General features: G+C 38.0%; 2 protein-coding genes across 8 annotated transcripts; one reads left to right on the top strand and one right to left on the bottom strand.

Moving 5' to 3' along the window:
* Window positions 1-4732: 4732 nt before the first annotated feature.
* LOC137260589 (kinesin-like protein KIF21A) lies at window positions 4733-117097 on the bottom strand. 4 transcript variants are annotated; one of them, XM_067798177.1, is made up of 38 exons: window positions 116761-117097; window positions 96174-96353; window positions 90679-90721; window positions 84100-84282; window positions 69830-69886; window positions 69121-69213; window positions 64970-65098; window positions 64186-64353; window positions 63117-63232; window positions 62255-62450; window positions 61535-61727; window positions 61033-61099; window positions 59809-60039; window positions 56570-56717; window positions 55974-56046; window positions 53893-54087; window positions 53316-53515; window positions 52528-52795; window positions 52049-52140; window positions 51338-51406; window positions 50824-50895; window positions 50412-50531; window positions 49862-49963; window positions 49287-49452; window positions 48523-48574; window positions 48316-48336; window positions 46473-46548; window positions 43864-43884; window positions 40118-40338; window positions 38496-38639; window positions 16722-16850; window positions 16031-16170; window positions 15034-15217; window positions 14244-14408; window positions 13541-13658; window positions 12786-12956; window positions 12167-12366; window positions 4733-7604 (listed from the first exon to the last, which is right to left on the bottom strand). In XM_067798177.1, exons 1-38 carry the CDS (start codon window positions 116814-116816, stop codon window positions 7517-7519), a joined length of 4947 nt encoding a protein of 1648 aa, XP_067654278.1. In that variant the 5' UTR covers window positions 116817-117097; the 3' UTR covers window positions 4733-7516. The 4 variants fall into 4 exon arrangements, with proteins under 4 accessions (XP_067654278.1, XP_067654279.1, XP_067654280.1 ...); XM_067798178.1 differs by lacking the exons at window positions 46473-46548; window positions 48316-48336 and adding an exon at window positions 45940-46027; XM_067798179.1 differs by lacking the exon at window positions 48316-48336.
* On the top strand, window positions 20706-35419 carry LOC137260591 (uncharacterized). 4 transcript variants are annotated; one of them, XM_067798183.1, is made up of 5 exons: window positions 20724-20752; window positions 21616-21675; window positions 27048-27205; window positions 31222-32392; window positions 34829-35419. In XM_067798183.1, the coding sequence occupies exons 3-5, from the start codon at window positions 27087-27089 to the stop codon at window positions 35030-35032; spliced, it is 1494 nt and encodes a 497-aa protein (XP_067654284.1). In that variant the 5' UTR covers window positions 20724-20752; window positions 21616-21675; window positions 27048-27086; the 3' UTR covers window positions 35033-35419. The 4 variants fall into 4 exon arrangements, with proteins under 4 accessions (XP_067654283.1, XP_067654284.1, XP_067654282.1 ...); XM_067798182.1 differs by lacking the exon at window positions 21616-21675 and having other exon boundaries at window positions 20706-20752; XM_067798181.1 differs by lacking the exons at window positions 20724-20752; window positions 21616-21675 and adding an exon at window positions 23307-23483.
* Window positions 117098-119049: the final 1952 nt, after the last annotated feature.

The following is a 119049-nucleotide window of genomic DNA, read 5'->3' on the forward strand; positions in this document are numbered from 1 at the left end:
ACTCATGTAAGCACATGACATTTATCTCAAAACTATGAATTGCACGCTGTGAGGACGCCAAGCACATTGGCATAACTTGCATAATGTGCACTACAGTTCTATGAAATGATTCAAAAGAAGGCAATTCTAAAAATTATCTTTTCTTTAAGTGGTAGGTCGAAGATATCATGTTATTGACATGCATGATGCAACATTGACGCTAACTTGAACATTAACCACAAGAGTTTTAGTCGACTTGTGAGGAAGCACGTGCTCACAAATGAAGTTGGTTGGTTGCTTTGTTGCTTAACGTCGCACTCAGCAATGTTGCAGCTATGTGGCAGCGGTCTGTAAATATTCGAGCTTGGACCAAACAGCCCAGTGATCAACAGCATGAGCATCGATCTACGCAACTGGGATATGATGACGTCGCCGATGAAGTAAAGCATTGTCCGATACGTCTGGGAATGCGTAGTCCCAGGACAGGTGCCGATGAACTGCTTCAACAATGGAGAGTCATTGCTACTATGAGGAGGAGACTGGCAGGATGCCGTTGTACAAAACCAAAAGCCTTTTTTTTCGCGGAAGATAGGTAGCAAAGCTTTTGATTTAGACAGTTTTGGGGGCTTGCTCAACCTTTCTAGAAACAATCATGTGTAAGGCCGGGCTTTTCATAATGGTAGCCAAGCTGGTTCATACAATCAAAACAATTATTATTTAGGAAGTGTGTGACAATAGCACTATTCCGATACTGACGTCTATTGTAAATTGCTGCCAAATTTCAATTTCAGTTGTTTTTGTTTTATTCAGAATTTTGCTTTCAAGGGATACACACCATGTAGTGTTTGTTTTTCTTTTTTTTCAAAAAGTGGGTAGAACTTGCTCTCATGTGCAATAAGATATAATTTCTGAAGTACTGTTCTTTGTACGAGTCAAAACCTCTTCATCATTGACATGGAAGCCTAATTTCCTTGACTCGGCCTCCTACAATATTTCAATTACACCACGGAGTGCGAGAAACCCATCTAGATGAAGGTTTACAATGCGAACATGATGTTGACAAACTTGTGAGGAAAGTGGGAATCGAACCCATGGTCACGTGTTCCTTGCATGACTAAGAAACGCAATCTGCGGCGCCTTAAACTACTTCGACCCATGTACATTGTACATATATATAATACTCTCTTAGGGTAAAACGATGAAAAAGCCCACTAGCACATTAAATCAAATGTATTAGTACCGTTACAGATCATGATCTTACCGACAACAGAGAGCGCTATCACAACGCTCACCCACACCGTCCTGTCCCTTTCCATGTCTAACACCTTCCAGAGCTTGAAGAGAATGCCGAGTATGCATGTAGAGCCTTGATAAATACATATGTCTGGTGATGTGATATGTCATTTGTCAGAGAACCCATTACATTCCATGAGAAAGTTCTCATTGCCACGTCCAGTTCTAAAGCATTGACCTAAGGTGTTACTAGCTTTGCCTTTATTACCCTTACAATTTAACAACAGGCTAGATTCTCTAGGTGAAAGACACAAATGCTATTCACTTTGTATTGTAATCCAATGTGGAACCGTATCGTCAAGTGCATACCCTTGACTTGGAACACCACGTTGCGGTAAATAAAAGCTCTTGGAGTTGTGGCAGCTAAAATGATTGCGTGGTAAGGCTCAGTGACTCGACTGTGTGTGTGTGATGTGGCCAATTTGCGAAGATCGACTCTCATGACGTCACTGGATTGTCTAGTTCAGGCTAGATTATACATAGACCGTTGCCCAGCTGCAGAATTGCCGAATGGGGCGTTGTCGTAAACAAACGGTTCGAGTTTTGCAATACCAAATAACACTGAAAAGCATATAGGCGTTATTTAATATAACATACGAATACGAAGACCCGTATTTTCGCGGAGTCGGCCTTTCAGAATGAAATATGGTACTCAACATGAACAACTGTTCAACGGTACACGTAACTGGCACATGGTTGTTTAAAGAACTCGATACTTTAAACAAACTTGACCACTGATAAGCCTTGGCCCATGACACCAAGCAGGGACTTGGGTCAGCTCACTTTGGTAGTAATAAAGGAAAATTAATTTACAGAATGTTTACTTGTGTCCTTACATCCACAAACTTAACATAGTGTCTGGAGACAGGTTTACGTATCTTGCCCATGTTTTACCTGGTCTTTCAATCGAAAGTCCAACAACATCCTGGTCTTATTTTTCGGACTCCTTCAACTCACTCCGCATTCAGACTCATTTCAAATTTGTACTAAGAGACGAGCTTAACCCGTCTATGCAAAGGGTCTTACTATACGTATGTATATATGTATACAATTCAAGCTACCTGTAGCAGCCAAGTGTACTCGCCCAATTCGTTGTACCGCCTCTCTTGCCACAAATGCGTTTAGTGCGCAGGATCATCTAATATGTGTCTAGCAGTAGGTTTTCATCAAATTTTATGAGCTGGTTTCTTCTGGCAAGCAATGAAAGGACTGAGGTGTCATTATTCAAGTTAATAAAAGTACGTCCCAAAATGGGACAATATGCATATCAGTGAAATTAAGAAATATATTTGGCTTAGGTGGGTGTGAGATCAACCTCTTATATCTTAAAACTGACACTTTTATTTTCAAAGATTTCACAGAATAGAATGAAATTGGCTTTTATATTAATCAATGTGTATTAACAAACTGAAACCTGAACATTTTATGGGCATACTTGATCCCATAAAATGTTTTCTGATGAACTAACACCATAGTTGATGAATGTATCCCTAAGGCCAGTTGGAGACAAAAGTCTATAATCATTGACCCTACATATGAGAAAACTGCCCATGAGAGGAGAGAGTTACCAAAATGACACCAAATTAGGTCACTAAAGTGTTGCGAAGGATGACACTTGTGTAAAAGTAACATCTTATAATTAGAATCAGATCCAAACCTTCAGAACAGTCATACTAATAAAGTGCAAGCGCCTGGTATCAACTAGTGAAGTCATGGCTGTGGTTTTCTTGGATAGCATAGGGATAATACTGATTACCAGCGACAAACTCAGACAATCAGTGGGCTGTACAATGCCACAGAACATCCCTCAGAGAGAAGCTATTGGGTGATATATTGAGGAGGATTCCTTCCGTCTATGCCCTAATTATTATAATGAAGTGGAAAAGACTGACAAATGCTCAGACAATCTGCTACCAAACAATTTGTATGACAGACTGAAACAGCTGCATTTGACACTTCGGCACTACTCCAGCCATGTGGTGACAACACTGAACATCAGATGATATCCTATCATTCTGGAGGAACATATAATATAGAGTGATTTAAATAAAATCTGAAGTCGCACCAGCATTGTTTTAGCCATGCAATAACTACGAAGTGATATTGCTTGGGCATATTTCTGGTGTCTCTGATTCCATCCAGTTACAAAGCAAGTTCGTGTGAAAGAAGGGCTTGGTTGGCCTAGTTCTGCAGAGCATCATCAATATGACTGCACTGACTGTGATTCCTATGTGTCTGTCAGTGAGATTCCACCAAAAGATCTTGTGAAAGACCACACTAACATCAAGAGTTTCTTCCATATCAAGAAGAAAAAAAACAAACCTATTAAAAAAACACTCCTAAAACTCACTCCGTCATTCAAAGAGGACACTCAGACATCCATTAAATGCCAGGTCAAATAGCTGATAAAGTCAAGATCCGCTGTACTAGTATTTCCCCCAGATCAAACCAGTCAGGCTGACCACCAGGGATATTGCAATTCCAACTTCACAATACGATATATTGTGGAAACACTCTTCGCGAACCGGTTCACTTGATACGATCAATAATTATAGCATTTGTACTTACTTTATATCTTTATACATTAATAGTTTTGAGAATGTTTACTGTTCACATAACAGCATTTGCGTGACTTTAAAACCATATAAATAAGGGAAGAAAATGGTACCGACAAACCAAATGGCAGACGCCGCTGCAGATCCTTTTTCTCCAGTTCCAAACCTGAGAGTGAAGTTGTCAGTTTGAAATCATTTTCAACTGACCGCTTGTCCAGTCACATCTGAGTCCTGACAGTGACCTATGGCACTGTTTCAAATGAAAGGAAATAGTAATGTTAATTACTCTAAACCATGTGTTACGCTTTCACTATATATTGCATATACATATTGCAATATGCAAACACATATCATGATGTATCGCAATATGAAAACGTTGGCATACCCAACCCTACAACATGATGGAAAGCTCCAGGAGAAGGACTAGATTTAGCTGAAGGAGTATCTCACACAATTACATATAGCACTACAATTACACGATGCCATTTAGAAAGTGGTCAAATGCAACATATGTCATATTTGGGATTTCACTTTCTCAGTAAAGTACAAATTCTAGTACTTTTTTGGTTGAGTCCCATCTGGGATTCGAACCCGCACCCTCAGAGTCGTGGAAGTCACAGTGGCTGAGTGGGTTAGGCGGCTGACTTTGTGTGCTGGCGATTAGGTGCCTGACTCTGAGGGTGCGGGTTCGAATCCTGGATGGGACTCACCCAAAAAAGTACTAGAATTTGTACTTCACTGAGAAAGTGAAATCCCAAATATGACATATGTTGCATATAGCACTATATTATTGTATGCCATCTGAATCACCTGCAGTACCAAGCACAGATACAAGAAATGCACTAAACAGTAAACACATGATTCACATCAGCTGGTTAACATAAACAAAGAACAAAACAACACGGTGAATATGAAAATATTTTACTTTGATATTGTTTCACAGCACCAGGCAGTCACTACCCAAGCATTCATGATGTCCGGAGTCAGGCTTGGTCATGATAAATATATGGACAGGGCAATGTTTATACATCATATATTGTGGAGGCTACATGGTAATGACACAGGTTTAGTTTTAGCTCAACAGCTATGCAACAACAACCATTGCACTATCTTACACAAGTGTAGAATGTGCTGATTGTTTTCCTGGCAATCTTTCATAATTTTTTGTTGAAATTTTTAAACATAAAAAAAAATTGTGAAAAAAGCTAGAGAAACATAAAATTTTCACAATTTATCTTAATCTGTATGTCATTTGTATGGCAACATTATATCATATCTGATATCAACTGTAACAGTTTCTGACACTGAAATTGGTAACTTGAGATAGGCAAACATAAATGGCAGCACAACTTTCTGAATGGTGGAGTTGAAATGTATGGCTAAAATGAGGTATAGTATATAGACTAGACAATACATTGATGACCTTGATGCTAGTGAATATGTTAATATTCTAACATTCTTAACCTAATACATACAGAGCACCCTGTTCCAATGAAAAATGAAAAAGCATTACACTCTCTGCAGTACATGGAACATTCTCAGCAAACAAACTGATATATTTTTCTAATTCCTTTTAAACAAATAAATGCTAAAAAGAAACAGGTTTCCAGGCTGCTGGATACAGTCTGTTTTCTCAAAGGTTCATAGAATTCGTATTTCTATGCAACAAAGATGATGATTTTGTGATTGGTTATTTGTATACATAAACATATTTGAAACTTTGATATATGTAAGTTGATATACTGGAGACCAAGTTCCTTAGAATAGGTAGTTGTGGAATAAATGGTTTTCTAGCATAACAATGTAACAGTTGGGCATTAGCACTATAAAGACCTGGAACAAAATTACCATACTGAGTTGACCTAATTGTAAGTACATAAAGGCCAACATCTACTGAATATAACAACCAGCTTGCATCTCACCACCTCACCATACCCTCTTGTTGAGGCTTTTGTAAATACTTTACTGTTACAAGCTGATATATCATCACACGGGAAAATGGTTATTTCAGCACTTGACAAAACTGAGTAAATGATAAATCCTTTGGAAAATATTTACGTGGTCAATTAGATCAATTAAAGTGATATAACATCTATCTGACAATGCATTTTAAGGTATCAAACCAATTTTACAAAGCCACACCAGAGCCAGTCAGCCAAATGGCAATCAGTCTTCATCCTTTCACTCTTCGGATACATCCAACTCTCATAAAGAAGCACACACCATTGCCTTGCCTTTGCTTGAAAAGCATACAAAACTGCAGGAATGACTTGACTGACCTGCTGGTCAAGACATGGTCAATAACATGACCATCAAATTGTGAGTCAATCACAGTTGTACATAATAACTTACGAGATCATGTTAAGGAATGAAAATTCATAAATGACAAATGTACAATGAACTAATATCTGTACCTTGAACATACCACACAAAAACACAATTTTGATCACACACTCCATGTCAAAGACATAAATTCATTCAAGCACCTTTGCCCTTGAGAGCATTCCTGTCTTTCTGGAAATAGTGTTTGTGTTTGTGATCAAGGTACAGACTGGCTTGACCCTTACACCCCTATATACACTATATTCATCATTTTGGTATTGCTTCTTGGAATTGTGGAACCCTGATAACCAACAATAAAACATGGAGACAATGTTAGTATCTGTATGTTGTAGACAAGTTCTGCATAAAACCGAGATCAGGTACTGACGAGACAAATTGTTAAAAATATTTCACGTATGACTAATAATGATATTTGTTGAGAATGTCTGAATGGAAATCCCTCTAAAAGAATGATAACAGTATTATGGATCACACTGTAAAAATGTTCTGATATATTTTCTCTGAATGATAACAGTAGGTATTATGGTTCACACTGTAAAAATGTTCTGATATATTTTCTCTTCAGTCTTGCATTGTGATGTTGGAGCATTAAGATTTTCAGTGTTTCTCTGTTTGAAATGACTAACTCCACAGAGTAACTATGACATCAGCTACGGCATATTTTGCATTCTAGAGGAAACTGATGTAACATGTCATAAATAGTCAAGATAATTAAATTGTTATGAAATTATCTGTATGACAGACGTTACATTCAACAGTAAATGCAACCAACCCTGTTAGTGGTAGGTCTGTTGATGCTTTATCAAACTTTCAAACTCTCACACCAACAATATGTAAATATCAACAGTTGTAATTACAACTGAAATGTGAAAATAACATTTCATTATTAGGGAGGAACCATTTGATGTTTTGAAGGGCTGGAATTGCCAAGAGTATGATAAGCTGCTCTTATATATTTATCAACATGAGCATGTACTCAACTTTATTTGTTTTAAATAAATACAAATAACAGCCATATTCTTTGAACACTTATCTTCTAGAAAAGGGCACATTATGTTTTCTCATAACGTGAGGGGAAAACATGAAGATTCATAGAATTGACACTGATTTTTGACCTCCAAAAATCGAAGGGTTACTCTCTAAGAATGAAACAGTCTGATACAGAATATGTTTACATTTCTCTCACTATCCACGAGAATGGATGGATTCACACATCAGTTACAAACCACACAAAGCTCTAACATCAGACAGTTTGCAGATTCTGTATTTTTAGGTCAAATCTTTACTTGGATGGAGGTACTTGCTTGAGTATCATCAATTCATGGATCTTGGTGAAGTGCTTAATTTCAGGAAGTGGGCTGTTCATCTCCAAAGTCTGAGATATCGCTGGGGTCGGTGGTGGTTCTGTGTCTCCAGAAAGCTACGGTGTTGTCACTAAAACCAGGGAAATAATCACTGTAGCCAAGCAAACACAAAAAAACAGCTTGCAAATGAAGAAAAATAACATAAGCCAAAACAACAGATCCAAGAAAATGTGAGTCAAAGGGAAGATTAGACAACCAAAAAGCATGTGCTTTTAAGTGAATCTGTGAAACGAAAAGGAAAACAAAATTAGAAAAGGATTAGGTAGGTGTTAGGGTGACTTGCAGGCAACTAAAAGAGTATACTGATTTGACTGCAAACTGGGACAATGTCACAGAGGCATGCATGTTAAACTGCACTGAAACATACATTGAACAAACATACCTTGAAACATAATGGAATGTTGATGAGAAAACAAATGAATACGATGACTTGTGATAGATAAGGGTGTAGGGTTCTGGGTCATTACAACATGGTCTCATAATGGACTGCCCATCGTTTTGCTGAGAGTGAAAACCAGGTCATGCACATGGCAAGCAGGAGCATCACCAACAGGGGCACCACACTGAGTACATGGTTCAAACCATCTCTCCCAAGCAATCAAAGAATTTGTTGTTTTCACATAGAGAACCAAAACAAGATGTGATTCCATGCTAAATGAGATACAGATCATTACAGGGATATAAGGGTACAGCCATGGGAGATAAACTGGGCATTACCTTGGGTGGTACTACCTAAATGAGACCAGAGACCATATAATAGAGACATCAAAGTCCAGCCTAACATCACTATGTACATGGTGAGCATCTACAGCAAAAAGCTTAACAGTCACTCTCCATCTGTTTGCCTTCACAGTGTGCCTTTTGTACATCAATATGTCTAGAGTTGCCATAGATTTTCAATGGTCTGCTAGATACTGATGAACTTAAATGTTTCAAGAAGAAGTACAACCATAAACATCACTTAGCAAAAGTCTAGCAATACCATATTGAACCCAGGGTACACTTTGATGGTTACTATCAAAAGTGACGCTATCAGCTGCAGTGCACTGTCTTCTAAACATTTCAGGGAATATCAGTATCTAACTTAAGAGACACGAACTCTTCATTCAGCTTCAGTCCCTGAATAAAATATATGTAGAGTCCTAAGAAAGATTTCTATGAATCAATACAGAAAGGCATGAGAGGAAAAGACGTGGCCTAAGTGGAAAAAAGAATTTGATGGACTCATACAATTATTCAAAAAGGAACGATGTACTGTGCCGATGTGTACAACCAAAACAAGGCCAACACAGAATTCATTCACTTGTCACACGGTCATTTCATGTAGCAAAATATATCACTCTTGTCAACAAGTCTGTAACCTTTTATCACTAACAACACCTCTATGGCAAGCTTGCAAAAATGGCTACATTTTAACAATATTTAATTCAACAAGCAAATATGTTCCCAAGCCTTTTCAGGCTTGTATCATCCTCAACAATCAGGGTTACAGTTTCCTTGGAGATTCTCTGCATGTGTAGAACAATTGCTATTTTCCCCAAATGACAATTCATCGCATGTAACTTAACCTTGATTACTGAGGATGACAAGTTAAAGCATCTAACAATAACCAGTTGGCACATGTAACAAGAGTACACACCAAGCATTCACACGTACCTTATCATTGAGCAAATGTATATATTAAGTACCCTAGTTGTAGATTTTGTGAGTATATATCATGAAACCGTCAGCAAACACCCATATGAGTCATAAAGAGTAAGCAGATGAAGTTTGAATACAGGCAGAAGCAAACTAGTATAGTGGTCGTACAAGGGTCCTGAGGATGATGTGTTAAAAAAGCCCCATTCTACAAAGTGAATGTTTACAACCACATTACTCCCATACGTTAACACAGGGTCATGTTAGTCATAGCTCCATGAATGCCTTGTGGAACAGAGCAAGGGCTGTGAGTATCACAAATCCTATACTAGAACAGCTAATGGTTAACTGTTGCACTGCAACCACTTTGAGAATAGGGGCCTTGTTGTAATTTTGTCAAGACAAATCTGCTTGTTGATCATTCTGGAAAGGCTATTGCTGTTAATATTTCAAAGAAACTTGGCACTCTTTACTGTTTGGCATCCAACAAATATTTATATTTCTTTTACATAACAGTTTCATTAATATGTACAGTAAACGGCAATCTTTCGCATCTATGTAATCTCATCATTACCATTATCATTAGTTGCTCCCTTAATTCAAACTTCTACTTCCTCCTTAATACAAGTAAACAAATACAATAAAATATATTTACAATCACAGCATTTGATACATTTCACACGGTACACTAACTGTCACACTCAACATTCTTATCAATTCTGTGGTGAGCACAACTAGGGGAGATAACTGTGACATGTCAGCAGGATGATCATTTCTTATGAACAATTATGGGTGATTTACAATGAGTAACCTTGGTTACAATGGATGATATGAAAGCCCTGGAAGTCACTAACTCTACACAGAGACACTACCGTTCAACAGTAATACTAAAGGTTCAAAAATACTTCAACACTGTTCTGTAAAGCTGTCCGATGCAACAAGCTTTTGACTAATGGGTTCTTGTTCAAGGACATTAAATGCTTTGTGTACATGGACAACCTGCAACTAGGAGAGAGGGAAAATAGTTTTAGTTTCCATAGTGTTGGACAATTAATGTAACAGTTCAGAAGAAGGCATTAAAGTTGTTTGTTCGATGTCTCAGTACCAGGAGTATCTTTGTCAGTGAGGTCAGACCTAGTATCTAGTATTCAGCCCAAATGGGACTTTGGACAGTACATTGGTTGATTCATTCTGAAAATGAAATTTTCCATTGTGACCGAACTAAAATATTAATGAAGGAAACAAACTTCGTACATGCGCATATCTTTCAACATGTAGTGACAGAGTTTAGTTTCACGTCACTTTTAACATTATTCCAGCAATATTATGTGGAGAACTGAAAGCGGGTCTTCGGCCTGATAAGCAAATGCTATAACCACCTGACTACCCTACCATCCATTCATAATTGTAGGAAGTATGGATGGTTTCATTCTGTTTTATCAACAGATTTCTACATTCTCAGAGATGCCAACCCTGAATCAAATGAAAGCGGAGTCAAGCCTTGCCCAAAGCAATTCTCGAGCCCTGAAAGTTAGGGGTGAGCGTGAGAGGGGGATCAGGACCCTTTGACGGTGGGTGTCTGCAGGATCCTCTCCTACAAAAATAGATTTAGTCTGCTGGAAATATGCAATTTCTGGGCATACTTAACCAGATAATACTTAATTCAATGAACCTATTCAAACAGGTCTTTACTAAAATTCTTTCAAACATTCTAAATTTATCAAATTGTTTGTATTTTCGGAAAAATCAATGTTTTTACAAGCAAATTGGAAAGTCGATTTTGTGTTTGAAAATCGGAGTGGTTGGCATCCCTGCATTCCTTATAAGAGATGAGTTATTAATACACCGATATGCACAATAATTCATTCATGTTCACTGACAGAACTTTCATCTATTGCTAGATGTGAATGTGCAAAGGGATGTATGAGGATCAAATGAAATTGGGACTAAGTGATGTTGGGTGCACATGATGTAATCACTATCTGGAACAGCAGAACGCAGGAGGCCATCCCACACCTGTAGACAGATGTCGCTGGAGTATGCAATGATGATGACAAATATTTGGTCAGTGTTAGTCATGTTAGATGAACCACTCCCGGTTAAAGATTCGTAGACTGTTAGTTCTTCGAAGTTGCCATATTTTCACCACAGGTTCACTGGAAAGAACAGAAGATGATGGCTGAAAGACAACTTGGTAAAATAGGTTGGCTGAGTGAGTGGATCAGTTGTGAGTGAGTTTGACAGTTTGACTAAACTAACACCACTTTGAACAGTATTTCAGATTCTATTGGTGTGACAGCATGTCAAGTAGCTTAGATCATCAGATCTTAGGCAGCCCTGATTTAGTGATGACAAACCTTGGAACAACATCAGGGTGATGATTAAACCCAATCATCAAAGGTGCCTAAGCAGGGCTAAGAGACAAATTGCAGCACTCTGACTGGGCCACTCACGGACCCCCAGATCTGAGTCTGCTGTAGGAACACAGAGATACGATGTACAACAAGAGCAATCCAATCAGGATGTAATCACTGAGGCTCTGGGATGTTGCTCAGAAGACATTGAATGTATCTTGGCATAAAGCCTGTGTTTCTGATGTGAAACACAACTAGTCATCAAGAGACTACTCCAGTTCTGTAATATACATGTAGCAGCAAATGAGCATGTGATGCTGTTGTATAGTGCAGTCAGCAATATTTCAGCTATGTCAAGCTGGAAAGTAATTACTGAAGTCGAGGCCGAGTGGGTTAGATGGCTGGCTTGTGAGATGGCGATTTGGCGTCTGACTCTGAAAGTGTGGATTTGAATCCTGGACGGGACTAATCCAAACACGAGAATTAGAATCAGATAGTTTAATTAAATTGTAACTACCAAATGACTTCTTACAACAAACAAGTGCTACAAGGCACCTACTGTGAGGAAACGAACGGGGATACTTGTTAACAAACAGTATTACCCTTTCCTTCCTTCTATTCAAGTATGGTAGATACTCACTTGGACGCAGTGAAGATTGAGGTTGAATTGGTTGAAATGGCATTGATGGGGCTGGAATGAGCCTTGATTTCAGCAATCTGAGCGCAGGAGTCCATCTGCCAGAGTTTGAGAGTGCCGCCTCTGCATGCACTCAGCAGGAAGTTGCCTCCAGGCATGAAATCCAGAGCACACACCCAGTCCTTATGTGCAGCATTCATTGACTGGAGGGATGGAACAGAAAGGGATGAGTAACTGTGTCTGGGTCTAGCAAGGACATATTTTAGTGTAGTTTACAATGTGCATGTTTAATAATGTCACCTGTCAAATGTAGCACAACACTTAACTCTCTCGGGTCCTGATTCTCAAAAGGAACACTTTTCTACAATGATTCTAACTGTTTAGATGCAAATAAACGTATGATTGTCAAAGAATGAACTAGACTGTAACCTTGACAGCTTTCAAAAAACACAATTTAAGCTTCTTCAACTGTTGGACATCTACGATAAACCATGAGAGTTCAGACTGTCTAAGTTCATTTACAGAAAAGAGCACCTATATTGTTTGAGCATCACTGTCTGTCAATGTTTTAGGGACTGTTTTATCTAAGACATGTTAACCTTCTGACAGAGTCATCTCCCACCTGCTTCAGCTGCTGGTCGTTGAGGTCCCACTTCTTGATACAAGTGTCCCGAGAGCCACTGAACAGCATGCTGCCGTGGAGAGCAAGAGACTGTATTCCATCATAGTGAGGGGGCTCCAGGTTGTATTTGGGGGTGAACACACCTGCAGCATCGTCCATCACCTCAAACACCTGCAACAGATACATGTGGCTTAATTACAAGCAACACATACCACTTAATATATGAGCATCATCTAACCTTCACATATAAATAGGGTAGGGTAATTTATAATGTGCAGTTGAATACTTGCCAGAAATCTGCCATTGACAATATGCTCATAATTAGAGGCATCCATTTAAGTGAGTTGCTTCCCTTGCCCTATGTAAGGAATAGCCATTCTATGGTCTTAGGTGTCAGCTATGCAGGTATGGAACAACCCAAATAAATACAAGAAGAGTATGTATATTAATAAGTATCATGTTCAAACAAATGCACAATTCATATTTATTCAAAACTAGATAAAACCCTTATAGGTTCTGATAATAACCACCAAGTCTCAATTTCAAAATACAAGTCTTTCTATGGTAATGCTGTAATGTTGCTAGCACAATGCATTTCAAGTCAAACAATCAGAATTTTAAGGCTTTGAATGTGCGAGTGAGTGGGTTTAGTTTTACACATGGGTTGCTGTAGGCCTATTCTACCCTGGGACAGGTTATTTGAATGTGTAGGGTCAAATCCTTGGTGATGCTGGAAGCATATGACTACTCTTTACCTTAATATAGTGGTCCTTGGATCCTGTGATGACAGTGCTAGAGTCTGTGCTTGCATCCACAGCCAGCACCATGACAGCTGCTTGGTGGCCTCCACTCAGCTTCCCAACTGCACTGTACCTGCAGATTGCAAAGTTGGTAGCATCACAATCAATATGTTACTTTGTATACTGAGTTGGCAGACAGCTAATACTTTAGCATTACTGATATTCAAGACAGTCTGGGCTACAAAAGTGGTGTAATAGTGATGTCTAGTTGTGACATTAGGTGAGGAGAAAGAGGATTCAGCATTGCATTCAAAACTGATTCTCAGAAATAGAGTGTTCATTGATTTATTGCACTGGACTATATGTATGAGGTAGCTTGTATGAATCCAAATTCTACCTATCTAATAGTGCTAGCCCACTTGGGTATCATATTTCATTTTAACATGAATATCCTATTCAGGAGCATTTATGATGACTCCCAGCTTAATACACTCTCTTAATGCTGAATGTCAAGCAGGTAACATGAAGAACCATTTTCATGTCTTTTGATATGAGGCAGAGGACAAAACATGGACTTTTCGCTAACCAAGGAGACACTAAACCATGTAAGGTGTCCATAACATAAAAAAGTCTCAGGACTAAATGTCAATCTCAATCCATATGTGGTTATTATTCATATAACTTTCAAAGCCTAATGGGTTGTAAAAACTTGACAAACCTCCTAAGATCCCAGACTCTGACTATATTGCCTGTAGCACAGTACAGAGTAACACCATCACTCCCAAGGGCAATGTCATTGATGTGATGTTCACCAGGGGCCAGGTCGGTCTGGCGGGACTGGTAGGTCTGGTTGGCTGGACCAGTCACGCTTAGTCCAGAGGACCTGAAAACATTCACAGGTAACTAACTCACACTCAGTCCAGAGGACGTGGAAACATTCACAGTAACTTATTCACATTCAGTCCAGAGGACCTGAAAACATTCACAGGTAACTGTTTTCAAAGCTGTGATTTTCACAACAGGCTTAATGTATTACATGTGCTTGGTTTCATGTTCATATATTCAGAGTTCAAATCTTGCTTATGATTTTAGGGACATTTTTATTGACTGTCACAGTTAATGACACCTGTGCAAATTCTGGAGTATAATTAGATTTGTCGCACACTGACATACTCTAGCTATAGCACCTTGTGTCACGAATATTTCATAACTTGTCTCGCACTTATCCCTACTTATCTTTATCAACCCCAGCATCTTTACTCATTCTAGCATCTTTTCTCTTCTTAGCTTTGTGACTCACCTGAACATCTTGTCACTGCATAGCTTTGACTCCAAACCCCAGCATCTTGACTTGCCCCAGCCTCTTATCTCTTCTTAGCTTTGTGACTCACCTGAACATCTTGTCTCTGCATTGCGTTATGACCCAACACTTACCCTAGCATCTTTTCTTCTCTACGTAGCTTGTGACTCACCTGAACATCTTGTCTCATCCCAGTATAATGACTCACCCTAATGTCTTGATGCACTGTGCCGACTTGCTCCGGATGTCCCACACCTTGATGAAAGACTGGGATACAGTGAAAGCGAGTTTGGTGGCCTCACAGTACTTCACCTTGCCTACATTGTTTGGGTGTCCAGTGTATGCTAGGATCTCCTTTCCAGTAACCAGGTCCCAGGTCTTGGCTGTACGATCTACAACCATACACACACCATAATGCAGTTCCAATACGTACATGTAACAGTGTGACTGTCAATACACATGGGGTTGACACATTCACACACAAGTATGAATTACACATATTCTTGTCACTTAATGACTGTATCTGTCTGATAACAACTAATAACTGCTTAAAAATATTCCAGATGTAGCTGTGAAGCATCCTGTTTAAGATAACAAGGTTACAGAGAATATCTTTTCTTGATAGAACTGCCCACATAATCCCGTAACATACACCATCAGGGTCTTCTGTGATGTAGAAATGTGGGCCCAATACTCACAAATGTACAGAATGGATGCAGAAACACATATGTAATGCAAGTACCAGGGCACACAACAATTCACTAATTCACATAATATTCACTGCTTAAAATTCATGAACACAAATTTCATGAATTACTAAACCTTACAATACACTCTTCTACATCACTTTATTACTTTACACAATCCACATATTTTAAGTATACTGTTGGTCAAAGTAAAACCCTGCAGCATATGTTTGTGGTACTTAAAGAAAAGATGATGCAGATACAAACACAAACATTGCATATTCAGGTTTCATAATAAATAGTTTTCAATAATAAACCAAAGAACATTTAGAGTCTTGGCAACTTCAGTCATGAACTGGACCCTGTTCACAAAGAAATCGAAGGAAAGAGATCTTTGCAAGTTCCATATTTCCACTCAGCACAAAAGAAAACACTGTATATAGAAGCCCTTTTGACAGTATTCTGCTGACAGGCTCTTCATGCCAGATGACCTAATGTCTACAGGTGCACAAAACTGACCTTTACTACCAGTAAACAAGAGATCATCAGTAGCATCAACTGCAAGGACTGCCTTAGTGTGACCTTCAGCTGTGTGTGTGCAGGTCAAAGGTGATGACCTTCCACTTGAGGGTCGTCCACTAACAGAAACAATGCTCCCCCTGAAGAGACAGGATACATGAAATGACGTTCAAATAAATTGGTAAAGGATGATGTGAATCAGTCATGTCTTACATGAACTGTTTACTGTATTTATACCATAATGTAATTTGAGAATGGTACCATGGACATGTTTAATGATTCCTGAAACACATTTTTCATAACGAACTGGTTGGTTGGCTTGATGTTTCATACCGCACTCAGTAATATTCCCACAGTATGGTGGTAGTTTGTAAATAATAGAGTCTGGACCAGACAATCCAGTGATTAACAGCATCAGCATGGATCTTAGCAACTGGGTGACGATGACGTGTCAACCAAGTCAACCCATTCCAGGTCATCTCTTATGACAAGCATGGTTTGCTGAAGACCAATTCTAACCCGGATCTTCCCAGGCCTTTTTCATGAGGTTGCATACTCAGCATACAGCCAGCATATTCACATCTATCTCACATTGCTCTCATTATAAAGGTCTTTGCACCAGAGAAGCAAGATGAATGTTTGAGCTTCGTCACTGCACAGGTTCATAAATACAGAACCGGATGCTACACACCTGTTAGGGTTGGGACTTGTGCTCTGCGGATTGCTTGTGAGACGAGAGAAGACATTTTCATCACTACTTCGTCCAGACCGGCGGAGGGCAGGAGGGGATGTGGGTGGTGTGGTGTCCGAGGATGTATCTCTGTAACAGATAAACACATGCAATCATCCTGGTCATCTGATACAAAAGTTAAAGCAACCCATATGGGGCCTTGAAAGGTTATTCTGGACCTTCTTATGGACACTCTAAAACCCTTAGTAGGATGCTCTGGATCTTAAGCAGCACTGTCAGGACATTTTAAAGGAAGCATATTCTGGGCTTTCACAAGGAAGCTGTGGACAAGTTCATAAGCATCCTTTGGAACTTCACCAACATATTGTAAACCATTAGTAATATGATGAGCACAATGAGGACCTTAGTACCTCTTTGAAGAACTGAATAAAATACTCATGGAGTATTTTGGTGCTTTTTCATTCACACAGAAAATGGGCTTCAAATACTGTAATTTGAGATTTTTTAGGTTTCTGCAACATGTATATCTTGACGATAAATCCTTATGATATTGTACAGGTCAATGAACTTTCATATGAACATTATCAAGAAATGTATGTTGGCACACATTAAGCTAGGTAATATCAACCACATATGACCCTCCTGTTGACCTCTGACACTCAATGTTCGAGCATTTAAAAAATGACATCATCAGATCAATGATCATGAACCAATAGCTTGGCCTTTGGATCCTGCACAAAAAAAACTTTGATCCTATCTGTTACTTTTATGTCAGTTATCTACAGAATCAGACTTGTTGAAATCCTCTAGCTTTATTTCCCCTGGCACCCATCAGAACAGATCACCAATATTAACTGGTTAAGTCAGTGAGATCAAAGAGAGTGCTGGTCTGCCTCTCACATGATAACACTAACACAGATACCAACTACCGTAAATGGTTCAATGAAGAACAAATATTCTACATTCTAGAGAGTGCACTACGTAACTTACACAAAGTAGTAGGAAAGATTTATCGATCTTACCAACTAACTTCATAAAGTTGACTTCACAATATTTTTCATACAAGATGTATCTTTTGGTTCCCTGAGAAACCTTCAACAAAAGTCACTGTTTTAATCAACTGCTCAAATGACCAATAAATGTCCAAATACTGCTTTTTGCAGCTATTATCAGTAACAATTAATAAAGTTTAAGCATTTGCAGATTATATATATATATAAAATAATTTTCATAACATGCCGGTAATATCTAAAAACTTACAAAGACCAGAGAATCCAGAGAATAAAAAGCTCAAGTTCATTAGAACTGCTGGGTTTAAAAAGAATTTTGCTACCAGTTTCAAGATCCCACAATCATGCTGTAGCATGTCAGTAGTGACAACTGTGTCACTGACAAACAATTCTTACATGCTGTTCAGAAACTTCCTTATCCAGGACTCAGTTTATAGAAATGAAACCTACGTACACCGGGTGCAATAAAAAAGTATTAACCCTGATGAACCCTGAATATTAACATGAACTCAGTGCAAGTTGCTATAACTATGAGGTTGCTTTTTGCCGTTTGAGATTACACCAGTTCAAGTTCAAATGGCACAAATCAAACCCAGTTCTCCTATCACATGGATCATTTGACCTGTTCTCTGTTTGTCAATACTGACTACAAGTACAGGTTTCATAGTTTTCACTTACAGATGGCCATACCCTTCTACAGAGACTTACGGTATTCACATACCAATAATACTCCATACTATACAATGTGGCAAACCCATCAGTGTCAAGCTTTACTGACATCAACAGCAATTTATGTACAGGTTATTGGCAGATAGTCAATGACTCTGTCTTTGCTGAGATAGACCAGCTTTCATTAAGCAGTGAGTTGATATACCTACTTCAAAGGACGTACACTCGCAAAGTCAAGGAAATGTCACTTTGATTTTCTATACCCCTGCTGGTATTGTGAAAAAGGAAATCTTATATGACTGAAGTGTACAAATCAGATGCCTTGTGCAAAATAGCCTGATTTAATGTGTTCTCTAAACTTGATAAGACTACTACTACTACCAGTAATCAATAATTAAGTGGTCACTTTCATGTGTGCATATGGGTATGTCGGTGTGTGTAATCATGAGTGTGTGAAATGGATAGCTGGATGGACGGATGGATGGATGGATGGATGGATGGACGGATGGATGGATGCACATGAAAATACAGAGACAATGAAGTTATTATATGATCAACTTTCAATGTACATTCCCAAGTCTTGCAAAGATCTATGTGACAATCTCACGATGATCTTAATAAACATCTCTATTGGAACTGTTTGTGTTTTTCAAGATTTTCACAAGGACATGATGTGTTTAATCACAAGTTACCCTTCACTTTCAGACGACTACATTTCTCTGGGTAATATTCAATACATATACTGGTACCAAAATTCCCTCCACTCCAGAAGATTTTACAGAAATAAATAACATCACAACAGCAGAACCCTAATCCATTTCTAAATTACAGACAGCAAGATGTTGCACCTTTTGAATGCACTGTATTATGAACTACAGACTCCAAACACCTGTGAAGGAACAGAAGTCTGAACACTGTGATGGATACACAGAGTAGTGTACTAGGTTTCTGAAATTGTTCAAGCATGTTTGTACACCAACATATGGTGCATTTGACCACTTTCTAAATGGCATTGTGTAATCATGTTTGTACACCAGTAGTTTTGAATTAATTTTGCAATTGTATTCTGTGCTATTCTCCACAAACACACAGTGTATCTCAATTTATCTTTCCCCACACATAAATGTCGCTGTCTTGAGTGCTCTCATACTATTTTCAAAGAACCCCATGTACAAACAAGATTCATTGCAATACAATGCCAAAGCAACAAATGTGGATCTTCATGGGAGTTAGTTTTTTATCTTTAATAGCAGTAAATAACGCATGAAGCACGGAAATTACAGATGTTTTGCGAAAGAAGGGTGATAACTCTAAATCTGTTTTTCTTGTATTATCAGCAAACCTAGCGATGGCTATGAAAATGTTTAACTCTCTTTCCAATAAATAAATTGTGACAAAACATTCAAATGTAGTCCCTGTGAATATTAAGAGGGTGAATGGAACATAAACATCAAAGGTTCCTCAACCCATGACCGCCTCTCACCCCCACCCCATGGTCAGTGAACAACTTATAATGAGCAAGTGTGTTTAAGTAGTTTATAATAAACAGTTGGTTTAAGTTACATGTTAAAAATCCATTGTTTTGGTGGTTTGCTGATGCTGCAGCAAAAATTTCACAGTTTTTAAACACCTCACAACACAGACCACTGAAAGTCAGCAGCGTGAAGCCTAACAGTACGTTTCACAGTTGCTGAACCACATTATTCTCCCTACTGCCTAGCCTTCCCTCCAATGCTATAAAGCCAGATATGAAGTAACTCTAAATTTCCCAGGTTCAGGAATCTCCAAACTCACTGGGACTTAGACCTTTATAGCTTATCAAAATTTCATGTATTCAGAGACTACGGTAAGCAGTTATTTTATACACAAACTCTGAAACCTATCTGACTACTGACATTGTCATTTCATCCAGTAGGACATGTCTATAGCAACAAGTCACCAACACACAAACCATAAACAACACAAACCTATTTTATCTCTAAAGTATTTACAATTCAACCCAGCAACGATACATGAGCCTGTATTACATGGTCTGTTTTCACTATAGCAACAAAGATGAACTAATTTCCTCCTGCCCCAAGAATAACTTGCACCCAGAGATGTGGAAAAACTTGATCGGTAAATTCCAATAATCCTTCTGTTGAATCAATGAAACAAGTGCCTGGACTAGTGATTAAGTACTGTGATAACAAAAACCCTTGTTCATCCCGGGGACATGATCTACTGTAGGGTAGAAAGTGAGGATTACATTTCAAAACCAACACCAAGTAGACAGTGATCTTTATCTTAGCTAGCTCCAATCTTCAGGTGACTGTTCCCAGCTGACGTCACAGGACGAAACTGGAATTGTTTGTGAGTATTGTATTTCTGATCCTACATATTTACATTATCACCTACAATGAAATCATTATTTCAAAGTGACACTATTCCTTTCAATTAACGTCTGTCTTGAATTTTATGCAAATCTCCTTACATTACTTATCTTGCTCTTGTTATTCCCTTAGTCACAAAAAGATTTTTTAAAATTTAATCCATACTGCTCAGTATGTCTTCTCAGTATGTGTCAATTCATCTCTAATTCCAAAAGTCTCTGATTTAAAGTTCTAATTTAATGAGTTTTAAACTTTCAGCAATATTTCAGCAGTATCATGAAACAGGACACCAGAATTGGGCATCATACACTGTACCCACGTCAGGAATAGAACCTAAATCTTTAGTGAGATGGTCAAACGTTTTAACCTCTAGGCTTTCCAATCTCCTTGTGCTGTTTCAAAACATGCATTACATTTTGTTTCAAAATATTTTCTTCCTTCCAAGAGTGTAATTTACTGTGTAAGTTACTGAGGTCTGGTTCAATCTTGGCAAAATTCACAATCGTAGTTGTGTCAGTTTGGGTATATATAATGCAAATATACTTTTAAAGCAAGACAATAATAGCAATTCACCATCTGCCAGAGACTTAAAGAACTAATCTAAAACAAATCCATCTGAAAAACATGCTATCAACTGAGATATGCACAGTGACTGACAATTGCATCAATGTTATGGTTTTTTTCTGAAAAGGCTTGAATATCACTGAAAACAGGACCAATAAGAGGAAATGGAAAATACCTCTGAATCTACAAAAATAGTAATGAAAAAAATATAAATTGCATTTTGGAATAAAGTAACAACTCTGAATCTTGCTACCAATGGCTCTTGGTTTTCAATCGTAGATGACCAGTGAAAGTCTCGGGGTAGAACAGGCCTTCAGCAGCCCAGGCTTGCCATAAAAGGTAACTGCTTATCGTAAGAGGCAACTAATGGGATCGGGTGGTCAGGCTCGCTGACTTGTTTGACACAGGTCATCGGTTCCCATTTGTGCAGATCGATGCTCACGCTGTTGATCACTGGATTGTCTGGTCCAGGTTTGATTATTTACAGGCCTCTGCCATATAGCTGGAATATTGCTGAGTGTGGCATAAAACTAAATACACTCACTCAATCGTAGGTACACATCCTGGTACTCAGGCAAAAAAAGTCAGAAAATAGGTATATTGGTGTTCAACAGCAGACACATGGAATCAATTACTTCATAAATAATATATATAAAAAAACTGCAGATACCAGGGTGATGTTGACACAACCCAACAGGAAAAACTACCGATCAATAACTAACAATTATTTCATACCCTGTCACTTCAGTAAGACCAGCACTGAAATCAATGCATGCAAATAGCCATTGAACGTTTCCATTCTAACCACAATATCCAAAAGAGTACTCGCCATCAAACCTCATTATAAAGCCATCCATTACATGCAGGGCTCCAAAAGAGCTATATCAACAATGTTCTTTCACAGTTGTGGACCCCACTCCAGAATATGATAAAAAAACTGATATCACAATGAGGTTGGACTGAAGTGTATCGGAAATCAATCCTATCATTGACTATTACATAACCTGTTAAAACAAAAATGGCAAGTGCAGGCTTCACAAGTGGTTTAATTCCACTGAATTCCCCAAAAAACAAAAAAACTGGAAACATATAACAGCTGTGAATGGAAAGGTTAAAATGTAACACCAACAACACTGAAACATATTCAGATAACTTCTCACTGCAAAAATTAATATTCAGAAACTTTTGCTTCCTAAATCTGATCTGTCTACTAAAGCAGTGCAATGGCTGCATTAGAAATGCAATGAATGTTTAATATTGTCAAGAAAGAAACTCTCGAATAACATCATCATGGCCAGGAACAAGCATGGAAGAAACATTCACTTTTTCAGCTGAATTCAGCTTTATCACGATAGAGGAAAGCACACATCGGAATCAAATGATATATCAATACAGGAATCCAAACCAAAGTCTGGGCTCTGGCCAGAAATACAAGCATTCAGAGTGTGGGAAATGAGAATGTTTGTCTACTTCAAAATGTCTGGGGCTCAAGATAATGAGTAGACTGTTGTATGCATCCAGTAGTTGACAAGTAACACAGTATACCTCATCACAACAGGTAGAAGTCCTACAACACTGTGACACAGTCAGACCATTAAAGCAGTACCTGGTGTGATGAACTGTAACTATACATGAGACACAGTGCAACAATGAAAAGTGTATGATGTTCAGGCAATCTAACAAGTCCCTTCACCTGTAATTACAGGAACCAAAGCACCTGGGCATAATACCATCGGATAATTATATCAGAGGTCAAACTATGGACTTCATGTTCTGTCTTTATCTCCCAGCAGTGACCATTGTTGTCTATCCTACCAATAACTACGGTCTCATACCTCTCGTATCTCCCAGATAATTGTAAGTGCAATAATCTCCAAACATCCCAGTGTCAGTCACCACTGTATGCCCTATCTGTCTCTTTGGACATTCCCTCCAATCAGCAGTGGGTTGCTCCTTTAGGACAACCACTCATAACAAGGGTGCTTGGGAATTTAGATGAATTTATGACTCGGTGGTTTTCACAGCCAACAATGATTTAAAGGACATTTGGAAGAATGCTATAGAAAAGGGAAACAATTTCTACTTATGTGATTATGAAATTCAAGAGAGGCACTGAACCTCTGTGCTACTCATGGGCACGAAAACAGGTATGTTGATTTGTATATTGCTGGGTTTTTTTTGACAGTTTTTTGTTTGTTAGTTTCAAGGAGAGTTTGAAAATTCAAAGAATACCTCAATGTTGAAAAGTCATTTATCATTAGCACAAAGAACAGCCTGAGATAATTGTGAAATACTTCCATGACTTAAATGTAATATATTTTCACACAGTATTTTGAGGATGTGCTGCCCAATGACTAATGCCTTTCTCAACATCAGCAAGTTAAAATTTAAGACTGGACAGCAACACTGTGGGACCTGGATTAAGGATTCCAGTCTGCAGTCATTCTCATTACCCATTCTAACTACCAGGTGCACACTGTGCCTCCAAGTCATTTGTACCATGTAAAGCAGAATCACGTAGTCTAACAGTCAAACAAAAATTCCATTTTCGGTCAGCTCTTTCTTGTCCACTGCAGTCTTTGCACAAACTCCATTCCTACAAGCCAAATGATTTATTTCCCTAACTTTCATTAAGCATGTCCTCACAACATACACACACACTTTCAAGAAAATCAACACGTTCAAATGCTTGGCTTTGCAGATCAATTAGAAAGTTGCTCATGTACTTTGCTCTCCAGAGAAACTTAATTGAAGGCATAAATCAGCCTCACAGGACCTTCACCTCTACTTCAAATATTGCTGGAATACATTTGGTATCAATTCTTCAAACTAATCTTATCCAAGTGCCACAAACACTTGGCTAAAACCATGTCACTACCTAATCTTAGGCAATTAGTTATTAACCCCTTTACTTCAACTCCAAGCAATATTCCAAATATGTGACCAGACAAACCAGTGACTATATGAACAATGAACCACTTCTCTGAGGCACAGTAAGAGATCTTACATTGCCTCAGACACTTTTTCATTTGGCAAACTATAGAGGGTTAAAGTAGGATTTTCCTACTCTGCACAAATCCTCTCAGACTCATTTTGTTCATTATTTTACATCAGACATTGGTTTGATAAAGGAGAGCTGGCAACCACCAACATTTCAAAAGGCCTTTGAGATTTCCAGCCTGGATTATTATTGACTTTTTGAAGGAGAAGTCGTTCACCATATTGAAACACAACTGTTAGACCAGACTGTTCCGAAGGAGTAGTTTCCCAATAGCTGGGAAACCTAGCTGAGATAAGGATTTATATTGTGTGGATCTTTTACACGTTTGGCATATCTGACTAGTAAGTAATTACGAAAGTATTTTGTGGGACTGTACGATTCACTGTGTCCACCTCAGTAACTTCTTTATGCTTTTTTCCTTTCATTTTTTGTTTCTCTACTTTTGGCAGAAGCTTGTAATGACAAGGAATGGTTTGATTCATCACATGTACAGGCACAAGGCACGAAGCGCATTCTGAGAGTCTCACTCAGTCATACACACATGGACATAAATAAGGAAACATGATGGTTCAAGAGTTCCTATATTCTGTTCCAAGTTTTATAGTGTGCTTTTGTATTGCATTACAGGGGAACACTTGGAAATAAATATAGGAACACAAGTGTTCCCTCATTCATTTCTACTACATGTCTTCGGCATTGCAAAAAGGAAGATTAATGTATTGTTACTGCATTATAGTGAAAACAGACACTCAGCAAAAACAGCCAAAATAAAATTCGAGAAAACCTCCACCACTCACACGAAAATGGCCACCACTGACGGGGCCACCACTGAAAACGGCCTCAGTGTCTATAAAAAACGGTCATTCTATAAAACAGAAAACTGCATGTATTTTATTTATCTCTAATTCCGTATAATAATAAGGAGGCAGCAACAGTGATAACATGGTGATGGCAAAGTTTTACATTGTACATCTACAAGTTGTATTTATGCATTATGTATACACCACTTCTCATTTGTTTGTTTCTGAACAATGCAAAATATATTATAATGCTATGTTTTTTATATAGTTTCTGGATATTGATAATAGATATAGTGATACATGTACTATAGAGAAACGTAGTATAAATAAGAACCTTATCTAGTAAATAACGATATTTAAATTCCTTCTGAAAGTGATATAAATGGGTACCGTCTGGCTGATCAGGGTCTAGTGTGTCTGTCATCACCTATTCAACAATTGGGGCAGCCGACCGGAAAAGATATTTTTTGCACCTTCCCTCGTCAAAAATTAATTACTGAATAAACACAATGAACATGTTATCATTACACAGCAGTTGGTGGTGAAAGTGTGTTTTCTCTCTCCTACATTCATCAGTAGCAGGGTGATTGGATACCTTGAGCTGAATTTTAAGCCACATCTGCAATGTTTCAGTCATATCATGAATAAAAACAAGTTATAAAATCATGATAATTAAAGGCAGACTATGAAAACCTGTCGCCGAAGGACAGTAAAGATACTAGTTTATCACATATACATTTAAAACTAGAAATTAAATTCAAATCTTTCAAACTGTAGATGACAATACTATATAAAAACTGGCAACAGATTGCCAACACCAGAAGGTAGATCACCATATTTAAGGTCCATGGCAGAACTATATGAACTAAAGTAAAATTTAGTACTGCTAACACGCTCGTCAATATAAACACTACCTTGTTTTCCTTCTTCTCCATCATGAACTAATGTCACCTTTCTTACCTCGTCAAATTGGCTGTTTATTGTAACTATCGAAACAACCAATCAATCTAACCAAAAAATCAATTTGAAAAAGCTTACCCGCAATGAAGTAAATCACTACCATTTAGGTTATAGATAACCATGTATAATCTTTCTTGATGTAACTATGTTGGCCATTTTCTCCTGCGCAGTGACCGTGGGGGCGTGTTGGGGGTCTGTTTTCTCCCTATTCCTCACTAAAAGTAATTCATTAATGATTTTATTTTAACACTATATCTCAATTTCCTACTTATAAATACAGGGCTAGTTACAACTGTTAACAGGGCTTCATGCGTTTTCCTGTACCTGCATACACTGTCCTCCTAATGTCTCTCACGTATGAGGTTGAAATGAGGTTGAAATACAGTGTCAGAGAGAGAGAGAGAGAGAGAGAGAGAGAGAGAGAGAGAGAGAGAGAGAGAGAGAGAGAGAGAGAAAGAGAGAGAGAGAGAGAGAGAGAGAGACAGACAGAGAGACAGACAGAGAGAGAGAGAGAGAGAGAGAGAGATTGGTTTCTGCTGATTTTAGCCCTATTCCACCAATATCACGGCAGGGAACAATCAGAATGGGCTTTACACATTGTGCCCATGTGGGGAATCAAACTAGGGTTTTCAGCACTACAAGCAAATAGTTTAACCACTATTCTCACCACTGTTCCAGCATCAAGGAAAAACATGGTGCATGACGGTGTGCAGAATTTGTCAATTGGCCAAGTGTCAGCAGATAGATAGATCAACAGCACTTGCAAAACCTATACCCCCAGACCTCCATGTAACTAGCAAAACAGATCTATTCATTCCACTCAGCGCATAGATCCTAGAGATACAAATACTAGGCAAATGTTTCATCAGGTTTTTGGGTTCATGGGTTCAATTTAATTTAAATGTTACTGAATGAAGGAAGAGAGAGATAGCTTTAGCTTTGTATTTCAGCAACACCTGCATGGGCAGTACCGCAGACCACGTCCAGTGATGACCCAGATTCCTGCCATCCCAACCCTTCCTCAGATACCGAACCTGGGGGAGATGGGAACAGTGGGTGAAGGTGGACCTCAGGAAGGGATAGTCATGCCCCTCTCTGTCACAGACAGGTAACACATCATTTATCCTGATGTATATATTCACATTCTTTCCATCAAATGATACTAGTGAAGATGGGGATACAACTGGTCTTTAGTAACTCATTCTTGTCATCAGAGGCCACTAACAAGATCAGGTGGTCAGGCTTGCTGACTAAGTGGTTGACGAATGTCACTGTATCCCAAGTGCATAGATCAATGCTCATGCTGCTGATCACAGGATTGTCTTGTCCTGACTTATTTATTTGCTGCCATATAGCTGGGAACATTGCTGAGTAAGGTGTTAAAGAACAAACCAACAAACCAACTGTATAAAATGAAATATAAAAGGCACAATTAAAGACTTAATTTCAGTATGAAAGATTTTACTAAGGAAACATTTTTTTAAAATTTGAAAACTTTGGCAAAAGATGTTTAGGAGATGCACAATGTTAAGCTGTAAAGAATCAAGTATGGACCTCCATGAAATACCACTGGGCCACACATCACTCCCAATATATTTCAGATAAAATAAAGCATGAAAGTGAAAGGATATTCAAGACTTTCTACAATAATATTTACTGTTACTAACATTGTTCCACAAATACAAAAAGTACCTAGGACTGATTCCTAACAACCATATACTGTTCTTCTTTACCCCCACTAAGTCTTAATCCCCTCTAAACCAAGTCTATAATAAGAACATTATGAAAAAACGATCCTAGAAGTGATCGATCAGGAATCAATGCATGTGATATACAGCTTAAGACGAGGACAAAAACCATACACTGAGTCCCTCTCTCTACACCTAATAGAGGCCGTGACATGTCAATCTACCTGGATGCAATCCAACTCCAATCTCAAAAACAAACACCAGAAAACTACACCCTGTCTGACACCTTAATCAACAGTTAAACCTTTAGCATGTCAGTGTCCCTTCAATGGTACATTCAGATCACACTCTGTCAAACGTTTTCTGCTTGGCAAATTTCATGAGTAAATTGAGATTTCTGTACAACTGATCCACTTTCTGGGTTGACTGCGTTCTCATACAAATTACATTCTTGGTAAAACCCTACGGATATAACTTGTTTCTGCATGAGTGAGCTGTTTAGCTTGCTGGACTGGCAATTGTTTAGGCTGAAATCTATATTAGCTGGCAGTGCATATGTAAACACTATACTTCAACATTGTTCTCGATATGCCTATCATGTACGCCTTAACATTGACTGACTATAACGTCAGGTGTGAAACTTAAGCTGAAAAAAAAACCATCAGGCAGGTAAGAATTTTGTCAGAGCTGCAACTGTTATAATCATATCAGAGATCAGAATATTGACAAATGTTTGTATTTCAGTCTTTGAATGCAACGTCCTGTCTTAAGAATATGATGAATCATCAGTTTTTTACATCAGAAAATCATGTGTGCAATTTATGAAAATAATATCCTTGAGCCTGGCATGAGCATGATTGCATTTCATGTACCAAATCATACGTCATCATCCTGTTTAACCTGGCGTTCTACTTACTAGGGCTGCTGCAATTCACTCATATCTAGTGAAACGAACCCCAGCCTTCATGAATTGAATTTGCTATTCATGGTAACCAGAACTGAATATTCAATGTTCTTAAGAAGCATTTCAATAGAATGTGGATGTTATTTTTATTTATCAAAAAAACAAAACCATATTCAAACCTGAATATATCCAAAGTCAAGCATGATAATATCTAATACTATTCTATTTTAAAGTTTACAGTAATGTGGACGGTTTCATAATAAATTAATACTATGAATATTGTTATGAAATGCCAAACAATTATATTGTTATTTATATTGAAGAATACATCAACTGATTTGTTATTGTATGATACATACTGGACAATTATCCTGTTTGATTCTAGTGGATTCACGGATAAGTAATATATGTGTGTGTGCCCTTATTTCAGAAAACTCCTGTCCAGCTAAACATTGCATCCTGTGAGATTCACATTTATATTCTGATGTTGACTATACATCTTCACTGTGCAAGAACTAACTATTGGTCCTGATCATCAACATCTTACTTGTAAACAAGATGACAAAAATAATTTTGACAGTGTAATGCCACACTCAAAAATCCAGTTATAAATCAGTGGTCTGTAAATAATTGAGTCTAGACCTGACAATCCACTGATCAACAGTGATTCAAAGGTTTAAAACTTTTTGTGTGTTTGTGCTCCTTCACATCATGTTGTGACACAATCTGACATACCGGTATGTGTGTCATGCTTTGGATATATCAAATTATCACAATGGTAAGAAACCGCAACTAAACAGATATAAATATGAAAATTACTAAAATGTACAGACTATTTCTTTAATATCGCTATTTCATCACAATGTTTACAGAAACAGTTTCATTTCCTCAGGTGAATTCATGAAACATGAAACCAGGCCCTGTTAACTCCCAAATATAGGAAACTCATAAATCACATTCACTACAGAAATACCGTACTGTAGTGCACTACCTAACCTTACCACTGTAACCCATCAAGTCACTCTCATTGGGCCTACGGCAGTAATATTTACTGTCAACAGGAATGTTATTAGCTTGTTGGGGGCCACTAACAATGTCAAACAGGACACGGGCGTCATGCAATTATTACATTCTACCGAAAGGTTGGTGTTCATAAAGTAATCAGTTTGAAAATGTATACATTTAAAACATACAATCCTTGACGAAAGCTAACTTTTAATAACTCATCCTTCACAAATCTCATTCCGTCATTAGCCTGTGAATATCTGGTTAAAATTGGTCTTTAGTAACCTGTGCTTGTGGTAAAAGGCAACTAACGCAATCAGGTGGTCAGTCTCGCTAACTTGGTTGACACATGTCATTGTATGTCAAATGCATAGATCCATGCTCATGCTGTTGAACACTGGATTGCCTCGTCTAGACTCAATTATTTACAGACCACCCCATTATTGTTGGAATATTGTTTAGTGTGGTGTTAAACAACAACCACTCAACATTCCATCATTGTATAAATAAATATGAAACATCATTATTTAAATAAATCTTTAAAATATCTGTATTTCAATTATGTAGAGAAAATCAGAACATCTGTAAATGCTGGAACTTAAGAAGCTTTTACATGTCCCAACTCAAAATATTTCTTTGTTTGAGTAATGCCAATCTTAATGGGGTAAACTCTAAACATTCACTGCAAAGATAAGCTCTGTATCAGTCATATATCAAGTGACAGCATATAAACTCTTGAAAAGTAATCAATCAGCAGTTTTGAAACATCATATGTGCAAGATAAAGTATTACCATATATGATATACGACAGAACTAGCGTAGACAAAGCTAGAGATTCGTGATCATAAATGTGTAACTATATATCACACAACAAGGAGAGTATCGGATAATCTACTTTCCAATATACAGTGACTACAACACACGACCTGGACTAAAGCCATCCAGACAACATGAAACATTTTCTTTCCACTCTCACTAACATAGCCACGTTGACAGGGACACAGCCAGATTCAACAAAGTTAGACCAGTTGGTAAAATAGTTTGATCAGACGAACTACATCTGGCAGGTAAGTCACCTTAAATGCAGTTAGATCACTCAAGGTCAAGGTGACCAGTTAGTAAAATAGTTTGATCATACGAGGCACATTTGACAAGTAAGTCACCTACAATGTAGTTCGATCACTGTAGTTGATCGGAGTAGTTGGTAAAATAGTGTGATCATACAAAATACATCTGACAGGTAAGACACCTAGAGTGCAGTTAGATATCTTAAGGTTGATCTGTCCAGTTGGTAGCATAGTTTGATCATACAAGATAAATCTGAAAGGTAAGTCACATACAATGTAGTTAGATCACTGAAGTTTGATCTGACCAGTAGGTTAAATAGATTAGCCACACAAGGTACATCTGACAGGTAAGTCACATACAATAAAGTTAAATCACTCAAGGAACAGCTGACCAGTTGAAAACACAGTTTTATCATGCAAGATTCACAAGGATGAACTGAATTCATGTTTCTGTTATCAGGGTAACACAGGTCCAAAACAACATGTACGAGAACTACCTGCAGAAGTCTACCCAGAAGCTACAGGATGAGATTCATCACACCATGAAGATGTACTCTGTTGAGAAACAGCAACTGCTAAAACAGCTGGCCAGTCTCAGGCACAACATGTCTGAGCTCAAAATCTCAGACACTGGAGTCAATCAAAGGTTTTCAGACACTGAGAAAAGTCCAAGGCATTGTGTTAATGGTGCAATACCCAAGCACATAGGGCATGAGCAACATCGACTACCTCCTATTATAAAGAATGGGCTTATAGGTCCTTTGTATCCTAAAGGTGACAAAAGCAATGAAGAAGAGCAAGACACAGATGAGATGGTTAATCAGGGACTTCAGAAAAGTGACACTGAGCTTACTTTCTTATCTGATGAGCTCAGTGGCGAGACCAAACTCAATGACAACAGTGATGTCGAAGGAGGATTCAAACTGTTTCCAGAAAGAAAGATTCAAAAGAGAACAAAAACATCAAAGGATATTCCAATTTTTAAACTGCCTCAAATTAAGGAGGAACCTCCGAGACCCTTGTGGTACTCTGGCAACAACTCTCAGACTGTCAAGCAAAGGGCTCTGTCCCCTCTGACAGCATTGCCTCAAATCAATGAAATGAGACAGATCTCAGAGAACAACTTTGATATACCAACAGTGAAAGACCCGTCAAGATGTGAAATTGCAATCCCCACAAAATCAGTCACCAAAAAAGTTCACTTTGCTGGCAGCAACAGCATCAGGAGCCCTGATAGTCTTGATCATACAAATGGTCACCTTCCTCAACTTTCAAAAAAAAAGTTTCAAATGCATAAACCTTCCAAGAAGACAAAAAGACTTTCCCAACAAATGGCAAATGTTCAGGAGAGTAGTTTAGCTCAATCTGAATCCTCAGAAGCAGCTCCTCTTCAAGCTCCCAAAGGTACAGAGGAGTGGAAGTCTCTGTACGTTAACATCCATGACCCTGAAGAAAGGACAAAGACTCTCGGTGACATACTGTATGCTGTGAGGGTCAGGATGAGGGAGAATGAGCAGAACTTAATGTATGGACACAAGCCAGCAGAAGACAAAACAGACAACACCCTTTGTGACTATTTGCTAGTTCATAAGGATGACCAGGATGGTATGCGCAAAACACGGAAAATCTTGGTGAGTATAGGATATTTGATGTTTCCTGGGAATATGACATTTCGGAGTAATGCTGGGTGTTTTCTGTAATTATTATTTTAAGGTTTTGAATCAAAATGGGCTCTGAAATAATAGTAACAACATTTGTTGCAAGTTGTTTAAAAATGCACTAACAATTAAAAAAAAAATGCTCTAAGAATTATTATATGATCAAATAACCAGTAAAGTATTCCTGGAGTGTAGAATGAATGAACACCTTTCTGTCTCTATGGATGTCACCCTCTGTATTATTGCTGGTCTTTAATAGCAGTTAGATTTATCATAGATTGATAGTGACTCAGAGAATACACCACACATTTGGTTCCTTATACTGACATTAGTCTTGCATTTATGCTGATACTTAAGAAAAATGTTGTCCTTTTTTTGTATACATCATACTGCAAGGAATAAATATGCCACCCAAAATAAATGAAAAAACAATCAAAATTCGATGATAAACTATAGCCATTGAAAATATTGGATGTTCTCTTACTTCATTCTAAGTAGAATACCGCATTAGCAAACATCAAATCGAAACCAGAAACCCTTATTTCCGATTTTAAAAAAATGAAACTTCTTATTTGGTATTATTGTGTATTATCCTTATTTTTCACTGTTTTGCAAGCTTGTTTGTACACTAAGGAAGTTATCTGTGCTTAACTAGGTTCCTTCAAACAATAAACTCCTGAAATGCCACAGTTATCATCTCCCCATCTCATCCCATATATTTAACCCCTGTACTGATATCACGACAGATTCACACTGTCATATTTGATCCTTGTTGAAGATATCCCAGTCGAACTGTGTGTTCCACTAGACAGCAAGAGGTCTGTGACACCAGTGGCCAGGTCCTGAGTATTTGCTTTCTGATAGCAACATGGCTGCATTGCCAGGTGACCGAAGACTCACCAGTTATCTGTACCCTAAACCAGTGGACTCAACAGGAAGTGGGTGATAACATTACATTACCTCCTTGGCAGATATTACCCCCAGGCCTCCATTTCCTGATGGAATTAGAGGATATGTTTGCCAAACGTTGTTTTCTTAATACCTTTATTCCTGGATTTTTCGTTATATTTGTCTAGGCCTCCACTAAAAATCTCATACTGTCACACAATGTAATCTTATCAGTCTTTCCGAAGTAATACTTGCCAGTTCAACATTACTCCCTTCAAGTCTTTTACATAATATGGTATCATCAATATGAAGCGTTCATAAACATGGATTAAGCAAATATGACAGCTACAATAATAAATACCTCAGCCACAATGAGCTAAACCCTTAACACATAATATCCAAAAACGCCTGAAAAGTGCACACAATTTACTCAGTGAGATATCTCTGCAGCAACAGTTATTAACATAAGATTAGGATATAGAATTAAAAAAGTTGAAAATGCTTGGTGTATCTGAAACCACTTCACTTGGTGCAGCTGATGGCATGTGTTTTATCTAAGATTAATGATCCTAGCACAAGGCTCTCTAAAGTAATAACTAATCTTTGAAATGAACATATTTTACTGAAAAACGTTCATAGTAACAAAATATAACATAATGAAATGGAGCCCTGAGACTTTCTTCATTTTCAGAAGCTAGGGGAATCTAGACTTGTCACATTTTCTAGACTTGGATGGGCTTTCTTTGATGTATTTGTTTCAGGGTCTGTATAACAGACTAAGAGCTCTCCTATATTCCTGGTTCAAGATTTTTCCACTGGCCAATATATATCTTAGCCCTTGTGTTCCATATTTTAGTATAAGGTATATTTGAGGGTATGCAAGAGATACTAACTTCACATATTGGGAAACTGTGCTACTTTGTTCTGAATATTTACTTCTGTCATAATTAATGACAGCAACCATCTTGTGTCTACTCTCGACATGAGGGTACAATTGAACAAAGTGATCTTAGCCTTAAGACGACTGTAAATCCCATACTTTAACACAGACTTAAGGTAGTCTGAGTACCAAGGTTGCACAAGGGGCTAGCAGAAGGTTTTGAGTCTAAAGTACTTTGATATGTGCATGATGAAATTAACTGTGTGATACTGAAGAATGGTTTATATCATTCGTATAAACATGATACTGACATGCACGTTTCCTGTCACATGACATCTAATCACAAGTGCCCCTTCTGAATAGGGAGAAGTGGATGAGCTTGAGATTTTACAGAGCAGTCATGAAGATTTGGCCTTGAAGACCATCCAGCAGAGCACACTGAACTGCGATTGACAGCAGTAAGAGTACTGAGTCCCATGAGACCAAAAAATGTAGGACTGCTACCAGTATATTTAAGGCTCAAAACCTTTTGATAGCCCCTTGTACTTCCAATGTAACAGGGACTATCTTTAGACATCATCTGAAACACTGGTCTGCATACTCAACAGTATTCTGAAATATAAAGCATTTCTTCCTTTCAGCACCATCACAAGCGAGGCCACATCCCAAGCCACACTGCACAACGGCTTCATCGTCGGTCCAATGCAGTTCAGCTACAGAACTACCTAAAGAAGTTGTCTCGACAAAGACGCATGATTGAACACATGGAGGGAGAGGAATACAGGCTCACACATATAGTGGGTCACCGACAACTGCAGGAAGCAGCTCACAAATCTGGCCAGTAACAAGACCATTATGGAGACCTTTTCCCTCAAACACAGCTCAACTGGTCTTCGAAACACCTGCTTGGATTTAGTAACAATGTGGACAGAATCCAATCGTTCAGTGGGAGAAGAATTTGGACAAAAGTTGTTTCAGAAATATGTACTATCACAGTTTCAAAGTTTCTGTGTTTATAACCATACATGGAACCACTGAATACTAGTACCTGTGTTCCAATGGCTTACCCAGGACTAATGGCCATGGGCGAAGTCAACAACTGGTTTTCACCAAGTGGGTTATCAGAAAACTAATCTTTGGGAGGAAACTAGATATTAATGACTGGATGTCTCCATTCTTGCTTATGTGGGTCTTTCGAATGAACATAATAAAAGGGGCTGTTAAAAAAAAAATCATGTTTTTTCTTCAACAATCTCAGTGGAACTATTTACCAGTATCACCATTCTGTTACTAGTCTCATTTCAACAACATCAAATGTAGATAATAATCTTATGCTTGAGAAGTTCATTCTTAAATACAAATATTTAGAAAAAATATTCAGACAAAGAGTACAATCCAGTTACAATCAACTTCATGTTCAGATCACTTTCTACGACAGCAGCAAAACAACCACCCTAGAAAATGGGTCTACATGTGTACCTTTATATATGAGCTGTATACTCTTAGCAAGTATTAAATGCACATGCATTAAAGATCAAAAAGAGTACAAAGCAATTTTATTATTTCATAAAAAAAATAATAGTACCTCAAATTACTTTTTCGTCATATTTCCTTCAGTGCAAATCAATGCCGACATTCAGTTTTCTATGCAGTATGCATACAGCAGATTATATCATGCCTTATTATGTTTGTCTGTGGGCTATCAAGTAATGTAGCTCGGATCAAGATATGTCAATCTGACATAATCTGTCCCTGACACATGACATGACCCCCCCAAGCAAGGGGACAGCCTCTTGACAGGGGCCCCCATTTCCAAGGACCCTATGGGCCTACTGTATACATGCACACATCATTACAATACAGTACCCTAATACCAGGTTGAGGGGTGACAACGAAACATAGCAGTCAGAATTTCTATATCAAGTCACTTGCATAGACCAGTGACAATCTCTTGGTACTGTCTGAGCCAGGGCCCCATTTCAAAAAGCTCTCATAGTACTATGACTATCGTAAGTCAATGTTACAGTATAGGAGGTAGGAATGCTATGAGGAAAGATATGATATCATAGGCTGATGGGACCTTTGTGAAACGAGAGCCAGGCTAGTCCTTTCATACCTTACTACACTAACATGAATGAAAAAGACTTCACTGAGGAAACTGAATTGGCTTAAAACCTTATTTTTTCACTAGATAAAAACAAGAATTGCTCACATTTCAAGGGTGACATGTATACATATTTAGTGAAAGAATGTTGTATAATCCTACAGTCAGCAATAATGAGTGAGTAAGTATGATTTTACTGCAGTTTTAGCAATATGATGACAGGGCACAGCAGAAAAAGGCATCATAATTGTGCCAATGTGGGGAATCGAACCAATGTCCTAGGTGTGAGGAGCAGATGTATTAATCACAATACAATCCCACTGCCCCACAGCAATAATGAAGCTAGTACATTATTGTGTCCAGATCAGATGAACCACTGACTGAATCATCAGGATACAATGGCACATTATCAGCCCATTCACAGTTACAGTCTGGCCACCTGATTCCTATATTAGTCTGGATCAGTGAAACAAATGATTGAGAGCATGAGCATCGGTCTACATCTGGACTGTATGTACGCTTATCACCAGCCCTGTCACAGAGCCTGACCACCTGATCCACAAGGAACAGAGTTCCTTTCATTGCCTAATTCCCATAGGAGTGCATGCAAATACTCCCAATGACATGAATACTTCAGACATAAATCTCGTCTTTCCAATGCAATTGGAAGGACAAGGTTCTACATGCCCCAGCCTTGAGTCCATACAGTCAAAACTGTCTATATGTTTGTATGTGTACAATCACCAGGTAGGGTATAGTGTGTAAACCAGGTCCAGAAGGATGTAGGACTCTTCCAGGAAGGTCTCAGTCTAAGTATCCCACACCAGGGTAATCAGAGGTTTAACCAGCTTACCTTGGCAGTCTAACGGTATGTCTTAGTGAAACAGATATTAAGATGTCATGAATAATAGACACTTAGCAGATATACATGCATACAGTTATAAATGAAGGCTAATGTAATATAGACACATATATACAGATTTATATGCTGGGAAATAGCTTGCTTATGAAATTGCCTTGAGGACTAACAGTGTTACCATTAGTAAATGGTATCACTGTATCTGAGGGTCTTTGTGGACAAGTGAATATACAAAAATTATTTTTGAGCGTGAGCTATAGCAAAGATGAGCTGAGACAATTATATTTTTTTGCCAGTGCATATTAAGCAGGGATTAGTGATACACACAGTACATGTTGACACAATACATAAAAATGCTATAAGAGTGCAACTATTTCAAATATTGCAACTATGCTATACCACAAACCATCAAGAATGGGCAGAGCTGAGTTAGTGTGTTGGCATTACACTACATTTAAAAATAAAATATTTCTGCTATGTCTCATAATGTCATCTCTTTTTTTCAAAATTTTCTAAGGAGTTTTCTTTTGCTTTTTTGTACAAAGTCAATGTGCAATGAAAAGTCCACTAATTCCAAACGTTTCCAGGATTATTTATATTAATCTACCAGACAGTGTGTGAGAGTATGAATTAAATACAAACAGTATGAAATAAACTATGTGGATAACATCTTCAACTAAAAAGCACTTGGCACGGAGACCAAAAATGTAGAAAAGATGGTACACTACACTTTATGTCTCATAATTTGCTAAGAAGCCTCAAATGATACATAGGTTTTCAACTTTTGTGAATCTAACATGTAGTGATCCCTTCAATACTTTACATATTTATGATTATGGGACTTAATTTCAAAGTGAGTGAGTTTAGTTTTACGCCGCACTCAGCAATATTCCAGTCATATGGCAGTGGTCTGTAAATAATCGAGTCTGGACCAGACAATCCAGTGACCAACAACATGAGCATTGATCTGTGCAATTGGGGACTGAGGACATGTGTCAACCAAGTCAGCGAGCCTGACCAGCCGATCATGTTAGTCGCCTCTTACGACAAGCAAAGTCACGACTTAATTTTATAATGTACCTAAGATACAGTATATAGAACAAAAGAAAAGCATCCCAACAAAAAGAACTAAATTCTATCTCAGCGTAAGCTGACTTCGATGTAACCTATTCTTAGCCAAAAACTCTTAATATCAATCATTTTCCTCCAAACTATACCAGGATATTTTCTCAGAAGAAAATGAGACAACATGAAACAGCTAATAAAATGAAAAAAAGAAAGGAAAATAAGACAACAGAAAGCAAGCAGATGAGACTTTATTAGTGGCTGGTACATGCTGACTTACATTGAACTAGATCGACTCCCATAGCGATCAGAGAAGTTCTTCCTCCTCATCACAGGGGAGGGTTCTGGGCTGTTGTTCCGCTTGAACTCCTTCCGTCTCAAGCTGGGTGACGGACCTGGATCGGGGCGCTTACCACTCATGGGCCTGAAACAACAGAAACACTCTTACAGCTGGTGTAGAATGGTAGGTATGGTATTTCACGACAAGGCATATGTCCCAGGTAGGAACTGACATTATTTTGCCTCCACTGTCAGCTTATCTATGGCTATATACAGGATACATTCACATCTTCATACTGAGCTACGTGCCTTCATGGGTGGATTGATGTCTCACCTAGGTATACATGTAGATGTATACTGTCTTTTACAGATTCAAGTCTCATCTGGGTATATAGCTATATGCCTTTAAGGCCAGATTCAAGACTCACCTTGGTATTGAGCTATACATGTTCATGAATAGATTCATGTCTCACCTTGGTATTGAGCTATATGCCTTCTTGGCTAGATTCATGTCCTACACTGGCACTGAGCTAGATGTGATCTAAGTTATTGATTTACATGTATTCTGCAATGATGCATGTCTCACTTTGGCATGATTTACATGCTTTCAAGGGCAGATTCATGTCTCACCTTACATGCTTTCATAGCCAGATTCATGTCTCACCTTGGCAATGAGTTAAATGCCTTCAAAGACAGATTCATGTCTCACCTTGGCATGATTTGCATGCCTTCAAAGACAGATTCATGTCTCACCTTGGCATGATTTACATGCTTTCAAGGGCTGATTCATGTCTCACCTTACACGCCTTCATAGCCAGATTCATGTCTCACCTTGGCAATGAGTTAAATGCCTTCAAAGACAGATTCATGTCTCACCTTGGCATGATTTGCATGCCTTCAAAGACAGATTCATGTCTCACCTTACACGCCTTCATAGCCAGATTCATGTCTCACCTTGGCATTGAGTAGCATGCCTTCATAGCCAGATTCATGTCTCACCTTGGCATTGAGTAGCATGCCTTCATAGCCAGATTCATGTCTCACCTTGGCATTGAGTAGCATGCCTTCAAAGACAGATTCATGTCTCACCTTGGCATGATTTACATGCCTTCAAAGACAGATTCATGTCTCACCTTGGCATGATTTGCATGCCTTCAAAGACAGATTCATGTCTCACCTTGGCATTGAGTTAAATGCCTTCAAAGACAGATTCATGTCTCACCTTGGCATGATTTGCATGCCTTCAAGGGCAGATTCATGTCTCACCTTGGCATTGAGTTACATGCCTTCAAAGACAGATTCATGTCTCACCTTGGCATGATTTACATGCTTTCAAGGGCAGATTCATGTCTCACCTTGGCATTGAGTTACATGCCTTCAAAGACAGATTCATGTCTCACCTTGGCATGATTTGCATGCCTTCAAAGACATATTCATGTCTCACCTTGGCATTGAGTAGCATGCCTTCATAGCCAGATTCATGTCTCACCTTGGCATTGAGTAGCATGCCTTCAAAGACAGATTCATGTCTCACCTTGGCATGATTTACATGCTTTCAAGGGCAGATTCATGTCTCACCTTGGCACTGAGTTATATTCCTCCTGGGACAGATTCATGTCTCACCTTGGTATTGAGCTATTTGGCTTTATAGCCAGTGACTTGGGAGGTGGCATCAAGATAGTGTCTGTCCCATTGACTGGCATACCCTCCAGTTCCTCCTTGACCGGGTACAGGATCTCCTTGTCCTCATCTGGAGTCTCTAGAACAGGAAGCAAAGGCGGACAACCTTCCTGAGGACCCCCAGCATACAGTAGATCTTCTGGTGTGGCGGTCTTACGACGAGCCTGAAAACAATTAAGATTATGAGGCCTTAAAATCAAGCCATACAGTGAAACAAAGCATTAAAATGCTCTACAGTAAACACCAAAACCACTCGTAATTTCTTTTGCAATACTTGAAAACTAAGAAGCTATTTGTGCTTCACTATTAAAACTTGTTCACATGCACCAAACAAATTAATAAACACTATCAAACACATGAAAATCCTATTTGAAATTCCTGTATTCCGAAACTACAACAGGTAATTGCGTTTTGAAATTTTGTGTTTCTTAATTTCAACGTGGAAGTGATAACATGATTCAAATTTCTCTCATAGTTTGGACTCCATTTCAAGATCCATTTCCATCTGAATGCTTAGCATAATGAGTTGTGGTTTCACCTGATTTGAACAGTACACCAGATGAACACCGGGTACCAACTGATGCATGTTTCAGATGGAGGTTTACCACTTTGGTTCAAGCAGTGAGCATGGAGAGGGTTTTCACAAACTTGAACAGGACAAATCAGGATTTCAACCCACGATGATAAGCTTGTGCTCAAGGGACCACAATCAACATTGATAGTACTGTATTTATTGGAAATAAAGAACTAATGCTGCTAAAACATCAAACAATAATAATATCAATAATAATAGTATCCTTCACTGTTCCTTAAATACACTATGTGTGCAAATGTTACATATATCCTTGACACTATGCAACCTCGACCTTTCCACATCCGACCTCTGTGCAAATTGTGCATCCTATCAGTGACTACTCTACTGTGAGGTCATGCCAAGGTCACCAAAATATACCCATAAATATGGTGACATATTCATCTTACAAAAAAATACCTTGTACTCAGTAAATACCAATGGAATACTAACTATCGCTATGCTGTGTACACAGCTGTGTGAGATTTGTTCTATATGAAACAGAATCTGAAACCTTGATGTCAGGAGTATCTGGGGAGTTAGTGGTGAGTTCATGTTTCCCAAATGTATTTTGTGACAAATTAACGATGACTGCATTTAGTTTTACACTGCCTTCACTAATATTCCAGCAATATCATGGTGGTGGACAACAGAAATGGGTTTTACACATTGTACCCATGTAGGGAATAAAACCCGGGTCTTCGGAGTGACAAGCGAACACTTTAACCACTAGGCTATTCAACCACCAAATTAATGATGAAATGCTGGAGATAGTTGTCACAGAACACTCATGTTAAAGAATTATGGATATTTTGTTATGTTACCTGATGGTTAGTGATCATTATCATACTGATAGGTAAGCACACATATGAACAATTACATACTTGTATGGTAGTCATGAAGAAAAGTTGGAAAGTTTAAGCCTGAAAAGTTGTGCAGAACGTTTCCATGACATCATGCCCAAGTGAGCTAATTTTCTATCTACAATAACTGTTACATGCAATAAAGAACTCCATGCTCTTTTGACACAAGGTGCAAGAAACACCAGACACCACCTCATCAGACTTGTCTGCTGAATAGTCTGTCTACGATTTCACTGTCAGTTATTCTATAGTAATCTTATCTGCATAAATTTTCCATACTTTTGCAAAACTCTAGAGGTTACTTAAGGTGAGTAGGTTTAGTTCTACACTGCTTTCAGCAATATTCCAGCAATATCATGGTGGGGAGACCAGAAATGGGATTCACACATTATACACATGTGAGGAATCGAACCCAGGTGTCCAGCATGACGAACCAACGCTTTAACCACTAGGCTACCCCACTGCCCGGTCACTTACAGAATTAAGGAAGAAACAATGAAGGATTATGGTTGCAGGTGAAACATGTGAATATAAATAATTCTAATGTTTAGGTTGAACTCACCTGCCACTCAAGAACTAAACTGGAACCTTTTCTATGAAACCTCCCCCATTTTTTAGAGAGTAATGCGAGTAAGGTGTGATTAAACGTTAGAATAGGATCCTTGACAATATTTGTCACTCAAAGTGCATTTAGTGATACAGTAGATACATTAAGATCTGTCGTATAGTCAGCATAACCTAGTGACATTGTTCACTATATTAACCACTGGTTTGTCTGAACATGATCAGAGGCAACCATGGTCAAATAACAAATAGGAAGTAGCAGTGTTTCACGACAATAACGCCAATGACATGATAGCATAATTCATGTAGTTCTTGTTACGGAGGTTTCATGTTATGTTACACCCAAATAATGTTAGCACTGATATAAGTATGGAGCCTCCACTTCTCTTGATTAACTTTAATGAGACTAAGTGATTAGCTTGGGTAGTGTGGTACTTTTAGCCATACTGTATGAATGTATTACAAGTCAGAGAATTGGAGACTGATGTTGTATTATTAGAATGTAAATCTGTAGAAGATTTACATTGCAGTGTATGCATACCTATAGGGTCGTTCTTGAAAGCCCTAAATATATGAACTGAAAGTTCCTACCAAAAAGCACATACACAGCCATTTGCCATTTTCTTATCATTTATCTACACAAGTTGCCAGTATTTACATAAGACTGAGTATCCATATGTTTCTATATTTCTGGCCTGCAGACCAATCACAAAGCTCACAACCAAGTATGTAATTGTCTTGGAATGTTCAGAAATGAAACACATGCGGGAGAGAATTCATGGATGTCAACCTCTTAACTGTGACCACCAATACACTGGAAAAACCCACCCCCTCTACGCCAGATTTTCAACAGACATCTGTCCAGTTTCACCAGTAATCCACAATTTCCTAAGACCAAGGCTAAAGCATTATGTGGAAAACTACAAAACTCCTGTCTACTACTACCAGCAACCGTTGTCAAAGGCCAAGAAAAGACTGACATCAGGAGATACCATCCAGCGAGGAACACTGACCAAGGAACATATCAGCTTGTTTTGGGGGATTTACTGATTACTGATCATCTGTGACATCCTCAGTCTCAGATAATACCAAGGTTTTCCATTAAAATCACCTACCAGGCCTAATTGCCCCTTCCTTCATTCTGACTGTACTCAGTCTGTGCTCATTAGAACTATTGTCCATGCTGAAACCAAAAACTGCTGATAAACTGTTTGCTTCCTTTCAGAAAAGTTCCACTTTTGTTACCTTCTTACTTCAGTTCTTATATGTACAAGAATCCCAGTATTCATTCAACTGATAGAGAAGTAAGCATAACTTGAAAAACATTTTTGCAATTACAACAAGAAAAACATTGGTATCCATAAATTCTCTCCATCATGACGGAAACCTGTTAACTAACCTTCAAATCTTAGTATGTGTTTAACACAGCATTTACTCTCCTTGTGAAGAGAACACAATTACTTTAGGAACCATGCTTGTATGTTTGATTTTCTGATGTTCAGTGCCATGTTTCAACAAGCATGTCTGTGCATTATAGATTTTGTTGGTGTGCCCTATATAGAGATAGATAGATACACATAGACCTTCATGCTGACTATAGGCCTGAGTGTACTGACCAATAGATGGTCAGACATACATGACAGTTATAGGGTTAAGATACAATACTATATGTTATACTGTTGTAGACCTACCCCAAAGAGACGAAAAAACAGCTGCAAGATGGAAATTTGGTTTTATTTTTTAGAAAATAACTATGTTTGCTTCTTCAGCAAGTTGCATAAATATCTGAAGGGTTATACACAACTAAAGATTAATAGAGGAAGAAAATGACTAGTTTAATCCAGAGGCAGGTTTTTATCATTTTTTTCTACAAATCTAACAAATTATACAAACATAAATCTTCCGATGCCCAAATTCATATCCCTCCAAAAGGTTCAACATTGTTTTCTGAAAAGACAAATCTGGTCCAGAATTCTTGTTTCCACATCCAATATTGTGAAGCACGTCACAATATATAGTGGGTGCACAATTTGAAATACACAAGAGAAACTGTTTCTGTCTTTCAAAATGGTGATACAGTTTGACATATTAGTACACAGTCTATTTTTATATCTGAAAAGGAAGGAACACATGAGAAATACAGTGGAACCCCATTTCTTTGGTGTCTTAGCATATCAATAGACCTGCATGGAAGAGAAACAGGTTGCCATAAATCCTCAAATATAAGTCCAACATTTATTTATTGTGAAAGACCCCGGACACTTAAGCGACCAATGCTTATATATAATGCAGGCATTTCTAAAAGGCACATGGTTGTTGGATTTCATATTTATAACAGGCCAGCATATATTCATGGATTTATGGTAGTATAACATTCCATGTTTTGTAAAACCAGGTGATATGGCATTTTCATGAGGTTCCACATGATTTCACAAGGAGCAAACAATGCAACAACACACATTGACACTAATGCCCATTCAGGTGAAGGAAAAACAAGTGATTCCCACACAGCTATTAGAGGAGAGTCTTTCAATGAAAAAGATCCTTATTTTTCTCAGTGATAGATTAAGATTTTCTTCACAGAAGCAGGTGAGAAGCACACTTGCCTTTTCCTTCAGCCTTATAGCAGGATGCCACACAAGAGACAAACATAGTAAGAACACTTAGTGAATCGTCCTCTGTATATGTCAGTGTTTCAATCTTAAACCATGTAATCAGTTAATGTGTGTTAATAAACAAGTAATAAACATCTGTTAGCACATGCTAAAGCAGCCTGATATAATTCCATGACAAAAGGTATTTGTACTCGAGTGTCCACTGCTACAAATCTTGGACAAGCTTACAAAATTTTGACTGGTAAATTATTTTTCAGCATCTGTGCTAGTGCTACTTGAATGTATTCCGAATGTTCACAGAATAGTTAGTTCTGCCCCAATAATATTCCAAAGTGTAAACATTACTGAAAAAAATAAAAGGAGACATTTCTCCTTAGAGATACAGATGACAAAACCCACAAAATTTGAACATTGACAATACAGTTACCTTGGACAGCTAGTTTCTGTAAACACTACCTGACATCAGACTCGGCCTGACCATACACGGCCACTTCCCAACCTTCTTAACTCTAGGTGTGATCATTGTTGTAGAGACTAAATATGGTAATGGTATATTTCCTCAAACAAAATCACCTTGTTTTGGTTTAGCATCAATACAATTCAATACCAATGATGTTGATTTGATTCATAATTTCAGAGATAAAAATTCAGTTCACGATATTGCATGCTCATGAAAGACAGTATATTGCACAGTTGCTCTCATGAGAAGAACTAAACCAATCCAATTCATGTCGTAACCTGTGAAGATCTGGGTTAGAATTCCTTTTCAGTAACTCATGCTTGTCATAACAGATGTTTAACTGGATTGTGGCCAGACTTGCTGACTTAGTTGAAATATGTCACTGTAACCCTGGTGCATAGATCAACGCTCATCAAATGGATCATTTGATTGTCTGGTCTAGACTCTAATTACAGACTGCTGCCATACAGCTCAGTGTGGCGTTAGAAGCCAACCAACTACTACATGTGGTTGGCTGAGACATGACTCTTTACAACTGATACACTGCAATAAACTATTTTGCAAGGATTCCCATCAGATCCACACATCTCTTCTCAGAACTGTCATAATGTCTACTAGCTATTTTTTAAAACAAAAGAGTTAAAAAGGTTGGGTGGCTTACAACATGGAGAGTTAAATAGTTATAAAGATACCTTTGTCACCAAGATATTAATAGGCAGCAGAGCAGCACTAGATTGGCCAGGCATCTGTACACACCTTGCTACCTCATTGGGAGCTGTCCTGAAGAGCGACGAGCAAGGGAGGTCACTAAGTCTACATCAGCCACACATAAAACTTGACTGGGGACAAACAGCACTACTTAATGAAATAACACCTTCACAGCTTGAGAAAAGTTACTTTCAAAGGCATTGGGGAAAACTGAATATCCTTTCTGCAAATAGCTTCTGTGCCACCATTTTAAGGCTGAGTAGAGATAAAGGATTTTAAAAGGAATTTCCACTTAGTAGATTTGACAGCAACCTAATTAAATGTTAACAGTTTCAACATTTGGTTGAATGAGACTGTTGATTATCATCTTTAACAATCTCCCGCATATTAATTCTCCATTGTAGTGATGTTTGTCCACCAGTTTCATAAAACAAAAATAGGAGTAAAACTCATTCCAAATTGACCACAAGCACCGCAGACTCAGCCTGATGATGAGTTGCGATATGTTAGTACTGACCTTTTCTTTCTTATTGGTTACATCCCCTGCTGATGGAGGTCCGACAAACACGGAGGGCAGAGGTGCCTCTAACATGCTGCAGCCAGAGATGAGGGGGGTGGGGTCAGTCACACAAACACAGCAGTCACAGAAACCACAGGATGTGCTCAGGGAACATACAAACTCACAATACATATAGCCAATGCCAGCATGGAAATAACTTCTGCAAATTTACACTGAAGCCACAAGAAAATTGCAATGAGGGAATGACCGATGAGTATGACTTCTGATCAACAGTTCATCCAAATATACAAAACTTTGGTATACAACCATAAACATTTACAAAAACAAAAGATAAACATTTGGCACATTTGAACAAAAGACTCAAATGCCTGAGTTAGAACTAGTTGCATGTTTTATAACGTTTGGCACGGATTACAATTTAAGGAGTATGTACTGACTACTAAGATTAAGATATATATATATAACATATCTCAGTGTTTCAATACTCATCAAAAGGCACTACAGAGAAACAATTTGGCGCGTGGAATTTGAAATATTGATAATGAAATCTGTGAGCACATCCTGATAACTAAGGAGACATGGTGCCGGCAAATCATTACGTCAAAATGCACAGGAAAATGATAAAAACACAAGTCTGTTCTAAAATAAATTAGTGTGCATTATTAATTATAACTACATGCACAAGCATCACAATATCTAAGAATGCTAAGTGTGCATGACATCACCTGACACAAGCTACCGTTTCAAGGAATGCTGAAGATACATACATCTACAAAAATAAACTTTATAAAATTCAACAAATAACATGTGTATAAAAGAGGCACTTTGGTGGAAAGGGAATCTAATGATCACAGTCGGAGAAGTTGGAAACCATGCAGACTCAATTGGCGTATAACTGAAGGGCGACAAAACAAATCAAGACTGCAGCCGCAAATAAACAAAAGTCACTGTTTTCACTGAATCCACAGGAAAGGTGCATGATGGGTAAGGATTTGGAAGGATGATACCAGTGGAGGGCAGCCGCCCCGAGTAGGGAAGAGAAGAAAAAGAAAAAAGCGTGTTAGTTTATAAACATCTTGGTTCAGATATATTAATATACAAGTGTTAAAACTTCATCAGTGTAAGCATGCTTTAAACTTTAAACATTTGTGACTTACGATTTCTTCAAAGCTGTTAGTAAGTTAGTACATAAGGTAAGTTAAAACTGAAACTCATAAAATGCTTTGTTTATTTACACACTGCTTTCTTTATGTACAAATATTTTCAGAAGAGTATGAAACATGTTTAAAGATAAAACAGAAAAACTGCTCATCAAGAAATGTTATATTTCATAAAATGTGATCAAAGTAGTCACCGAACATTGAATATATGAATACTTAGTTCAAAATGTGGCAAATATCAACATGTTAGCAAAAGTAATGTTAGCAATTAAAAAATAGGATATGTACTACAAAAAAAACCCCAACTTTTTCATACATCAAGTAATATGTTTGCATGAGAACAAATGTTGAAAAATTAATGGATGAATTTTGTTAGATAAGGTCATTGACTTTCAAGTTAATTGCTGTTCAAATACAGTTAGTAGTTAGGCAAATGGTAGTGACTTTTGTTGATTTGCAAATAATAACACATTGTGTTTACAAACACATAGGGTTCAAGACATGGGTTTTGTAAACAAGATGTAAACTGAACATCCAAGTCAAGTCAAAAAACCTTTTGTCCATCCTATCAATGACCAACAACCCTTACCATAACTGGTACAATAGAAGTTTGGGAATTTAGACCGAAAAGCACAGCCAGGATTGATACCAGATGGGATGAAACAATAGTTAAAAATTACCGTAAAAACTGCCTGGCTTTTCTGTAATGTTCAGGAATTTTAATATTTCAGAATAAATGAAATTGAGAAGTAAACAACTTTCACGACATAATTGTAAAAGTTTTACTGGTACTTGAAAAAAAGCCAACAGACATAAATTTGACCAACAGGGCCTTACAAATGACGACCACGATTTACTAACAGTGATGACGACTCTCTCTTACTCACCTTTCTGCAGGGGATGAGGATGCTGATGTTGTGCAGCTTTCAATGTCGAACTCTGCAACATCACCACATGAGCACCAAATACAGTCTTTGTCAATAACAGTCTCAAATCCAATCACAGTTAATAACAGCCTCAAATGGAAACTGGGCTCTGAGGAGGCTCCAAGGCCTAAACTTGTTGTCACAGATGATTAAACTGTGAGCGCATTGTTTTATGCTGCATTTAGAAATATTCCAGCAATATCTTGATAGGGGGACCAGAAATAAGCTTCACACATTGTACTCATGTGGGGAATCAAACCTGGGGTCTCAAGTGTCACAAGACAACGCTTCAACAACTAGGCTACCTCACTGCCCTGATTAAAATATTGAACAAGTGGTAACAATACATGGGAGACCATGTGACTCATAGCCAACTGATCCTGCTATCAATTAGAAATGTTTACAAATTTTACAACACATTTGGCAGGGTGTTTGTGTGCGAGCTCATCAAAAAGGAGACATATTTCTTCCAAACGCTGTAAAATATGTAAAACCTACTTTGTTGTCTGAAAACTGAAATTTCAACAGTCAAGCAAGCAATGAATTGTTACAAAAAAAGACTCAATTTCACACAAAGCATAAACTTGAAAGTGTAGATTACACTGACTGTTCACAAAAGAACATGAAACCTGGCCATTCCTCCTTCAAGCCCCTTTCTGGTGTCATGGTATCGCCGAGAGGATTCCGTTCCCACCCAGTCTCTCGTGTCTACAAGAATGTCTTACCATCGAGTTCATCATTGTTGGACATCAGATTGTCCACTTCTATGTCGACATGATCCATCATCATGTGTTTCAGCAGATCCTGTTGCAGGGTGTTGTTCAGCTCCGTCTGATGCAGTTTCGCTAACAACTCCTTGGACTCGGAATCCTTGAGAGCTAGAGCCATGCCCTGAACAACATAGCAGTCTTGTCAAATATGTGCTTGACATACACATGCCAACGCAAATGACACTAATTTCAACATTCTGAGGTATTTTGGATTCTGTCTGCTTCTATTCTTGAAGGTTCACCTTCTCCCAGAGAAATTTCGAAAATTTATTGGTTTTTGGACCTCACTCTCTAAATCCTTTGAACCTTACTATCTGTTTGATCCCTGTACCTACAAATTAACTGAACAGCATGATACATACACTTATAATACAACACTACCCTTTCAATGCTGAAAAATCCTTTTGAAGTAGCAAAAGGAACTATAAGCCTACAGAGGCAATTTGTTATGAGGAATATTGGCAATAGTGTGGGATAATACAGACGTTTTTATGGTGCTGTTGAAAATGAATTAAGAGAGGTAACTCTACCTTGTTGATTGAAAGTTGGAGGAAGTGTTCAAGAAGGTATTTGGCTTCCTCCAGTGTCACTGTGGAGATGACAGTACCAACATCCAGGTTCTCGGTCTCCTCCTGTCAACAGATCATTGTTACAATAATGCTGCAACACTCTATACAACATGGAAGAGCTTAGCAGATGCCTAACTTCCACCTTGTGTTCACTTCCCAGTTTGCACAAGCCTGTCATCCCCACAATGCAAGGATGGCGACAGGAAAATGTTTTAAGCTGAAAACCTAATACTGTATCATCGAACAGGGGTTCAGATGATTCACAAAATTGACCTGAATGAAATACAATCAGCAAAAGTCTGCGAATCAGGGGAAAATAGCCTTCCTTGATAAAGTCTGCTTCTACACAAATCATCCCTACTACCCAACCTTCACAAGCCTATGCATCATAACCTGCCAAAGCCATCCGATCTAACATACCTTGTACAGCCCATGCTATCTGCACTATTCCAGCTTGTTTAGCATCAGTGCCATGTAAATTATCCCTGCTATCCAAGCTCCACAAAGTTACCTTGGCTTCCTCCATCTGCATGATGTTGGTCTGACATTCGTTGATGTTGTCCTGGACATACTCAATCTGGTTCTTCAGACTCTGGATCTGGTCCCCCAGATCCCGGACAATTTCAGGATTCTGGGTATAACAAAAAGAAAAGCATGATCATCAATCTGTCAAGATTCCTAAAGGTTAAGCATCTCAATATTCAACTGATTGCTGATATGTCAGTGCTTTTCAACACTTCAAATTCTGAAAGATTCCATGTTTGACTGACTTATGTCCTTACTTCCAATTTAATGAAGATGGCTAACATTTCTGAAATGCAAGACAGTTACAAAGACTGTTAGCTTATCAACCCAGCAAACTGTGAGCAAATTCAGTGAGCCACTGTAAGTTATTATATAGGCCAACACAATCCATGACATACCCTCTGAAGTGCAATGTAGGAATCTCTTTTCTTGACAAATTTCTCCAGCTTCTTGCTTAACTTCTCCCTTTGCTGGAAGTAATACATAATATCATATAAGCAAGGGCAAATCCAGCATTGTTTTGAAGGGACAATTCAGATTACCCTTATCATTTAGACAAATGTTTCAGCCTGAGAAAAGGGACTTGTCTTGTCAGTAATTACGCCAAGTAATACCTGCTACATATTGAATCTTTAATATACTGAACAGCAAAAGAAACACAAGTTTCATCATACGATGAATCCAATAGTCTCTATTTAAAAACATGACGAAAAGGGACAGTTGTGTTTCTTTCGCTGTTTAGTATATATATCGTAAGATAACTTAAAATAGGATGAACACAAAAAAACCTGATCAAACTATTGTTCTCTTAAATCGAAGTAAGTGATCATTGTGTGAGTTGATGTTAGTTAGTGATATCAGATAGACATCCTTAGCAGACTGAACAGACTACTGAAAAATCAGGAGACTTACCTTCAGCCAGACATCCATGTCCTTCTCCATGTGAGATATCGTCTGACGTTTCGTTATCACAGATCCAACCTGAAACAAACAAATCATTAAAGTACAAAATCACATCCAAGACATGCATAGTGACAACAGGATTAATTAAGTTTCCTAAAAAAGGAAAAGGCATTTATAGAGCAAGGCAAGTTATTTCAAGTGTAAGGTTTTGTCCATAGAACTAAACATCCTCCAGTGTATATGTTCTGATAAGTCTCTACAATAACCTGGATGCACCTACGGCTTGGCCCAATAATTTTATTACCTCCCTTTGCTGGCTAAGCATTCTCACAGTAGCCAGTCAGCTAAGCCGCCCTTACAACCGAGCTTTCCAGTGTCACAAGAGACAGCAGTTGCAGATTTGGGGGGAAATCATACGCAGAAACTGACAGGTCCGAAACATATATATATATCCATCTACCTGTCTCAGAGAACCTCTGTATCGTTTGTGTTGCAAAGTTTAATTGGTTAGATTTAAGAAGCAAAAGTGAGTTGTGATTGGTACGCTCAACTTCCAAGCATAGACACCTGATCTGACTTAAAAAAGTCAGCCAAGGGAGGTAATAACATCTACAGCTCGACAGTGGCATCACCTGACTGCCCAATCCAATAATTCACCCTAGATAATTCAATCAGTTACTATCATGATCATTATGCAAATTCCATGCTCAATGTACTTACATTCCTCTCTATAATGTCCCACTTTTGTTTAGCAACTTTAGGAGAAAATTCATTTCTTCTTCGTCTTCGTGGTGATGAGGTAGATATAGGGTCTGAAATAATATCACATACATCAATGGATATCACTTTATACATACAAAAAACCTAGTTCTCTTAAAAATGTTTGTGTCAGTCAGTGCTTGCAGTTTAAAGGGTCACTCTACAATATTCCCATGAACCGAGTGAGCTAGTGAATAAGTGAACTTTTTATGGCACGTTTAACAATATCACAGCAGGGAACACCAGAAATGGGCTTCACACATTGTAACCAGGTGGGGAATCAAACCTGGATTCTCAGATAGACGAGGCAACGCTTTAACCAGTAGGCTACCCCACAGCCCCTACAGCCCCTGAAAGCAGCCCTCAAGTAATAAAGAGTAGCTTTCATATATAATCCAGTTATTACATATCAAATCTTCACAAAACAGAGATGTGTGTACCTATTGGAATGGTTGGTGCTTTCTCATATTTGCCGATGCGCCCAGCAGCACGTGTGGATAGGGGTTTCTGACGTTTCCGCAGTGCCTCAACCTCCTCCTGCTTCCGCCGCAACACCTGCTCCTTCTGGTTCTTTTCTCGCTCGAGGTTTCGGATCCGGTTTTCCTTTCGAGTAAACTCACGTCTCATCTGAGCAATCTCCTTGTTCCTGCGTGTCTCACTCTGCTTGTTTTTCTCACCGTCCTCTTTTATCTGCTTCATCAGTCGCACCTAGGAGTGTTTGAGTGACTGACTGAGAAAACGTTTTACTCTCCAAGGTTTTGGCTACAGCAGCCCAAATCTGGGCCACGTGTACAAATGATTGATATCATGAACAACATTGAGCCAATGCTTATGAAAACTATAGCAAACAAAAGACCTATCCTCCTTGGAGCCCACACTGGTATTCAACAAAGCAGTTATCAACACTTTTTCATTTATCAAGTTTTACCTGCCCATACTCAGTAGAGATGTTGTTGTGTGATAAGTCATGATAATGGTCAAAAATAGATTTGAGCAACTCCTTCAGGCATATCTATACATCACAAATTTATAGATTTACAATGGCATAGACCAACAAAAAAAATATAAAATTGAAATATTATGCTGAGCCCAAGGCCAAAGGCTTAAATCCATTTGTGTTTTGGCATTACTAGTGTAAATCCTTTCCTTAAAATCTAATGGAAGATCTCAAGTTTTTACTACAAGAAATTACTACAATCATAGCTTTCGTTATGAAAAGTGAACAAACCTTGGTCTTTTTCATCTCCTGCATTTCGTGCTGCAGAGTCTTGAGCTGCTTCTCGAAGTGACTCTGGTTGCGCACCATCTTGGCATGTTCCCTCTTGGCAGCCTGCATCTTCTTCAGCTCCAGCTGCAGATCTGCCAGCTTCTTGGCAAACTCATCCTTCACCTTCTTCTGCTTCTCAATGGACTCCGACTCCATCTGACCTGTAGCCAATCAGCAGACAGTGTGTAAGTGAGTGACTGCATAATATAATGCAGCAGTCAACATTATCACTGATGCTTTCAGAAAACTTTCCAACATTGGATAGGGCTGTGTTGTGCTAAACTTAATATTGCCTTGGACATTGGATCTCACAGCTTATCCCCATTAGATAGGATCTCGTCCATCTCTACTTACTACATCATCTGGGACCAATCCATCTCAAATTATCAACACTGGCTAAAATCTTGTCTCTCTGCACTTACCAACTTGCTTAGGATCTATCCCTGTCAACTTGTCCATCTCCACTTACCATCACTGCTTCTGACAAGACCCTCTAAACATACCAACATGGGATGGGATCTTGTCCATCTCAACTTACCAACATTAGATAGGATCTTGTCCCTCTCTATCTCCGTCTCCTTGATGCGCTGCTGCAGCTGTATCACTTTCTCCTCATACTGCTGCTTGATGGCATGGACCTTCTTCTGACTGTGTTCCAGTTCCTCGATAAGTCGCTGCTTGATGGTGATCTCACAGGTCAGTTCAGCCAGGTCCTCATGGATATGGTCAGAGTCTAGAAACAGCAGAATACCAATACATTTCCTGAAAAGTTATCTGATTCATACATACTTACCTACGTACAGTATTTAATAAATGAAAAAGATTTAATCAATTTTAAACATCTTAATTTAATCCTACCTTGTTGTTTTAAGTAGCTGACTCAAATGCATTCTAAAACAGACATACTGTTCTCTTTTCATAACAAATAATAACAATTACAATATCCTTTATCAATTAAAGATTGTCATGTATTCATGTATCATATTAAAATATTAAACTATCTTCAGTTAATCACCATTTCAAAGGTCTTAAGAAAGTCATGGCAAAAATAAATGCAATGGAATCATGTCAACAATCATGATTTCAATAGTACAGTTTAGAGCACTTATTGATATGGGCATCAATTCATGTTTGGTGACAGGTTGCTATTGGTCTACTGCTTCAGCTGTGGTTTGTGCACTGTATACTAAGCAATGACATTGGTGTCAGGGTGTGTCAGCAGATGTGGCCAGTACGAATTACCAGTTGTGTCAGAGTTCTTGAACACTATTTCTGAGTGCACATTTACCTGATCAGAGGATGGTCATTCGGGATTAAGTTATCTCACTTAACACTAATGACTTCCTAAAGCTATGACAGTGCCATGTTTGTCTACAAACAAAGCATTCAAAACAAGAACACAGCTTTTTACTATGGCATTACTAACTGGTTCGTATTTATATCGTACTCTCTACTCTGAAAAGAAATAGCATGCAAAGTCTTATACTATAGGTTACAGTTTCAACAAAATATTACTACTATGAATTTCCTAACATAGAGAAAGAAAGTTGTAAATTCACAGCATACATCACACACACACACCATAAAACCATTACATATCTTTCTCATCACAAACTCAAATGTCCTTAGAATGACAGACCACAGTGGTATATTGTTAGAAATTAAGTTTGAGGGTGCAAAAATGAAATGAATTCACTGAACAAATTCACAAACATAATACAGTGGCCAACAGTCCTTCCCGAAATAATAGTTTGTTTTGAATAAAATGTTGATGTCTTAAACAAAGATCTCGCCTTGAACACAAATGTATACACAATTTCCATGAACCTCTGAAGCTTAATGCCCAGACTTATGACAGAGATCTTAAAAAATACCTAGTCTTGATGTACTCACTGACCTGGAATCCCTTCATTTCTAATTCACAAATTTTTAAATACATCTCTGTGTGTCAAGAACTACTGGTGTAAACAATTTTCTACCTTCACAACATGTTTGTATAATTACATTCCTAAATGACATTGAATACATTGTGGTGTAGTGACCATTTTCAAGTCTAGCTTTGGACGATTCCAGAATGAGGAGACCAGGAAGAGGAAACTGTCAAGTACTCCCAACAAATCCGACTTGGCTGTACAAATGGGAATATTTTTTATTCATCCAAAGTTTAGGATAAATGCTGATATGTTGAAGCATTAATAACATCATTCCATCACTTTACCCAAACACATAGACTACTATGTTGGCCACTGCAGTATGGGACATGGTTCTGGTAGGATATATATTCTGACTGTGAAAAGCACAGGGGAGACAACTCTACCTGACCAGAAGCGACCATAATCCAGGAAAAGTTCAACTGTTAAGAAAATGTTACTCCAGTCTTAAAATATTGCTGACATATGTCCAAATTTGAAAACACAGTTAAGTTCCATATTTGTTACAACATTCTTGAGAAGAGAGACACTTAATTTCAAGCTGGCTTTAATTGTTTTTCATATTAAAATGCTGCAAATGTTTTGGTTTCACACCTTATATTTGATTCTGAAAGATTGGTGCAGGTGTTAATAGTTAATATCAATTAACTACTCTGTAAACTACATTGTCTACACTTAAGACACGTACCTTTATCTTCGGAGTCCGATTCAGAAGAGCTTACTTCATCTTCAGTTGTGTCTTCTTCATCAATGTCTTCAATCTACAGAAAAACAGTAACCCTGAGTCACTATTGTTTGAAATAATAAAAGTTGTTCATTTTGTCAGAATTTTGTTACTATTATTCAATACAAACAACACCACTATCAATTAACACTGTTCACTGCAAAGAATAGATCCACTTGAAATGCATTCACAGTGTTCTGAACACCGCTGACAGTGAAAGTGGTAAGGCTTATCGTACAGAGACTTGTTCTACAGATCAAATTAGCCAAACACTATGTTAGAGGGAATGAGTGAGTATGGCTTTATGCAGCCTTTCAGCAATATTCCAGCAATATCACAGCAGGGGACACCAGGAAAGGGCTTCACACTTTGTACCCATGCAGGGAATCAAACCTGGATCTTTCGTGTGTCAAGCAAACTAACACTAGGTTATCTCTCTGCCCCCAGCCAATGCCTTAACCCCCACATCACCTCCCCTGCTGCGACAACGTACTGTCCAGCAATAATGAACCAAGCCCACATCTATGTAATCAAAAACAAAACAAAAGAAGGATACTTACATCTTCCTCGTCATCTTCCTCATCCTCTGACTTCTCCTGACTCTCCTCATGCTCCACCTCTCCCACCTCTTCTTCCCCATTCTCCTCCCCCTCTGGCATTGCTGGCATCTCCCCACCTCCTTCTTCACCCTCATTCTCCTTATCACTTCTGGAAGCAGGAAGAATTTATTACAAAATAAGAAATAATAACCTGCAATACTCCACACCACAAAGGAGCATGCTCTCAGCACATGCAAACAGCCCAACATTATCACTCTGGAAAGCCCAAGTTGCATGCTGGGCACTAGAAGGTTGTAGTCACATGAATTCATCCCACTGTCAACCCATTTTCTGCTGGGTGAACAGAGGTAATTTTGAGCAACCTCACATGCCTAAGCTGAGACCTCATGTATTACATGTGCTTCATCATGGGAAAGGACAAAAGTCCTAGAAAGGCTCAGGTGTCAGCTGCCAAGCACAATCACCCTTCCTAGGACTCTTCACAATCAATGTTGCTTCCCTTCAACTGCTTGGTGACCTGAGCTCTATGTACAGGACCACACACCACCAAAATCTATATCAGATAGATATATTTAGGTCTTCAGACTGAAAGTCTGGAAGACCTACTGTTTTTGCCCGAATATTATTATTATTATTATTTGTACGAATTTTGTACCAGCTCTCCTGACCTAACCATCTGGGCCGATTTCGATCAAACTTTCAGGGATGATAGCCTGTATACTGAATGTTATACAATGAACAAAAAATGTGAAAAACTTCCACCCTTAATATCTCCAAAACTATAAGAGATAAATGGACCAAATTTTCACACAATGTAGCCATCCCGATTCCCCATCGATTCAACATGTAAAAAATGTTAGCCGGCAGGTGAAATTTTGCGCTATTTTGAAAAAACTGAAATTTTCGCCGATTTTCGCGTTTTGACAGTGCCTGAAAATCTTCTCCAGAACAGCATATGGCACAGTCAGGTTTGACACACCATTAGAAAGCCCATACCCTGGAAAGCTTAATTTGTTCAAGGCATCGTGATATCTTAAATAGTTTGGGAGTTATCGCCCTTCAAAGTTGGTCAAGTTTTCAAAGACGCATTTTGGTAGGGTTCATTAAAATGTCATAACTCTGCGAAAACACACCGGATTTCATCGTGTATGGTACCAAACTGTAGCTACTTGAATGGGGAACATCTTTGCTTCACATTATGGTTATGTAAAAATCAATACTTACGTCACAATTACGAAGGAAAGAAAAAATGCCCATTTCCAGCCAAAATCAACTTAAGTTTTAACAAAATGTTCCTGTCCCACTGTGAGAGGCAGAAATCTATTTTTAACGCCGCTATGGCACACTCAAATTCAAAATCGAGTTTCCCTTCAACTGCATTACACTGAGTTAACAATGAATGGTCACAGAAATACAGGAGCGTTAAGGAAACAGTCGATCGTGGAAAAGTCAGTGAGTTGAGTTTTACGCCGCAATCAGCATTACTCCAGCTAATGATCAACAGCATGAGCATCGATCTGAGCAATGTGGAACCTATTAGTTTGAATATTGCTTTACGTCGCACTCAGCAGTATTAGTGGTATGGAAATGTCGGGTTCTAATCTTTCCAGTAGTTTGTATATTGCTTTACGCTGCATTCAGCTGTATTCCTGCGTTACACTGGCATAACAGCGAATGTTCACAGAAATACATGAGGGGTAAGGAAATAGTCGATTCTGTTACAGTGAGTGAGTTGAATTTTACGCTGCACTCAGTAGTATTCCACCTACATGGCTGTTGTCTCTAAATGAACGAATCTGGACCAAACCATGCAGTGATCAACAGCATGAGCATCGACATGCACACTTTGGAACCTATTAGTTTGTATATTGTTTTACGCCGCACACAGCTGTGTTGGTGTTGTGGAAATGTCAGGCTCTAATCTTTCCAGTAGTTTGTATATTGTTTTACACCGCACTCAGCAGTATGCAAAGTATATGGCTGCAGTCTGTCAATGATCGAGTCTATACCTGACAATCCAGTGATCAACAGCATGAGCACCGACCTGCGCAATTTCGAACCTTTTAGTTTGTATATTGTTTTACGCCGCACTCAACAGTATTTCAACTATATGGCTGCGGTCTGTCAATGATCGAGTCTATACCAGACAATCCAGTGATCAACAGCATGAGCATCGACCTGCGCAATTGGGAACCTATTAGTTTGTATATTGTTTTACGCCGCACTTAGCAGTATTCCAAGTATATGGCTGTCGTCTGTCAATGCTCGAGTGTGGACCAGACAATCCAGTGATCAACAGCATGAGCATCGACCTGCGCAATTGGGAACCTATTAGTTTGTGTATTGTTTTACGCCGCACTTAGCAGTATTCCAACTATATGGCTGCGGTCTGTCATTGATCGAGTGTGGACCAGACAATCCAGTGATCAACAGCATGAGCATCGACCTGCGCAATTGGGAACCTATTAGTTTGTGTATTGTTTTACGCCGCACTTAGCAGTATTCCAACTATATGGCTGCGGTCTGTCATTGATCGAGTGTGGACCAGACAATCCAGTGATCAACAGCATGAGCATCGACCTACGCAATTTGGAACCTATGACCTACAAACAAAACAGTTAGTGTTTGGGTAATGTCAGGTTGTCATCTTTCCAGTATTTTGTATATCTGACTTTGCCATCCATTTTTTTTTTTTTTTTTTCCTGCTGTTTGTGAAGTTTGTGTTCGTGTCAGCATTGTTGACTTTGTGCCAGATTAATATAAAAAACACTGGAATAGACAGTCCAGCTGGCATCCAAAGAAACTGTTCAAGTGAGGATAGCCACGGTGGGTGTATGGAGGAAGTCTGAAGACCGTCAGTATTGCCCTTGAGGCAATCCTAGTTATCACTGACCTGATTAAGAAAACATACATTCAGTGAATTCTAAGATAAATCAAGATAGTGCACTTAAAAGAAATATCATCTCTGAAATAGACTTTCCGGACAATGTTTTAATTTTGTTTGTGTGTTGCTTAAAACCAAACTCGACAACATTCCAGCTATATAGTCAGTAAACAAACGAGTCTGAATCATGCCACAACGTGGCTGAGAGCATGAGCATAAATACCCAAGAAAAATATACCACAGTTAGCCAGGCCACCTACTGTAACCTCCCCATAACTAGCCAATGGTAACAGGGATCCATCCTGAACTAGAATCCCAGGGAAAACTGTCGAGCTTCAAGGTTTCCAACACTTACCCCTGATTAGATTGTCTTGACTTGGACCTCTTCATTTTCTTGAGCTTTTTGACATCCTTCTTGGCCTCCTCAATGAGAGCCATGACACTATTGTCGGGTGATAAGGGGTAGTCGAACCCCCCAGACGATGGGAATGTGGTGGACATTGGACTGACCATCAGTCGAGACGGACTACGCACAGAATACTTTTGGGCTTGAGTAACCATAGACGATGACTCAGCTAGCTTGGCCCTGAAAACAGAAACCACATATTCTCATATCAAGTACAGACAATTAGCAACATATCTACTATACTGGGACAAAAATCATTATCCTGTTAAAACAAACACAAACCTGAACCTATTCATCACCACTCACATTCTGCGCTCGATTCCAAACAGACAGTGCTACAGTTAATGAAGGACGCTAAGGGGGCAGCGAGAGTGTTTATTTCACAAAGCGACATAGAACCCTGAAAGGCTGAGGATGAGTCTGACACCATGTACTAAGAAGCAGAGGTATTCCATATCCCCCTTAAGCCAGCATTTAAACATATTACCACCTGACTGGGTGAATGTGGTTTAAATATTCATCCAATATGACTGGTTTCATACACTAGGTTAGGGACAGGGTATGAGCCAGACATTTTATCGAGATCCATCTTCTGGAGTATGTACTCACCTGACTATCCATTCAACAAGGGTATATTATTAACAATGGTAATAGTATGGGGCTCACATTTTCGAAGCTCTCTTAGCACTAAGACAGCTGTAAGTGTCATATATTAGCATTTATCTTACCTCACACATGAATGTCGCTTTCTGATTGGCTAAGTGCTATTCTATTATTTTCAATGTACCCCGCTTACAGGCGATGTATGAGTTTCAATGTATACCGCTGGGAATTCCGAACTCTTCTGGTGCCTCATGGTAGTACTTTTTTAGCTCGAATAACATTGAATCAATGACATTGAAGCACAGAAATTACCGATGTTTTGCGATTGAAAATCGATGGAAGGGAGATAACTCTTTGCCTTTATCTGTTTACCTTGTGTCGTCTGCAAAATGGCGATTCGCCTCGCACTCAACAGAAGTGCTTCAAATAGTTCAAAATTAAAATTCAGGTGTTCAGTAAGATAAATACGGTGTTCGGTGAACAACTTCTAATGACAATCTTAGCGCTAAGAGAGCTTTGAAAATCTAGGCCTAGTATGTTTCAGTTCATGTTGTCAGCTGATATATTCACCTCAAATCCTCAAGCTCCTTCACATAACCAGTAATTAAGTTGGTCACCTCCTCATTTGACGTCTCGCCTGTAAGACAAGAAATACATTGTTAGTTTATGAAAAATGACCAGAGAAGGTGAGTTGGGTTAAAGACAGTCTTAGCATGAGAGGAAAGTCCTGGAGGACACTGCTTACGATAATACTTTAGTGAAAACCATGAACATGGTTCCCACCGCACCACAGTTGTGGTGCCTTTGACCATTGGGCCACACACTCTCAACATTAATCAGAAATGACACGTGCAGGTCACAATACAAAATCACCTGCACTTTGTTTTCTTAGGAAGGATAACAAATTATGGGTGGACAACTTCTGTATTGCCATGAGAAAGTTGTTCATCCATATATTGTTATCATTCCTTACTGCCCCAACTTCTAAAGGCCTCTTAAGGAAGTTATTCTATTTTCTTCTTATGCAATCAGCTCTGACGTTGCAGAACCACACACACATGGGCAGACATACCATTAGCACCCGTGACAGAAAGAACAGCTTTCTCTGCCAGTAGTTGAGAGTTCCTGGCCTTTAGTGTCTCCACTGTGTCGTTCAGAGCCTTCACTCTCTGGCGCAGCTTGTCGTTCTCCATCAGCAGCATGTTGTTCTCATGGTGCAAATCACTCATGCTTGACACACCATCAGAGCCAACGACAAACTTGCCCTAAAACAATCATCATCCCTACACTATTGACAAAGAGAAGGTTTTTTTCCATTTTCCATTTATTGTAAAAGTGTAGAAAAGCATAGACGTTGGTTCATGTGTTAGTTGCATGTTTTTAATCTGTATTGTGAGAAATAACAAGAAAGACTGCAAGTTGCAAAGTTCATGTGCTGAAATTGAACCTCTCAATATACCATTATTATATACCATATTATCTTATCTATTTTGTGTGCAGTCATCATGTAAGATTAAATTAACAGGGTATTTACAAAAATTTAGGAATATTTGTACACAATAGCATTATTAGGATTTGAGTTTTCACACAAACATATGCAAAATTGACACAGATACGTAGCTTATCTCTACTAGTTGTAGATACAAACCACAGATTATCATCTAAGCATATGTGACAGAAACAAACTTTATTTGACTCAGGAATTCTGTCTGTCTCTGTCTGCACACTGTATAAATACTTATTATCATAAAATTAGATATAAATACATTAAAGTACTCATTAAATATATTACCGCCTTATAGTCTATAAGCTCCTGCTGCAGGTTGGCTATCTCTGCCCGTAGAGCAGCCATCTGTTTGCTGGCCTTGTCTTGGTTAGCAATCACCTTGTTCTTGATGTTCTTAGCACGGTTGGCATACTTCAGTGTGTTGAGTGTCTCCATGAAATCCCGGTCAGACGGAGAAATACAGGCAATCATCAGAGTGCGACTGAAATAAAGGAGAAAGAAAAGTTGATTTACAATACAACTGAGATGGAGTTTCAGGAATTAAATTACCATGAATGTAATCTGAAATGTTAAGAACATGGCATTAGGCCATCAGAACCAGAGACATTTAAGCAAATAAGGTCTTTAAGCCCCCACTTAAAAAAGTGTTGTCTATTGTGACAAATAAATGGACATGGATAACAACAGGCCATATGGATCTCTACAACTTTGAAACCACAGGATGAACACAAGATCCTCTTGCCGACAGAAGCATGTTTCAAACACTGGCCCAGTCAATAGTTTGAATTTTGAAGATTATTATTAATGGAACTCTGGAAATGAAGTTTGTTGGTGTTTAATGAAACATTTGACAATATGCCAGCAATATGGTGCACTCTGTAATTAATAAGTCTCAACCAAATAGTCTCTTGATCAACAACATGAGCATTTTTTCATGCAATTGAGTAAAACTACATGAATCAACCAGCCAGTGAGCCTGACAATGACCTCTCATAACAAGCAAAGGGTTGGAGAAGACCAATTTTAACTCAAATCTTCACAGTTTTAGAAAGAAATATTGACAGAAATACTGCTGAGTTAAAGAACTGAGTAAGAACTGTCAAATTCTTATGTACTGTGAGCAGCACTGTCTGGAAGTTACTCTCACCTGTTACCACCAAGTGAATCTTGTAACAGTCTTGTCAGCTTCGAGTCTCGGTATGGCACATGTGAACCTTTCTTTAATTTGTCTCCTAATGCTGATATCACATTACCTAATGCAAGCTGAAAATAAATCAGTCTGTGCAAGATTACTGACCATCAACAACTATACAACAGACATCGAACTGAAATGAGACAGAAAAATTCATGTTTCTCTTATGTTCGTTTTAAGTACTGATGACAAAGAGTGAATGACAAGTATGGTCTTACACCACTCTAACCAATAATCCACCGATATCACAGCTTGGGGACATAAAAGTCTGTGTTGTGACAATGTCAGATTCATTACATCTTCTCTGAGGAAAACCAACAGTACCATTACTAACAGACATCAAATACAACAAGGTAAATGTAGGATTACAATACCACTGAAGTATGCACACAGTGTTGTCAAAGTCATCAGGACATGGACACTGAACATACATCTCTCAACAGCAGTGAAAAAAAAATATACCTTTCAAACAAAGTGGACATACTGAATTTACAAAATTGCTAAAATACAAATGATGAGAAAACATATGTTGTAGAAAAACTCAGCTAAAATAAGACAATTTATTCCATTCCTTTGGGAATGTTTCATCTATATGGATATATATTACTTTTTCTCATATGCATTGGCAATGGCCAGTGGTACGCATGCAAAATATCCCTTTTTTTACTTTTTATAATGATATATATCCCCATCTGTCTCACTTATTATATATTGATGAAAGTTATTTAACAAAGTAGTGAGCAATATAACAGCTCTATGTCACATTGTCCTATAAATAACCAAGCATGGACATGAGAAACCAGTGATGGATATTATGACAACATCCTAAGTTATGAAGATTTGATTACATGCTCCAAGTCTGAAATCCTTATCAATTTGATCTTCAATCACTAGACTAGATTTCTTCATGTTCACAATACTGAAAAACATAAGCTTGATTGACAGGTGACACACCTATTGACGCATCTGTTAACTAGACGCAATAACACATAGCTGAATAATGAGATCCTGAGACCATCCCTACCAGGCCACAGTTGATGGATATGCCCTCCTTGGCTCTCTCCCCTGTCGCTCCAGTTCGTTTCAACCTCTCGGACCCGGCCAGATCTACAAAGTGGAACTTGGCAGTCAGGGTTTCGAACTCATTGATGGACTGCGTGGAGTCAGTGTCCTTGCCCTCATCCAGCAAAGGCTGAAATCAGATTAGTCCATTAGATTTTAGACTCATAAATACTGCATTACTTACTCCTTTAATACAATGAAAGGAGGCTTGCATATTTGTCTCAAAGTATACCAATGTTCATGAGTGATCAAAAGTGTGAGTGACTGAGTTAGGTTTTACGCCACCTTTAGCAATATTCCATCAATATCAGGGCGGGAAGGTACCAGATATGGTGCCATTGGACATAACACAATATGTGGGGAATCAAACCTATATCTTCAGTGTGATGAATGAACTCCTTCACCACTTCGCTAAAATGCCTTGACAACTGCTTAAAGTGACTACAGCCCAGTTACATAAGGCAAACTTTGCTCTAAAACTATTGCAAGTCTGAGCTAAGAGTATGGGATTTATAACTAATGTAGCTCTAAGATCACTTTGTGCAAGAGTGTCCAGGACTGCAGATGTTTTATCATTTTGAAGATCCGCATAGTAAAGTCCCCTAAGGATAATATCTCACAACACTGGAATCCAAATACGTGATCTGCAGATCCTTACACATCAAAGGCAAATGAGCAAACAATGATCAGTTAGTCCATCCATGCCTCACTAGAACCTTGACAAATTCACATAAAAATACGGTTACCTCCTCCTTGACCATTCTGTGCTGCTTGATGTGCAAAGTGAAGATGGCGTGGGAGCGTGATGACTGGACGTTCATGTTGGTGCTTGCAGTGGCTCTGGACAGGGCTCCAATGTTGAGACACTTCATTGTCTGGAAAATACAACAGCAGCTTTAACCAGCCTTGAATAAAATTCTACAGACATTTTCTCCTGTTATTACATGTCTCCTTGTCAGCATGTCCTGTAAAAGGAACAAATGCATGTCAGCTGTTAAAACACCATGTCTGTTCTGTTACGATGTTAACTGGATAGTTGACGTTAATCACACAGCATGGTTTCAGTGGTCCCGGTGGTTTTGAAAATTGCCGATGGCTTATGCTGACAGCGTCTGAAAATTTCGGCTGAACCGGATAGAAAGTAATCAGTATTAATACTGTAATACTGTCACTAAATGTGTTGCAGGGTGTGCTGTGTGTTGCTTGTTGTTTGAAAATATGTTCATTAGACCTACATTAAATACAATTATTGATTCGATGACATGCTGAGGCAATCAGAAAATGATTTCAAGGAGGTCCAACTACATTCAATAAATGTGTTCAGAATGTCATTAAATAAATTGAATAAACTGATGAATAAAATCAACAACAGCATTCATAAAAAGTTGTGAAACGTACATATAAATTACTCTGTCCATCCTTTTGAGCGATCGTGTAATGTAAGTCTAGTCACTGCACTGACAAGTGACAGTCTTTACGCTCAGACATGATGTTTAATTAAGAAACGTGGATGAAATATATTTGTCACAGGTCATAAAGCAGCACGATATGTCCAGTAGGTTCCATAATTTACATATTGATAGAGATTTCTTGCTTAATTCTTTCAAAATACCATTACTTTACCCAAAACATTGGTCTAAATCTAAAAGTTTTCGTTTACGAGGACAACATGACTGTAATATGATTGGCTGCCTTGGGCCCCATGCCTGATTTTGGCCAATCGCAATTCCTATAGCAGACGCATTCTAAAACGCATCATTAGAAACCAATTTTTATCCAATGAAATCACTTCATACAACTGTGAAAATACTCTTGGTGAGGGTACAGTCATATAGTTGATAATCACAACTTTCGAACGATACCTGCCATCAAGCGAATTGGTTCACATTTTATTCATACGAAGCTTATAAAACGAAGGTGTTTTCCACTATTGTGTCAAGTTAGTGAGTGGAAAGCTTCTGATAACGGAAAATGGGCGACTATTTATACTTTTTAAGATATCTTTTATGATAATTCTCTGATTAGGTAAACATGACAAAATAAAAGAAAAGGCACGCAGCTGTTATGACATGTCACAATTGGAAAAAAGACATCACCATATTTTTCCATACCCTTAATCACTGGATTAGATGTTTGACTTTGCATCTAATTTGTTCCCGAAAAGAACCCTGTCAGTGTATGTTGATCCTTTTTATTACTGGAAGCCATTTTTTCACTAAGCACGCAATGATTACCACGTGGTACAGCTACAAATAGAAATCGGGGCGTGGCAGTGAGCGACTGTCTGTATCAGCCAATCACATGGCATGGCTTGATCTGCATATGCGCAATGTGCTAAAGTCTAGATCTAGATGTGCCAAAACATTGTTTTTAACTGCAATTATATCAAATTTATCAATAAAAGGCAACTCAATGCAATGAAAAATTTACAGGCAGCAGCTACCGACGGCAGCTGTTTTGTGCCACTTCAGCAATATTCCAGCAACACTGCAGCAGGGGACACCACAAATGGGCATCACACATTGTACCTAATAGTATGTGAGGAATAATACCCAGGCCTTTGGCATGACAAGCAGACTCTTTAACCAATAAGCTACCCTACCGCCAATAAGGCATTATGAAGTGCTCACTCAGGGAAAGACAATAAGGAATGTATTGTATAATCCTGTACATTTGTAAACCAGCTATTCAATTCAGTCAATATCCAATCAATTCAGTTTATGTTAAGTGTCTGTGCAAGACTCAAAATGAGGAACTAAACAGATACTTGATATTGTACATGCAATACAATGTTTATAAGTCATACTAACCCAAAGAGTACACATTGTTGGGAACCTACAGCAGTGCCATCCAAATTTGGAAAATTGCCATGACAAAACAGCTCAAGGTCATGGACACTGATCAGCCACTGTAAAACCATCAATTTTATCACCTACAGAACAGAAACTAAATGACAGCTCAGTTCTTTTCAAATAACTTTTCAAGTGTAACGTAAGGTCTTTTGATCATTTATCAAAGCATTAAGCATTGTAACCAAGAACTGGTGTCACTGAGATTCAAATTCACTCAAATCAATATCAAAGTAATCAAGTCCTATTGCATCTCCAAAACAGTCCATATTATGTTGTCAGCAATATCTAATTAGGCACAGCTCTGAGTCTGTGTATTTGCAAAGCTGATGGGTATGGGGGCAGTGCATGGTTCTCAATAACACTTTACATGGGTTTAGGCAATCAAAATATACACATGACTAACAGAACAGCCAGCAAAATGGAACAATGCCAGGAATTTATTCCAGCTCCCTCCATCACAAAGTACTGAAAGCAGCCCAAGTGTTATCAAGTCCCTTAGTCTCACTGATATATGAGAGAATCAATATAGAATTTCTGTAAGATAGCAGTACTAATGGTTGGGGTTGCATGGACAAATAGCTCTGAAGTCACAATCAGCAACTGTACATTGTAGCATGGGACTCAATAGCTGATGACCTTCCTGATGGGTACGGGTATCAAAGCTGTCCATCTGCATTTCTCATGGGCCAGCTAATTACAGGACCCAACCCTTAATGTCTGATCAGTACTGATTAGTTGCTTCAATATCCTCCAAGTTCAGTTCTTTCGGTAACATATGAAAGAAGTGATGAAAACTGATGATCAAAATGCTGGCAGTATTCCAGTAGTGGTCTGAAACAGCCACAAGGGTATTCAGCTAGATGTGTATCTTTGTGACGACATGCAGGAGGGGACAGATCGATCAATGGAAGTAAGACGCTTCTGTGCTTGAAGGTAAAGCCACTTCCACAACTCACCTCTTTCCTCAGGCAGTGGGTCTAATTAATGTTACATGTATCTACAGGCTGGCATTAATACTCCATCAACGTGGAGTGTGTCCAGCAATGATACAGTGACTGTGTGACCTGACCTCTATCTTGCACTGCAAGTCTATCACAGATTTACAAAACTGTTTCCTGTCCCATTGGTGAATAAAAACAACAACCAATAAGAAAACTGGTTACAAAGAACAATGTCCTGCAGTATCTAACATTGTCAACATAGGAAGCAATTAGGAGACCTGTTGTGACGCCTAGTTGGGACAATCAAAGTTGTTGTTCACCAGTGTTGTCAATGTTCGACCCGTGAAGGTCAGGTGTAGAATAGGCCTTCAGCAACCCATGCTTGCCATTAAAGGCAACTATGCTTGTTGTAAGAGGTGACTAACAGGATCAGGTGGTCAGGCTCTCTGATTTGGTTGACACATGTCATTGGTTCCCAATTGCGCAGATCCATGCTCATGTTGTTGATCACTGGATTGCCTGGACCAGACTCGATTATTTACAGACCGCCGCCATATAGCTGAATTTCTGCTGAGTGTGGCATAAAACTCAACTCTGTCAATCACCCACTCACTTAATCAATGTTCAACACGAAGAAACATTCAAAAAGTCCTTAAGATTTTGCCAACAAAATGATCTAACAAGGTCAACATCCCTGCCCAAGACAATAGGAATTGTCAATTGTGTCAGAAAAACTAAACACATATCTAAAGACAGACAACCTTCTTTTCCAGCCCACTGTTTGTGGCTTAATGCTCCTCTCAGAATAAAAACAAAGTCTGCTCATAACAAACCAGTGACTGATGTCAGAAGCAACAACCAACATGTAAGAGTGCTATTAGCTAGGCCATCTGATTCATTAATAGAGTGAGTGAGTTTAGTTTTACGCCACTTTTAGCAATATTCCAGCAATATCACAGCGGGTATACCCCAAATGGGTTTAAGACATTATACTCATGTAGGGAATAAAATCCTTGTCTACGGCGTGACCAGCGAACCTATAAGACACGTTGTACAAAAGATTAATAGGTTTTTATTGCAACAAATATCCGGAAGGAAACTTACATCTTCAAGTGACACGACAGTGCGAGTTGTGACCCCAACGACATAGATCCCTCCAGCAGCATCTTCATGGATCTTGATGTGAGACTTGCGGCCCTAAAGGAAACAAGGACGCAAGTTAAACTGAATATTACACAAATAACAATTCATCTTGTTGTGGGTGCTGTTATCAGTGTGATAAACCAAGCCCAAAAAATATAAATGAGCCCTACAACAAACTATTTTCAGTCATACCTGCACATAGATGTGGGGTTTATACTTAACCACCTGAAAAAGTAACATTCCCTAAGTAACTAGACGGTGGTGTAGCTGTGTGTCAGTGTTATCTTGAGAATCATCGCACTATTATGTCATGACAAGGGTGGTTCACTCAGGTTTGTATTCCTATCTTACTGCTTTAGAAAACCTGGCCATCTTGGGTTTCCATAAAGTTGGCAACACAGAGAAACCAATTTCAGTTCAAAATAATCCCAATTCACTGTTGGTAACAGTACAAAGGCCAACATTTTCAGTACAAGGACACCAGCATTATCAGAAGTCCACTAGTCACAGAGAAGTGTGGTCCAGGGATGAGTTCTAATCAAAAGCACAAAACAATGGCTGAAAACATGAATCAAATGAATACTGACCAAGCATCTACCCTGGTATTAACACGTCATCAAAATAAAAATGACATAATTAGGCATGAAACCAAACCCAGGACTGTATTTACCCGTGATTCTGGATCCCTTGTTGTGTCAAGTAAATCCAGGATTTCCTCATTGTATAACTGAAACAGAAAAACATACATACAGTGCTACAAGTCACATCATGGATACTAAGTAACAATATCTACCTAAATAAGCTGGAAAAGTATAGCGGACATTTAACATGTTCACTTTTCTGCGAAAATGTTACCAAATTCAGGACATCACAAAATCATAATCTGCTAAAAAAGCAGGATCATTCAGACCTTAAGTGGAAATGAGAGGGTTGGGTTGATATTCACATATAATTCATAAGATTTCATCCTTCAAACATGAAATATCATAAAGAGTAAAGCATGATGGCTTTATGTTATGGCTGTGGGTGAGACATTAGCTGTTTCATCAAGGAATGCTCAAAATTTGCAACAGATAAATAACATACTGTTGTTTATAATCTATGACCATGCATTCTTTGTAAGCATCACAAAACCTTCACTGAAACAGTTCCAAAAGCCATATTTATTTGCAACTTCAAAACAATTAAATCAAAGGTAATGTATGATAACATTGTATATTTATAAATATCTTCTTACTAAATAGAACAGCTTTAATCTTGTTACCTCAGTTACATAGAACACTTGTGTTTCACAAAGTCCATTAAACATGAGCATCCTGACCATGCAGTCAGTACACATTACAAAGATTAGTACATTCATGAAAACTAAACACATACATATGTACAGATCAAGGACTTGCAAGGAAACATACAAAGGAACTCTTGAACTAATATGCTTTCCCAAGTTTGTTTCCATCAGAATATATTCTGTGATATAATCTAGAACTTGGTGGAGAGAGTGTTCATGAAAGCAGGATACTTCGTACAATAAATACTGTATTTATGGTTGAGTTGTTTTTATTGAATGTTAATGAAAAACACTGATTACCATTAATAACTTTCTTCTTTCTACAACTCAACATTGATAGCAAGTTTATACATGAAGAACAGAGAGTTGTAAAAGATAACAAATAATACTGTATCATAAATGAGGTTTATTAGACAACAAAACCCTTTTCTTCAGTCAAACAATCACACGAATATCTATAATCCATCTTCACTCTAGGTAAGCTTCAAACATACATTGTTCACTGCACAACAAATAAATCAAACAGTAAATCTAACATGCATACCTCTCCTTATCTCAACTACATGTGAAATAGAATGTACTGATCAAGGCAAACCATGGGCTTTCTCTCCAAACTCGCCAACATTTCTGCGGGTTACCGAATGTAAACAAACGTGGCAGGCATGTGCCATCTCATTAATACATCAAAGCGAGCAGGAGGTGTCATTCCTGAGGGTTCTAACACCTTCAGGCACTGCAGTTGTGTTTCCCTGTACTGATCGACAGAGAAAGTGATCATATCTATGGAGAGGAAAATGACTTCTAGGCCCTATCCTCCCTCACCTTCAAGTGACAGGTATCATGTTACCTGTGCGTGTTTCATGGATGGTCTCTCCACACACAAACATGAGATAGAAAGTGTCTCTGAAGTCTCAATCATCTTACTTCTACCTCACACACCGCATCATATGATACCTTTGCTGTTATATCAACTGCTACACATAGTATCATAGTAAGAGGTTTCCCCTATGGACAGTCATAATTTCCTTCTGGATGATGTCCAAACACTCATGCCTCAAAAGGAATGCAAAAAACGCTCCCTGCATTGTCTGTCCATCTCTTCACAACAGTTTTGTGCAGTTAGGAAATTCAAATTATAACTGCACATAACAAACACTTCAATCATAAATTTCTTGAATGAAACTCCAATATCTAAATTACGATGATGCCATAATTTGCATTATCAGTGCTTAAATCCATGACAATTAATCCAAACGGCATCCTTTTAATCATATTCAGCTTCTGATATTGAGTAAAACAAGGATCTCTAATTACATAGAGTATTTTTAATCACTATCTATTTGGCAACACATTAACTCTGTCAAACATCACTTATGATGGGTATTCACAAGACATTTGCAAGATTTGTAATTTCAATATTACAAGTATGAACAAGCGTAGAAGTGAGCACAGCTCCAATAACCCCACTTCCCACTGGGGACACGGAAATGACTGATATTGATGTGTATGTGATAAGGATCAGCAGCTCACAAAACTTTCTCCTTGACTCTAGTAAACTGTATATACATGTTAGATGTGCACCTTTATTTGCATATATAAAATGAAGAAATTTACTATTTAGAATCAATGAGAACTATATTTGTACTTATGACATGAACAAAACAACCCATGTAGATACAGAAAATAAATCACATGGAAATAACTAATCTAGATACAGAGAATAAACCACATATTGCAATTGGTACATATGACACAAAGAAAAGCCATGAATAGTGACGGACGGAATGAACGCTATATACCCCTGTTACTTCACAGCAATTATGTTCTTTCATGTGTCAATTTGGTATTGACCTGTATTTGATAATCCTTCATAATCCTACCACACTGCGTAGTATGTCACCAAGCATAACAGACACATGATATACATAATGTACAGGAATCTTGTCACAAATATTTTTGCTTCTTCCATCACAGTATCAGCAGCTAGTTTCTGAATACCACATACTTTCTATTACCGGTAGACCTATCAGATGTATAAACCAACAAGACAACTATGGGCATGACTGTGAATAAATGCAATGCCCTATATTTCACAAACACTGTGATTAATATTCATTAGTACTTCATATTAAGTTATACAAGAAACACTGCACATCCCGACACATGGCTTCATGTTTAAGGAAGAGCAATACAACAGTCAGCACAAGCTATTCTGTCATGAATTGTATAGTATACAAAAAAAGCCAAATCAATGTTATCTTACTTCAAGAGATGAAAGCTAAAGTCTTTTACTGGCACTTACAAGTTTAAAGAACACAAAGACATGAAGGTTTTCTGGACAACAATTTCTTTACATTTTGTAATGATGTTCAGGGATACTTCTCGTTTCTGTGTCAGGGGAAGCATTTACTTGATGAAGGGGCAAGAAGCTCCGAAGACATAAAACCCACAGATAACTAATTTATTGCTTGGAACAACATTTCAAGGTTACTTCAACACATTCATCTAACAATAGGGAAAGAATTTACCCTGAACTGCCATTACAGACAATAAAGAAGTTTGTATTAAAAAATAAGACTTCATTTCTACTTTTTCAAAGTCTGTTTTTGCATTAAAACAAGAATCAATGATCAGTTTTGTGTAAAATATGTAAAAAATCTGATTCTAAGAGAACATTTCAAATCATGAGTCTTCAGTTAGTTTGCAGACAGCACAATAAGACCAAGCTTAGACCCATTTCCCTTTCTGCTGCCCTCTGTCCCTTGGGGTTTATTCTCTCTCACACACAATCTGAGAGACATCCCACCCTACTAACCCACAGCAAGGAAGAAACCTGCTTCATTCAGCCATATATGAACTGTACGTAGATAGTTGTTTTTTGATCCAACCCAGCTGATGTTAGCAAGACATTTGATGTTATTTGCATCTTCTCGACTCAATTCAATTCCTAACATTTTTACAACAAACACACACAGGCTATTTCTGCTAGTCTTGCACATTGGTGTGTGAACCTTTGACATTCGGGTTACGTAGTTTTTTGATTGAATCCAGCTCAGTTGCCCAGTGTTGTTATTGCAGAGTAGGAGACCCAGACAGACAGAAGAGGGAGCATCAGATGTGGGGCTATTCCTGGAGGTTGGCAAACACAACGCACATGTCAAAGTACAGGTAGCTGGCAATCAAGGGGAGGTAAGTGGGGTGTGATAAACACCTGTTGAGGTACAACCAGTCAACATGACTCTAGTCTCAGGTAGCTCAAAAAACATGTCGACAAAAGTAACTCCACTGACGTCATAGACATTCCTGTATTGATAATTCTGAAGAACCATTACAGATGGTACATTTTGGATCAGCGGTCAGCTGATAAGGAGTAACTGGATAAAATATGCGACTATCCAGTATATAACTATAGATCTTTAATGAACAGGTTTTCCCAAGACAGTTTTCAATAGTTCTCCATGTCAGAGGAATTCTCATACGGGAATAGCATGAAATGCACCAGCTCTTTGAACTGCCTCAAGAGATTTGAAGAAAGAATAGTAGAAATTATACCATCTACATATGACGCCCATAATTTTGTGATCCTTCTTTAACTCAACTAGAACTGGGAGGGATGTCTAATGCATGCTATACAGCTGTTTAAATGCCCACAGTTTGAAACATATTTAACTTATTGAACACCTCAATGATTGTGTTAATTTTTAATTGTTTAAGGCACAGGTACAAAACTTTTTGTTGACATTGCTAGATTTTGCAGACAACAAGAAAAACAGATTTAGAGGTATCTCTCTTCCATTGATCTGCATTTGCAAAACATGGGTTACTTCCACACATCATACAAGATTCAATGTTATTAGAGATAAAGAATTACTACCATAAAGACCACATGAGTTTGGCATTCCCTGTTAAGTACATAGAAAATTTACTCACTTGTAAGCAGGGCCCATTGAAAATAAAAGGAAAGCACTCAGCCAATCAGAAAGTGACATTTATGTGAGAAGTAAGATAATGCATTTTGAATACTGCAAGACCAAGATGGAGGAAGACAATAGGTCTTCATAACAAGATGGACACTAAATCAGTGCTGAAGCTACTTCATGCATTTAGGAATACTAGAAATACCTAAATCAAAAATGAGCTCAACTTCTGTGGGTTTTGGAGACCAATGGTCTTACAGTCTATTGCCACAACACATTGATCTAACAGTTAATAGCTATGTCCTTCAAGTTTGCACATAACAGCGGATATGAAACATCCAACACAGAACACTCTCAAAAACACAGACAAACACTGTGTGATGATTTTAGATAAAATCTTTGAATATCTAGAGGTTGTTCATATCATATGTAGACAACTTTGTCATTCTCGAGGAATTCACAGATCAATCACTGTTTTTCACGCAATGAAACCAAGACTGAGGACATCGCTATTCCATACAAGGCATTTTTCAGCCGTTGAGTGCTGAGTTAGATTCCTCACATCATCAACCAAGTCATTGAGCCTGACCATCAGTAACCTCTGAACCTGTGAATTGGTCTTCAGTAACCCATGCTTGCCATAAGAGGTAACTAATGGCATCAGCTGGTCAGGCTCGTTGACTTGGTTGACCCTTATTAGCACATCCTAGTTGCATAGATGAATGTTTATATATAATGTTGATAACTGGTCTAGATTCCATTTTTTTTAAAAAGCCATTGCCACACGCTTACAATATTGCTGTGAATGGAGTTTAACTGCAAACAAATAACAAACTACAAAAGGCACTGATTCTGGACACCAATCCCAACTCGCAGTACCACTAACAACAAAGCGTATGCAGTTCCATTTTTAAAAAAACAACACAAATTAATTTCCTGAATGACTTTCTCGGGTGCATTTTGGACCCAGCTTTGAAAATGTTTGGATTATATATCATAAAACAAAAAATTTTCATGATCAGTTTTCATTACAAATGCAACTAAAAAGCACACTGCATGGCTGACTACATGGGATGACAGGGATTAAATGTCTTTGTGGTATTTCACTTGAGATGTTATCAAAGATAGAGTCTTTTGGCAGGACCCATTAAGAATACAAGCACTTCCTACAGATCTGCAAACACACATTGGAAACTTGCTACAATTAGACTCACACCTTTGCCAAGTTTTCTAAATCTGACTCTCTGATGACATTCAGTTCTATTTGGGACTGCAGATGGAAACATTTCTGTTGCCAATTTCCTGGACAACGGTTTTCACATCACCAGAGTTACAGATTTAACTCACCTGAGTCAGAGCAACTCTGTCCTAAGACTTGCACTGTTACAGTGCCCTTAATAGTTACTCTTTTCTATCATCAGTAAGTTACCCTTTTATTTGTGTGACTCATAACATGAGTCAACACTGGGATACTTGGTCATATTACTGTAAACAGCCAAATTTTCGCAACTGTTTAATTTTCGCGAACTTCGCGTCAGACTTCATGACGCGAGAATAAAAACATGTGATAATACAGATATACAGTATGGTTCAAAATTATTGAGAATAGCTAAAGCATTTCATATTATTAAACGAGAACAAATCAGATAAAATTGAATGTATTGTGAAAGTGAACTGACCTTTTCATGTTGTGTAAGTAACAATTTAATATTTTATCAAGTCTCCTTGAGCTTCACGGCACAGTCTAAGACGGGTAGGCATACTTCCTATCAGAGAGGTTAGTGTTTCGTGAGTTATGCTGTCCCAGTATCGGACCACTTCTCTCTTCATGTCTTCAATTTTTGTCAACCCCTTTTGATTCACACATTCCTTCATCATCCCCCAAATGTTCTCAATGGGATTTAAGTCAGGACTATATGCAGGAAATGGTAATGCAGTCACATTTTTCTCCTGAAACCACTGCTTGGCATGTTTTGCGGTGTGTTTAGGAACATTATCTTGCTGCAAAATCCAGTCATTTCCATAAAACACATGTGCACTTGGAAGGAGAAAATTATCTAATATGTTAGTGTAGCGTTGACTTGTCAGATTTCCCTCAAACACACACAGCGGGGTCGTTCCTAATAAGGATATCCCTCCCCATACATGAAACTTTGGGCTGTATTTAGGTCGTCGATACAACGGTGCTGACGCAGACTTTGTCCATATTTTCACATTATTGGGATATACCCATATTGAGCTTTCATCAGTAAAAATCACATTTTCCCAGTCAAAGTTTTCATGTGCCAAACACCACTCAACACGCCTGTCTTTATGTTCTTGTTTCATGAGAGGAGAAGGAATTCCAGTCTTTTTCTCCCATCCAAGATCAATCAAATTTCTTCTAACTGTAGATTTTGATACAACTGTTGATCCCCTTTCTATCATTTCATACCTGATGTTGGAGATGCTTGCCCTTTGCTTTTTAGACGCTAAAATTCCCAGCCGGACGCGATCTGAAAAGTCCAATTTTCTGAGGCTCCCTGCTCCTTTCTGGTGCCCCAAATCCTTTCCCTCTTTAAAATTCTTCCTAATCCTATACACAGTAGAAAGAGGAGTTCCTGTTCTCTCTGCCAATGTATTTACATCATCAATTCCTTGATTACACAACTAAAAAATCAACCTTCTTTTATCTTCAGCAGACATTGTTGCCAGTGCTGAGGAAAATGACGTCTGCTACAAATTCAGGGGAGGTAACTCTAATTGTACTATACTCAGTAGGCCGAGATGAGTTACCTCCCTTATACCATTACTTAGTTTTAAGTATCAGTGAATCAGTTGAGGTGTTAGGATAGCTCAAAGTAAGAAGAAAAATTCTCAATAATTATGAACCAGACTATATCATACACTCTATTCAGGTAAGTCAATAACACAAAAACAATACAGGTATCATTGCTCAATCACATGTCACCACTGGGCTAATCTGGATTAACACAGCTCAATCATGTTCTATTTTCATTGCTCTAACACCTAATTAAAAAGGATTAATTCTGAAATCAATTAAATGAATTTGTTGTTAGATCACTTCGCAAATCTGTTTATTTTATAACAGCTCAATGGTCATGCACCTGCATGTCATGTAAAAACATTCAGAGACGCCCCTGTAACAAAATCTCCACGCGAAAATAAGAAGGCGCAAAAAGGTTTAGTGACCATCACTCGTGAAAATTTAAAGGCGCGGAAATAAGACAGTTACAGTATACGAAAAATAGAAGTAGATGTACACAACTTTAATGGTCTTCTTTGTGAAACAAGATGCACTCTTTAGCATTCTAACAACATTGTGCACTTTTTTCTTTTACAGAAAAACAATTACTTGGTTTAATACATAATTTATAAAAGAGAAAGTACAGCCAAACCATATGATTTAAAGCTTGTAACTAATCTAGCATGACTTACGAAAACCTATGACTGACAGAATGAGCAATTGTTATTGTGGGATTAGTCTCACTAGAAAAAAACATTTCCAAATCATATGGTACTATATGTATTCAGAATGGAAAGATTTATGCTGTTAAGGAAAAACACAAGATCAATCAAATGAAATACTGACATTATCCCATCCTCATTTACTTAAAAAAGGAGCCTAAAGGGATATTTCAGCCTACAGTCCTATCAGTGAGTCCTTGTGGTTGGAACGTATGCAGTCTGATTTAAAGTGTTCTATACCTTAGTCAGAGACTCCTTTATTTTCTTCATGTATGTTGTAACAAAGTGTTAAAAAATCAGTCATTTTTCTACAGAGAAAGTGAATGAGTATAGTTTTACACCACTTTCAGCAATATCACAACAGCAGACACCAGAAATGGGCTTCACACACTGCACCCATGTGGGGTATCAAACACGTATCTTCGCTATGACAAGTGAATCCTTTAACCACTAGGCTACCCTACTGTCCCTTTACAACTTTATCATTTCAACATGATAAATCATCTCGAAAGTCTGTGAGTCTGTTTAAGATAGATCTGATCCAAAATCATTGTACTTTTTGTATTTTCATAGAAAGATGGAAGACAAAACAAATACTTGCAAACAATAATTTTAGTACATGTGGCATCAAATTAAGTCAGTATATCTATTGCAAGTACGCTTACATTTCAATCCAGAAGTAAACAGCTTGCTGAAATATGATTCTCATATCATGCATGTATGATATATTCAAGTCATTACACAATTATGTTATCACACAAGCCATTGCCCTCATTGCAAGGCCTACCTAAGCTAGTGAGAAAAACTATCATCGTTTTCCTGTCTCCAGCAGAATGGCCTTCTTTGCACTGTGGTGACTAGATTGGCATTTAGAGTCATTACCAGGCAACCAGTCTGCGGATGAGAGCTATTACAGTTAACCTGTTCGTGCAACCTGTGACATGTGCTACCACCTAACCTTTACCACAGGAGGGAAATACACTAGCAATCCTCTTAGATACAACTAAAACAGAACCGCATTTCACTTTAGGATATGTGACATTAGACTCTGGAGCTGCTGTAGTAGAGTCGAAGCATCTTCATCAAATCTAAACTGTTGCCACTAATATTTCAGAGAGTTTGGTTCATATAAGCTTTAAATCCCATCAATATTGAATCCTTGATATCCAGTTGAGTTTGTTCTCTTCTAGATCAGTAGGCCATCACTGTCTTTGAAGTTTAAAATATGTATGAGGTTCACGAAAAAGGAATCAATGGAAACAGTCTAATTTCAAATTTAAACCCTCAAAATTACAATAAAAAAGAAACGAATTAGGCAGTAAAATGCATCATTTATTATAATGAATTTTTGCAGTTTACATGAAAGGTATGGTTCAAGCAAAAAATATGACTTGGAAATCTTTAACTTCTTTAGCAGTAACTGAAATTTTCCCAATGTGTTGGCAAGTTAAAAATGCTTTACATGATTCAATGTCAGCTGTACAAAGCAGTTTTGGTTCAAATGTGTTGTGTCACAAGTGGACCAACAAAGACTGCCCGTCACATAGCAATCTCCCAGGGCTGAACCAATGTATTTCTCTTACTTAAAAAAATCGTTTTTCAATTATTCTCATATTACCTACAGTGTTTAGTATCACAAGATACTACCTAACAAAGCTCTCACAAATCTAAGGTCTCAAAACTATATATATATATATATATATGCCATACCGGAGTAAGTACAATACAAAATATGCACCAAACTGTATGGAACAACTTTGTAAATGAAGCAGACATACACAACTGTAAGGGTGTATATTTTTGGAATCATTTACAAGTGTATTTATCTCAAAACTTTCTGCTTTATTTTTTCAGGTTCAAACACATGATGCCACAAGAGTAGCAATGCTGTGGTGGATTTATGAAATGAAACACAAGATTACTGGTACTCCATTGCATTCAGTATTCAAAATGTACAAAATATGAAGTACATACTCCTTAAGTTGAAAAATTATCTGGAGCCCTAATATGTCTCTCCTGTACATCCCTCCAGTCCCTGTATCACAGCTTGCATACTGACTACCTCAACCAAACAGTATATTTATCTCCTATACACCCTCCAGTCCCTGTATCACAGCTTGTATACTGACAACCTCAACCTAACAGTATATTTATCTCCTATACACCCTCCAGTCCCTGTATGACAGCTTGCATACTGACTACCTCAACCAAACAGTATATTTATCTCCTATACACCCTCCAGTCCCTGTATCACACCTCGCCCATTCCTAGCCAAGCAGACGTGCATCTCTTGACTGTCCAATCTCCAGATCCTACATCTGGGTCTGGGAAAGGTCAGCAACTACATCACCAAGAACTCACACAGATATCTCTGGGACATTGATTAAGAGCATTTTTCGGCTAGTTGTTTCAATAAAGATTGTGGTTGTGTCCTGCTGTACGAGCTCCAGGCAATAACCACAAACTCCACAGCCACATAAAGTGGTTTTACTGTTCTAAGTATGTGAGAGCATTCATTCACTGTTGAGAGATGATGCATGTAGAGGAAGTGCAATGGCTTGTCAACACAAGGAGGAGCATTTAAAGGTGTGGTCATGACGCCTTTTAAGGACAATTTATGACATAAAATCATGGATTGCAAACAGACTGCCAGAGAACAAATTTGAAGTAGTGTAAAAGACAAAACCTAAAATTGAACATAACATCACACACTTGGATTAACAAAAACCGAAAGTGTTTTCCACCAAAACTTACCAGGCCATGAGGATAATCAACATGTAATCATTGGTACATTTATTGATGTTTTCTTTCAAACATTTGTTTATAAAAAAACAAAATAATCTTTCAAATGCTCATTAGCATTACATAATAACAAAAATAATGATATATGTCTTTATATGTGTGCCTACATTTATCCACCTTGACAGACCTGCTTAAGGCACTACATACAAGAATATCCTAACAACAGAAAACTGTTTCATAAACTGGTTTTTGTATCTTAACTCTTTCCCAATCTATTCTAAACTTAAAATTCAATGGCATTCGTATTTGCACCATCATTCCACAAAGAAAAATCAAAATGGGATGTAGCTGGTCAATAGGGACTGTGCTCCACAGTCTGAACCATGCCCATTGTATATCCCTATCAATAATTGTGTCTTGGTGAAAGTGACAATCTGCCACAGATACAAGCCTCGACTCACTGTCTATCGAAAGGTCACTGTCTCTTGCAACAGATGTGTCAAATTGAAAGGATCTCCGTTATCTACACATGCACCGCCTCAGAAGGGCAGCTCTACTGAAAATGATGTTTGCAGTTGTCTACAAAATGCCTTTAACACCAACCACTTAACTCTAAAATTGGTCCTTAAAAAGTGATCAAATTGATCTTAAAATTGATTGATGTCTAGTATTGACATCCTAATATTTTATGAAAAAAGATATTTTATTGCTATGAAATGAAGCTAATGTCATCACAAATGTTGAGTGAGTGAGTGATTGTAACATTCCTGCATATCACAGCAAAGGACACTAGAAATAGGTTTCACACATTGTACTCGTGGGGAAATCAATCGAACATGCACCTTAAAATGCACACACACAACCTTACATTTACATGCACACACCTTTTGAACAGAATAACTGAGCAATGGTCACAAATATAAAAATGTTGGCAGTCATAATTAAAACTGGAACTGAACCACGGTGAACAAATTCAGAACTCATCACTGGTAAGGACAAGTATAAAACGTTTCACTTTTTGCTTTTTCACAATAAGATGTTTACAGAAATGGATAATACCAAATGAGCATGATGTTGACATGAGTAAGTTTACCTAAGTTGACATAGTTTCAGTCAGGTCTGCAAATAAATCAGTTTCGTCCACAAGAAATTTCAGGGATCAACAGGAAAGTGTTTATGGAAATATTTAAGTCCTATGGGAATCCTCAAGTTCCATAATTCAGTGCCTTACTCAGAATGTTCTTATCAAGTATTGTACAGTTACACATTGGAATTGCACCAGGGTATGAAATCAGGGTTGGTAACTTCAAAATATTACCTGCCCAATACGGATTTAACCACACCAGACACCAAGAATTCGCTCAGATGTATGGAACATCTAAAATTTGCACCTGACCATAAGTCTGGGTTACTGAGTTGTGAAAGTAGACTGTCCGTCAGAAATCGAGCCTTTCTCGGGTGGTCGAATATGTCTTATTTCATATACTGCCTTACAGTTAGTTACAAAACTCTAGCAAACCATATCAGTATGCTCAACTGTTAGTATAATTATCACTTGTTTCTACAGAGAAAGGAATAAGCAGATTGCTGATCTTTTACAAATTGTTATAAAGAAACAACAGTGTCTCATTGACTGCAGCAAAATGGAGCACCAATCTCAATCCCAGTGTAACACAAGCTCAAACCCAGTGTAACACCAGCTCCTTTCAAAAACAATTTTACTTTCACAAGTTGGAATATATTCTGATACCTATATGTGATCAAACAGGACTGTGACTGAGTTTCAGATACATCCAGGTGTTCACCTGGGACTAGATGAGTTTCATCCCCCAGCCTAGTGTTTGGATGTACCTGATACCCTGGGACCACATCTACTGATTATAGGACAGCTGCTACACCAACACCCAACCACTCATCTGTCCACAATGAGTAACACATTGACTGGCTGTAAATCATTTATCTTTTACTACAATTCAATAGTGGAAAGCAGGCTGCAGATTTTAAACAGTTGTTGAGAAGGCAGGACATCTTAGAAAATATGGTAGAATTTTGCCATAAAATATTCTAGTCAATTTTTATTTCATACACACCATATTTCACATGTGAGTGAAGGTAAGCATATCAATACCCTGCATAAAATTGAAATCAGTTCAATAATTCCCTGCACATATGGATGGAAGCGAGCCAAAGAAATACTTAAAGAGTTAGAAATGAAAGAATGTGTTTGCTGTAATATTCCAAACTTAGGATTTCTTAACTCTAGGTTATGCAAAGGACATTCTCACAAGAACAATAACTGACTAACAGTGAAGACAAGAAATGAGAAAGGTTTGCTTATAGGTATGTGATTTTCACATTTACACCTAGGTATATGTCAAAAGGACTAAGCTTCCTTCAAAACCAATTTCATGAGAAAAAAATTACCCAAAAGTGCTTTGTCATCTTGGAGGACATAAGCTTTCTTCTTCAAGCACTGTGAAACTCTGTGTAACCACACAGATAATTACACTGCCAAAAACACTTCAGCATCATAAATCCAGCCTTGGAGCATATCAATGCTACCGTTTCATGTGGCAATTTAATTATTGTGATTGGGAGAAGGATTCTATCCTGTTTAAAGCAATATTCCAGCCATACCAAGACAGGGACACCAGGCTATGTATCTCTTCCCTGCTATGGCAGTTTATGCTATTTACCTCACAATCATATCTGGTCTGTGTTTACTAACAACTCCCTGTCGTCAACGAAGGAGTCAAGCAGCTGCCCAAAACAAAACAGGTTGAACGCAACTTACCTATAGCTATTTACAAGAACAAACATGATGTATTTTTGCTTAGATGGTGTGCTGTTATAGCAAAAGCAGACTTCATCCATTTATGGACAGAAAACAGTTGTTGCAACAAAACAACTGAATAACTTACAGCGGCAATCAATAAAACTAAAGAAGGGGTAGAAGTAATCTATGCTAGAATGGTAAAAGGACACAACTTCAGTTATTGCAAATGCGCATGAGCTTGAACTCGTCAAGACTACTGCTGGAACTAACTGCTAGCCCACTATAAGAGGCCTTGCTACAGTTCAAACAGATCCCTAATCAGGCAGAGCATACAAACTCAGTCCTTGTTCCATCCCTGTCATTCCTTGCACTAGGCAGGGTAACAACAAGTACAGTGGAATCTGTCTAAAGCGGCACTCATTGAGACTGAAGAAATATCCGGTTTAGACAGTGTGCTGGATAGCAGAACTAGTGAGAAATGGACAAGCCACAGGTGGGGCTGAGATTTTTTACTGGTGTTGACAACTTGCTTGATTGGACAGGTGCCGGTTTTGACAGCTTCCACTGTAACATTGTTTAACATATTTAGACAGAGATGGAACCACCAACCTTCTGCTCCACAGGCAAATGCACTACCCACTACCCCACGAAAGCAGTCTACATATGTATCATATTTGTTTGAGAGCTCAATGGCAACCTTCAAGATTGAACAAGAGGAAACAAGGCAAATGCTTTTCGAGTTTCCATACCTCCATGAACTGAGCGTTGACTCTAAAATCTGGGGGAGGTTCATCATTGGCCAAAGCTGCCTTGCGTCTTGATTCAATTCCTTGAAAAAGATGGTCAACAGCTCGGGGAATAATGCCTACTTCTGCTTGAGGTGTGTTTACGTCAAATCCTGTTCCCATGGTGTAAGTTTTTCCAGATCCAGTCTGAAAAAGGAAGAATAAAAACATATACAACCCTTGCAAACTTGAGACACGGATATTATAGAGTGTGGCTGCATGTAATCTTGCCAATAGCAATGCGATTTGAAAATTAACAATGGAGATATTAGAGCTGATCTGATACAATTATAGATACAGGTGTTATAAGAACGTTAGAAATATATATCACTTTTGAGGTCCCCTTGAGTTTGCTATAATCATAGTCGCCCCCTTGAGTTTGTTATAACCATAGTGGTCCCCTTGAGTTTGTTATAATCATAGTGGTCCCTTTGAGTTTGATATCCATTGTGGTCCCCTTGAATTTGTTATATCCATAGTGGTATCTTTGAGTTTGTTATATCCATAGTGTTCCTATTGAGTTTGTTATAATCATAGTGGTCCCCTTGAGTTTGTAATAACCATAGTGGTTCCTTTGAGTTTGATATCCACTGTGGTCCCCTTGAGTTTGTTATAACCACTGTGGTCCCTTTGAGTTTGTTATATCCACGGTGGTCCCTTTGTGTTTATTATATCCATAGTGGTCCCCTTGAGTTTGTTATAATCATAGTGGTCCCCTTGGGTTTGTTATAACCATAGTGGTCCCACTGAGTTTGTTATAACCATAGTGGTCCCAGTTTGTTATATATCCAAAGTGGTTCCCTTGAGTTTGTTATATCCATAGTGGTCCCCTTGAATTTTTTATATCCACAGTGGTCCCCTTGTGTTTGTTATAAACATACAATTCAGAAACTATTGAAAATGTACGTGTGGACTTGCATATGGTGTATTATGAAGGAAGACATGCAGGTACATATGTAGCTGCAGATGAAGAATCCATTTTACATACTGTGTTTAACTAGGGTTTGGGGGTTTCAGATTTACAGCTTAGAAACCAAACTACCAAGTACCTGATCTACTGTATCCATTGTACACCTTGTAACAACTGTAAATTGTTCCACCAGAATAGTCAAAAACTACTCAGGAACAATATATTTAATATAACCATCAGATGATGCATAATGCACTAAAGCTGACTTCAGCTAAATTATCTTTACTTAATAACATCAAAGTCAGAAGGAATATGAAATTTAGCCCCTCTACTCTGATCACAGACAGAGACAGTTATTGTCAAAGAACAATATATCACAGCCACAGGTCTGGGTAGTCCCTGGGGTACCTAGTCCTACTTGGGGGACATCCACTTATCAGTCCTTATCGATCCAAACCCTAATACTTACAATTAATTACCAATCACAATATAACATGGGTGCAAAGGCTACCCAAAACTGGAGACCTTGTCAATGGCATTAAGAATATTTACAGTACAGTTCTCATTTCCCAATAATATATTCTGCAAACAAGATCTGTACACTGATACCCTACGAAGCTACAACACTGAGTCAACAATACCACAAATGTACATCTACATCACGTTTTACTATAAATGTTATTTGTGTCATTGACAACACATGGTTTAAACACTGCACTGCTCTGTAACATGACCCATACAAATCCTTATAGTGATAATCCATGACATACAAACACTACAAATTATTACAAGCAAAGGATCATTGCATTCAGAGACATAGTTCCACGAAACCCTGCCTAAATTACTGAAGCTATTGAGTTTCAATAGATAAAAGGACAGGCCGCCAGGTCATATTTTGCAATAGGATCAGGAAAGAAAGGGAGAGGGACAGAACAGGGTAAGCGAGTCCGCCAAACTAAATCAAGCGCCCCACCCACGATGAATTGAAGTAAATCCTGAGTAAATATGTTCAGTGGAAACATTGCATGGTATGGAGCAAGCTGATACATAACAAAACAGTTGGTGAGAATAGTCCTCCCTGCCGGGTATTAACTTGGATTGGCAGGAAAACAGACTAGTGGCTAATACGCACACCCACTGTTTGCTTATGAGCCATGGCAGAACCTATGTCAGATGTTTTAATGAAAACATTTAAAGAATCTTTTCAAATACATGAGTCCGTTGCACTTGTTTGTCCACAAGTCAGGTCGAGTGGAAGCATAAAGAGTTCAATATTACGTTACGTGAACAATTGCAAGAGAAGGATATGTCACTTCAGACTGACGTTATGAGCCAAATTATTCCTTTGATTGTATTTTAAATCCTCAATGCTTATATGCATTCTAACACTTCAATGGTAGTCAGCTATCATATCCAGCGTGATGCTTTGATCTCATTTGGCACTATCTATCGCAATGCAGTTACAGTACTCTGCATCCTAATTACATAAGCTACATCAAAGGGGCCTGTAAATGATTTTGCTGTCACCAGACCAACTGGTTGGTGGTGAAGATGATTGATGAGGCCATCCGATAAATAGGCACAAATTGAGCAAAGCCACATCACTGCAGTAACCTACGTTGGTCAGCTTTCAAGAGGTACCTGATGTTAGTAATCCATTTCGCTCTGAACATTTCAAGCACATAGTCTAGCGTAAACTAATGCTTAGTCCCTGAAAACATATAATCCTGATATTGAAACAAACAACTTCATTTAAACTGAAAAGGAGCCATTTGAGATGGAGATCAAAATCTGAAATTGCTAATTTTGGACACAGCATACTGAGTAAGGTGGAACAGAATATTCTGGTCTCTGGTCCTGATACTAAAAACAGCAATATGACTGTTTATAATTCTTGTATTGACATTTACTCTCATAAAATATTTACCAAGCGTAAATGCAAACAAATAAAAACATACAATACATGCCATAACCAGCATATACCATATATAACCATATACAACATAACAGTGATGCTGAATAACAACCTAGAGCAGACTTTTTCACCTTTGCTTGTACAAAGGTTTCAATGGTCTCTTTCTTTCCAATGTATGCAAGAGCACAACTTTCTCATTCATGGGATCCCATAATCTTTATTTGTTCAATACAGTACGTAACTGAAGGTAGATATGCACCAAGCTAACACACAATAGCGTCAAGCCCTCTTAAATAAGGTCACAACACCATGGCAGTCTGATCAGTGGGTCACATACCAACTATACAGTCTACACAATAGGTGTAAACAGCATAGAAATTTGGAGCCAGTATATGGAGGCTATCAAAAACCTATATTCATACAGATTTAATGGACCTGTGAACAAAATGTCAGTGATCGCAGAGTTCGATGATCACAAGTAGTGAGATATTTATGTCTACGTGTGTCCTACTGCCAAGTGAGTAGAATGGCATAGCCATGTGTCCTACTGCCAAGTGAGTAGAAGGGCCCAGCCATGTGTACTACTGCCAAGCGAATAGAAGGGCCCAGCCATGTGTACTACTGCCAAGTGAGTAAAAGGGCCCAGCCATGTGTACTACTGCCAAGTGAGTAGAAGGGCCCAGCCATGTGTACTACTGCCAAGTGAGTAGAAGGGGCCAGCCATGTGTACTACTGCCAAGTGAGTAGAAGGGGCCAGTCATATGCTCTACTGCTAAGAGAGTAGAATGGGCCAGTCATATGCTCTACTGCCAAGAGAATAAATCAGCAATGTGACCTACTGCCAGGTAAGTAGAAGGGTCCCAGACATGTGTCCTGCTGTCAAGTGAGTAGAATGACCTAGCCATGTGCGCTACTGCCAAGTGAATAGAATGGCCCATGTATGTGTTCTACTGCCAGGTGAGAAGAAGGGACCCAGTCACATGTCCTACTGCCAAGTGAGTAGAATGACCTAGCCATGTGTCCTACTGCCAAGTGAATAGAATGGCCCATATATGTGTACTACTGTCAGGTGAATAGAAGGGCCCCAGTCATGTGTCCTACTGCCAAGTGAATAGAATGGCCCATGTATGTGTACTAATGGCCCATGTATATGTACTACTGTCAGGTGAGTAGAAGGGCCCAAGCCATGTGTGCTATTGCCAAGTGAACTGAATGACCTATGTATGTGTACTACTGTCAGGTGAGTAGAAGGGCCCCAGCCATGTGTCCTACTGCCAAGTGAATTGAATGACCCATGTATGTGTACTACTGTCAGGTGAGTAGAAGGGCCCCAGCCATGTGTCCTACTGCCAAGTGAATTGAAAGACCCATGTATGTGTACTACTGTCAGGTGAGACAAAGGGTCCCAGTCACGTGTCCTACTGCCAAGTGAGTAGAATGGCCCAGACACATAACCAAACAATGCTGTAATGATGGGTTGACAGCTAAATAACAGTTTAGAATGCCCAGCAGACTCAGATACAATCTAAACTAAGCCTCCACAGCACAAATAACACATAATGACAACCATGGCTTCTTCATTCTGTACCATGGCCCTTCAACAAAGCAGTTTCTGAGCTATGACCACTGCAACACACTTAATTTAACAAGACTTAAGATAATCCTAGTATTTAAAGATTGCCTTATGGAACACCGACCTGGTGAAATGCTTTTTTCTGTCAATTTGTTCTGAATAGAACAAATGTAAAACCTTCCATGCTATCTCACCGCATATTATATATTCCTTTAACACTGCTGGCAAATACAAGGGTAGAAGAACAGGAGGATCTCATTTTCTACCCTTTCGGGTCTGCTTGTCTGCTTTGTAGGTTAATGAGGACCAAAGGAAGATTTTCTGTTCTCCAGATTCAGCATGATCAATCAAAAGGGGAATCATATCAATATGTTATTTATATTCAAGAAAAATAATGAAAATTCTGTCAGGCAGGTAGTATACATTGTTTCAAAAGAAGAATATGAAATAAACTATTTCCCAACCTTACCATGCTTATGAGGAACACTAATCTGATACCCTGTGAAGTCAAGGACAATTCAAGCACTGTAAGGGACTTAAGTGTGATTTATCTGTATCGAACAGTACTTGACAATCACAAGATACACATGGAACTTAATAAGTCAGTAAAATTATTAACAATATTATTATAGCAATTGATTTTAACATCTCTCGTTCTTGACTTTGTTAATTCATGTGACACTGTCCAGCTCAAAATGTGTCCTTAGCGAACATAATCATTCAAAGGCATCAAAAGGTAAAAAAAACAGAATACTAATGAATCATTGATAGCAAAATAATAGAGGGAGTATAACATTATAAACTGCAAATATTTAATTCATGAGAAAATAAAAAGAACTGATTCAACTGGAAACGAACCCCAAAATATTCACTCAACAGTGAACCCTCCAAATGTTTATCAAAATCTTAGTGGATGACATTTTCCACCTTCCCTCAACATATTTCCGCTTCAAAACATAATTTTAAATAGACTGTTCCCGACCTACAATGTACTTCTAACGCTTTTATTCAACATCCCCAAAATCTCCTCCCCTAGAGAGCAATAACCTAGGCATATGTATGCCAGTCCTTGTAGCAACGTGCCAAATAGAAGCCCTTCTCCTAGGCAACAAAAGCTTGGGTTTCCAATTTTCAGCCTCATTGTATAACCATTACTGTCATGAATCAATACAGTGTAGCCACATGGCTTCTCCACAGTAATGTAGCTTTCTTATTACCATTATAATATCTCCATAGATGCCCACCAGTAAACAGCTGTGTTATACACATGCAAGTTTCCTTCAAACTACAGGATGTCTGACCCCACATCTCCTCCTGTCTTTAACTCAGTTAAAAAAAACAACATAATACCTAATATATTTACATATTTCAAAGGACGTTGTTTAAAATGTCTGTAAAAAGGTGAATTTTTACCTACTTATGTCCGCATACATACACATGTATACTAACTGAAAAGTAGTAAAGAACATCACATAAGCAGGTGAGTTTAGTTTTATGCTGCCCTCAGCAATATTCCAGCTATATGGCAGCGGGTCTTTGAAGGGCATTTAGAAGTGAAATACATAAGAATGAAGATTTTTATGGATATCAACTTCTTTAATGTGAGAACACCTGATGAAGGTGACCTGATGAAGGAGTAAGCATTAACTACGAAACTTTGTGTTCTCATAATAAAGAAGTTGACATCCATAAAAATCTTCATTCTTATTTGGCAGCGGTTTGTAAATAATAGAGTCTGGACCAGACAATCCAGTGATTAACAGTATGAGTAATGATCTATGCTATTGGTATATGTGTCAACCAAGTCAATGAGCTTGATCACAATTAGTTGCCTCTCATGACAAGCATGGGATACTGCAGATCAATTCCAACCCACATCTTCACCGGTTAAACGTCACATAACAGATTAACTATAGTCATATGAAAATAATAAGGTGTTCCTAACTTCTTTTGAACGGTATTCCAGATATGCATTACAGTTCACATAGGTCAGTGACTGCCTTATCTGATGATGAAACAGGACATGGCTGTAATTTTATGTATCCTAGCAACAAGGATGACAAGGACAGAATCCATTTCCTTGTGGATGAGATACACCTCACTAATTCGACATTTATTTCCATATCATGGCTCAGCTGTACATACCTGTCCATATGCGAACACTGTGGCATTGTATCCATCAAAGCATCTGCAAAAAAAAACAAAAACATTAAATAACATGACAGACGTACTTATGAATACCTGAATAAATCACACAGACCTAAGAAGAGAAATAGTCACTCTCCATTACTCATTCTCTGAGTGAGAGGGAAGATTAGGTTTAGAAATTGCAACGGAGATGCCGTAACAAGACATACAAAAACAGACAAACTCAGAGCGTTTCAACTCCCCCAAATTCCTTATATGAGTGAGCGAGTTTAGTTTTACAACCTCTTTGGCAGTATTCACAAAGTATCACAGCCTGGGACACCAGAAATGAGATCCACAAATTGTACCCACGAGTAAATGCTTTAACCACTAACTAAAGATTCCCCATTGAATTAAGGTAGCATGAAGCAGGTGCAGGTAAATTTTTGCCTCTTTCAGAGGCAACCAAATTTAACTACGAGCTAAAGATATTTGAACATGCTAATGCCATTTTCTTCTTCACGCTTCTTCTGCAAACAATAAACAGATAGGGAAATTTATGAAATTCTTATGCCTTTAAAAATTGCAGCAATGAGCAGCCACCGGTTGGAAATTAGGTGCTATATTACAAGTGCATTATTATTATAATGTGGAAAACATCTTCAGTACATCTTACACCAGCAACATTTAAATGATGAGAATTAATAACATACTGTGAAACATCATGTTTTTCAAATTAGAGAAGTTGACATTGACAAACTGCCCCATTAAGTTTCATGTCCAATGACATTCAAAGACTTTGACAAGCAAATATTTGTGTTTTACCTGTCATGACTCATTTGTTACTGAATCAGTTATGATTATGAGATGTTCTCACATAGGAAAATGTAAAAAAAAACCAGTGTGGTATAAACTCCAGATATTTCAGTCATTTTATTTCAATTTACTTTAATGAAACATGAAAACAGCCAGAACTTTCACACTATGCGGAAGTCACACCCTTGTAAAGTGATTCTTAGCTTCTGGTTGTGTTCAGCTAAGATATTTACAGTACACAAGAGCCTCTTGTATCTGTAGTACCCAGTGGTCATCAACAGATGACCCAAAAGGTTTAGATTACTTGATGTCTGGTCAGTGACCTGCTACCTGACCATACACATCCCTATCAAAATATCCTTCACAGAGGCACCTGAAACTGGATAGGTGGATATCCTACTGGACATGATGGCAGAAAGCTGACCTATGGTCAAGCTGATCCATGAGGACAATGCACAGTGAAGTGGCCAACACAGGACTGTGGACAGGAGACCACAGGCACAACATGTGGCTTGAGTGTAAACAGCTGAGTGTAGCTGTTTGTGATGACAGAACAGTCAGTGAAGAAAATCTAGACTAGTAACAATCTGTCTTCTGTCAGGTAACACATGTAATCTCAGGAGACTCACCCAAAAGATGGCATGTTGGACAAGCCACCTGCCAGCAATCACTCTACATAAAATACTTTTGAGCCAAATGATTTGATTTTGTTAAGAAGCTATATGCCAAGACCTTAAGTGGATCTGGGTGATTAATGGCTTCAATTTTAAATGAACATAAGATTCAAAGTTAAACAGTGAGAGGACTATATTATTGCAGTACAGTGAAATACTGTGTCTGGCCAGAAAATAGTAGCTATAGTGTAAAATTCATCAAATCTTCCGGGTCATTCCAGGTTAGTGTTTAAAAGCTGGTGTCACAACTAACTGATAGTCACTCATAAGTGACCATTCACAAAAAAAAAACTGAATCAAACATTTGTGCCTGCTTTTAGCAGAGATTTCTCATAAAAAAACAGGTGTTTTGTGACCTTGTAACTCAGACCACATAAAACATTTTTGACATATCCACCATTGAAAGAGTTACAACTATACTGATCAGCAAAAGAAAAGCAATTTTTGAAAAAAATTAATAAAAGTAAGCATTCATGTTTATATGCCTTCTATTAAAAACGTGACAAAACCAGAGTTGTGTTTCTTTTGTTGTTAATACAGTAGGTATGTCTCATTTGTGCCAAATGTCCACAGGTGTGTATTAATTTGACATGTAGGGTCAGCTTTGACAATAACAAGGCAAGAACTCAAAAGTCAAGTCAAGATAATGGGTCACATATTGCTATTTACTAGTTCCAAGGTCTCACAAAACCACTGATCCGAAAAACTTCAATAACAGGGGTTGCAGCACATGACCACTCAACCTTGCTTGTCTATAAAAAGATAAACAGGCCCTGGTCAGTTTTGTAACAAATGGACCTTACACTGACATCCCTCTTGTATCTGTAAACACATGGTCACTTCATGGTCAGCCAGATAATGAAAATAATACATCTCATGCTTACTGGCTTAGCTTAACTTGACGAACTTTAACAAAAGCTTGCAACCAAACCATGACAAAACCCGATACAAAAGAGACATAGATAATTGCACAAATTTTATTCTGTATTTATACTTTGTTAAGGACATGACAATTGAATGATAGTTCTGTCTAAGCCCATGATAACAGACACAAATATTTTCATTTATATATACATTTACATTGTAAGCTTTTCTTGTCACAAATACTGACATTATAAGGATCTTAAGTATTCGAGAAGTCATGAGATGAATTGAGAATCACTGAGAAGAATGTTTAAAGATGACACAGCTATATTTCTGAAGGAGTTCAGGGATACTCTCGACCCCTTTCAGCTGAAAAGTAGCAGGATTGATAAAAGGATATTCTCATGGATGCTTACACAAAAACCTATGCCGTGATGAAAGTTTTCATCCCTCTTGTATGATTTAGAATAAATGAATATAATTCAATAAAATGTACTTTGAAGGTATTAAAAGCATTTGGTAAAACAGTAAACTATCTCCAAAGTGTTTATTTTTCAGTTTGTTTAACAGCAAGAACAAGAACTAAACCTCTTTAATTATAAAGATGAGGTTTCATCCTCCATTGCCTGAATCCAACAGCATGATGAGTGTAGCAATTAAAGACACTGTCAAACAATACGAGCCTCACTAGGTGGTCTTGTTAACTGATCCTGGTATAGAAATGGGATATAGATGCCACACAGCCATTACAAACCAATTAGGTGTGATCACACAGGTGACCAACGATCTGAGGACATGAACAGGGAATGACACAGATATTTCGAGGGAAGGATGAACTGAAGACATTATAGGCATGACAGCTGAGGACTGATCAACTGATTGTTGGTTAATGCTGCCCTCATCGATGATCCAGGTATATGTCAGTAGCTGTAAATAATCGGGTGTGGACCAGACAATCAATGATCACGTTAGTTGCCTCTTACGACAAGCATGGGTAACTGAAAACCAATTCTAACCTGAATCTTCATGGGACTGACAGCAGAGGAACAAAGCAGCAAAATATGGAAAATTCTGAAACCATGCTAGACACTTCTGACATACATACTCAACATTTTCTTATCATTGTTATGTTAAAACATATCTTTAGCATTTGTGGATTTGATTTGGGATAAAACATCTGGTGCACAAGATTCTCTCCATGTTCTAGCTCTATAGTGCTTATGGAGGTTCTGAGATTCAGATACCACTCACATGCTTTTACACAAGCCCTAGGTCTTAGACCAAATGTCAGATCAACCTGACACACTAAATCAAGTCAAGAATCAATCAAGAAGGAGAAGCACAGTAAACTATGAATATAGGACTAAAACATTAAAAAAAAAGCAAACCAAAGGAAATGACTTGAGGAAAATGTTTCTACATTCTGTATTAGCAGCAAAAAGGACAAAAAAGAATACAAAAAGGACAATGAAAACGTTGAACTTTTGATCCCTGACACATATTCGTCCACAGATAGACATAGGCCGTGATATCGCGATTTTCTTGAACAAATTGCTATACAATCACACTCAAATTTATCTGCAGTGATTTAAAATCTCATCCTGCTCACCTGTACGAATACAAATAATAGAGTGTTTAAAGTGTTTTACTGAGAAAGGCTTTGTCAGTTTGTGGTTATTTTGTTCTGTCAAAGATATTCCCATTGCTTTCTACCTATTTTCGATCTTCGAAACATAAATTCCGGTGTGGAACTTCGAACATCATTACACAGAGCTTTACAAAACGAGCTGCGCTGCTGCAATGTTGCTTATGCAGTGTGACGCTGTACAAGATTCGCATTCAGAAGTGTTCTGCAACATCTCAGTCGATGCTAATTCTTTTTAAAGACTACTCGGATCATGAACAGGTAAATCTCATAAGATTTGAAAAAAATCTCATGTTTTTGGTCCAATGTGAGATTTTATCTCACATTTTTTTCTGAGCCAGGTTTATCCCTGTTTGTCCTTATCAATATAGGTCCACAGTTTGTCAGCGGTGAGAACACTGAGGTAGATCTATCAATAGCTGAAAATCAATCACACATCATCTGGTAAAGCCCACAAATCACAATCTGGTATTAAATGCCATCCTGACATTTCAAAATAAAGTAAATGTTAATCTAAAAAGAAAAAATAGTAAGACAATTATTGCTGAGTTAAATGTAGCAGGTGTAGATTTATGCTTACCATTATCAAAACATTGTTCATTGTGCTGTCCTAATGATAAACAATTAGCTTTGCAAACAAGCTGCATGTTTTCTATAGAAAAGAATGTGCTATATAATAACTGTGTTGTCTGGATGACCTGTACTGAAGCCATACATTTTTCTTTCATAACTTACTGTTCTGATGTCTTCTGCCATGAAATTGCTTGAATATTGCTCAAAGCGTAATAAAAACCAAACTCACTCACAACTTACAGGTGCATACAAGGAAATGTCAAGTTAAAACCAGCATACTTGTTAAAACCTTCATGTTTCAAACTGTTATAAATAATGAAAATCTGTTATTGATAGCAATAAAATAGCAAAGCAAGACCCACACAGGTTAGCACGTCATAACGATCTGTCAATTTTCATTCATTGTACAGCAAGTTTGATGTCGTAACCAATATCAACTGATTGATTTGCTACCTCTCACACGATTCAATCTGCCCATATTGCCAATACTATGTGAAGAAGACGGTGATGTCAAAGAGACGAAAGAGACAAGTTGTTGGACTAAAGATTGGATTCTCCATTGTGACATACAAACAGCACACAATCATCTCATTCAAGGACTTGAAATTGAAGATGAAAAGTCAGGAAAATTTCGAGACATGGTTTCTTTGAAGCAGATGAAGGCATGTTTCACGCTTGTACGTCAGGCAATCATTTACCATGTGACACCCAAACGCAACCTGATTGGCCGCACAACATTCATCTTGCCGAATAACTTACTCAGAACAGATTCTACACACACAAGTTCCAGCGGATGATCTGTAGCATTTGTTGAATATGATTACTCACTCTGACAATACAACTTGGTTGAATATAGCCTATCGATCTGATGGCCGATCTGTGTGAGTCTTCCTTAATTGTGTTAGGAACGTTTATAGAATGAAACAAGGAAAGATTCCTACCCATCAATGAGGTGCCTGACGCATGTGTTGTAGATTGTCTCCTGCACAGTGTCCATGTCGTACACATGGTCGAAGGTGAAGGACTTGTCATTGCCCAGCAGTACCTGTGGCTCGTTACTGGGCACGGTGGTGCACACCTGGCAGATGTCGATCCGCTCCTTCGCATTCTGGGGCCGAACTCTGAAACACATGGGAACATTTGAGATAGAAAAAAACACTAATTCACTAAATTCACAGCTGAAAAGATGTTAATTTTGATTCTTGTATTAATTTGAAATGTTATTGATTACATTCATTGTATTCTGAATATATAAAGCATAGATTATGCCAGCTTAACGAAGATTCGTTTTTCATATTTTACCCTTTTCATTAATAATTTCATGAAATTGTGTCACAGACATTATAGTACCCTGTCCTTACTGTAATAAAAAAAAATCATACTTATATGCTTATTGATTTTATTTATTTGATGCCAAATATTTATGTTAAATAAGATTCCAAAACAAATATTGTCTTGAAGACAAAATTGTTTGCTGTTTCCAAAGTGACAGTCAACTCAGCAGCAGAAAAGGCATCAGAATGTGTGGCTTGCCAGTCATAAGAGGAATTAAAGTACACAAATTTACTTGTACAAACACAGTTCAAAAAGACATTATCAAGACCCTGCGTTTCCAGGTGGAGAAATTGAATTGTTCTGAGGTCACGGGTTTCCCTGCTGAACACTGTGTTTTCTGTGAACTGACTTCAACATGCATTGTCTCTAAAAGGGCATGATATTGACATTTGCTTTAACTACTTTACGAAAAAAAAATGGCAGCAACAATTCTGTGTTTAGTATTTCTTTCTCACAACACCAGATCTTGAGATAAAGGAAACACAAAAGCTCATATTGTTCTTTCTGCCATTTCAATCAACTCAACATAATGACATGAAAAAAAATTCTTTGCATTTGGTATTTGACACAGGGATCAAAATATTTTGAGGCAAGCAGCAAACAAATGCTGTTTGATTATGTAATGCCTGTAAAAAATGGTAGCAATCCTACACAATTACTTGCATTTGGTGGTGTATGGTATAACTGATCACAGGCAAAATGGGTTGCGCAGCCTAGAGAAAATGACCAGTTTTCTTACATGCGAGTGAAGCGAGCAAAGGTTGACAACATACTTTCCTCGCTTGGGTTAAAAAAATTTATTATCAAAATAAAGTACCGTCATCATCAAAGGTATACACCCAGTTTTTAACTGGGTTGTGCTCTCATATTTCCAATCCCATGTTGAACAAATACTCACTTTATTTAACATTTTGAGCTCAACTCATGGTATATCAGAGAGTTCTTCGCCTCCATTACCCCTTCCAGCTTCCGGCTGAACGGAGTGAAGGAACAGGAGGGTATTATACCATATGGAATACTTACAGTTACCTCCCATGCTTCATTCGCCTATTACGCCAGAAGTGTTTTTATGTAGAAAGAATGTTACGAAAATTCTAACAATAGAGACAACAGATAAGACAAATAAACTCCAACAGGTTAATGATGAAACTAAGCGATATGGTGTTTCTTCCTAATTTCTGCTTATTCTTGTTCCGTCACTTTGTTCGCCCGGAAGCTCTCAGGGGTAATAGAGGTGAAGAACAATCTGAATACCACGAGTGGTGCTTAAAATGCTGAATGAAACATATTTCACATGAGTAATTATTAAACATGGGGCAGGAAATCTAAGAGCACAATCACATGAGGAAATAGGATTGTACCTTTGATGGTGTCGGTATTTTATTTTGACATGAAAAATATTTTTTTTGTCTGAAGTGTGGGAAGTACCTTGCCAGACTTGTCATATTCTGTATGCTGCGCAACCTAATTTGCGCTACATTTTGCCTGTGAACTGATATATCACACACAGCCTAGGAGTAGCATTGACAACTATTACCAACAGTCCATGTGTATGTGTTTGACGCGGAAGTCAAAAATGGTCAGCAGTATTCCAGTAATATGATGGTAGTCAGTAAAGGGTCAAGACCTATGATCTGACAATCCAGTGATAGATATTCTGAGCAACTACCCATGACCTTGGGTGTGTTGACCTGCGATCAATGAAGTTACAAGAGCAAGCCTAGTTCCTTCCTGAACCCATTTCAACCAAGATTTCTCCTAGGTTACTATACAGAAATTGATCATAGACCCAAAGGGGAAATAGGTAGTCTAGTAGTTAAAGCATTTGCTTGTCATGCTGGGTGTACACAATGTTTGAAACTAATTTCTGGTGTCCCCCCTGAAGTACTGCTTAAAGCTTTGTAAAGCTTAACTCACTCACTCACAGACTGAACTCAGTAGCACAGGACATCATTAATGAGATGGAAAGAAAAAAATGTCAAACAATGAAAAAAATGGAAAGGACAATTCATTCTTTCTGAAAATGGTTTTGATGCACCACTACCATTTGGTAAATGTTAGGCGTGTGAAAACATATCCAGCACTGCATGGGCCTGATTCCAAACAGGCACAGCAATTAACAACTCAAATGTCAATTTGTTCCTGTGTATTGGTGAAGGTCACAGACCCAAGGCACACATCAACTCATCAAGGTGATGTAAACAGTAAAAATAACAAAATGCCAAATGTCAATACACCACCTGTCCTGTATGGTCCTGAAGATGGCCACATGGTCTTATCAAATCAGTTGTGTATCAGTTTTCCATCAACCCTAACAAAACCTCAACTCCATAAGTGACAAGGTACAACACCTGGAGCAAATCTTAACATGTTTATGATTAGGACCAGCAAGTCTAACTTTGCTATTACATGAGATGTTACTATGTTATCTGGACAAGTTTTACTACATTTAGGTACTTATCGGCTTTGTTGACACAAGCCATTGTATCCTGATTGCTTACAATGATGCTCATGTTGTTTATCACTGGATTGTCTGGTCCAAACTTGATTATTTACAGACCAACACCACACAGCTGGAATATTGCAGAGTGTGGTGTAAAACTAAGTTCACTCACCATACCATTTCACAAAAGGAGTCATTTACTCACTCTATGTAGTAGTGTCTTTCCACCAGTCTAAAGTGGATTCACAGCACCAGAAACATGGTGTCAGAACACTTGCTGTGCCAATTTTTACTACACATTTTTAATTTGTACATGTATACTACAGTATGCAACATTTTGTATGGTAAAAAAACAGCACCTGCATCATTGAGACATAATCAGGGCTGACATTTCCAACACTAAGCAACACACAAATACCTGCACAGTTGAATTCTTTTCAAATACAGCTAAAAACAATCCAAACATGTCTGAGTGCACCTTAATATAACTTGATTATTTGCATAAGACTCAGGAAAAGTATTCAAACCAGAAACTTGAATCAAACCCAATCCAAAAGTTCACACTGAGTGTACCTGAATGTACAGCAGGTGTTGAGGTGAACGGCCATTGGTGAGATTCATGTACATTTGCGTCTGTTTGCTGAGGGATGCTGGTATTTATTCAAGTGTTGATGTTACATGACTGGGCACAAACTACTCATGCCAAAAACTGTCTTGACAAGTGTGAATGTACATGAACACCCCTCATGTTATATACACCTCAAACAAGGTGACTCACAAGGAAAAAAAAATGTAAGACTGGACAAAATCTTATCAAAATACTCTCCTCAGTATTGTCTTCAATATGAAATGACTAAACATGACTCTAAATTAACATAAAACCACTTGTCTGAGAAAAGCACAGTTAAAGTAGGACTTGTGACATTTCCTTGTCAACTATCTGTTACCTCTTTTAACTAAGGCAGATGGTAGTAAGCTCATGTGTGTGGACTGGGGAAAACGAACAATATTTCAATGGCCTGACTATGTCATGAATCAAATTTATCACAAAAATCTACCAGAAAAACAATGTCACAAAGTTATAAAGTAACAAGAAGTATGCTATGATGAATTAAAGAAATAGATAGATACTGGCTGGAGCTAGGACAGAGGCAGACATTATGACTCCCTGCACAGCACAGTAATGAATGCAACATCTCTGTCTACAGTGCTTCATCAATAATGCAGCATCTTCCAACAGGACTTCACGCCATGTCACCATGATTTGCCCTCTCTGTCCACAAACACATTAGACAAACTCTCCTGTTACACCGCCCATGAGACATGCCACATGTATTTTCCCTTCAGTCCACTCTTAGTATACTACTACAGGCCTCAAGTGTACATTGTTCAGCTGGTCTGAAACTCAGTTGGGCTTAATTTCAACTTAAACAAATGCTTCTATCAAAAGTATATTTTTTAAGACTACGTTCACAGATCACTTGTAAACCTTTAAAATTCCCATGAATGACTGAACTAAAGTCTTTCTAACATCTCTGAAATCCTAATAAGCAAGCATAAGGTATGACAAGAACCCAAAACCTAATCACCTTCTGAAAAGTATTCAAAAATGTTTCGGAACAGTGCTTTTCCATTTCTAAGTAAATGAGATATAACAGCTTTATCATGGTAGAAGGTTAAAGAAATATATCATGCCTCTACACAAACACTTGTACAGCATCAACTGAACATACATCAACAACACACATAACTCAATCATTCCAGCTTCGGCTTTCAGTCTTCAGAATGCAGATACCCAAGACATCTGCTACAGCTAGAACAGGCTATCCTTCTTCACCCCACAACAAAGATGGCGTGTGAACACATTGTTTCTCTCAGAGTATCATGTAACTGAAGCACAGTGTCACGAAGAGTGTCATGACAGGTATCCTGACAAGGGGGAACATAGAGGTCCTGTAAAACTAATCCATGATACTCTCTTTAATCTAAAGTTTCAGCAATACAAGGGATAATCTGACTTGAACACATCTCTATGAAATACCTGCTTGACAGCTGTGGCCATACTCCAGAATATGTTTCCTAATGATGCTCATATCTAAACAGACGTGGTCCATATGATGGCTCTTATATGAAACCTCATATTTGTAGTCGAGTAATAATGAACATCTCTGAATGATAAAATCCTATCTAAACACCAAACCAAAAAATCTGATAAATACAAATAAACAGTTTTAGGTACAAAGCACTAGGTTCATCTGGAGCCCATTTCCATAAAATATCTAACTATAAATAATAATGCTCATGTGAAATGACGCATGTAATATGGATAAACATTCATTCCTCATTAGAAATTAAACGACCCAGCAGGGAACCAAATTGGTGAGAATGGTTTGTGCTAATTGTAGCAATGTTCCATCAATATCACCGGTGTGGGTACACCAGAAACTGCCTTCGCACATAATACTCTTTTGGGGAATCAAACGAGGGCTTTCATCGTGACGAGCAAACGCTTAAACCAATAGGTTATCCCACCGCCCCTAAACCAAAATGGAACTTGAAAGACTTGAATAAGATTTGCTGCAACTCACAATCTTGCCCCTGTCTTTTTCACTCAATTCATCAGAAAGAGTGCAAAGAAGCAGTTGGTCATTTTTGGCCAACATTCAAAATCAACAATCAAGTATTAGTTCTCTTTAGATTTCGTCTGTTTCCGAAAGTGAAGAGTCTCCATGGACAACTCGAAAGGAATACTCAACATACTTTCATTACAGAGACTATGTGGATATGTGGTGCACCTTGGAGGTGTTGTGGTATTGACATACAGGAATTAAGTCACAGCACTGATACACTACTTGCCAACTTCAAACGGACACACTGTTATCACACTGGTATGTGACATGAAGCAAAACAGAAATACAACTTCATTAGTAGTGTCTCATAGCGACCAACGTGGGACAACATTTCATAGATTTACCAATTAATACCTTAGGCTAATTACAGTCATACATCAAGGTCTTGACTGTCATTACTTACAAGATAGAAGTAATCCCAAACGTTAATTCCCATTGATTTGAACACTGACTCAACTGTGCAACTCTGTCCCTCATCAGTACTGTTGTTAACTTTATTACTTAATTCTTTTCAAATGACCCTGGAAAACTTCATTCCTGAGGTGAAAAATATGAAGGTATCAGCGTCAGCCATACTTAGGTTACATGCTCCAGGGCACCAACATAACCTGTGACTACCGCTATCAGCTCAGTTGACACAGCACTAATGTATATCTACCAGTATATCATAAATCCTAGTATATACTGATAGCAGACGGAGGTTGCCATTTCTTAACGACAAGACAACCGTACACTGAACCCTTGCAAAAGAATATGCAAACAATCACTGTCAGTGTTACATGTGTTTGTAACTTGTGTGGTAAGCATGGTAATAATAGCAACAGGCCTTGTATTTATCAGGAGGGGCTAATGATGACAATTTCAGTACCATTTGAAAAATGGTAAACAGCTGTACACAAACATAGACAAGATAAGCTGCCAGTCTACAGAATCCATTTACATATGTCAATAAACTGGAGTATGCAGCAGGCCTAGCTACCAGCCAAGAGATACTGTATCACAAACTGATGGTGTCCAGAAAAAGTATGAATTATTCATTACAGGAATATTACTGTATCACAAATATATTGAATCATGGAATGCCATGAAACCTTAAATATGTTGATGCCAGCACTGATACTTTCACATGTGAACAAACTGATGGAAACCATGGATAACTGAATTTTGTTTTGTTATATAATGAACCATTGAAGATGAAGGTTAAAATTGGTCTTCAACATGTTTGTCATAAGACACGACTAACACAACTGGGTGATCAGGCTCGCTGACTTGGTTGACACGTGTCATAACATTCTGATTGTGAAGATCGATACTCATGATGTGGATCACTGGATTCTGTTGGTTGTCCACAACAATACAGAATGTTTTGCTTTATTATGTGAATGCAATATTTCGGTATAGATTCTGTAGTGTTGCTGGTATGAGAATCTGTACTGAAACATCACACATATTGTCTGTAGTACCACCAAAGGAAATGTTTCGCATGGTGACTAGTTCTTAAATCAGGCCAGACAAGTTAACTAATCTCTTCTTCACAAAGTAATACATTATTACTGGCATGGAGTGCATCTTATGTAAGTTCAAGGTGCATTATTACAAACCCCTACCCATTGGTGAAGTTTTGCTACAATCTGCATTCATCACTCTTATCAAAGATATCAAAACATTTGTTGTTCAGTGTTAGCAGTAAGAAATAAAACTTTGTGCTCCTTAATACACAGCATCAAGAATCTTGTGTGTGTATGCACTGCAGGTGTATGCCTGAGCCAGAAACCTGTGAGGTCTCTCTGAGGGGTGTCTAGGTTTCACCGTAAAATTTGTTAATCTAAACAAAAAGAAAAGTGGAAATTTAGACATCATTCCCTGCAGTTCAGAGTATGTTGTAATCATTCGCAAGTCAAACAAGTCGAGAGAAACTCTATTTTATTTTATTGTTTACTTGGAGAAAATACATTTCTTGTTTCCAGAACACAATATGCTTTGCATGCAGAACATGCAGGTAGAAAATACTGTGCATGGAATACAGATTGATTTGCATAAAACACACACGTATTTGAGTTAATGCAACCACTATTATTTTGAAACGACCTGTGTAGCTTCTGTCACTTGCAGCTTGACAGGATAGTGTCACCATTTGTTAATGAAACTACTTCTCAATTCATTTCAGACCAGTAGCATGTATGTAGCTCTTCACAACCATGGTTTGCATGACCATCTACATGTCAGTTAATTTACACATTCGTGAATGCAAAAAGCCCAAACGCTTTAATGAAAATTGCTCCACTTGAATTTATACAGAATTGCCATTAACCTGATACAAAAGACTAAATCCCTCCCCAAAAGAACTTGGATTTCCATAAAAGCAAGTACCTATTAAATTTGTTACAATAAGCACCAACTGTGAACCATATGTAAGAAACGGAAGAAACCCAAACTGCAATGTGTTAATTCTCTTTACAAAACCAGAACAACGGATACACCCCTACTTAAATAGATCAAATAGACACAGATAGAAACTTTACACCACCTGAATACCAATTCAGTTTAGTAACTACCACATGTAATACACTTAGACTATTAATAGCCTTCAACAGCCCCAGATACACAGGGTCAATACACAAGGTCAATACACATCTAGTACACTCCACTCAAGGCACCAGTAAGCAAACACAACAGACTAGGAGTGGGAGAGAACTGTTTCAAACTGGGATAGGCTTGCTGTAAACTATCATGAGGAAGCACCCAGTGTCCTTTCACAACGGTATCATTAGCTCTGCACTTTGAAATCATTGATTGAATTCTTAAAATACGTGAGCAGAGTAGAATGACCTTCACCTGACATTTTGGATGGATTTCGTGAAGCGAAAAATGAACAAAACTAAATTTTTAAAGGAATACACCTTGCACATTCCATCAACAATAGTGTTCTAAACCAAAACACATTTAACACATGTTTAAGGCTCCATGTTATACCCTGAACCTGAAAATTTTTAAGATAAAATATTTACAAAGTAAAACAGAGTGTTTAGAAGGACAGAAATAAAACAGATCAGGCCTACATTAAGAAATATGACATACTCAAGTATGAGCAATTTGGCATGTCAAAAGCTCATGGTGCAGTTACACAAGGCTCATGAATAGCAAGAACACTTGTTCAACTCTAAAACACACACTGATAACATTGTTGCCATAAATTATCAAGCACCTGGGTTCATGAAGGAAAAACCCTATGACCAGTATTAAATATACAGGTTATGGCATTGTCAAGTTGTCACACAGCTTGGTGCCTGTTTATGCCTTAAAATCACAGTCATTTGGAAAAGAAAAATTGTATACAATACACGGAAACAATATTTCAGGAAAGATATACAGGTTAGGTCAAGTTGGCGATCATTAATGCATTAAATCACAGTTACTTTACAAAAGATGCTGTAGCATTCTCTGATAGGATATTCTTTAATGCCTGAATTATATAGAGAAAATACTGTTGAAAATGTGGCTGGTTGGTTTGTAATTAGATAACATTTAGCAATATTCAGACTGTATAGGGGCAGTAGGGTAGTCTAGTGGTCAAAGTATTCACTTGTAACACCAAAGGTCAGGGTTCGAATCCCCACTTGGGTACAATGAGTAAAGCCCATTTCTGGTGTTCCCTACCATGGAAAAGCAGCGTAAAACCATACTCACTCCCTCTGACTATGTATGACTGTGTTGCCTTCTATAATCAAAACAGTACAATCCAAATAGTGATTTGTAGTAAGTAACAATCCACACCTTCAGGAGCAATGGACCTGTGAAGGTCCCCGCGTAAAATAGGACTTCAGCAACCAATGCTTACCATAAAAAGCGACTATGCTTATCGTAAGAGGCGACTAACGGGATCAGGTGGTCAGGCTCGCTGGCTTGGTTGACACGTCATCGGTTCCTAATTGCGCAGATCGATGCTCATGTTGTTGATCACTGGATTGTCTGGTCCAGACTCGATTATGTACAGATTGCTTCCATATAGCTGGAATATTGCTGAGTGCAGCATAAAACTCACTCACTCACTCAGGTGCAATGACACATTTAATCAATCAAGTCCCTCAACCACACCACCCTTATCCACTTACTAAGGTCTCACTATGCACCCTCACTACAGCATTGCTTGCTGTGAGCCAGTTATAACCACAGTGTTCAGGACAGTCTACTGACAGCAGTCAATGTCCTCAGAACCAAATCAAAGTCCTGCTCATCAAGTGTTAAATAGCCCATTCTAATATATAGTGGTATTATAGTATACTAGATGCAATAAGACCAGCTGCCTAACAGTAATTACGCCTTTAATCTACTTCAAACTACTCTCTAGTACTCAAAGGATCTCCAGCCTAAAATGATGCCATTTTGCCAGTTGTCATCCAATAGTAAATGCAGTTATAAACAAGGAACCCTAACGACTGAAGTACATTTAGGTGCCATACAAGACCCATTTCTCTTCATTAAGTAAAGGTCTTCACAACGGAAACGTCTCCGCTGTGCATCCCATCTCCTTCGCTTCAGAGTTCATATTGATTCTTGCCACATCTAGAAATATAACCAGCTAACACTCACCAGCTCCCTGTTACAGAACTAGGACAGTACTGTGTGCCACTGATTCTATGAAAAATCGATGTATCCTTGCTTGGGTCCAGTTTTGCTTGTTGTGCTGAGCGGGCAACTATATATGATACTCACCTACTACTAAGTAAGTGTGACCACTGATACTAAACCGCTGATACTACATTGTTTGGAAATAAAGGTTAGAGTCATGATCACTATCTAAATTGGTACAATTATTTGCATTTAAGTAGAAAGGTGTAACTGAGTTGAACATCGCTTTCAAAAGAACTGCTGCTATATATCGACATGTACGAGTGTCTGGCGGCAAGTTCAAGGCCTACGAGAAATCATACCACATTCATCATGCATACCCCCACAGGGTTCGAAAATAACACTTTGAGGTAGCAAATTTGCTATTTAAAATCCCATTTTGCTATCTGAAAGGAAAACACAATAGCAACAACTTGCTACCTGGTACTTTTTCATCAAACCGCATACGTTCATCAATTAGTCGTCATTTTCAAAGGATAGATCTCTTCTTGACTCAAGATGTAGACTGCAGACAGACACCATTGAAGATTTGTTGAAAATCAAACATGTAGACCCACATGCTTTTAGAGGTTTTGATCCTACAAACTCATATGGGCAAGTGGTGGGTGAGAAGAGAGAGGGTCAGGAGACCTAATACAGTTCCATATGGCAAAAGACAGTAATGGGACTGGGAGGGAGGGATTGATTATGAAAGAATACTGCTACCAGGTACGGGATTTTGCTACATATTTTCAAACCAGATAGCAAGCACTTGCTACAAGCTAAAAACGTTTATTTCGAACACTCTGCTTTGTTTTACTCTCTTAAAGCTTTCACAAGGCATGGTAAGAATTGCTTTTATTCTAAGTCTTTTGGTGTCACAACCCAGGAATCGAATCACATGACTTCTGCTCGCCAGGCACATGCTCTATGGAAACCAAGGTGACTTGTGTTTAAGTCACAACCAAAAACTGGCAGTGACCATCTAAAACTGAAAAACCAATAGGTAAATTACAGAATGCATTAGTCAATGCCTGGAATTGCACATTAATTTCATAATTTCATGCATAAAATGTTGGATATGATACAGTTCAGCTTTCTTACAGTTGTATGTACCAACACTTAGTTGTAGTGATGATTTTCTATTCACAACAAACTATTAAAACAATTCACATTACACAAGTTAGCATATCAACCTTTCTTACAACACTTTGTGCAGTTTGACAGTGCAGTAGCATTGTTCATACAGCTATACATTCATATAACATTTTACTGTTCATTTTTTAACCTTTAGCATACACAGTCTATCATAAAACAATCAAGTTACAGGAAATATGGCTTGACATGTAATTTCCTGATGAACTCAAAAGCACTCACAATCTGCCTCAGCATCTGTCTCTGGGAAGCCTCTGAGACGGACACTTACTGCATGTTCAGATTCCCCTTACTTCACCACTCTGACAGTTAATGTCACATAATAAAACCGAAAGCAGAGATTCCAATACCAATGTCGGTTTTCACACAGGAAAGAACAATTCAGTTATTGTTTGAGGTTAGAATTGTTTAATTTCACAAAAACAGTTGTTAAGATCCGTTCTGTATCAAAAGGGAAAGCGGTAATTCAAACACAAACATCTTTGTCCTTCCTTAATTTTTGTAGCCTTGGACTGATGGACATATGTGAATTTTGAACCCTGTTGTTGTTTATCCTGTGTGTATAAACACAAGATCGGAGTCATCAACACAAAACTTGTATCCAGCCAGGATTAAGTGGCGACAGAAGGCTTAATTCCCAAGCAAAAGTCATCATCAGAGAATCATCCCACATGCCCCAGGTAAGATGTTGTCACTACACAGAGTTGTTGGTCACCCTTTGATGTCACAGTCATATTTCATGTAGGTCAGCCACGAGTGGACAGTCCTCCTTACTTTCGACACTCCTGGCTTGTCAAACATGGACCCAAGCCGAGGTGAGCCATACAAAACAAATTACTAGCTCTGAGAATGAGTGTTCTGGTGAACTACGTTCTGGTGAGGCCAGTCTTGTACTCATTCATGTCAAGGCATCAGAGATGAAAGCTGTGTGAGGCTTGAGGGTGTGCATAAGAGATACCATCACACAATTGGGCAGAACTCTCAACGTCAAATTGAAGAATCAGCTCCTTGTAAAACTTTTGATACATAAAAGTCAACTGATTAATCATGGATATATTTACTGTCTGTATTAAAAGGTTTCCAGCCTTCCTCCCAAGACACTCCATTACCATCAACACACAATTCCCCATGATAATGTTTACACAGCAAGCAAACAAATATGTAAGTAACTGATAATAAATGGAAAACTGACTCCTGACTACACAACTATCACAAGAATTTTATTACTGACATGCTTACCTATAGCCCTGTTTTTATAAAACAGGAATACCAATTTTACTATGAATTAAAAGAAAACATCCAGGATACAGCTAATATTACACAGTCACTGTTTTTTTTTGGATTGAGGGTTTTCATTGTTTACTTAAAAACAGTGAATTCAGGAAAAAAGCATTTCACAGATTCACAGATCAGTTGTACCTACAATGTGCTTCTCAGACATGAAAACCAGAACGTGTCAGTAATAGCCAATGCACCATTATTCTATATAAGCTATATTAACACGTACAATACAATACCTAACCCAAACATATCGCTGATCTCACAAACCAAACATATCGCTGATCTCACAAACTTTGTCTGGACACTTATCGCCCATGGGCATCAGACAGGCTGATGACCACCAGATTAGTCTACACTGAAATACCTTGGAACAGATCCACACTAATCAATGCCCTTACTGAAACTGATTCTAGAATTCTAGAATGCAATGACAAATATATGACTATGCTACAATGCATTCTCACAATCTCCACTATATCTGTCAGTGAAGATCATACAAAATATCCAGTAAGAAGCAAAGCTGCCACTGTGAGATCTATGAGATCTATCACTCTCATATTGATAGCAGATAAGAGAAGTAGTAGGAATTTCTACTAGACTGTATCTTGAGTTTTTTCCAAACCTAGAGGTATCCTTATAAGCCTAAGGGCTGGTACAACTTCAGGCGTACACACCTGGGGCTGCTTTCATGAAGCAACCTTTACAAACTACGTAACAAAGGCTAACCATAACTCCCATTCTTTAACACTGCACTAAGGTTACCTTAGTGACTTACGAACACCTTAGTGCTTTGTGAAAGGAGGCCCTGGGTCAAGACCTCAATGGTGACCTTAATGCCATGACCATCACAAGCCACAGGGTAAAATTGTGAGAGTTACAATGATCTTAAAGCTACATTTGCCCTCAGGGCCTCAAGTTGTTAGAGCTAATGTCAATGTCATGTCCTTCTAGGGGCGATATATGTTAAGGTCAGTAGGGCTGCAATTATTCAGTTTGATTCATTGAAAATCGAATCCAACACCTTAGGTTTGATTTTGAATAGCCATTATCACTTTTTCGATTTGATATTTGTGTATGTCCATTTACATTATTTCCACACAGAGAGATCGTAATTTTGACTTGAGTAGTTTCAAGTAGTGGCACAAAGTGATTGGTTGATGCCAAGCTAATTATCAAATAGGAATTGTTGGTGGACATTGCCAAGCTGACAGTAGATTTCACGCTAAAACTCAACTGACTTGAAATCTGAAAATTAAGTGAAATCTTATGTTTTTACTTATATGAAAAATTGGATAAAAAATGATCGAACTGAGGGTCTAATATGGACAATCGAATCCAACTGATCTTCAGCAAGTCACACTACCAGGTGCTCAGGCTCACTGACTTGGCTGACACATTTCATCAAATCCCAGTAGTGTATACTGATGGTCATGATGTTGATCACTGGATTGTGTGGTACAGACTTGATTATTTACAGACTGCTGCCTTATAGTCGGAATGATTCTGAGTGGGGCATTAAACAACCAAACAACCACAAAACAACCGTAGCTGAATGTTCATTTCATAACTCCCATAACTATTTGACTTTCTCACAGCAAAGAGTATTTGTTGGGTACATTTTTCATTTAACCTTATAATAATCCTGATGAGTAACAATAATTTCATGGAATGCCATATGATGAGTACAATGTAATTAAACATAACCTTTCTATAAGTTCAGCACTATCTCTCAGATGACCATGATATCTATCTAACCACACTGGGCTATGATAATTTCAATAACACATACATACTCTGAAGGACTAGGGCTGCACAGTATTACCCGTATATTTATATATCGCTATATGCTTTCTAAACGATACGCACTGCAATATTTTCCCTGAGAACCGGTATATTGAGTAAAGAACATGTGTGAAATCATTGTGATAATCTATATGGTTTCAATAAAAATCTACACATATTTTTTATTCACAGCATAATGTTTTCCTTCATTATTTACTGACAAAACTGCACACTGTAATACTAAAACTGTATAAAAAAATAAAGTAGCATCCATGGCTATGCAACCTAATCTTGAGATTGCTGTTATCAGAACCACAACATATAATGTTTAGGGACTTACAATGCAGAAAATAGGACCGACATGTACAATTAGTACCACTCACTGTCAAATACTTAAGGTCCCAATATATCACATTATGTATCACAATATGGCTACCTATATCACAATGTATTGCAATACAATTTTGGGGCCATTACACAGCCCTGTGAAGGACTGAAAGACATTTTCGTCTAGTAGAGGCGAAGCTGTGGTAGCCCCAGTGATTAAAGTGTTCGCTCATCACAGCGAAGAGTTCAATTCCCCATATGGGTACAGTGTGTCAAGCCCATTTCTGGTAATTCCTGACATTAAACTGATGGATATTGCTAAAACCTGGGTATAACTATACTCACTCTACTTAAATTTACTTGTTCCTGAACACTGGAGTGTACTGTCAACAGAATGGAATTCATACAATACACCTATGGGTGCTGTAAACCTATATAAACGTTTCATCTACTTATTACAATGTAGATCACTGATCTATTTTAACTCCCTGAAAGCACTGCCAGAAAGAAAAGAATGTACAACATTTTTCAAGATGCCATTAAGGTTACTTATGATATATATCCTAATATATCCTCATATATTACTAACTGTAACTAATTGCAGGTACATGTATATACAATACAGGTAATATTTCATATTCACATCAGCTTTATTATTTATATGAATATGATCATACTTGCAGCCAATAATTCCTGAAATCCTAAAATTGTCAAACAACAAAATCCTAGTGAATTCCATGCCACTTATACTGATGAATTTACTGATGAATTTAATATTCGAAGAATACATTATCTGACTTTGATCATCAACATAGTAATTATAATATCAAAGCATATGATCTCTCATGAAAAACATCCCTCAACTTCAGAAAGGTATTGATTGGATAACAGCTGCTATTCTGAATATAGAAATTACCCAGATATTGTGAGCAAATATCTATTCCTAAAGCAGCTGAGGCTAATCTTTCCAATCCAATGTCTCGTTCCTCCAGGGGATAATTTCATGCAGAAATTAATCTGCATCATTAATACCCCTTATAAATTATTTGCCACAGGATTCTTGAACAGTAAATATCAGCCATGATGGTTTGGTTTAGGAATGATCTTTAAAAACCCAATGGGCCATGCTTGTCATAAAAGGCAACAAGCACAATGGGTGTTCCAAATACATTGATTGATGTTCATGGTGTTATTCACTGAATTGCCTGGTCCCGAGTCAATTATTTACAGATAGCTATCATATTGCAGGAATACTGCTAAGTGTCTTGCTGAAGAACAAACAGAACAATATACATATTACCTGACAACAAATCTGTTATCATTTGCAGAAACAGTTCTGAATATTCCAAAATTAATTTTTTCAAAATCACTTTTGACAAAATGTACCAAACCCTAATGACGAGACAAATATGTTCTACAGTGTCATTTTGAGTACAACCAAGCTAACAAAAGCTTTGGCATCTTAAAAAAACCATAAGAAAATAATATTTTACAATTTCTTCTCCCTCGTAACAGATGCACAGCTTAGCACTGGCTACAAGACATAGTTATTATACTGAAATCATACCAGTAACAGCTTTGCACTGGCATTCCACTTTCAGTGAATCATTCGAGCCCCAACTAAATCATATTTCCCTATCATTCTAAACTGCAGAAAAAAAATCTGAGACTTAATATGAGTAATCAATATAAGGTAAGAGAGCCTACAAATATTTCCTTTGGGATTACATCAGCCCTTTTCTTCTGCCATGTTTCAGACTTGGTTATTTAATGGTGTAAATTACAAACACTCATGAACCTAACGCAACTCACTGGTTGAAACATATCAGAATGAAACAAAGAATATGCAACATTTGTGTAAAAATTGAATAATTTATAGCAGATATACTTCGTATTTATCACCGACGGGTGATGGCCCACCCATCACATTCTAAAAGTAAAGTTTTTCATTTGAAAATATCTCAAGTTATGTCCTCAACCATAATTTCAATACAATGTAGTGTACTTATACATGGTCTTTTAGTTTTACTTAGTTAAGTCAAGTGCAATAAACAAAATTAAACTGACTAGGATTCTGTAGAAACACTGTCTAAATCTGAGGACGAAAGGCACACATTTCAACCCAAAATAATATAAGCTAAAGACGATTCTCATCACTTGCATCCTGATCCTGCCATTATTTCAAAAGCATAATTCTAACAGTACGTTTGAGGCTTTCCCAAAACTGAGAAAGCTTCCCAGCTACTGAAACGCTGACTCACTAATTTTGATCTGACAGTAATTTGACAGACACAAGAGAAAGTTATCCAATATCTTGCTAAACAGTGAGTGGTACTGGAAAACCTGGGAACCAGCAATGGGGATCCCTCCATGCATGAAATGGCTGTCAAGATATGTTTACATGGCTAGTGGCACTAAAACCTCACACATACAACCTTGATCTTACCAGCGTGACTGTTCAGCTCTCAGCAATCATCATATAACTACACAACCCCCAAAGCACCATGTTAACATCACCCCTACTGATCTATCAAAATAACAAAATATCAGGTTTGGTTCGCTACTTTGCAAGGCAACAAAATAGTAAACCATTAACTTTCTCTGCAAAGACACATTTCCATAATGTAATTTTAAATAATCAAGTGCCATATTAATAAACTGTCAGAAAACCTTAGAATTCATCTTTCTTGACGAAAAAAATATTTCGAAAAGAATAAATGATATTGTTAATTTTGAGAATAAATGGTTTCTTTTCATCACATATCTAAATCTTTGACTTTGTTCAACCACCCTTCAGAAGCTTGTATGTATCAATTTTATTAGCATACTGCTTTTGTTAGTGAGGCAGGGAGGAACCCATAAATGGCTGAGCAAGAAAGCTGGGTTCTAAAAAAAGTTCACCCCAACCGCATCAGGTGGCTACAACACTTTAATAGACAAACAGAGACAGAATTTCAGGAAATGTCATAACAATCAGTGAAAAGAATGCATCTTTGCCTATTTGCTAATCCAACACGTTGAAATCCTAAATCCACAAATGAACAAATCATCATCCAAAGTCAGTGATTCTAGACACATCTACATCATTCAACTGGTAAAGAAATTTGAAAGAGTTTGCTCAACCTTGACACTGTTGACCTAAAATATTTCAAGCATTTCTTTCAGAAGAATATTTATTTCAAAAAGGTAGCAAGTTTAAAAAATTTACACCTTAAGTTATTGTGTCTCTCCATTTCTCCATCCATGCAGTGATTTAAGCTGATGCATCAAAAGAAGCTACACACATGCATATTATAGTGGGAAACTTTCTTTCATTCTTTGTGTTTGAAAGAGAGGGGGCGTACATAAAGGATACGTTCAAAAGAAACAAATGTAGGTCACAGATGAAATGATCTCAAATGACATCTCAGAAGTCTCCCAGTACTTTAGAAGGAAAAAGAAATACCCAATTATTATTTGATAACAGAAAACCCATGCAATGACATATTCATAAATTATCCATTATATTGTGTCAGATGATATCAGATGATATTGTGAATACTCTGTAGAATCTTTAACATGGAATCTGAATGGTGAAACCAGGTAAATATGTTGCTATTCATGGAAATATTATCAAAATTATAATTGGAGACATTTGTTTTGACAGTGGACTTCAATGTTTCCTTCAATGAGGTTTAACACACATTCATCATTATTGTACTTTTAAAGGGAATAGCTGTGACGACTGACATTATCACTGATGTAGCCCACAGAATTTAACATGGATACCCTATACAATACACAGAATCCAAAGCTGCCAGTAAACCAGAACTGTCTTTCAACGTCTTTTTGAATATGGAGGAAAGGGACTGAGTCACTGACATTGTGCTATTCAGGCAAAGGTAATATACACTACACTGAGTTAGTACTCTAATGAAAAAGGGATCGTATGCATGCAAGGTTAACAATGAGTGGATGCCTATTTTGTCATTTTGTGCAAGGTTTAACTTGACACCACAAATGTGCATCCAGTGCCCACAGATGCAGAGAATGGTGAAGAAAAATAACATAATGCATATCAAGAGATTCAAAATAATAATCACTGTGCCAAATACCCAACAAAAAATAAAGCATTCCCATTATAAATGCAATTACGCAATCATTGCACACTCCATTACTTTACAGTACCCATATATATACTATAGGGATCATTGAAATTAGAAACTCAGGGTGCTTTTGACCAACAGTTTTGTCAGCAAGGTAAAACCCATCTATTAAGTATGCACTCTATGAGTCAGAGCAATCGTCACCAACTGGTTACAAGCCAAGTCTGTGGTAATTTCTTCTAGTAAACTCTATCAGTGTACAATCTAACACGGGAATCACCATGCTCATTATGTTAGTCCTTTCCATTTAGTTTGCAGCTCCATTTCTATTAAGTCGATCTAGCTATATATAGGTTAGTATTTCTTGAAATAATTTAGAAATTATAAAAGAATCTGAATTGAAACATATTCTATTTGGAAACAACAATTGTCAATTTCCCTCTGCAAATTCACCAGCAGGTCATACCAGTATTCATGTGTTAGGAACTAAAGACAAGGGCTCTTACTATTTATGCAAACACTGTGAGGAAATTTACTATTACTGGTAATTCTTTCAATAACATTCTGTTCGGAATTAAAGGATAAAACACTAATGAAATCATTGATAACTCTTAACAATACACAGCACCGAGACACCTCTCAGTATCAAAATACCTTTATGAATTCTTAATGTATGGCACTGAGTTAGTGAGTGAGTTTAGTGTTATGGTGCCTTCAGAGATATTCAGCTATATGGTGGCAGTCTGTAAAAAAACTGAGTCTCATCCAGGCAATACAGTGATCAACAATATGAGCATAGGTCTGCACAACTGGGAAATGATGACATGTCAAACAAGTCAGCAAGCCTGGCCACCTAACATCCAGCACAAGTGACTCAAGGCAAATATTTTAACCCGGACCTTTAAGGGTCATCTATGGCATTGACTACAGGAGTTACAATCAGAAATGCAAGGGATGTTGGGGTCAGTCTCACAGGTTGGTTTCTGTAGCATTTGAATATAGAGACCTCAGAATTCTGAGTGAACTTAGAACACAAACTTTTTTAAGAATTCATATGGTGTAAATATAAGTCAGCATGAAAAAGACCAAAGCACATTTTTGATTACTTAATAACTCGTGGTCAGCGCATGTATCATGCATTATTTTTGTTGGCCGTGCCATATGCCTTAATGAATCATTATCCCCACAGTATGCTCGTTAACTTTATGACCCCTACACACTTGTTATGTCACAGGTTAATTTGGTGTTATTAGTGTTGTCAAACATTTGGCTTATGTCAGCCACATTGTCGCTATGTCAAAGAGAGTATCTTTCCTTCATTTGACCTGTACTGTAATGAGACCGTTGGGAATATTTCCTTATTCAGCTCAGTTCAGCAACACAGCTGGATTGAGAGTGTTTGTCTTTTCACTGCTGTCAGCAATAATGAACATGCTGCAGCTTGATAGTGTAAGTTGGTTGATATTTTTGCAATAATATGCCTACACAGTTCAAAAGCTACTCCATCTAATAATGCCAACGTTCTCTAAAAATCAACTAAAATAATCTAACAATTAAAGATCTAACTTCGGTTCGCTGTTTCAGACTGGCCTCAAAGGAAATAGTCCGTAGGATTATGAAAATGTGATGTTTATAAGCTGAACCAATAATTGTCCTAGGTCCATTTGTTCACATACTTATGATACGTCTAACTGTTAGAATATGCATAACACAAATTAATAGGATAATAGTTAGTTTGCTTTGTTTACAAAACAAACATAAGGCTGGTGGTGTCATGCGGATATCTCATCACCTGGTCGTGTCAGATCATGGCCGTTTCGCAACTGGTACAGATACAGATGAGATATTATGTCACTATCAACATGTTACTAGATGTACGTACCTAATTGCAACTCGGACACTAGTGTTGTCATCTTTCTTCTCGGGCTTTTCTGTCATGTTTTCAGCAAGTGACTAAAGTTCAAACGCTCGGCACACTGGCCGACCCCTTTGAACGACAACACAAGGTAGGTGAAATAAATCCTTCGTTTTCACATTCCTACAATGCAAGCCACATATAATATCCACTCCCGAACACACAAAAGTACAGATTGTTGTCATTTTAGTGCGAATTGCATGACTAAACGTTTCAGCTGTCAAGCAGGCAGCACGAGAAGTATGATCCACCTCTGGCGGTATTTTGGTAGTAAATTACGATGGATGACGGTTCGACCAATCACGTTGGATAACACGGAAATGACCGAACTACGCCATCTATACGCGAGTAAATTAATTCAGGGGAATCAACTCTGATTTGTTTACATTGCCATCCAGGAAATAAGCCAGTAAAGCAAATTCGTAAAATGAGTATTCATCCAAGGCTTGAATGAAATGAGGAAGCTATTTCTATTCCTTTCCCCAGTAGTATCAGATTATAGGCCAACAGTGCACATATAATGAGGCAAAGGAATACACATGTAAAATATCATCACTGGCCCAAGTATATGTTGCAGGAGTCTTCCATGGGAATAATGACATTAATGTTACATAACTTATATATTATACTGTTCAGTATTTCGGTGGGATATTGCCATGAGGCTCGTGTGAATTGTAATGTTGTGATGTTCATACGCTTGTTCCAATAATGGATGTAAATTCCCACATTTAATCCAATCAGCGAATGCTTGCGTTTAAGACAAAAGTGTATTTTAAAATAATAAGAAAATACGGTTGGTAGGGTTGGGAGGGGGGGGGGGGGGGGCACACTTTTTTCAAATGAGCTCCACACCATTCAGCTACCTTGTAGTGACCGAAAATATGAACCAGTACTCGCTGTCTTGATACATAGACGGAATTAAGGAAGTTACAAGACCCAACCATTCGATGCACTGAATTGTATAATCCTGACAATCAGACAGATGTCTCTTATCACTCCCACGGATTGACGAGGAGCTACTTCGAACCTCCATGGATGTCTGCAGAGTAAAGAATTTTATGTATCCCTGATAAAAATTTCCAGCAAATGGGATGGTTATTTCAAAGAATTCAAAATCTGTAAAAACAAATCAAACCATTTAGTTATATTAACTCCCACAGAGGAAGATTCGCGATGTTTCTCTCTAATTTTGTGACACAACAGATTTACATTAAAATAATGGTATGTCAACAAAATTTACTGCAGTCGCGTCAACCAGAACATGGATTTAGAATGAATAAACTTCGCGACAAGACAAATAATTCTTTAATTTTTAATCATTAAGTATTGTCTTTGGAAGTGTATAGTTTCTAATCCTATCGGAGATTGAGTTGCATTTGTGACATGCACTGTGCTAATTGATGAATGCGCGTTTAATGAGTGAGTGAGTATGGTTGTACGCCGCCCTGTCATACATGAATATGTGTTTATATCACACACCAGTTTGCATTCACAAAATCAGTTGCATGTGTCTAAACATACATACTTGGTGTTGACAGTGATACAGATAGTTGTCTGACGCCGCACTAGCAAAATTCCAGCTACATTGTGGCGGTCTGTAAACATTCAAATCTGGACCTGACAATCCAGTGAACACATAGTGATAGTCGATAGGACTGAAGCATGGGACTCTTGGGGCTTCCTGTTTGATATATTGCTCAAATAATTTAACATCGTTCTTGTTTTTTCCAAATGCTTTCTAATCCGAGACAAGATGTCAGCCTTGTAGAAAGATCAGCTCGTTCACGCCTACACGCATACTGTCATTTTACGTAAGCTTCTCTGTCCTTACGTTATCTGCCTCGTCTTCTTTTGCTGTTAATTTGGGAAATTCATCATCGAAATCATCTTAAGACTCTGGAAAAGACTGGACCCTCAGTTTATCACATGTTAACCCCGTTGCAGGTATTCTGATTCAGAAAAGATACCCCGTACCTCAAGCTTGAGTGTAAGGTGAGTATTCTGGATCAGAAAACGTCCCCAGAACCTATCGTCTCCTGGTCGGATGATTTTAAAGGCTCCTTTCTGACACGAGCTGTAATCTGACATAGTTCCAACAGATCCAGTGCCTTGTTTAACTTGTCTTAGAACTTGTAGTGGCATTAATGAGCGACTTGTCTGAAAATGTTTGATCAGGCAATTCAAACGACAATTTATTCGTCTCACAACAGTCGATAAACGATTATTCTAATGATACACGATCTGAAAGTATCAATT

This window comes from Haliotis asinina, chromosome 14, assembly GCF_037392515.1.
Source record: "Haliotis asinina isolate JCU_RB_2024 chromosome 14, JCU_Hal_asi_v2, whole genome shotgun sequence".
In the NCBI taxonomy this organism is placed as follows: Eukaryota; Metazoa; Mollusca; class Gastropoda; order Lepetellida; family Haliotidae; genus Haliotis; species Haliotis asinina.

Excerpts from the sequence above, each read along its gene's own strand:
- LOC137260589 (XM_067798177.1), bottom strand. The coding sequence starts at position 116,816 with ATGACAGAAAAGCCCGAGAAGAAAGATGACAACACTAGTGTCCGAGTT. Across the intron at positions 52,141-52,527 it reads AGCACCAACCATTCCAATAG|ACCCTATATCTACCTCATCA; the intron begins GTACACACATCT and ends ATATTATTTCAG. Across the intron at positions 50,532-50,823 it reads CCTACATTGCACTTCAGAGG|AATCCTGAAATTGTCCGGGA; the intron begins GTATGTCATGGA and ends TGTTATACCCAG.
- LOC137260591 (XM_067798181.1), top strand. The coding sequence starts at position 23,430 with ATGAAATTCAAGAGAGGCACTGAACCTCTGTGCTACTCATGGGCACGA. Across the intron at positions 27,206-31,221 it reads CCCCTCTCTGTCACAGACAG|GGTAACACAGGTCCAAAACA; the intron begins GTAACACATCAT and ends TTCTGTTATCAG. Across the intron at positions 32,393-34,828 it reads GCAAAACACGGAAAATCTTG|CACCATCACAAGCGAGGCCA; the intron begins GTGAGTATAGGA and ends TCTTCCTTTCAG.